The sequence below is a fragment of the Nelumbo nucifera genome, chromosome 3 (genome assembly GCF_055504915.1).
Source record: "Nelumbo nucifera cultivar China Antique chromosome 3, China Antique-T2T, whole genome shotgun sequence".
Taxonomy (NCBI): Eukaryota; Viridiplantae; Streptophyta; class Magnoliopsida; order Proteales; family Nelumbonaceae; genus Nelumbo; species Nelumbo nucifera.
This window is the reverse complement of record NC_142651.1, coordinates 94,146,099-94,290,277: the sequence shown is the minus strand read 5'-3', so window position 1 is coordinate 94,290,277 and position 144,179 is coordinate 94,146,099. Positions and strand designations below refer to the sequence as shown.

The window sequence follows — 144,179 nt, the reverse complement described above, 5'->3', positions numbered from 1 at the left end:
TAAGAATTAAACACGTATTACTGGATAAGAAAACCGATATTATGTCAAGAACCTAAGAATATGAATATCAATGTATCACTTTGCATGAAATTTCATATAAAATTATTCATGCATATAATCTATCAATTTGTAACTCCTAGATACAGCACATTTTGGACTTCAGGCAGGAAGTCACTAGGTTGGGTAACCTAGGAAAAAAGGCAGCCACCCAGATCACATTTTTTGAGACAAGGTAAGGTAAAAAATTATATTTTTTTGATATATGTAAGATAAAAATTATACTAAGAAAACAAAACATGTGCAACAAGATGATGTACACAGGGACTGATCAAAAAACTGCCCTAGCAGCATTATACCCCCCACCCTGCTTTACAAATAAATTTCCATAAATAAAAACTACTGGACAGTTAATAAACTTAAAAGAAAATGAAACTTTCCAGTTATGCTTCTGATTTTTTTTATTTTTTTACACTTACACTCAAAAGAAAACAAAACTTTCCAGTTATGCTTCTGATTTTTTATTTTTTTACACTTACACTGGGGTTTCCAAAAAAAGGGTTTTTTTTTATCAGCAACACAAATTTGATTCATTAGAATAAAAAAGCATATACAACAAGAAGTTGTGGGCAAAAATAAACAAAAATCCCAAAAGAGATTATCCCACTAATTACAAAACAGCCCAGAACATAGATTGTCTTTAAACTAATTGTTTAGCTAGACCATCAGCCAAGCTGTTAGCTTATCTCCTAATCCATCTTATTTGAATCAACATGTCTTTAGATGTCTGCTTGAAGCACCTGAACTCATTCTTTAGCTTCCATCTTATTCCTTCCGCCTTCTTCAGACAATTCACAACAATTTTTTAATTCCCTTCAATAATCAGCCTGTGAATCCCCATTTCTTTAGTTTTTCCCACTCCATACACTGCTGCCATCAGTTCCAATCTCACCACATCACCATGCAGAACAGGACCTGAGTACATGACTAGAATATTTCCATTCTCTTCCCTTATTATCCCACCATACCTGATGGGCCAGGATTTCCCAAACAGCTGCCATCAAAATTTAATTTCTTCCACCCAGCAGCTGGAGGAGACCAGATCTCATTGACTCAAGGTCTTCTAGATGCAGTATTAGCAATTGTTCCCCATTATCTGAAGAAATCTTCTATCTTAAAATCAGCAAAAGAAGGGGTTTGTGCATATAATTTTTGAAAACGGCTAACAACTATGATTTTTTTTGATAAGTCAACTATGAATTTTGGCCTATATGTTCTGTAGGTCTTTTTTATCTTGATATTTTAGAATCTACTTGCTATCCTTTTATTTCCAGAAGGACCAGAACAGGAACAGAGGTGCTATAAACTGACTAATAACCATCTTCCAGTTTGCTATCAAAATTGACATGATTATTCATGGTGACTCAATAAATTAGGCCTTTATCTTCATTGATGGAATGCCATGGATTACCTCCATAAGACATCTAGTGGACATATCCCAGGAAAATTTTCTACAGCCTCATATCTCCATATGAATCTTAAGCTAAAAAAGCCTTTCTTAGCAGGCTAGACTCCAAGGATTTCCCATATCCAGCTGTTATCAAAATCTTTTCCAAAAGTGTTTGGTTTACAACTGATCTCCACAAGATGTTCTCAGCTTGAACGTCAGCCCCTAAATGATGCCATTGCAAGGGTAAAAAACCAATCAAGTATGGGACAGCTGGACTGAATGGAGAGTTCACTTGTACTACTGGAGTCCTAGTTTCTTTCTTTTCTTTTTTCAATTGATTACTACTGGCAACTTTTCAACTGCAATGCAGTATGTTCATTGTATTCAACCAGAGTCCTGATTATTTTCTATAGGCTGTCCAAATGCTGCTCATATTATCAACCAAATTGACTGGAAAAACATACACAATCCAAAAGCTTGATAGTGTTGGGAGTCTGGCTGCTCTTAGGTTGGAATTAGGTTGCTTTATTGCACTGTGACTGAGATGTGAATTCTGTCAAATTGTGATCTGGATTAACTTTACAGACTCCAGAGATAGGCTCCATGAATTTCCCTATTTCTACAAGCTCTTCATGGTGCTGCAGAAGGTAATTGTGAAATCCTGACTGCCTATTCTTTTGACTATAGAGAAAATAAGAGAATTTAAGTTATTATCCTCAAATCATTAAAGCACAATAGAAACTCTTTAAATGTGGAGTTGGAGTACGACGAAATTAATTGTAAAGATTCATTTTTTTAGGACAATGTTGTTAACTAAGTAATGGTTATGGTTCATTCCAAACTGTTAATCATTTATAAATGGATGGATTGAAGGATCTTCCAAAATGAACCAACAGTGTTCGAAGATAATGTTGGTTGTATTGTGTCAGGCACCACAGGAAAATAAAAATCGAGGTTCTACTCGATCATTTAAGTTCTTAATTCTATGGGGAACGGGAGATAATATAAGGAGTCATTTTGACATAGTTGTTCTCTTCTTGTTCGTATCTAAGTTCTACACTAGAAGCAATCAAGCACAAATGCAGGAATCCGTTCTTAATACTGACGGCATACTGCAAAGGCATATTCGTAGTACAGGTGGTCATGGATGCTTGGCCTCTGCCACATAAGAACTCTTATAGCCGATTCATTGAATACTATGAAACAATAATTAGTTCAACAAACTAAAAACACTACAGTACGGCAAATTAAAGTTCAACGAGAAAGATAGAACGACTAAGTCCTCCAAGTTCTATATAGGAAATTATGGTATAAAAATCCTTCTCATGTCTTTCCATGCTTCAGAAGTAATTTGTTTTAAGCCATCAAGTTTTCTTTTTTTTTCTTTTTTCTTGTTTAGCGAAACTTCAAAATCAAATCATTTCACTCCAAAAATCAAGCAAACCTTAAGACAGAGGTGGATTCAATTGGAAATCTTACAACAGAACTGAGAAATCACACTAGATCAACATACCTCAAAACGAACTCTCAGATCCAAAGCCTTGAACCGAGGCTGTAAAATGAAAATAATGAACACATGCACACAGACAGCTGTATTTTAAACCCTAAAACGCAATGACAAAAAGGAAAAAAAGAAACCCTAGATTGTTGACAAAACCGTCCACAGAAGATGAAGAAATGCAATAATAGATGGATGGAAGATAACTTACAGGGAGGTTGGACTGATGAATGAATATTGAATGGACAACAGCTAAAATAAGAGGATAAAAGAAGAACAGCTGCACATCAGCGCAGCACATGCAAGAGGAAGGGGGAAAAACGAGAAAAATCTCTAAGTTGACGTTCAAACTCTAATTAAGCTTCACAATTAATAAAATAATTTTATAAAATACGAGAAATACCAATCCCAGCTAGCAAATGGGCCAATAGGTAATAGCAATGCAAAGCGGTCAAGCCCACCATGCGTAGGGGATTTCGCGCATTTTTCTTTAGTTTTACACGTCATCATCTAGGATTTTTTAGTGTTTTTTATCAGTCAGCCAGCGGATCGAATTGAATTCGGAATTTCGGATTTGGATACTATCCGACTCGATTCGATAAAAAATCCGTCATCCATCTCTTAAATTTTAGCCCCGTTTGGAGAATTGGGATCTATTCCTCACACACACCCATATCCCACTATGTATTGGAAACATCTCCCATGAAAAATAACAAATAAGATGTACAGCTGGAACATGCTGTGAGGTCGGTGTGAGGAGAGTCGGGCTCCACCCCTATTTCTTTTGTTATTTATGGGGAGATGTTGCCAATATACGATGAATTGGGATCTGTTTTTCACACCGACCTCACATGCACATCTCACCATGCATTGAGAACATCTCCTGTGAATAATAATGTAATAAGTACGGGAGATGTTCCCAATATATGGTAAGATGTGTTTGTGAGGTCAGTGTGAGGCTCCCTGTGTGAGGAGCAGATCCAGTCTCATATACGGTGGGATGAGAGTGTGAGGTGCATTCTCTAAGAAGCAAATCCCAATTCCTTTTTAAGTACTTATTTTGAGTCAAGCCCATACAATAAGCACAAATGTGCAATTGTGCATTGAGAAAAGAAAACCAAATAAGTGCTTATTTTAGAAAATAAGTCCGTTTTGAAGCTTATTTTTAAGTGCTTATTGCATTTCTGACCCATCTTGACCTGATACATAATTTTCAAAATACATATGCTACCCGCATTTGAAAGAATACTTTTTCACCAAACACTAATAGAGAACTTATTTAGATAAACGCTTGTTATTAAGTATTTGGGCTCTATTTGGTTTGTGGGAATAGGGGTATGTAATTGGAATTGAAATGGGCTATGCCAATTCCAACTATTTGGATGAGCGGAATCAGAATCCCATTCCCATTCTTGTTGGAATGGAATTCCCCCATTTGAGGGAATTGCCATTCCCTACCCCTCCCTTGGGAATAAAATCTCATTCATGTTGATTTCAATTCTCATTCCCATTCCTATATAAACCAAACAGACTGTGGGAATAGACCATTCTAATTCTGATTCCGATTGTGAACCAAATGGATCCTTATTTATCCAATAAGCACTCCAAAAAAGGACTTAATCTAATGTGACACATGAAAAACAAAAACAAAATGAAATGAAATCAAAACTGGATAATGATGATAGAGAGAGAGAGAAGGGCGGAGAAGAGATAATCACATCTCAAATGAACTGAACAACATGAACCTTGAAGGTTGGGCTTGAGAATTGTGGATTTCTAATCTTAGTTCGTTGTTCAATCTCTCGACTTCCAACCTCAAACCTTTCATCCCTATGCAAATTTTAGAATCTCCACTTACATCCAATCAATTGTTATCATAAAAGAGGTGACCAATCAAGTGGTGTTCATCACAATTCACATAAGTGATTTAATTGATCAAAACTCTTATGGTATTATGTCTTTTTGGTATTATAGAATCATGAAAGACAAAAAAGAGAAATGGTCTTTGGGTTTATTAGGTTTTTTAAATGCACTTAGACATTTATGGGTAAAAATGTATTTAGATATTTTTAAATCATAAAAAAAAGAGCAAAATTCATTAATCCATACTATCTATACTATACATAAAAGTGTGGTTGGAATGTGAAACTTTTTTGGACTAAAATTACCTTTTATTTCTTTGTTTGAGAAAGGGTATAAAAGTCATTTTATTATAGCTTTAATTCCAACTTTAATGGCTACAAAAATGGCCATACTTATGTATTTAGTCAATCTCTAACTGTAATGGTTGAAAATGTAACTTCAATTATTACTTTCCACATCATTTAATCATCTCTCACTAAGTCTTATTAAATCTCATTTTCTCTTATTAAATCATATATTTAAGTTATTTTCACTAACAAATTCTACTAATTAGATCTATGCCAATATTTTTAACAATAAAAACCCATATATTTTAAAATTTACTCAAAAACAAAACCATTATTTATCCAAGTGGTGGTTACATAATTCAACTATCTGAATCAAATTGATCAACCTATGAAGTTATAGTTAGGTAATAAAATTTTTAAAATAGAAATAAATATAAAAAATTCAAAAATATAGAAAACATTAGACACATTTATTTAATTTTATTAATCAAATTAAAAAAATAAGTATAATAAACAAGAACTGTTTTCATTGATAATGAAAATGAAATACATAATTTAGAAATGGCAAAAAAAATATAAAAATTAATAATAAATAGTTCAACTTTTGGGTTAAATGTGTTAACCTTTAATGTCATAAATAAATAATAAAATTTACTAAAATATAAAAATATAAAAATGAAAAATACATAAATTTTGAAAAAAAAACATTCAGGCACATGTATAATATCATATATTTATCATATTAAATAAAAAGTAAGTGTAATATATTAGAATTATTTTTACACACAATAATACAAAAATATTATTGAAAAAAATTGAACACATCTATAATTCTATATTTATATTACTATTAAAAATATGAATAAGATTGTGGAACATTCTTTTGACTAAAAATACTCATTTTTTGATTTAGTCCTAATTTATTTATAAGGTTTAAATTGTAAATTGAACTATAACTTTTCACCTCATTCAATTCCCTCCATTTAAATCTTACATTTGTTTTGATAAACGAACATAGAAAAGATACACAAAAAAGATAAAACATTAAAAAAAAAAAATATAAGTCTAGTCAAACAGGTAGGCCTGTCAATGATACTTGAAACTTCACTACTCGATCCAATTATCACATATTTGAATGAGGTGTTTATGTAATCAATTTTGAATTTTGCAATATGCATCTGATTAATAATAAAAAACTAAAAATTAAAAAAAATACATAAATTTTATAGAAAATTTTTGATATATTATTACTATCATTATCATCATCTAGAATTGCCATGTGCAAAGCACGTTGTCAAGGGGTGGCACAATGGGGTGCTTGGCTAGAGGTTTTCTAGATGTTTCCTAAGGCTTCTTGCCAATTCTGTAGGTTTCTGGGCTGTTCTAGAGCATTCCGGGTAGGGATGGCAATTTCACGGTAATTTTCGGGTATCCGATCCGACCCTAATAGGACCTATTTATCAAAACCCTATAGGGTTTGGGACGGGTTTAGGATTTTAGACTAAAACCCTATAGGTTTGGGCCAGGTTTGGATTTTGACAGTAGGATACCCAATACCCTATACCCGGTTTGTTTAACGCGGATACCAGTTCCCGATACCCGACTACATATATAATATAGTAAAATAATTTATAATATAATATATTAAGAAAAAATAATTAAGATTTAAGAACCTATTCAAACCGGACTATGACTTTTCGTCTTCTAACTCTTTGGGAAGTCAAAACCCAACTCCCAAGTGGCCAACCAACATGAGTAATTACAAATAGTAAATAATATAAACTATACCATTTCATTCCACCACCCTTGTGTTCTGTTAACATGCTTCCAAGTTCCAAACGAATTGTGATTGTTGCTCTTCCAAGACCAAAACTCCAAGTTTCGATTTTCAATTTTCAAGGTAAAAAAAAAAATGTAAAGACTAAAGAAAACCCAAAAGAAGAAAATCGTCTATGAGGCCGTGACTATGGACTATTGTTGGATAGATGCTGGTGTTGCACCATTGCCATCCATCATCCAAAAGAAGGAAATCGTCTGTGAGACTGTGACTGTTAACTATTGCTGGATAGACGTTGGTGTTGCACCATTGCCATCCATCGTTTTTGCCTTTTTGGCCATTTGACATAGGTAAATATTTTTTTTCTTTTTTTTTTGCTGCAAACGTATACTGAAATACAAGTATATTTTGGTCCTTGCTAGAAGTTAAAACTCCACTGTATTGTATATCTTTTGGTTTTGGACTGGACATATACTAAAATACAAGTATGTTTTAGTCATTATTAGAAGTTAAAACTCCACTGTATTGTATATCTTTTGGTTTTGGCATTTTGTTGCTTGCATATAAAATTCACGTTGTTGGATTGAGTAAGATATTCCATTGGAGGATTAAGCTTCAACAAGAGTTCTTGAAATAATGTTTCTCTTATGTCACTTAGGTTTATTTATTTTTTTGACTTAAGACTATTTTGTTTTGTTCTTTTATATGGAAGGATTCTATTAATGTTGATTCTTGTTGAATGTTGGTTGATAATGAACATTTAAGATTTTTTATGTACTTAATATTGCAATTGAAAAAAAGTCTAACTTGATCATATGATAATCGGGTGGAACGGGTTGGGACAGGTTTAATGGGTTTGGAACGGAACGGGTTTGGGAAATTGAGAGATAAAGTTAAACGGGTTTGGGATTAGAGGTGTAAAGTGTGCCTGTGGGCGGCCTGCGGGCCATCACGGACCTGCCTCCCTCCCTGATGAAAAATTTGGGGGTCGGCCCGGGTCCATGTGGGCCCGTGCCATGCCGTGTCGTGTCACGGGCCAGGTTGGCTCGTGGACCGAGCCTTGGGCCAGGTCGGGCCGTGTATTGGGCCAAAGCTACTTATTTAAAAAAATTGACAAAAAACTTAAAATTTTAATTTTATATGAATTTTGTGTATAAAATTTTGTATATATGCAATAATTAAATAAATTATTATAATAAAATTGAAAAAATATTTATTTTATTAATATATTATATACTATATACTATTATATAATTATAATATATATATATATATATATATATGGATCGTGCTGGGCTGGGCTGCAGGCTGGGCCGTGCCAGCCCGCGGGCGGAACGACCCGCTCAGTCGTGCCATGTTGTGCTGGCTTGTGGACCTAAAATCCCAGGCCAGCACGACCTGCATGGTCGTGCCGGGCCTGGCACGGCCTGCAGACCGTCGTGTCAGGCTGGTCCAAGTTCGTGTCGGGCCATAAGCGGCACGACCCAATTTACACCTCTATTTGGGATCAAGGGTACGTTGGTGGGTTCGGGAACGAGTATGGCAATTTGCATGGGTACCCTACCCGTTGCCATTCTTAGTTCCAAGGTCTTCTAGAGTGTTCTCCATGTGTCTAGAAGGGGCTAAATGTTGGTGGAACTCTCTAGAACCATGTTGAACAATCCGGGTTTGTGTGGAATGCCCTAGAGGGGTTGAGACCAATCTAGACTTCCTCTAAAGTGTTCTTGTAACTTATGGACTAGGCAACCCTTAGAGAGTGTAGAAGGTAGAATGTTCTAGAGGTGTTTCTAGATGATGCCAAGTGTAAATAGTTCTAGAAGATTCCTTGAGGGGGTTAGTGTATAAATAGGGGACCCCTCCTTCATTTGCAAGGGGGGCATCCAAGTTGTAAGAGCATTCTTTGAGTTGTAAGCTTTCTTTTAGTGCAATACAATCTCTTCCTCCTACAATACTTGGTATGCTCTTGCGTGCCTTGGTGTGTGTCCTTAGCACTCAAGCAACCTACAAAGAAGGGTCTTGGGCATGCAGTTTGGTTGACTTGCTTGGAGGGCCAAGTGAGTGCCACACAACTTAGCCAACGGGAGTAGTCAGGTCGTGACAAGTGGTATCAGAGCAACTTTGTTAGGAACGCGTGGGAACTTGTGCGTGGACATGATGTCGGACGGATTCGATAATAGAAAGACACACGAGCGAGAAAAGGGCCACTCCAAGAAGACAAGGGAAGTGTCAAGGGACGTCCTTGCTGCCTTGGAGGTTAGGATGGCAAGGTTGGAGCTTGCCATGGGAGACATGCAAGACAAGTTCACGGACATGGGCAACTGAGTTGATGGCCTAGAGGGTAGGTTGGTGGAGCTCAAGGCAACCATGGAAGAGGTCTTGGATCTTGCCTAGCATGGGGAAGACAAAGAACGAGAAGGGCTGGAAGTCGAGCTAAAGGGAAGCCTAGCCAAGGTCCAAGCTAATGTGGATGAGTTGAAGGCAAACATGGTGCTCCATAAGAAGCTGTTAGCATAGGATGAGGTGGGGACTCTATGGGATGTGCCAAAGGTAAAGGCACCTAAGCCACCTCACTTCATTGGTGCCAAGGATGCATGGGTGTTGGACAACTTCCTATGGCACATGGAGTAGTACTTTGAAGCCATGCACATAAGGGATGAGCAGGCCAAGGTATGTGTTGCCACTAGGTGCTTGACCGATACAACTATCTTGTGGTGGAGGCAACGCTGTGCAAACATGGAGAAGGGGCAATGTCACATTGATACATGGAATGAGTTCAAGCGAGACATCAAGTGTCAATTCTATCTGGAGAATGTAGAGTACTTGGCGTGATGCAACTTGAGGAAGTTGAAGCATATTGTGTCAATTAGGGACTATGTACGGGAGTTCTCCACACTCATGCTTAAGATGCCCGACATGACAAGGAGTTGTTTTTCAACTTCATGGGTTGAACTACAACATAGGGGCATGCAGGATTTAGCCATTGCCATGGTCGAGGCAAAGAAATTGGGGGAGAGCAACATGGGTAGCTCAATGGAGCCTAAATTTGCAAGGGGTGGCCACTGCATAGGTGGGGGAGATCACCACAGCCACAGGGACGATCGGGGCATGCAAAGTGATTACCAGGGCAAGGGGGCCCAGACCAAAGCTCGGGATGGCAAGACCAATCCGCTTAAGTCAAGGTATAGAGGGAAAGGAAAAGTTGAGCTGCTTCATTTGTGAAGGGGACCATTATGCTCATGACTGTCCGCAATGCAAGGCGCTTAGTGAACTGGTGGCATAGATGGGGCAACAGGAAGACGTCCATGAAGAGGCCAAGATTGGGTCATTGCAGTTACTTTGCAGTATTAAGAAGCTGGAGGGGACGGATAAGGGGGCAGCCAAGACCACACTCAGGTCAAAGCTAATGTATGTGGAGGTGTTGATCAATGGTGAGAAGACCCAGGCCATGATTGACATAGGGGCAAATCACAACTTTGTCTCAGCTGAAAAGGCAAAGCGCTCGAGCTTAGAGGTCACAAAGAGCACAAGCATGATCAAGGCAGTTAACTCCCAAGCACGTGAGATTGAGGGCGTTGCTCAAGGATCAAGGCAAGGTCACTAGCAGGGGCTAGGAAACTGATCAAGATTGGAGAAAATGGGTGGCTATAGCACCTATGAAGGCCACATATCCAAAGGGTAGAGAACCTATGGAGATTATCACTGAGACCATGACCATTTTTCCTAGGGTAACTCCATGGATGGAGTACGTAGTCAAGTGGAAGGGGTTGTTTGCATCATAAACATCGTATGTACAAGCGGTTGAGTTGATTTAGCCGGCCATGAGGACTTGATCAGGCAATGAGATGCACAAGACAATTGATTGCAACGAGGGTGTTGCACAATCGGGTGGGGGAGAATGTCATAGGGTGACACAATGGGGTGCTTGGCTAGAGGTTTTCTAGATGTTTCCTGAGGCTTCTAGCCAATTCTATAGGTTTCTAGATTGTTCTAGACCATTTTGGGGTGTTCTAAAGTGTTCTCCATGTGTCTAAAAGGGGCTAGAGCCTAGATGTTGGTGGAACTCTCTAGAACCTTGTGGAATAATCCAGGTTTGTGTGAAATGCCCTAGAGGGGTTGAGAGCAATCTAGACTTCCTCTAGAGTGTTCTTGTATCTTATGGAATACGCATCCCCTATAAGAGTGTAGAAGGTAGAATGTTCTAGAGATGCTTCTACATGATGCTAAGTGTAAATAGTTCTAGAGGATTCCTTGAAGGGGTTAGTGTATAAATAGGGGTCCCTTCATTTGCAAGGGACATCCAATTTGTAAGGGCATTTTTTGAGTTGTAAGCTTTTTTCTAGTGCATTACAATCTCTTCCTCCTACAATACTTGGTGTGCTCTTGTGTGCCTTGGTGTGTGTCCTTAGCACTCAAGCAACCTAGCAAGAAGGGTCTTGGGCGTGCAGTTTGGTTGACTTGCTTGGAGGGTTGAGTGAGTGCCACAAGACTTGGCCAACGAGAGCATTCATGTCGTGACAACGTGCTCACTAGTTATTAAAAGTATGAATAAGAGTGTGGAACTTTTGTTTGACTAAAATACCCCAATTTTTTAATTTTGTCCCTCTCTAATTGTAAGAACAAAAATGCAATTTGGACAACCACTTTTCTCCAAATTCAAATAACTCTCATTAAGTCTTACATTTAAGATATTAACTCCCATCAACATTTATTAAATCCTATTATTGACTAGAATACTCCTATTATTGAATTTGGTATCTAATTATGTGGTCACAAAATGTAATTTGAACTACTATATGTTTTCTCATTCAATCCCCTCTCATTAAGTATTACATTTAGGGTGTTACCCCTATTCCTTCATTGAATCTTATATTAATTAATCATATTAAAGAAAAATAAGTGTGACAAAGTATAGTTATTTTTATTGGTGATAGAAATAAAGTACAAATTTAGAACTAACCAAAACATGGAGTTGTTTTCATGTTTTGTTATGAGTCAACAACATGTGCCAGCACTTGATGTCATAGTTAAATAAAAATAAAAATTAAAAAATATGAAAATACACAAAAATATAATAAATACAAAAAAAATTGTAGAAAACATTTAGGCACTTTCTAATATCATATATTTATCATATTAAACAAAAATACCAATAGAAAATAAAGTTGTTTTCGTGTTTGGTTGTGAGTCAATAGAATGTGTCAACCCTTGATGTCATAGTTAAATAACAATAATAATTAAAAAATATAAAAATACACAAAAATATAAAAAATATAAAAAATACAAAAATTTATAGAAAACAATTGGGTACTTTCTAATATCATATATTTACCATATAAAACAAAAATAAGTGTCACAAATAAGAATAATTTTTATAGACATAGAAATATCAAAAATAGTAGAAAATTTTGGAGAACATGTTATTCACTATCATCATTAATTAGGGGTGCAACTTGGACAGGTCCAACCTAAACCTGACTTGACCCAAGCTAAGTTTTTTCATGGCGTGGGCTTGAGTTTTTGGGCTATGGGTTAGGCCCGGGCCATAAAACTTGGGCTCAACCCAACCCAACCTGACACTGTGTATATTATATTTATATAAAATATGTTTTCTAATTATCAATATATGTATAGTAGGTAAGCATGCATTTGTAAATGAAATATGTACATATTTTCAATTAATTATACTCTTAAATTGGGTCATAAAGCCCATTAAAAGATGAATATGTAAAAATATGTATATAAATTCTTTCAAACCCAACTAACTCGACTCGACCCAACTCGAGCCCAATCCCAACATGAATTATGTTGGGTTAAGCTTGTGTTGGGCTTGGCTTGATAAACTTAGGCTTAACATCGGGTTGGGCTAGGTCTAAGTCTTACGTTTGCACCTTTAGGGTTAGGCCCAGGTTAACCTTCAACCCTACCCTACCCACCTGAGTTGCACCCCTAATCATCATCATAAAAAGTTTCCACGTGCGTACACACTTATTAGTACTTGAAAATGGCTTGAGATATTACAATAAGAAAGAATAGTTGAAGTAAGTGCAATGGACAATGTTTACAAATAAGTCAGATCATATCTGATGAATCTGAGTTCGATCCAATAAGAAGTGGATTCGGATACCCCTCTTGATCCTAACAAATCGCATCGAATAAAAAAAGGTGGTCTATTAAGTTAACAAATCGAATTCGAATATAGCTATATATATAATTTATTTTAAAATTTTTATATATGTTTTAAAATAATCTTGTATAACATTTATACCCCTTCAATTTATATTTTAAGTTTCTTTTATATCTTTCTAATTACTATTTTTATTATGGATAAAATAGTAATTTGGCTTATAAGACAAATAAACATAAGTCCCTAATTGATTGGGAATATTGGATTGGATTTGTTGATTTGAGAATTGAGGGTTTCATTCTCATTTTCTCTTCGACTATTGCTTTCTCTTTCGCCATTGGTAGTGTCGTAGCATCACACCAGCAATCGAACACCCAACCACCTACTGACACCACACCGGCACACCTTTCTCACTCTCTCAGCCAATCAGACCCAGACGAGGAATGACTAACTAGTAACCACCAACACTAGCCTGCGGCTCTGCGCTGCCACTAGACCCAAACAACGCCCACCAAACTACACACCTCTATTATCCTGTTTACACTATCATTGTCGTAGTGCTTCTATGGATTTGTTTGGAGGGATGCTGCAACTAAGTACCAACCATCAAGCACTAATCCAACAGTCTGCCACCACAAATCCACCAGTTAGGGCTGTAAACTCATTTGTAAGTCTTCTCTCTCTCTCTCTCCTTGTAAGTCTTATACTCAATAGGAGTAAATATTGGATTCGAATAAGATATCTGTTAAGATAAAAAAATCGAATTCAAATCATGTTTTGCAAAATCCGTCTGGTTAATAATGGATTCAAATCTCTTTAAAATTTTCTCAAATTGAATCAGATATACCCCTTACCAAATTCAATTCAATCCATTTTGCATCCCTATGACAATGGACAAATAAACCCAATTATAAACTAGAGATAACATTCAACAATTATAAAAAAGAATCTAATGATGAAAAGGATATAAACCCTAAGCACCATCAATCAAAAAATTTGATCAATGAAAACACTAAAAAAAGGACCAACTACCTCCACCAAAGATAACACTCAACAAAAGACTCCTGTGACATGAAGCACTCCAACCACCAAAGCTGAAATAGGGGTTAAAGAGCAAAATTGTAGCTAAGATTAACCCCATCCTAATGCAATCAAAATTTTAAATTCCAAAGCTGGGGGAATGAAAGGAGAAGGCTAATGATTTTTTTTTTTGTCCCAGACTAAATTTAGAACCAATAAGTAATAAAAAATGCCTTGACCTGTTCATGGGCTAAGTAGCCCAACAGCCCGGCCCATTATTTTTTGGGCTTGAACAAAACTTCAGGCCCACGGGCTCAAGCTCGGGCTTTAAATACCTGACCAGATATTATTAATATAATAAAAAGCATTTATGTTATATATAATATATATTTGTTTCTCAAGTTACTAATGAATATTAATTTACTATTAGGAAATACAAATTAGTTTATTAATTTGTTAAATTATTACTAAATTAATATATAATTTATAAAAGTACAGTGAAAATAAGACATTTTGTGTATAGGTCAAGTTTCGAACTTGAGCTCAAGCTTCGATCTTTATATAAGGGTCGGGCTTAGGCTTACAAGATTTAAGCCCGATGGTTGGGCTGGGCTAGGGCTTGGGCCTATACATTTTCTATTGATAAAGAGGCAAAGCCCAGTCCGGCCCATGAATAGGTCTAATATTCGGTAGTGGGACCTAAAAAAGTGTGGTACATTTTAGGTCATTTGGCCCTACCACACCATGATCTGATTGAAATGGTGTGTTTTGGAGCATACGACATCACACCAAACATTCTATATTGTGGTTATGTGGTGTGTTCCACAGCTTTGAGATTTGGAACACATAAGTTATTATTAAAATATTACAAAGTCATTATTTGATGAGTGTTACAAGGTGTGGTGGTTTCTAGAACACGAGATTTTGGTGTAGTGAAAATATGATGATATATTCAATTTGAAAACACATCGTAACTCAATCCAGAATGTGCCATGGCAAAAAAGAATGCCATTATCAAAGGTGTATTCTGGAACCAAGTGAAATAAGTGACAACCACGGTATAAAACGGGTGTTTTATACCAAGGTCATTCCTCTAAGGTGTTCCTTCCATGTCAAGACTGTGTCGACATTTTGCTCTCTCTTCCTCACTTTTTATTGTTTAGTTGAGCATTTTTAAGGCATTTCAAACAACACAGGAGCTACTTTTTTTACATTTCTTGCAATGAAAACAATATTTTCTCCTTTTTGCATATGTGGTGCCTAGTTTGAACCAAATAATAATTAATATAATATATTATATGCATAGAACTGGGAGTTACTTTATTAAATTTCAAGGCATAGCCATTGTTTAAAAAACAACAATGATACCAAACATTGCCTAAATGTTCCATTAAAATATAGGTGGCAACACATCTCTCATTACAATACATATGGAGCACCAACCTTCTAATAGTCCTCAAGCTTCCATAATTGTACTAAAAGTTATGTCTCTATTGGTAATAATCGAGAACCCACACAATAGGCCCATGAAATCCATGCACTAACCTTTACATAATGGTCAGTCATGGATTGCATGGGCTTAGTGTGTGGGTTATTCATTATTGCCAAAAGTCCCAACCATTTGAGTGAAACTTGAAATTTCTACCACCATGGTCACCTCTTTGAACTACTAGAAGGCAAAGTTTGGAATAAAATAGAAAACTTCTCCATTTAGGATCTTTCAAAAGAAGTTATGACTTGAAAGACCAACATCCACAATAACTCCAACACTCCCTCTAGCATTTCCAAAACCTTCACAATAATGGCATAATGACCACTATTAATCTTACCCAACTACTTGGAGAAATACATCACCTTGAAAATAGTTGATTATCAGAGAAATGAATAGTTGTAAGAATATCAGATAGCATATTGCTAACCAAAATAACACTAGAAGACTCATCTTCTTCAACTACATTGGAACCTCTTCCAAAAGGATTAGAAATAATTGTCAAGGGAAGTTTTAGGGCAACATAGATCATGCCACATGCCCATCGCATCCTGATCAACTGGTCAAAATGAGTAAATGAATAGAACCATAAACTACCTTCAACAGGTGCTTAGCCAAAAGAACCTTGTGATGCAAGCATGTGTATCCAATTGAAAAAAGGTTGGTAAAGTCACGAAGGGCAGATATCCAAGACAGGCACATTGATTGACTGCCTTGACAACTCATCAAGTCATAATGAAGAACTGACGTGGCATTAGTAAGGTTTGGAGGATGGGAAGGCAACATTCCCATGACATGTGTTAATCAAGTATTAAATCAACAAAAAGAAATAAAATGCTTTGGTTAAGAGTAAGCTTTTGTTTAATGTGACATGGGAGTACCAAGCTGAAAGAAAGAGGAGTAGGGCATCTCATGACATGTGTCTTTATATAAAGATCTAGATTTTGCATTGGCCTCCTTGATTGCATCACATGAAGCATTAAGAAAAAAACCTAATAATAACCAACAAACAGAGCAAAGAGCAAGGTGCCATGAAACAATACATTAGGATTAGTATGATAGGCAAAAACATAAGTAGTGGAAGAGTCTCAAAGGAAAATGGAATCTCCTCCAAACCAATAATAATTACACACTTCCAAAAACTCCTCTAACACATTCCAAACATATGTTGAAAATAAGAGGAAGACAAGGAAACTCACTTGCCAAAAAGTGAGAGAAATTGGAGTGCAAGAGAGAAGCTAGTAAAAATAAATAAATAAATAAATAAAATTGCTTCTACACATTAAGCATCGATGGAGTTAAGGAAAGAGTTCTCAACTCGACCATATTTAGACATTTGCATAAATAATTTTACAACCGGATCAAGTATTGGTATTGATCTATATCTAAATTCAATCCATATTTATCAAAAAAAAAAAAAATCCATTAACAGATTAGATTGTATGAATTGATTTGATTCCTTTAGGTTGTGTTTGATTTGATTTTTACGTTTTTTTAAGAAAAAATAAAATTTTATTAATGCAAAAGAATAAAGAAGGGGCAAGTAAGCAAAACCTCAAAGGTACCTCTAAACTTGGACCATCTCCTATACGTTCTTAGAGTTATGGTTCTTTTTTTTTTTTTTCTACTATCATCCACTCTGTATTTGGGACATTGTTTACCTTTGGAATATCCTTCTCAATCGAATTAATTTGTATCATTATGGTTAGTGTTCTTCATATGAGTGGCTATAACTTCCATATGTAGGTTGCATTTGGATTCGATGTAAAACATCATTGGGGTAAAAGTGCATAGATGACGTTTTACATCGAACCATAAAAGTGATTGTATGAGTTCCAAAAAGTATGATGAGAAAAGCGTAAAGTTTTACATCGATTTTATCGATGTAGTATTTATATCAATAATCGATGTAAAATTCTACTTTAGATGAAGTTTTTCATCGATTTGTGACATAAAACTCCACTCCATCCCAACAAAGCCAAACAGGAGTAGAGTTTTACATCGATCTTGATTTACATTCCTTCCAAATGTCGACAAAACTGAACTGGCGTAGAAATTTACATCAATCTTGATTTACATCGCTTCCAAATGCAGCCTTAATGTTTGGCTTGCTTCAGGGGAATTATACTATCTAAGATTTCTTGAATAAATAAAGAGATATTGTTATCATTTATTAATTCCAACCTTTATGCCATCTCAGCTCCATTGATTTACTGTGGGAACAAAGAAATTATGCCTTTCATCAGTCTTTCCACGATATCATGTTATCTTAATGACTTCTGATGAAGGATGATTTGACCCGACCTATGAAACGGCGACACGTGGACGCTGACTTAGGGTAAGCGACAGCTCAACATTTTGTTCCGGTACGGCTAAGTGATAGGCCCATAAAGCAGCCTGCTACGCGGTGGCAAGGTAAAGGAGAGGCTCGCTACAATGTGAACTCCAGGTTCCCCGAGCTACCAATAAGGGAATACTCCAAGATTATTTTAGCTCGCGAGCTAGGGAAACCAGCTCGCTCTAGCACCTGGGCAGAAGACTGCCCCAAAGACCAACCTTGATGAGGGTCACCTCGAAGTACCCCAAAGAGCTTGCTACAAAGTAGCTCGCGGCAAGGATAGCTCGCTCTGAGATAACTTGCGATTGAGTGATGCGACGCCCTCAGGAAGCTTCCATCTGACAAGACCATACCGAATAGACTGCACTACGTCTCTCGACTGGCGGCACAGTCCTTGTCCTTTCGACAGTCTGTACCCACGTCTCTCGACAGATGGAGGCGTGCCTGCCCCTTTGGGACGTGTCCCTCAGCCAAGCGGATAGTACACTATAACGATCACCTGCGCAGACCTGACAGGTAATGGCTGCGGCAGGAGCCCAGTGGCGGTTATGCCCGATCTCGCAAGAGCGCTCCTATAAAAGCCCTCAGGGCAGAGGAGAAGCTCTCTCTCTGGAAAAACCCAGAAAACCTCTCGAATATAGTGATAAAGCGCGACCTCCACTCTTAGTTTTTGTTTTCTCTCTTTACTCCCCATACATAGTACTAACTTAAGCATCGAAGTATTCCCACTGGGCGAATCCCCGGGAATCCTTCTTCTCCGTCTTCTCAGGTGCTGTCCGTTGCCAGCAAGGAGCCAGTCAGCAGCCAGCTAGGAGTGCCCGGATCGTGCTGCATCATTTGGTGCCGTCTATGGGAACGCTTCAAAAGGCCTTCCCCTTTAAATTTTTCCAGTTACTTCTTCTTTGAGACAACTCAGTGCTCAGGGCGTCCTCTAGCAACGTCGGACGAAGCACGGAAATGGATAACTCCAAGGAACAACCCCAGCTTCCTACTATCTATATCGGACAGTTCACCGTCCCCCTCTCAGCGGACGGAACCTCCAGCTTCAACGTTCCTCTCACAATGGCACCTGTCATCGCCCCACTCCCCGCTATAGTCGAAACGACGTTCACCGAACCCTCAGTCGTGCCCCCAGTGGCCAGCCTGAACCAACTGGAGGACCTAATGCAGTGCATGAAAGCCATGCAAGCCCAAATGCAATAATTCCAATAACTTTAGCTCTATCAACAGCATGCGCTGCACCAAGTCTCCCAGTACCAGTATCAGCAGCAGTTCCCCCAACTGCCCCAACCCCAGCTTCAACAGCCTTAGCTCTAGCCTCAGCACCTAACCTCGCAGCAAGCCAGATCTCGCCACCAGAGCGAGCACTCCGGCCGAGGAGAGGCCCCCCAAAATCTCCCAAAAAACCAGGCCTCCCCCCATGGAAAACGGGAGAGAACGACTGCCCTGATCTCACCACGGGTGGACAGGTTGGGAGGACCCCGGCTCGGCAGGTCAACGTCGCATCGACAGTCGAAGTTCGAAACCCCGATCCTTGAAAACCGGTTCGAGATTCTGGCAGCAGACTCTAAGCAGGCCCCTTCTGTCCGCAGCCATCACCAGCAGACCAAGCTACTCCCGGCGCAAACCATTCTGGACAGCGCGGAGGTGAGCAGCACGAACGCCAAGTCCACCAAGAAGTAGAGACGTCGCCGCCGAGCTCGCCGATCTGTCACCCGCGATTTGCCCGAGCTCATGGGCAAAGAAGAGGTAGGCTCGGCCGAAGCCAAGGCTCCCCTCCTCTCGGTTACGTCCCCCCTGTCCTCCGAACTCTTGGCAGTCCTGATGCCCAAGGATTTTAAGCTTCCCCCTCTTGACAAGTATGATGGATCGTTCGACCCGAATGATCATGTAGACACCTTTCAGTCACAGATGCACCTGGCGCGAGCCAGTGAGTCATGCATGTGCGTAGCCTTCTCCACTAATTTCAGGGGAGCAGCCCGCACGTGGTACCAGAACTTGGCACCCGGGTCGATAAGAAGTTGGGCGCAGTTTGCACAAGCCTTCACATCCCACTTTGTCACCAGCAAACGGTGCCCGCGGACCGAAGAAAGCATCTTCAACGTAGCCCAAAGAGAGGGAGAGTCCATCCGAAGTTATATCAAGCGGTTCAACGACGCTTGTATGCAGATACCGCGCCTGGACCCCGTCGTACGCCTAGCAGCGGCCAAGAAGGGCGTAAAGCACAAAGAGTTCAAGTGGCACATGGTCGTCAACCAACCCGCGACCATAACCGAGTTTCTAAAGCTTGCGGATAAGTTCATAGCTACTGAAGAGGAGATCAACCAGAAGGGTGAGGGCACACCCAAAAAAAGAAAGAGAGAAGGGGAACCTCTTAGTCAAGAGGACACCCGAAGGAAAAAAGAAATAGTTCGGGGTGCAAAGCCGGGTCAGTTGTTCCGAGCTCCTGCACCAGACCGGGCTGACTACACTCCACTAAACGCAAAGCGAGCCGAAATTCTGATGGCAATCAAGGACGCCCCATACGTGAAGTGGCCGCCTTGCCTGAGGGGGAATCCCAATGAAAGAAATAAGAGTCTGTATTGCAGTTTTCACAAGAACCACGGTCACAGTACTGAGAGTTGTAAAAACCTCTGCGACGAGATAGAGGAGCTTATCCGTCGCGAATACTTGAGAAACTTTGTACAAAATAATAATAACAGTAATAATAGTAATAGAACAGGTCGGCAAGGGGAGCACGGTAAAGATGTTCCCGAGTCCAATAGCCGGCCGGCCGAACAACCGTAGAGATAGCCCCCAGAGGAGAGGCTAGTTCGAGGAACCATACACATGATAGTGGGAGGTTCGATCGTTGCAGGGTGCACCTCAGCGGCAGTTCAGACGTCGGTTCGCGAGGTCACTTGGGAGGAGCAAAACCCCCCAAAGCGGCCGAGAACGGAAGAGCCAATTTTATTCACAGAAGATGATGCGAGAGGGGTCCATTACCCCCATGACGACGCGCTCGTAATCAAGCTGAGAATCAACGACTTCGAGGTTAGGCGCGTACTTGTCGACTCGGGTAGCTCGGCCGACATACTCTTCAAAGCCGCGTTTGACCAGCTCCAGTTGCAGAGAAGTGACCTGAAGCCCGCAGACACTCCTTTGGTAGGCTTCAACGGAGAAGAAGTCTGACCCCTTGGGAAAATAACAGTACCTATGGAGATCGACACATGGCCCTGCGTGGTTAGGTTCGAACACAACTTCCTAGTGGTAGCGACCCCCTCTCCCTACAATGCCATAGTAGGCCGATCGATCATCCACATCCTACGGGCGGTGGTCTCCACTTACCACTTGACTATGAAGTTCCCAACAGACTTCGGTGTGGGAGTAGCACGGGGCGACCAACTCGAGTCTCGCAAGTGCTACATTGCCGCCCTGAAGGGGAAAACCAAGGTGCCCGATGACCTTGAACTGGAACGGCCCAAGGAGCAAGGCGAAGAACGAGCCGCGCCCACGAAAGAAACAGTCGCGGTCCCGACCTCGATAGCAGACCCAGCTCGGATGCTCCAGATCGGCGCCTCCGTCCAGGAGCCCCTACGATCCGAATTGGTAAGTTTTTTACTTCAAAATTTGGATATTTTCTTATGGTTCGCGGCAGAAATGCCCAGAATAGACCCCGAACTCATAACTCACAAGCTGAACACTGATTCTGTAGTTAGGCCCGTTAGACAGAAGAAACGCAACCTAGCCCCGGAACGGTGGAAAGCGGTCGACGAGGAAGTCGAGAAGCTCCTCGCGGCAGACTTCATAAGAGAAGTCCACTACCCAAGCTAGGTAGCCGACCCCGTCTTGGTAAAGAAGGCCAACGGCAAGTGGCGCATGTGCGTCGACTACACCGACCTGAACCGGGCTTGCCTGAAAGACTGCTTCCTGCTCCCAAGAATCGACCGTTTGGTGGACGCAACCTCAGGGCATGAGTTTCTAAGTTTCTTGGACGCCTACTCGGGCTACAACCAGATCAAGATGAACCCGACGGATGAAGAAAAGACTGCCTTCATCACTGAATTCGGCCTGTACTGTTACAAGGTTATGCCCTTCGGGTTGAAAAACGCAGGGGCAACCTTTCAAAGGCTTGTAAATAAATTGTTTGCGCTGTTAATCGGCAGAAAAGTAGAATGCTATGTAGATGACATGGTCGTCAAAACTCAATTCTCACATGAATTAATAAAAGACTTGCATTTTGTTTTCGGAATTTTGCGTGAGTTCAATATGAAATTGAATCCAAACAAGTGTGTATTCGGTGTAACCTCAGGTAAGTTCCTGGGGTACATCGTTAACCGGCGCGGCATTGAAGCCAACCCAGATAAGGTTAAGGCCATCTTAGACATGAAACCACCCCAGAAGCCGAAGGAGGTTCAGAGGTTGAATGGCCACATAGCCGCCCTGAGCTGTTTCATGTCTAAGTCGGCGGACCGCTGTCTGCCATTCTTTAAGGCAATAAAGAGCAAAGGGTTCGAATGGACCCAAGATTGCCAGCTCGCGTTCGACGAGCTCAAGGAATACCTTACTAGCGTACCGACCCTAACCCGGCCCGATGAAGGCGATGTTTTAGAACTCTACCTCTCGGCAAGTGACGAGGTGGTCAGTTCGGTACTAATAAAGGAAGTAGATCGGGTCCAACGACCCATCTATTATGTTAGTAAAGTATTGTAGGGAGCAGAAACAAGATTCCCGGAGATGGAAAAGCTATTATACGCATTGATAATTGCAGCTTGGAACCTCCGCCCGTACTTCCAAGCTCATATTGTTATCGTCCTTACCTACAAACCTCTGAGGCTAGTATTGCTTAAGCTCGAGGTCTCCGGTCGGCTGACGAAGTGGGCCATTGAGCTCAGTGAGTACGACCTCCAGTACAAGCCACGAATTGCCATTAAGGCCCAAGCCTTAGCAAATTTCATAGCCGAATGCACATTCAGCTCCGAAGTTCCCAGGCCGGTTGAGCGCAAGGCTCCCACCTCAGGTGAGCCCGAAGCTCCCGGGTCGGTCGAGTCCGAACCCTGTGAAATAGTAGCCAGTGTGGCACCTCTCCTGGCTCGGCCAACCGCGAGCTGGGATGAGGAGCCCTGGATCCGTCACATAGATGGCTCCTCGAACCAACGGGGCAGTAGTGCCAGAATAGTTCTGCACGACCCAAGCGGCATGAAACTGGAGTACGCGCTACGCTTCGCGTTCGAGGCGTCTAACAATGAAGCAGAGTACGAGGCGTTGATAGCCGGACTAGCCTTAGCCAGAGAAGTAAAAGCCAAGCACATCGTTATCTGCAACGACTCTCTGCTCATGGTCAACCAGGTCGCGGGCGAGTATGAAGCTCGCGAGCCGACCATGGTCACCTATTTAGCCAAAGTCAAAGAGGCCCTGCCCAACTTCCAGTCACACTTTATCAGACAGATCCCTAGGTCGGAGAACGTCAAGGCCGATGCCCCGTTCAAGTTAGCCAACACTAGCGACATCACCATGAGAACCGTGTACATAGAGGTCCTGTCTCGGCCTAGCATTCTCGGGGGGGGGCAGAGGAGGTCGCTCCCGTCGTTCAAGCAGAGCCGAGCTGGATTGACCCACTCATGAGCTTCTTGTTACACGGGACCCTCCCTGCAGAGCGCAATGCAGCCAGAAGGGCGCAACGTCAAGCAGCTAAATACGTCCTGATAGACAAGCAGCTATACAGGAAATCCTACACACTCCCCTACCTGCGTTGCTTGCGACCTACCGAAGCCGAACTCGTACTCCGCGACACTCATGAAGGTCTGTGGCGGACGCTTGGGGGGCAGGGCTCTCACCCAGAAAGCGCTTCGACAAGGGTATTACTGGCCGACGATGAAGACAGATGTCATTAAACTCGTTAGAAAATGTGATAAATGCCAGAAACATGCCAATGTTCATCACCAACCCGCTGCTGACCTCAAATACCTCACCAGTTCGTGGCCTTTTGCACAGTGGGGCATTGATCTACTCGGGCCATTCCTGCCAGCAATGGGTGGAAGGAAGTTCTTAGTGGTAGCAGTGGACTAATTTACCAAGTGGGTAGAAGCCGAACCCCTCGTAGCAATAACAACCCGAAATGTCCAAAACTTCTTTTGGAAGAGCATCGTATGCCGCTTCGGATTACCTCGGGTATTGATCTCCGACAACGGAAAATAGTTCGATGACATCAAATTTCAAGACTGGTGCCAAGACATGGGGATCCAACAGAACTTCACTTCTGTCGCGCACCCTCAGGCAAATGGTCAGGCGGAAGTCACGAACAGAGCCCTCCTCCGCGGACTGAAGGCACGACTAGATCGAGCTAAAGGATTGTGGGCAGACGAACTACCCAGTGTTCTATGGGCCTACCAGACCATGGAGAAAACCGCCACGAGAGAAACACCCTTTAACCTCACTTACGACACCGAAGCAGTGATCCCCACAGAGATCGAAGTATCTACGTTGCGCCTAGAAGCATACAGTGATCAAACAAACGAAGATGAGCTATGCACCAACCTCGACTTACTCGACGAAGTAAGGGATCTCGCGTACATTAGGACCGCAGCTTACCAACAGAGAGTAGCTCGGTACTACAACGCCAGAGTCAAGAAGCGGAACCTCCGCGTTGGCGACCTGGCCCTTCGTAAAGTTATGGTACCTGAACTCGGCACTGGCAAACTCGGGTCTAACTGGGAAGGCCCTTACCGAGTGAAACGAGTGCTCGGGGAAAGAACATACGAGCTCGAGACCCTCGAAGGGAAACAAGTACCTCGAGCATGGAATATTGTCAATCTGAGGCAATATTATCTGTAAGAAGCGAGTAGGCCACGAGCTATTCCCAAAGCCTAAGGACCAGAATACTGAGCTAACATGACCTCGACACAAGAAGACCCCAATCGCCACTTTGGCTTGGGAGAATCCGAGAGCGGACTACGGGTCCCTCCCTAACCCTAAGGACCAAAACACCGAGCTAACAGAGACCTCGGCGTGAAGAAAGACAGTTACCTCAATGGCGAAGGTAAAATATGAAATATCAAAGGCGTAAGTAGCTCGGGTTAAAACCCTTCGAAGCATAGCTCGTCTCGATACGTCGGTCAAACTAAGGGATAAGCAACCAATGCTTAGTTCGGACGTACGTAGTAATCACTTCGTGGTATACCACGGAGGCCCTAAACGTGACAAATAGGGAGAACGCCTACCGAAGAGCCCTACTTTGGGTAGGTAGCTTCAATAACCCAAATGATAAGATCGCTTTAGCAAAAATAAAAGGAGTTCATTATGCTCAGAAGAGGGAAAAAATTTTCATTGTCAAAAAAAAAAACAACAAACAAATGCAGCGAAGGAAAATAACAAGTGCAGAAACCAAGCTAAGCAGCTCGAGAAAGGTTTTGATCATTACAGGGCACAACCGCCCAACCGAAAAACTGGAGAAAGACCAGGTTCACGGCACCCGAAAGCCACAGAAGCCCAGAGAAACGCCACCTCAAGGATCCGCCTCTTCATCCTCCGAAGAGTCAGGCTCCTCTTCGTCCGCTTGGTCTGCTGTCTCAGGGGACAGACCCTTCATAGTAATGCCGTCGAGGTTGAGCTCGGAGAACTTCTTCCGAACCAGCCATCGGCAGAGCTTGAACCCTGAGCGGTACGAGCCCGAGCCATACTCCGCCTGGATGTCATGAAATTCCTGGGAGTCTTTAAAATCCCAAACTGCTTTCTCTCGCTCGGCCTCCACCATCTGGTCAAAGTTTCGGGTCCGATTCAGAAGAGTGGACTCCAGGTCCCACACCTATTGCCTGAGGAGCTCCCTCTCCCCCGCCATCCTCGACGATTCCTCCCTATAGCGTGTGCTCTCTTCAGTAAGCCGAGCGATTTGAGCCTCCTGGTCGTGAACGAGCAGCTCCTGAGATTCGCTCCCCTTGCGAGTGTGGTGGAGCTCGCCCCGAATCCGGTCGAGCTCAACCTAGAGCTTCTGATTGGTAGCACGTTGGTCGAGGGCGTCGATGTGATGGATGTGTGTCTGGAGAGCCATGGCATGGATGGCGGAATTTACCTATAGACAAAAAAGAAGATAAGAAGACAGTGAAAAAGGGCAAAAAAAAAAAGAGAGCCACTTACCACCATGCAGTGGGCAGAGACAAACACAGAGAGATCCCCGGGCTCCATGTTTCCCCACTGAGCAATCTCGTCATTATTGATTGCCTTCCGACTCCTCCGGCGAGCTACCGGGTAATCGTTTACCCCTTCCCAGTTCCCCATTGGGAACCGGGGGTAAGGACGGGGCTAAAGAGGGTTAAAGGGGGCCTCCCCCAGCAGAGAGGGCCCGCTTCCCCCAGGGTTGACCCCACTAGTCCCCTCAGGAGGGGGCATTGGAACCTCGGGCGGAGGATAGGGCAGGACCGGCTCGGCAGACCCAAACTCAGTGCTTCCCGAAGGAGGGGTTCGGTCGGGGCGCGTCCTCTTCACCTGGCGTCTCTGGCTGCCCGAGAGAAGGCGGCGCGAATCGGCACTAGACATGATAGCTGCCAAAAGACCACAAGATATTAGTCCAACAGGAAAGCAAAATGCATGTGTACACAATAGTCACAAGACACTACGCAACCTAAAAGGCCGACATACCCGGGCTCAAGCCTGCCTGCACGAGCTTCTCCTCGGCCAAGTAGTCCGAGCAAAGGAAGCCTACCGACGCCCAAGACAACATCGTTTTCCGAGTCTCAGGGTTCAGCTCGGCCCCGGGGTCCTAGATGGCACCCCTCCAAGCAGTGGGAAAGGGCCACCCCTCGGGGTTACGGACCACAAAGTAGTCCCGCTTCCAGGCGGGGATCCTATTCGGCAGCTCGTACAAGAGCTTGTAGTCGCGACGGGGAGAGAGGTAGTAAAAGTGCCTCTCCGGAGGAACCCCAGGAGCAGCATTCTTTATACAAAGGATAGAGGCGAAAATGTCAAGGTCTAAAGGGAGGCAGTACTCATGACATAGGGATATAGTCCCAACCAAATTTTGAACAACGTTGGGGTGAAGCTGGTCTATAGTGACGTTGAAGTGGTTCAATACCTCCACTATCAAGGGGTGCAAGGGAAGACGCAGGCCAGCCTCGAGCTGTTCCTGAAAGATCACTATGTCATTGGGACCATGCTCTCAAGGGAAGTTGCCAGTAGGGAAGTTGTAAACCAGGTCCCCAGGAAGGCGAAAGTAGCGGATCAGAGACCTGAGCCTCTCCGCTGTTATCAAGGAAGGGCCAAAGGTATCAGGCTCCCTCCCCCTAGAAGTGGACACCATGTCGCCAGAGGCCTCCCGAGCCTCCAGGATATGCTTCCAGGCTCCCCCCGAGCTCGAGGGAGCATCATCATCTTGACCATCGCCCCTGTGGTAGGTATGGCGTGGGTACCCAGACATGGCTGACGGTGATCGGGACTCACCAGAGTAGACGGAACGGGGTGGACTGAGAAACTCAAGTAGACCAGGTGAAGTATGCAACCTCAAAATCCAAAGCAAGATGGCGTGGACGGAGGTAGGGCCGAGGGGGGCTCCCCATTTATAGCCCTTGCCCTCTCAAACCGACGACCCGGATCGAAATAGATCCAACGGCCCGCGGGCGCCCTGACCGCACGCCTTCTGAAAACCAAAGGTGATTGGCGGCACATCTTCCACGATTAAGGTAGTCGCAACCGCACGACATTCGGAATTAAAGGCCACCTCAGCATGTTTTCGGAATTCGAGAAGTCGGAGAAGTCAGAAGATCTCTCGATTCCCGCCAATGCATTTATTACGGTCAATCAAGTTTGAATTCCAGTCAAATCAGTCCATCGCGCTTCATAAACTCCCCGCGCTAAGGCAGCACTCTTAGCCCGAGGAGTGGGGGGCAATTGATGAAGGATGATTTGACCCGACCTATGAAACGGCGACACATGGACGCTGACTCAGGGTAAGCGACAACTCAACATTGTGTTCTGGTACAGCTAAGTGATAGGCCCATAAAGCAGCCTGCTACGCGGTGGCAAGGTAAAGGAGAGGCTTGCTACAACGCGAGCTCCAGGTTCCCCGAGCTACCAATAAGGGAATACTCCAAGATTATTTCTGTTCGCGAGCTAGGGAAACCAGCTCGCTCTAGCACCTGGGCAGAAGACTGCCCCAAAGACCAACCTTGATGAGGGTCACCTCGAAGTACCCCAAAGAGCTTGCTACAAAGTAGCTCGCGGCAAGGATAGCTCGCTACGAGATAACTTGCGACTGAGTGATGCGACGCCCTCAGGAAGCTTCCATCTGACAAGACTGTACCGAACAGACTGCGCTACGTCTCTCGACTGGCGGTGCAGTCCTTGTCCTTTCGACAGTCTGTACCCACGCCTCTCAACAGATGGAGGCGTGCCTGCCCCTTTGGGATGTGTCACTCAGCCAAGCGGATAGTACATTATAACAATCACCTGCGCAGACCTGGCAGGTAACGGCTGCGGCAGGAGCCCAGTGGCGGTTATGCCCGATCTCGCAAGAGCGCTCCTATAAAAGCCCTCAGGACAGAGGGGAAGCTCTCTCTCTGGAAAAACCCAAAAAACCTCTCGAATATAGTGATAAAGCGCGACCTCCACTCTTAGCTTTCGTTTTCTCTTTTTACTCCCCATACACAGTACTAACTTAAGCATCGGAGTATTCCCACCGGGCGAATCCCTGGGAATCCTTCTTCTTCGTCTTCTCAGGTGCTGTCCGTTGCCAGCAAAGAGCCAGTCAGCAGCCAGCTAGGAATGCCCGGATCGTATCGCATCAACTTCCATTATCATGAAATTCACACTCCTTTTCAAATTCCATTTTGGAATTTCGTAAAACACCATTATCGCTATCCTTGTGAGTTATATATGGATCATGCATGGACAGGTTCACGGCAATAAAAAGAACTAACACATGCCCCTCATCATCTGAATGTGCAACCGCTTGCATAAACTCTATAGATCCTCAGGATTTCTCCTTAGCCCTAGGGTTAACTAGCTCTTGATGCAATGCTAGAACAAGTATAGAATTATCCGATATTGCTATGGGATATTTTTTCATTTAAATTTCAAATGGAATCTTCCTAATCACCGTTGAGGTTATTGCTATTGGCCCCATTAGAGGTATTTGGGATTATCCCACTAATTAGAACCCCACCCTCATCACAACTCTGTGTCTAGATCAACATTAACAACCTTAGCTAGAGTTTTATCACCATCATTAATCATAGGCTTACAAACAAGAACATATTGTTCAACCACCGGATAGGTAGAAGGCTTGCCCTTCTTCAAATCATCATCAACAGGTTTTTTCTCATCAGTTCAACATATGGGTTTTTCATGTTTGAATTTCTCAGTCAAATGCCCTATTCTGTAACAATTCACACAATAGGAAGGGAGTAAATAACCTCTTGCCAGAAACCCTCACAACTAGTACCAATCCAAACCTTATTCAAGTGGTGTTTCAAAAGATTAAGCTCGACACAAACTTGAGCTGTAGATGTTCAAGAGAGCGTAACTATAGCTTGATCGAACTTAAGAACAAGACCAATAGCTAGATCAATAGATCTAAGCATGCTTTCAACAAAAACAAAAAAATAAAAAAAAAGACAGAGAGAAAAGGAAAATATATCTAGACCGGCACTACTGAAGGCTTCCAGCTAGGTCTGGCACCCATTTAAAAAGATGAAAAGAAAAGGATTTGATTTAAAAAAGCTTACACATCCACATTTTTAGATAATCATTTTCTTCAGCAAATCTAATGATTTCATGCTTCAAATTGAGAGCAATAACTAGTACATCATTTTGCAAGCTAGAGGATTTACATAAAAACTCCTCTCTATAAGGGGAGGACGGCCATGCATGCATTTACCACTTACTTCATACAAATTTTCCAAGATATCATCCGGAAAGAAGATTCCTACATTTCCTTACTTTTTCCTTCAAACAAAACACATATCTGAATCCAACAATTTATTGAACCAAATCTCACTCATTTGCAGCCTACAATAAGAAAGATTGTTTGTGGAACTTGCATAGAAACCAAATAAGTGTAACTATAATATATAACGTGGACGTGTTTATTAAGTATGATTTTGTTTTTAGGCACAGCTTAGGATGAATGCATATACAAATATGGGATTTACAAATACCGTATACATGGTTTTGCACTAAACATATTTGTACTTGTTTCCAAACAACAACCATGTCTTTGCTAATGCAGGTGTTGTTTTTGTTCTAAAATAAAAAAAAAATACATATTTGTAAATACCCTTAAGACTTGATTTCTCTGCATTGTATTTCCATTTGCATTAGCACAAATGTGCATTGTAGCTTCTCTGAAGTGGCTAGACCAGCATGGCTCAACCAACACAAAAGACCTCCCAATTGATGAAAACCAACAACCCTTTTTGTTCTTTTCCTAGACATATTGATTAAAATGCCTCATATGGGGTTTAGATCAATGTTGATACCCTTGATGTTTTTTCTTTTTACAATTTTCTAATCAATTCTTATCTCCAATTATAAATGTATATTTCAAATTTATTCACATATATAGAATATCCCTATTATTTATACAAAATTTCAATCTTTATCCATTGTTTTATCTCTTAAAGTTGTGTTTGGAATCGATGTAAATCAAGATGAATGTAAAAGTTTACATTGGTTTGGTTTTGTCCGCATTTGGAAAGAGTATGTAGTAATGATCGACGTAAAACCCCACTCCAATTCAGTTTTTCACGTGTTTGGATGGAGTGGGGCTTTACATCGTGAATTAGTGTAAAACTATCATATTTAAGTTTTACATCGATTTTATCGATGTAGATACTATATCAATAAAATTGATGTAAAACTTTACACTGATTGCATCACATTTTTAAAAAATACAACAATCACTTAATGACAATTTAGTGTAAAATATCATCGGTGTACACTGATTCCAAACACAACCTAAGCAATTACAGGAGCCAATGGAGAACTCTCCCCACCGACTCCAGAAAAGCAATAAAATTAAGATCCTAAGGAAATTTAAGAGAAATGGTAGCTTCTTGCTCTAATCCTTTATTAGTCAATTTGCAGCAAAATTTCCTTCTCTGAATTTTTGTACTTGTTGACATGTGTAAATCTCAAATAAGTCTTATTGCAGTTCGGAACAATCTAAATTTTTCTTCATGGGGGAAGAAGATCACCTTTGAGCACTTTAATTCACTCTATTATGATGTGTGAGGCTAGGAAGTGCTTGGCAATTTTGTGTGCTTTGAAGGCCTCTTTCATCTCTACTACAATGATTGTAGCACTACCAATTAAGCTCATCTTAGCATAAAAGATTTCTCCTTTTAAAATTCTAACTGAATACTAATAATTGATTTATATTGGATTGGGTCGGATTGAATCAATATCTAACTTGTTGATGGAAGATAAGAAGACAGGTGTCAATAGACTATGTTTGGATTGGAATTAATGTAAACTAAAATCAATTTGAACAAATTGAATGGTCTAGACATTGAATTGGACCAATCCAAAATATTCATTGGATTGAATTGTACTTGGTCCATTTATAATGGACTTAAAGTGGATCGAATCGGATTGGACCAAATCCGGTCCAATTGATACCTCTCTCTAGTAACCAGAGAATTTTCTATCTCCTCTTAGTGACCTCTTACACCTGCCACTCAACTAGTTAACTAAATCATTCTCCAGCCGGGATAGAATAATGTCCAATAGTGTTGGCTAGATATTCCAATTTTTGATCTTGACTAGCATGAAGTCCAATAATATTTTCAGTCTTAGAATACAGAATAACAGGCAATCCTAACAAGATATATATTTATCATATTGTTCCTTGTAGTTCAATTGGAGCATTATCACCAATACATAAGATTTTCCAAACCAATTAATAGTGGATCATAGGGAGTATCTTCCGTGTTTATAATGTCATTATTCATGGGGAGATGTTCTCAATGTACAATTGTAGTGTTCTTCTATGAGTAGGAGATTCAGATTTTGCAAAAAAAAAAAAAAATAGACAACAACATGAGCCACCACAAACGATCCATGGTGATCTTTGATTATTATTTTAGCTCCCACCCTAGTGAAGCCTACCACACCATCAATGTTAATTTTGAGCACCAGGGCCACAAGCAGATCTAGTCCATCTTTTAGATGGTTGCACGACAACCTGAGAATCATTCAATGCATTATCTAACCTTCATGTAATGGGATTGAAGTCCTTCCCATCATGAACCTCACATCTAACCTTCCGCGCTTGCCATTATCTTTGTCCCACCAGAAAACTAGCCAACTATGTAACGACATGTTTGGTTGAGAATCTATTGCTAATCCTAGCCTAAAATTGAACCGAACCAAACAACTCTCATGGTTGGACAATAAAAGAACCGGTCCATGATCTTACAAACGTGGCATAAGCTACTTATGAAATCGAGAGCACATTTGACAAAGGCCTCCATAAAATGTTTTAACTCTTTGGGGACACCTTATAGTTTCTAGAAAGCCTGCCATGTAACACCCATCTTGATTATCAAGGTTTAAAGTATTGATACAATACCTCATATCATAACGTATCTTTAACTCTTTGGGGCATAAGAGGAGGAGACGTGACTGCATGACAAAAGAGTAAAAAGCATCTACACGTGTGGAATTTGGGGCATGTGAAATCAATATCATATTTACCATTAAAAATTTAAGTAATGATGTCATTGAATAAAACAAAAAAGCAATGGTAACATGTCCATTCTCATTTTTCTTTGATGCTAAACATCTATTTACAATGGTGCCACTACTAACTATTTACAATGATGCACTAAACTTCTACCTCTTTCATATTTGCTAAAAATTATCTCTCTTTCATTTTACTTTTTGGGGTTTGATTGAACTCGACCAATTGAACCGCTTGAACTATCACCCATTCAAAATTCTCGATCTAGTTTGACTAAAACCCAGAGGAAGATAAAAAATCGTTGACTTGGTCAAAACTGTCCAGCTTGGATGATTGGACCGTTGACTCGTTCGACCCAGTGACTAGGTCATGGGTTGCACACTAAATGTGTATGCAAACTTTGAGAAGCCATAAGTTTGCACTCCAATGTCCAATTGAGTTTTTTTTTTTGTAACTTTTTGAGATCTATGTGTCCCAAGGAGTCATAGGTGCCTTGCCCTATTATTTTTGCCCAAAAAACTTTTTTGCCTCAAATTGCAATTTTTAATATTGAACTCGACCGGTTGATCCGCTTGAACCATCACCTAGTCAAGATTCCAAGTCTAGTTTGAGTAACCCGAATGGAGGTAAAAAAAATCGTTGACTTGGTCAAAAACCCTCCGACACGGATGGTTGAATCGTTGACCTGTTTGACCAGTGGCTGGGTCAAGGGTTGCACACTAAATGTGTATGCAAACTTTAAATTTTTAATTTTTTTACAAATAAAAATTTTAAATTTGAATTAAAATATATTGAGGGTTGCCAACGGGTTGGGTTTGGTTCAATCGGTTAAACCATTCGAACCATCACTAAATTAGGATTTTGGGTTGGAGCATTGCCCCATTCGACCTAGTGACCAGGTCACAAGTTGCACACTAAATGTGTATGCAAACTTTAGGATGCCATAACTTTGCACTCTGATGTTCGATTGAGGTGATTTTTTTTTTTAATTCTGAGTAACTATTTTTGCCAAAACCCCTTTTTGCCCTCAAATTATAATTTTTAATATTTTTACAAATAAAAAACTTTAAACTAAATTAAAAATATTGAGGGTTTCCAATGGGTTAGGTTTGGTTGAACTTGACTGGTTGAACTGCTTGAACCATCACCCGATCAAGATTCCGGGTTTGGTTTGAGTAAAACCTGGAGGGAGGTAAAAAAATCATTGACTTGGTCAAAAAATGTCTAGCCTAAACAGTTGGACCGTTGACCCGTTCGACCCAGTGACTGGGTTATGGGTAGCACACCCAATGTGTATGCAAACTTCAGGAGGCCATAACTTTGCAATCCAATGTTTGATTGAGGTGTTTTTTTATTTTTTATTTTTGATAACTTTTCAAGATGTATGAGTCCCAAGGAGCCATAGACACCTTGTCCTTCTATTTTCTCAAAATATTTTTTTGGCCTCAAATTGCAATTTTAATATTGTTTTTATAAATAAAAAATTTTAATATAGAATAATATATGTATTACATATAGAATCGGTGACCCACGACCTAGAGGCAAAAACGGTTTAGCCTTTAGTTTAGTTTTTAAAACATTGGCTTGGACCAGTTCCAATAAAGTCGAGCTTGGTGTTTTGGGCCCGAGCCAAGCTTTGGAGGCCTAAATTCTTATCCAAGCCCAACCAATGGTGGGCTGAGTACCTAACGACTCATTGACAGCTCAAGCTTGAAAAAAAAATCATGATTGGTGTTTTGGGCCTGAGCTTAAGCTTGGAGGCCTAAATTCTTGTCCAAGTCCAACCAAGAGCGGGTTGGGTAGCCTGATGGCATGTTGACAACTCAAACTTGAAAAAAAAAAGTCGTGCCTAGTGTTTTGTGCCTGAGCCTATGAGCCTAAATTCTTGTCCAAGCCCGACCAAGAGCGGGCCTAATAGCCCAAAGACTTGATCTAGCCCATTGGCAACACTTATAATTAATTAATTTAGTAAAATAAGTAAATAAATAAATAAAAGTTTATTTATTATTGGGACGGGATTGGTGTAGGATATCTTAAATGAGACTTAACCGGTTGACAACCCTACATATTGGGCTTAGGGGAGAGAGAGAGAGAGAGAAATAAATTGTTAGTAAATAAATTATTATTTAATTTAATAATTTAGTAAACTTAATAAATAAAATTGATGGATAATAATTTACTTATTTTACTAAATAAATAAATGAATAATTTAATTTCATAAAATAAATAAATAAAGACTCATTTATTATTAAGATAGTAGAGGTATAGGTTAGACCAACTAGACTTGTTCATGGGCTAGGTGACCTGATAGTTTAGCCTGACCCATTAACAACGCTAAATTAATTAATTAAATAATTTGAGATAGACTTTACCAATTTTGTGTTGATAATACATAAACTTTTATTTATTTATTTACTTATTTTACTAAATTATTTTATTAGTTAATAATTTAATAATCTAACAAATTATTATTGCTAACAAAGTAAGACCTAGAATCGTGTATATATTTACTATCTCCATCTCTCTCACTTGTTTGTCTATCTATTTCATTTATTTTACTAAATTTATTTGTTAAATTAAATTAATTATTATTTAGCTATTTACAATTATGCCACTATATAAAACAAAATACAATGACAAAAGTAATCTCTCTTTCACTCTATTGCGCGACCGCCCTAATTATTTATTTAATGTTCTATTTTATTAAACTAAATATATTATTATTCATAAATTTTATTTATTTTAAATAGATCTTTTTTCTAATAAACTTTTAGTTAAAAAATTTACCATTCACAAAATTTTTTCCTATACAATAATTTACCTTTGGTAAGCCACTTACCATCATGTTCTACCCCTACGAAGTAGGGGCCATCGCTAGTTAAAATTTGAAAAAAGGGGTAAATTACATGAACCCCGTACTATGGGGTTAGTGACAAATACTCCATGAACTTTAATTTGCGACAAAGATCCTCCTGAATTTTGGCCATTAGACAAAAACCCCCTCCACTAGTTAGTTGACTTCAAAAATATTCTCATTTGACCGTTTAAATTTTTTTAAATGCCCAAACTACCCTTTAATAATTAATATTAGGATAGATTTCTTAAGCCACCCTTATGGTTTAGCTAATTGACTAAGTGCATCCTTACTGTTTGAAAATTGATTATCCCTATCCTTGTTGTTTCTGACAATTGTCTAAATCTTCTTGAGTCATTAAGCATGGACCAAAAAAGTCAAATGTCTCTTTTACCCTTCTATGAAGTTACATTTGTGTTTGTATAACTTAACTCAAAACCCTACTCAAACACTTGCCCCATTAGTCGAAAGAGGGTGGGAGCGCCACCCATCAACGTGGCTGCAACTATTGAACGGCGGAGCATGCACAGGCGGGCAGAGATCTCTATTGCCCTCCCCCTCCTTCTCTCTACTTTAGAAATTTGATCCTTTCAGATTGCCTGTTCGAACACCGATTTTGTTTAATGGGCCCATGTAGAGAATCGATTGTACTGGATTTCAATATGCACTTAATCCACGAAACAAGGAGTCTCAACTTGTTTCGATAGCTGACCACTTGTCTTACTGTGAGAGAAATAACACAGAAGCGGTCCGAATGGATCTATTGAAGAAAAACGAATTCCCGAGCTTGAATTTCATAGAGCTAATGAGTGAATGATGTGTGGGGAGCAGAAAGAAACATGGAGGAAAGAGATTTTTTGCTGCTGGGAGGAGAGAGATTTCTTGCTGCTGGGAGGAGAGAGATCTCTTGCTGCCACTACTCTATTCTTCATCTCAAGGTGGGATACGATGAACAATAACTCTTCATCCCTCTTAGTTGATTTCATTGGAGAGGGAGGGCGGCAGAGATAGGGAAGGTGGGTTCTTGCTTCTTCTTGACACTAGACACAACCGTGCGCGACGCATCACCCATCTTCTATGTCTCTATAGCAGCAGCGGGGAGGTAGTGTTCTTCTCCATCCAGTATCCTCTCTCCTCCCATTCTCCTTTATTCTCTCTCTTTCTCTTCCCTCTCCCTTTCTCTTGGCAACGGCGATTTATTATATGGTGGGTTTTGAGGTTGGACCTTCTTTACTACCTTTTCTATTGCAACCCTTTTCTGTCCCTCTCAGGTCTCCTGCAACCATAGAAGACGTAAACAAAGAGATGTTAATGATGGGAAAAGAGAAGAAGATTAGAACATCTATGAAGATTAGAACTATGTGTCTTAAAGACAAACTTACCAGCAGCCTTGTATACCTTGTGACTATACAAGAACTTCTCTGGACTGCCCAGGAAAGCCTCCAACGACAATTTGGAAAGAGGGTACTTTGGATATTATGTAACATGCAAAAAAACTTGATATTAAAAGGGGTGTAAATGGATCGAATTCGAATTGGATCAAGCAATATCCGAATTTGAATCCGATTAGAAAATCTGATATCCGAATTTGATTCAATATCTGACGGATACTGAAAATTAATATCTAAATTTGAATCCGATTAAATATTCAAATATCCGATTCAATTCGAATTCGATTAATTAATTATTTTAGATAATTAATAAATATATAAAATAAATATTTTATTGATAAAAAGTATATAAATATATAAATTATTTATATAACGTAATTATTATATATAAATTATATAAAATATTTTATATTACATATAAAAATTAAATAATCGGTCGAATTCAGATATTTATTGAATCGAATTAGATCACATCCGAATTCGAATCCGACTAACTATTCGGTAACAATAAGATATCCGAATTCGAACGACTAGATATTCGAATTATCCAAATTTTATTAGATTATATCGAATATCGAATTCGAAATTGAATTTTCTAATACCGTTAACACCCCTGCAAAGAATTTTGACCAATCAAAACGCCGGGAACTGATGGATCCGTTAACAGAAATCGACATCTCGTCTTTCCGACAGCCGGATTGCAGCGGCATCCGATTTCTGTTGGGAAACAGCAGAGGAACTTCACTCATCCGATTTTTGACGGCTGGACTGCAACGACATCCGATTCTGTTGAGCAGCAACAGAGGGACTTTGCTCATCCGATTTCAATCTCGGACGGACTGCAGCGGCATCTGATTTAGAAAAAGTTAATTATCTATTTTCTTTGTAAAAGCGATAATTGATGATTCCGTTTGTGTTTTGCATCGAAAGATTGGTTATAGCTCAGGAATTTCCCGAAACGTGATTCGCTGATACCGTTATATGCTTTATTTCATTGCGTTGAGGAAAACGAAAACCAGCGAGCGAGAAGGGTCGAGGAGTGAAACCGGAGAAATGGGTTCCGAGGAAAGATGCCAGGCTACGGAAAGTCATTGGCTATGCGCCAAGGAAGCACAACCGCCTCTGCTAAAGCTGCTGTCGAGAAATCTCTTAACCCCACAACGATCGGGTCCTTCATTTTCGGTTAATTGCTCTGTTTTGGGATACTCCACTTCGTCGTCGCCGTCGGTGGATTTGAATTCGACAGCAACCAGAGCGAAGGGGTCTATGAAGGTGAAGAACAGGTGCGGGTGATATAACAAACGAGTAGGGGGTGAAATCATCTCCCCCCTCTCTCTCTCTGATTCCGGGAGAGAAGAAGAAAGAAGTTGTTGAGGTGTAAGATGGAAGGGGCGTTTGCGAAGGGGTACTGGAAGAGAAGAGAGTACGAGAGGCTGGACGGGAGTGGCTGGCGTCGAAAGGCCTGGGTGGAGCTTACGGCGGTAAGTTTGAACTTTGAACAGAAGGAAGCGGTTGGGGCGGCCGGAGCTGGGTTGGCTTTGAAGGAGTACGATGAGGCGGTGCTGGTTCAGATCTAGAAGTCGTTGATGGCTTAAGCACAGTTACTGACTCGAGACGCCAGAGACTAGCTACGGAGAGTGTTGCTGCGATGGGGCCGAGGGCAACAAGTTAATTTTTGTTTCTCGCGGAGGCCGACGAGTCCTCCAACGTGAGAGTTGGAAGATAATACGTCAAAGGCCCGTGCAGACTTCGACGGTCAATAGTTGTAAGGTTCAAAGTATGAAAATGCCAAGTGTATAAAGACAAAAGATGTATAGTGATATATATGCATATGGAAGAAAAATTTGTATTTGTGGTACTTCCAAATTGGAAGAAAAATTTGTATTTGTGGTACTTCCAAACTGAGACTAAGACACGTATAGATATGTTTGGAAACATTATAAATATTTTTATAAATCATAAAAATGCATCAATAACATTAAATATAAAATCTCAATGAGATGTATATATATTAAATTAATATATTTTAATGATTTTATGAAGAAATATACTGTAATTAATTATAATTTCATTAAAAATCCCATGCTTAACTATAATTTATAAATTATAAATCTTAAGTTTTAATGTTTTATGGAATGGGAAAACCCAATTCTCCTATCCAACCACAAAACATACATTGGCACAACTTTTAAGTGAAAATATAATTAGTAATTGTTTAATATTTAAATATTTTTTTATTATTTATTTTCAAAAATTATAAAAATAAATAAGCATTACATAATATATTCAAAAAGTAGTTATTAAAGAAGAAATTTTAATTGCTTTGTGGATATGATAGATGATCCAGAGAATTATAATATATTCTATCATTGTGATCAAATGATAAAATATAATTATTTATTTATTTATATTTTTTTAATTATAAAAAATATATATTATTAAAGAAGAAATTTCAGTTGGCCTATGGATATGATAGATCATCCATAGAATTATAGTATATTCAATTGTTGTGATCAAATGATAAAATATAATTAATTATTATTTATTTTTTTAATTCTAAAAATATAAAAAATAAAAAAATTATTAAAGAAGAAATTTCAATTGCTCTATGGATATGATAGATCATCCATAGAATTATAGTATATTCAATTGTTGTGATCAAATGATAAAATATAATTAATTATTATTTATTTTTTTAATTCTAAAAATATAAAAAATAAAAAAAAATTATTAAAGAAGAAATTTCAATTGCTCTATGGATATGATAGATAAATCCATAGATCTAAAACATATTTAGTCTTTATAGGTAGAGAAAAATTTACATTTTCAATATTTTTGTTAATTTATATTTTTCCTAAATATCTTAATGAAACTTCCATAAATCTACTAATAGCACAAAAAGATTGGGATTTTGAATGTAAGAAATGTAGTTCAACATAAATTTAAACATTCAAGAAAAAAAAAAGAAATCACAAGATATTATAAAAGATAAAAAAATTTACCTATTTTTGTCATATTTTTTTTCAAATTTTGAAAAATCTTCAAAAAATATAATGATTCACACTTGTTTCTTGCAAAATTTTGCAAATCTAGCACTCTAGGAATGAAGTTTGGAGTTTTAGAGTCATTTGAGGGGCGAAAGAAGGCTTATTTTAGGGAAAAGAAGCTTGCTTTCCCCCTTTATTTTTTTTCCAATTTTTGAAATATCTTTTTTGTTGATACTCTACCAATATGCCCCGATATGCTCCGATACGGGTTCGATACGCATGAAAAAAGACAAGATGCCTAATTTCCATGCATGTCTCGTCTCTATTTTTCAAAGATATGATACAATACGCCCAGTATCGGGTGTATCATATCGAAATTTTAAACCTTGGTCAAGTGCTTAAGAGGGGGTCGGACTAGGCTTGAGACAAGGGCTCAAACGAGGTCACTCGAGAGTAGGAAAGCTAAAGAGTAAGAATAAGCAAGTTGGATTTACCTTAAGTTGGGCACCCCCTTTTATCCTGAACCTTGCCATGGAGTGGTTAGAGGCAGTTAGAGTTGAACGACCAGGATCTCATCCGGCTGATGCCACGTGGCGTAATCTCGGGCCTTGCCATATGTGCCTATATCACTTGCTAGGCCTCGGCTCCTTTAGGGCAGGCACCACTTGTTAGGCCTTGGTTGTGCATGAGTCCATTCGCTAAGTCCCTAAGGAAGGCTAAGCCAGGCATGCTAAGGCAATCGCCTCCCTTTCCTTCTTACTAAGGAAAGGGGCCTTGAGTCCTCGACAGTGGAGCTTGGCCTCGGGTTAACTACCTTAACGGGAAAGAAGAATAGGTTAGGTAAGCTAAGGCAATCGCCTCCCTTTCCCTCTCACCAAGGAAAGGAGTCCCAAGTCCTTGGCGACAAGGCTTGGCCTCGGCCTAACTACCTTATCAAGAAATCCTAAAGCAAGTGGCTAAGTAAGAAGTAGACAAGTTTTTGCAACTCGTGCCTCACCGAAGAGGGGCATCAACCCCTTGCACAAAAAAGAAAAAGAAAAAGAAAGAAACAACACAAATTTTGCAAAAAACTGAATGTATTTCTATTAATATTCATTTGAACTTGGCACTTTACAAAAAACCAGCCTCAGATGGGGGAGGCCGAGCCCCTTACAAAAAGTTAGCAAAACAAAAAGAAAAAAAAAAACAAGAGAGCTTAGAGCTGTATGAGGAGGATAGACAAAAAAATTATCCATAAGAGGTCCTTGCCCTATGCGAAGCAACTTTAAGACTCGGCGTCCACACACTCGTCAACTGCCTCAAGTTGTGCAGGCTGCTCATCGTAGACTTGGCCCTCAGACAGCTGCTCTTGGCCCAGTCCTGTTACCTCGGCTGCCGGATCACTCCCGGATTGGACCCCCAACATGCTGATGTCGAAATCCGGTTGGAGCACCAACACTTGGGCCTTCATCTCTTCGATGCCCTCCAAGTACGAAGTGACACCAAATCGGGCCATCTCCTCTTTATAGGCCTCGATGGTCTTCCACTCCTCAATGACCCAAGCCGAGGCTTCCTGTGCTTTCCTCTCAGACTCCTGGAGCTTCTCTCCGGCCTCCTTGAGCTTCTTTTTGGCCTCGTTCAAGGAAGCTCGGGCAGCCCTCAACTACTCCCTCCTCACTGTGACCTCGGCCTCTAGCTCCTTCCGACGGTCACACTCCCCACGAGCTACCAAAACAAATGCCTCTCAGCTGGTCTACACCTCGTCTAACTGACACTTCAGTTGGTCGTTCTCCTTCTACGAGGTTCTAAGCTGCTGAAGGACCTTGACCTTGTCGCATAGGTCAACGACGGTGGAAGACGTCTGTAAGGAACAAAACATCATCAAATCAGAAAGCAAAGTGAAGGAAAAAATGACTAAGTATAAAGAGAAGAAACTTCACCTCGACCAGCCAATCCAACAAGGTTTCCCAAACCCCCTAGATGGTCACTTGGGTCCAGGACAGCCTATCCCCTACCGAGAGCATCCCGGTCACCAGGGCTCGGCCAACCCCCAGGGTTCTAAGGGTGTCACCCTCTTGGACACTCCAGCTAGGGCAAAAGATTCTACAAACTGCTAACAGCATGTCGTCACGACGGTTAGAAGAGTGGGACTCGGACTACCAAGAGCCTCCAGCAACACCCTCGGCTCGGTGGTCCTTCACCGCCAATCTCTTCCACCTTGGTGGTCGGGGGGCCTCAGTAGATCTCCTGGGCGTAGCCTCCCTCCTCCTCTCAACCTCAGTGGGGGCCTTCGCCCGAAGCGGTTCCTTTGGGGTGGGCCTCTTCGACGGCCCCTGGCTTCAGCCTCTCTTGGTGGACTTCTCCATTTGCATGATGCATTATTTGATGCCATCGCCCATCTTTGCAACACAACATGAAACAAGTTAGAATAGTGAAAAAATGAAGAAGGAATACAACGTAGATAGCCAATGCCAAGAGTGCCCATACTAAGGCGGGCATGGATGACACCAGCTCACACCAAGGCTTCCTCTGCTACCAAAGGCTTGATGTGAATCATCCCCCGTTAGCCAAATCCAGGTCATCTCATTCGACTCCTTGTCGTTATTATACGACCTTACCTTACCGACCAAGATGTCTGGCCTCCCCTAGTCGGATCTGAAGTGGCATCCCTCCGGATAGGACACGAAGAAATACTTCTTCTTCCAGTTGTGGACGGACGACAGGTTGTCCACTACTCTACCTCGTCAGCCCTAGAAGTAGAACAAGCCAGCCCTAGCTAGATGCTTCCTCAAGGCGAACAAACCTCGAAAGATGTTCATAGTAACGTACACACCTCGAAGACGGGCCATCACCAACACGACTATAATGGTGCTAACGGAGTTCGAAGCTAACTAACTGGGGGAGATGTTATAGTAGTTAAGGATCTCGGAGGCCGAAGTGGAGGTTGTGCTCGTGCACACACACATCCCCCTCAGTTGGCTGCCACGGCTTGTCGCGGACGCTGGGGATTCTACTCCTATTACCCCCATGAATATGGTACATCTCGGCAAGAGCCTTCACTTGCCCCTTACTGAGTTCACTGTCCAGGTCAGAGCGCGGATAACGCATTAGCGTCACACCTTGGCCTTCGGCCTCGACTATCTCCTCAAGAGTCGGGTCCTCAGCTTCCTCCGGCTCCACCACTTCGGGATGCACTAAGGCATTCCTAGTGGCATCACCCCTTGGCCTCATAGAGCCAATACTTTCATCAAAAGACTTCCTGTCCCGCTAGTCGCACTTGGCGCCTCTAGGGTCGGTCCTGTCCCTTAGTACTTGGACTCCAGGCACCCAAGGGGAGCTCTCGGATTCACTACCAGTATCCTCACTACTGGATGAGGTGGAACAAGGAGTGCTGGTGTTAGTTAAGTTAGGAAGGTCATAACATTCGGGACCAGAGTCTGAGTACGACATGGTTCTGGGAGAAGTCCTTTACCTAGAAAATTGAGTCTGAAGAAGGAGACTAAGGGATCGACTAGTTAGTGGTCGAGGTCTTTGGAAACACAAGCGAAAGTGAGCAAATGGTAGGGAGCTACCTCAACCAACGACGCTATTTAAAGGAAAATGTACAGCTCATATCGCTTCAATCCAACGGTCGTAGAGTCGTTGATCTAGAATCCCAAACCGATGTGTGCCATGTGGCATCGACCTCGGGAATTCAAAATGATGTCGAAAAGACTAGCTGATATGCCCGCCTACTTTGGGTCAAGAGCAACCTAAACTGGGCGACCCACCACCCATCTTGCACACGACCACAATCGATCAACGCCGACAGTTGTCCTATGCATGGATCCACGACAACACCTATATAGGGCATGACCGATGAGCACGGATGCCTCACACCCATGTCGGGCATGGTCCCACACTCTCAGCCCACCATGATTCTCCAAAGAGGCGAAGTCAACAAGGAAGTTGTTGCCACAGAACGACTAAGTGGAGCTCTCAGCAAACCGAGGCCGATGCCTCCACGCCTCTTTATGACGCTCTCTTCAACCAAGCTTAGGCCTTTGCTTGATGCGCCATACAACACCTCCAGGAAGCATTATAATACTCTCTTCGGCCGAAGCTGAGGTCTCCGTTCAACATACCCTCGACCTCGACCACTATGGCTTTGAAAGTGGAGGGGGGGGGCAAGTGATATAGGTGCATATGGCAAGGCTCCAGATTGCGCCACGTGGCATTGGCCGAATGAGATCATGGCCATTCAACTCTAACTACCTCTAACCATTCCATGGCAAGGTCAAGTATAAAAGTGGGTGCCCAGCTTAAGGTAAATCCATCTTGCTTATTCTTACTCTCTAGCTTTCCTGCTTTCAAGTGACCTTGTTTGTACCCTCGTCTCAAGCCTGGTCCAACCCCTCTTAAGCACTTGACTAACTTGACCATCAGAGTCATTGCCCTTGGGATAACACCCGGGGCTTTTGACATGTGCTCTCCTCTTACTCTCAGGTTGGACTCATCAGCCTTGGCCAAAAGTGAAGCTACCTTGTTGCCCTCGGCCCCATCCTTGGCAGCAATAGAGAGCATGAGGTTTTAAGAGATAATTGCAAGAAAAAGAAAATAAAAAAGTTTGGTAGGGTATTTTGGTAATTTAATGCCTCTCATTATCTGATTTAACAACCAAGGGGGTATTTGTCACAATGTAAAAATTCAGGGGGTCTTTGTTGCAAATTAAAGTTCAAGGGTATTTGTCATTTACCCCATAGTACAGGGGGTCTGGGTAATTTACCTAAAACAAACTAAAAACCATTAAATGCAAGGTACCAATACACCTCTGCCGATACACAAAGGTGTATCGATACTATGAACTAGACTTGGCCAAAAAGTTGACCCAACCCACGAACACAACCCGAAAAATTAGAGTTAGGGTCTAAATTTGAGAATGACCCGACCCAACCCAACTCGAGAAAACTGGGTTGGGTTGGGTTGGGTTGGGTCATGGGTTAATCCACTAACTCGATTGTCAAGTCTAATTAGGACTATTTATGCATTGTTAAAAGTTTACACTCTTTAATTTTTACTATTTAGTCTTTACTTTTTATTGTTACTCTTTGAATTGTTAAATGTTCAAGTTATTTTTTATTTTATATTTGGAATTTTAAGGTTATTTCCTTTGGGCCGCATTTGGAATCGATGTAAATCAAGAATGATATAAACATTTACATCGGTTCGGTTTTGTCCCTGTTTGGAAAGAGTGTATAATAATGATTAATGTAAAACTCCACTTTGGTTCAGTTTTGCATGCATTTAGGAGTAGAGTTTTACATCGTGAACCAATGTATAACCCATCATATGTAAAGTTTTACATCGATAATACTACAATAAAATCAATGTAAAACTTTAAACCAATTGCATCACATTTTTCAAAAATACAACGATCACTTAATGACAATTCAGTGTAAAACGTCATTGGTGTACTTTTACACCGATGATGTTTTACACTGATTCCAAACGCAACTTTAATTTTGACATTTTTCATGTATTTTTCCTTTATATTTTTTTAAATTCCAGTTATTTTTTTTAGGATGACCCGAATTGATCCATGGATCAACCCTAACCCGACCATTTAGGTTATGGTCTTACATTCAACAATCCAACTAGAAATTCAACCTGATCTGAAATCAACCCAAAGTGTCTTGACCTAACCCAAACACGACCCACCCAACCCAATTGCCAGGTCTATTGTGAACCTTGCCTACTACTATCTTAGCATATAATGCACCTGGTTATGTAATATACTTCTTCAACCTTTTACTATATGTGGTTTATAATAAAAAAAATTATTTTACAAATTAAATCATGATAGATGATGGATCCTTTAAATTAGCATCCCATCAATATATCATGCCTCCCTTCGTGACAACACCAATGGCAAATGCATCTGATTCAACTCTCATAGTCTCATTCAGTAGAGATGCAATCATATGGAAACCTATACATTTGTATTTGTACTCCACATAGGCTCAGTTTGGAAGGAGTACAAATGCAAATGTGTAGAGTGCAAAACCTTATATTTTGTATTATTTTGAATGTATTTGCATAGTACATATTTGCATTTATACTCTTTCTAAACTCAGCCATATTTGTATTTGTACCCTTTCCAAACTTGAGTCATAGGAACTTCCTTGGCCCTCTGGACCACGGTGCAACCAAGGTTTAAAATTTCGATACAATATACCCAATACAAGGCGTATCATATTGTATATTTAAAAAATAGATGCGGGATACACATTGAAATCGGACATTTCGTCTTTTTTTCATGCATACCAGACCCGTATCGGGGGTGTATAGGTAGCATATTGACGAAAAAAATATGGCCAAAAACTAAAAAAAAAAAAATTAAAGGGGGAAAGCATCTTCTTTTCCCCGAAATTAGCCTTCTTTTACCCCTAAATGACTCTAAAACTCCAAAATTTATTCATAGAGTGCTAGATTTGCAAAAGTTTGTAAGAAACAAGTGTGAATTGTTAATTTTTTTTAAAGATTTTTCGAATTTTGAAAAAATATGGCAAAAATAAGTAAAATATTTCAATTTTTTATAATATCTTGTAATTTCTTTTTTTCTTGAATGTTTAAATTTATGTTGGTCTACATTTCTTACATTCAAAATCACAATTTTTTGTGTTATTAATAAATTTATGAAAATTTCATGAAGATATTTGAGGAAAATATAAACTAACAAAAAATTTGAAAATGTAATTTTTCTCTGCCTATAAAGACTAAATATGTTTTAGATCTATAGATTTATCTATCATATGAACATATCTATAGAGCAATTGAAAATTTTTCTTTAATATTTTTTTATTTTTTATATTTTTAGAATTAAAAAAATAAATAATAATTAAATATATTTTATCATTCGATAACAACAATTGAATATATTATAATTCTATGGATGATCTATCATATCCATAAACTAATTGAAATTTCTTCTTTAATAATTCACTTTTTTATTTTTATATTTTTAAAATTAAAAAATAAATAATTAGATTGTATTATTTGATCACAATGATTGAATATATATTATAATTCTATGAATGATCTATCATATCCACAAAGCAATTGAAATTTCTTCTTTAATAACTATTTGTTGAATATATTATATAATGCTTATTTATTTTTTATAATTTTTGGAAGTGAATAATAAATAATAATTATTTAAATAATAAATAATTATTAATTATATTTTCATATAATTGTGCCAATGCATGTTTTATGGTTGAATAAGAGAGTTAGGTTTTTCTCATCCCATCAAACACTAAAACTTAAAAATTATAATTTATAATTTATAATTAAGTATAAGATTTTTAATGAAATTATAATTAGCTACAATATACTTCTTTAAAAACCATTAAAATATATTAGTTTAATATATATACATCTCATTGAGGTCTTATATTTAGTGTTAATATATTTTTAGGATTTATTAAATTATTTATAATGTTTTTAAATGTATCTACACGTGTCTTAGTTTTTCTCCGATATGCATGCGTATCCAAGACATATCCTGATACGTCTCTTAAAATTACCTTTTCGATACACTTGGCGTTTCCAATACTTTGAACCATGGGTGTAACACATAGAAACTTCGTTAGGCACACTCAATGAGGAGACTAAGCACATCCCATAAATACTCCCAGCCTAATCTTTAAATGATTCAAAGCAAATTTCTGAGACAGCTCATTCCCAGCCTCACAAGGGTGTGTGCCTACTAAATCCAGTGTCAACCAGGCAAGATTGGAAATAAGGCCCCTCAGATTTTTATTGTTGGAAGTTGATCCAAATTTAAGCAATTTCTTGGGGCTGACGAGGGTTTCAGAATCACAAGGTGACCGGTGCAATTTTGTTAACATTTCATAATGGATTTTACATTCAAATAGCAAATGCCATTCCTGGATACTAGTTACATGCATTTAACAAGATATATAATTGGACAACAGAATTTAGGCTTGAAGATCAAGAGAAAATGTAAACCTCGTCGTATCCCCGCCTGCAGCCAGGAAAAAAAATGTTCAGACTATGCATAAAACACCCAAAGGCACATATTATCTCAATGACATTCCAAACTTACCCAGCCTTCCCACAATAAGTGGGACTGTAATTATAAATCAGATTGTCCAGCACTTTGCGAGCAGGAGGCCTGTTTGAGGACTTTCTAGCCTCACTGTATCATGATAACAAAGAAAAGATCAGTACACTAAAGGTTTGAAGGAAAGCTAGACTTGTAAAAAGCAACTTATTCCCAGGTCCAGCTACTTTCCTTGGCAGGCAACCATGAATTTGGATTTTTGAAAGAATACAAAATATATTGGTTATCAATGCTTTGTTTTAGATAAGAACCTCCATTATCAAAACTCAAAAAGCAACCATATCTATGCAGGTTTTTCATGATCCAATACTGTGACCAGTCTTGAGAAAATCCAATTTTCCTACTTTCTGAAATTATTCATAGCCAGTTCAGTAGCCACACGAAATGAAGAGACATTCTTCTCTTGTGATTAACCTATACATTTCTATGCACAAGTTAACCATAAAAGAAATAGACATTCCTGATTTGTAATAAAATATTGGAATGACTCATTTCTCAAATCTGGAATTCAAGGAAAAGAACCCATTTCCAATTTCTTTGGCAACCAGAAATGAATCAAATGCCATGCAAAACTTGGATAAAATGATTCCACTCATAAGCAACTCTTGAAGGAGCTATAAGTTTAGCAATATTTATAATATGGGGTATCACAATTTTTACAAGGTGAGAGCCAAGTTTTCTTATTGTGCCTTGAGCATTAAGGTTTACAATGTTGTAAAAGGCATGCCTCACAGGGAGGCTCATTTTGTAGGGTGTAACTAACCTAAACCCATTTTACCAAAAAAAAAAAAAAAAAAACTAACCTAAACCCAGTTGAACCTCACCTAGCATGTTGTCATGTTTTGATAAATTAACTAGAACTTGATGTTAAATAGGTAATTTACTATAATACAGGTTATATCTATGAGCTTTAGAGTTTTAACAGTTTAGCTTATGTAAGACTTGAATGTACAAGGTGCAACCTTCACATAAATGTTATTAACATGATACTCTAACCAATTGAGCTAATAGTCTTTTTCAAAAATTTTATTTCTTTTAGAATATAGATTTGCATAGATTTATATATTTTCTTTTGATTTTGTTAACAAGTTGCTTCCCACTTCAGACAGGCACCTACCTTGTGCTGTGATAGATTCGCTTCTAAAATCTGAAACTCTGAGCTGGTTCGAGGGAGTTCACCCTCCTGAAACAGGGCAGGAGTAGGGAGAAAAAGAGAAGGGGACGGGAAGGAGAAGAAGTGAGGAGAGTAGTAGGGTTTTACTTCTCATGCCAATTAGATCAGATTACAATTATTTATACTCTCTCTCTCTGTTGGGACCCAAACACTCCCTCCGAACCCAACTATAGGAGTGGAGCAGGCCACCACCGAGCAGCATTTCACTAGAAGACAGAGGCTAGCGTGACACGCAGCAGAGCCTCCCAGAGTTAGTTACACTGCCACCAGAAGATATTCTCTCCATGATTGCATACATGTAGGCCAGCTATATAAGGCCGTGACCATGTAATAAGTGGCGTGAATGAATATCCCTTTCATCTCTCTCTCTGAGTCATTTTCTTCCTACCTTTCCCCTTTCCCTCCCATCTTCTGTTTCAAGAGGTTAAGCCACCCTTGAAGGGGCTTCCGAGGTGAGCGGTGAATGAATATCCCTTTCATCTCTCTCTCTGAGTCATTTTCTTCCTACCTTTCCCCTTTCCCTCCCATCTTCTGTTTCAGGAGGTTAAGCCACCCATGAAGGGGCTTCCGAGGTGAGCGGTAACTCATCAAATTGGTATCAGAGCCAAGCTATCCAAATCCCAGGCTTCACGATGCCACAGACACGTTCCACTACCGTGGATGAAAGGGTCGACCAGCTTGAGGTTGGATTTCACCAGGTGTTGAACGAACTCAGGGAACTCAAAGTGGTCGTCTCCAGCTTCGTCTCTCAACAACAGTTCAACGAGACCGGTCACCTAGTAGGAGCGGAAGCCTCTGCTTCCGGTAGTCAAAGAACAGGGGATTACCCCACCAGAAAAGTCACTAAGATCAACTTTCCCAACTATTCCGGTGGAGATACCATTCCTTGGATCTTCCGAGCAGAAAGATATTTCAAATACCACGAAACTCCCGCACACCAACGTGTCTCCATCGCCTCCATTCATCTAGAAGGAGACGCGATTCTATGGCTCCAGTGGCATCGCCGGAATCATCCCCAGGTAACTTGGGCGGAGTTCACCGAAGCTTTGTGCATTCGCTTTGGGCCGACGACGTTCGTGGACTACGACGAGCTGATCACTCGGTTGAAGCAGACTGGAACGGTAGCAAAGTACCAGCTCAGGTTCGAGCGGATGGTGACCAGGGTACACGACTGGTCGGAGAAAGCCTTAGGAGGATGTTTTGTGGGAGGTCTCTGAGAGGATATCTGCCTGGAGGTGAGGGCTCTCTATCCGGCGACTGTCATGGTTGCGGTGGGATTGGCTCGCCTGCAAGAAGAAAGAATCAACAACCTTCGTAGAGCTAGCAAACCGACCTACCCGAAATTGAGGACTCCTCCACGGGTCGATCAGCAGCCCATGAAACCGGTTAGGGATCATCAGAAGCCCATATTGCCCCAGCCCACTATACCCTTCAAACGTCTCTCATGGGCTGAGATGCAAGCACGACGCGAGAAAGGCCTTTGTTATAACTGTGATGATAAGTTTGGACCAGGCCATAAATGCCGGGTCCAGCGGGTGTTTCTCCTACAAACAAGAGGAAGAGCCGGAAGAGACAGACCCAGAGCACTTAAATGACTGTGAACTGATTCCAGATGGACCAGAACCTGACGGGGCCGAGATCTCCTTACATGCCCTCATGGGCCTCAACTCTCTTCAGTCCATGTGCGTAGAGGGAAGATTGGTGGGCCGGATCGTGATGATTTTGATTGACAGTGGCTCTACCCTGAATTTCATCACTTGTCGTTTGGCTAAGCAGCTAGGTATGACCACACAACCCACTCCTCTTTTTTCAATCCATGTGGCTAATGGGAGTCAGATGTCGTGTAATGGTGTATGTAAGAAGGAAAAAATCCTCATACAGAGCCATAATTTTGTGGTGGATCTCCACCCATTGGATTTCTTGGGGGCTGATATTATTTTGGAGGTTCATTGGTTGCATGGCCTGGGCCCTGCTCTATGTGATTGGGCCAAAATGACAATGGATTTTCACCAAGATGGCCAGTCTTGTCATTTACAAGGGGTGCGGCCCCCTAGTCCACAAAGTGACACTTTAGCCTCCATGATACGGGCCTCCAAGGATGCTGGCCAACCCATATTTATGCACTTAGGCATTCGGCCCACAATCCCAATTTTGGACAACCAGGGCTGTGTTCACCCCACAAAAGCCCAATACAAGGCCTTACGATCGATACTCGATTAGTTTGGCGATGTATTCAAGGAGCCGAACCAATTACGTCCACCCCGGGCTTGTGATCATCAGATACCTCTCTTACCCGATTCTAATCCGGCCAATGTGAGGCCATATAGATACCCTTACTTTCAGAAGCTGGAAATTGAGAAGGCAGTGAGAGAACTATTGGAAAAAGGGCATATATAGACCAGCACCAGCCCTTTTTCATCTCCTGTACTCTTAGTAAAGAAGAAGGATGGTAGTTGGCGCTTTTGCGTAGATTACCGGGCCTTGAATCAGATTAGTGTGAAGGATAAGTTTCCTATACCCCTCATTGATGAACTACTGGATGAGTTAGGAGAGGCACGAGTGTTCTCCAAATTAGACCTGCGGTCTGGGTATCATCAGATTCGGGTCCACCAGGCTAACATCCACAAGACGGACTTTAGGACCCATGATGGCCATTGTGAGTTTTTGGTTATGCCTTTTGGACTCAAAAACGCCCCCTCCACCTTTCAGACCCTCATGAATGACATCTTCAGGCCATTTCTAAGGCGATTTATTCTAGTGTTTTTCGATGATATTCTGGTGTACAGCAGGAATTGGGAAACACATCTTCAGGCCGTTTCAGGCCCTCACAAACGCCCCCTCCACCCCTCTAACGCGCCTATTAAAGAAGTATTCCTTCAATTGGACTAATAAAGCCCATCGGGCTTTTGAAGACTTGAAAACAACAGTTTCCTGCCCTCCAGTCCTCACTCTTCCAGACTTCTCTTAGCCCTTTGAAATAGAATGTGATGTGTCGGGTGTAGGAGTAGGGGCCGTCTTGATGCAAAAAGGCCAGCCCATTGCTTATTTCAACAAGGCTCTCTCAACAGCTCACCAAAGTCAGTCCACTTATGTCAAAGAAATGATGGTTGTGGTAATGGCAGTGCAGAAGTGGTGTGCATACCTATTGGCACGCCAATTTGTTATTAGGACAAACCAACGAAGTTTGAAGTACATAGCAGAGCAAAGGGTGCACACCCCGAAGTAGCAAAAATGGCTTAGTAAACTTATGGGCTTTGACTACCTCATAGAATATAAGCTGGGGCCCGCAAACAGAGTAGCCGATGCCTTGTCACGAGTAGAAGAGTTAGCCCATCTGACCTGCTCTCAGCCCAGCTTCCCTTTGTTTAAAGCTATACGGCAAGAAGCCAGGTCTGATCCGCAATTGTAGGTTATTAGAGATAAGTAGAGGCGAGACCCTTCACAAGTTGTTGGTTACCAAGTTGTGGGGCCTGATCTTTTCTTTAGGGGTCGGTTTGTTGTTGCCCAGAATTCGGCCCACAAAGTTGAACTGCTAAGGTTGTTTCATGACTCCCCTTGGGAGGGCACTCAGGGGTGCTATGGACCCTAAAGAGGCTCAACAACCACTATCATTGGGTAGGAATGCGTAATGATGTATTACAATATGTATCCGAATGCCAAACCAGCCAACAACAGAAATACTCGTCACAGTTTCCCACTGGCCTTCTACAACCTCTCAAGATTCCAGATCAAGTGTGGGAAGACCTTTCCATGGACTTCATCACGGGTCTTCCTCATTCTGCAGGAAAGGAGGTTATCATGGTAGTGGTTGACCGTCTCACCAAGTACAACCATTTCTCTACATTACCTCATCCTTACACTGCAGCAATGGTGGCTGACATCTTCATCCTGGACGTCGCCAAGCTGCATGGAACCCCAAGATCCATTGTCTCAGATCGGGACCCTGCTTTCCTGAGTTCATTCTGGAAGGAATATTTTTGGTTGCAAGGAACCCAACTGCACCCCTCCACGAGTTATCACCCGCAGAATGATGGGCATACTGAAGTTCTTAATCGTTGCTTGGAAGCCTACCTTAGATGTTTCATAGGGAAAAAGCCTCAACAGTGGGCTCACTGGCTTCCATGGGCCAATACTTGCGAGAGACGAGATTCTTAGATTGCTTAAGTCCAACTTGACAAAAGCCCAATAGCGAATGAAGGCCCGCTATGACACTCACCATCGCCCGTTAGAATTTCAGGTGGGTGACTTCGTTTACCTTAAGCTCAAACCTTACCGCCAGATCTCAGTAGTAAGATGGGCTTGGCACAAGCTAGCGCCCAGGTATTATGGGCCTTATAAGGTTCTGGAGAGAGTGGGCCTTGTTGCTTATCGGTTGGACCTCCCTGCAACCTCAAAGCTTCATCCAGTGTTTCACATCTCACTTCTTAAGAAGGCGGTGGGAAATCATACACCTGTCTCACCCAACTTACCCCAATTCACTGAAGAAGGGGACATTGACACAGAGCCTATCAGAATTGTGGATTTCCGTTGGGTTCGACGAGGTGGTCAGGTTGTGCCAGAAGCCAAGGTAGAATGGGTTGGGCTTCCTTCAGATGATGCCACTTGGGAACCTTATCTTAGGCTGAATGAGAGGTTTCCAAACCTAGACCTTGAAGGCAAGGTCAATGCTAAGGGGGGAGGAATTGTTGGGACCCAAACACTCCCTCCGAACCCAACTATAGGCGTGGAGCAGGCCACCACCGAGCAGCATTTCACTAGAAGACAAAGAGGCTAGCGTGACACACGGCAGAGCCTCCCAGAGTTAGTTACACTGCCACCAGAAGATATTCTCTCCATGATTGCATACATGTAGGCCAGCTATATAAGGCCCTGACCATGTAATAAGTGGCGTGAATGAATATCCCTTTCATCTCTCTCTGAGTCATTTTCTTCCTACCTTTCCCCTTTCCCTCCCATCTTCTGTTTTAGGAGGTTAAGCCACCCTCGAAGGGGCTTCCGAGGTGAGCGGTAACTCATCTCTCTCTCTCTCTCTCTCTCTCTCCTGCACATGGTTATTACTGCGATGGGTAACTGGAGGGACGTGGCCTTCTCACATAGACGAACCTCATTGGAGGAGTCACATGGGTGATTCAAGGGCTTCTCTCGTGCATGGCCTAATCGCTGAGTGTCTTGGGCCTGGATCTCCTGGGATGGGCCTGAGTGGACAGCTGAGGGCTTATCAGTCCCACCCTCTTCAAGAAACACCTTGTCCTCAAGGTTGATGTGGGGATACTGATCTTGTAATTTTCCAGTCTTCCCAAGTGGCATCCTCCGGTGGCAAATTTTTCCACATGACTAAGGCTTGCTTGCATAACTTCTTGCCCATCTTGACCCACCTTATATTTATGATTTGTTGTGGTTCGATCAGTATGTCCCCATCATCTGTGAATTGAGGGAGGATCGGGCTGACTTTAGTTGTAGGAGCCAGGCATGGCTTCAACATACGAACATGGAAGACCGGGTGTAATTTCGAGGAAGAGGGAAACTCCAATTTGTAAGCCACCTGTCCCACTCGTTCAATCACCATGAATGGTCCAAAATACCTAGGGGCTAACTTCTGCCAAGCTCACCAAGCCAGTGAAGCTTGCCGATATGGCTGGAGCTTCAAATAAGCCAGTCCCCAACTGTAAATTCAAGCTCCCGGTGTTTGTGGTCATAAGCCAACTTCATGCACTGGTGTGCTCTCTGTAGGTGCAACATAAGAGATCTCAATATTTCATCTCTGGTCAACAGTTGGCTTTCAATTTCAGCCACGGTAGAAGTCCCTTTTTCATAAGGCAGTACTGCTGGAGGATCTCTCCCATATACTATCTTAAACGGAGTGGTTCCTGCCGAAGCCTGATAATGTGGTGTTATACCAATATTCAGCCCAAGGCAGCCAGTAGGCCCACTGTTTGGGCTTCTCTCCAATGAAGCAACGCAAATATGTTTCGAGGCACCGGTTGACCACCTCAGACTGACCATCAGTCTGGGGGTGGTAGCTGGTTGTGTGTAGCATGTGCACCCCTTGGGCTGAGAAATAAGATTCCCAGAATCTGCTCATTAAGAGGGGATCCTTGTCGGTCAAGATTGGGTGCTATACTTGTGTTGCTGACATACATCACAACGGGCCACATAATCCTGAATCATACGCTTCATCCCCTTACAATTATAATGGCTTGCTACACTCTTATAGGTTCTGAGAAACCCAGAATGCCCTCCCACAGATGAGTTGTGGAAAAGTTTAAGCAACTCTCTCTGATAATCTGATTTATTTGCCACCACCACACAACCCCTATAAAAGAGTGTAGTCCCTGTTATGGAGTAACCGGGAACTGCAGTTGGGTCCTGGAGCCATTGAGCTCGGATCTGGCTGAGTTCTGGATCAGATTGCCGCTCCTGTTGGATGAACTCAAATAATGGATAACTGGGCTTGGACAGGCCCATAAGCTGGAACACTTCTACCCTGGATAGCGCGTCTGCGACGGCGTTGGAAGGCCCAGGTTTGTATTCAATCTGGAAATCATAGCCCAACAACTTGTAGGTCCACTTCTGTTGTTCTGGGCTTAGAATCCTTTGCTCCAATAAATGTTTAATACTTCGGTGATCTGTGAATATCCAACCCAGAAGATATGCCCTCCACTTGTATACTGGTAGTGTAATCGCCATCAACTTTTTCTCATATGTGGACTTCGCTTGGGCCTGGGCTGACAGAGCTCAACTGTAGAAAGCCAAGGGTTGTCCATTCTGCATTAGAACTGTCCAATTCCCCTCCCGAAAGCATCAGTTTCAACTACAAATTCTTTATTGAAATCTGGGAGAGCCAAGGTGGGTGGTGTTGTGACTGCCCTCTTAAGAGATTGGAATGCCTGTTCAGCTGCTTCATCCTACTCAAAAGCCTGTTTCTTTAATAACTTAGTGAGAGGTGCAACCAACATGCCATAACTTGCTATGAAACACCGGTAATAACCGGTCAACGTCAACCCAAGGAACCCTCTGAGGGACCTCTGGTTCATGGGCCTAGGCCAGTTCACCATGCTGGAAACTTTGTCGGGATCAATGCAGACCTTGCCACCAGATATTATGTGTCCGAGATAATTAACCTAGGTCTGCCCAAACGAGCATTTAGTGGGCTAGGCAAACAACAAGTGCTGCCTAAGTAGGTCCAGAGTGCAACATAGATGCTCCATGTGTGAGGCCCAAGTCGGACTGTAAATAAGAATGTCATCAAAGAAGACAAGTATAAAACGTTTAGGAAGGGTTTGAATACTTCATTCATGAGCCGTTGGAAAGTGGAGGGAGCGTTAAACCAAATGGCATAACTACAAACTTGTAGTGTCCATCCGATGTCCAAAAGGCAGTCTTAGTTACATCGTCTGGGTGGACTCGGAACTTGCAATAGGCCCGTCTGGATGGGTCTAACTTCCGGTTCCCCTTCCCTGACGGCATCCTCCTCTTTAACTTGCAATAGGTAGAGGTGAGGGATCTTGCACCAATGCCCTGGGGCAAATTTTTTGTCACAGTTGTAACATAGCCCCTTCTCACGACGGGCCTGCATCTCGGTCCAAGTTAACTTCTTGTAGGGTACGATCATGGTTCCAGGATTCTTAGGTGTTGGGACTTCGGGTTTAGTGTTAGGAGTGGGAAGTAATGGTCCTAGGGTGGAATCCATCCAGTTGGGTGGATTGCGTAAAAGAGGTCCAATCGTGGGCGCAACGGGTCTAGTGGTCTTCCTTAATCGGTTCAGCCAGTCTTCTTGGAGTTTAGCTAATCCGATAGCAGCGATAAGGGTTGAAGGTTGTAGTGATTTCACTTCAATCCTTATGCCTTCCCGTAATCCCCCGATAAAACAACCAACCAGAGCAGTTTTAGGTCAACCATGCACACGGGTAGCTAACCTCTTAAACTCTGTCTGCTATTCATGTACGCTACCAGTTTGCTTGACTCCAGATAGTGATTCATCAAAATTTTTATACCCAAATGGTCTGAACCTTACACATAAGGCATCTGTGAAATCCATCCATGTAGTCTAGGGGTGGGTTTTCCGGTACCATTGGCTACCAGTTTGCTTGACTCCAGATAGTGATTCATCAAAATTTTCATACCCAAATGGTCTGAACCTTACACGTAAGGCTTCTGTGAAATCCATCCATGTAGTCTAGGGGTGGGTTTTCCAGTACCATTGGCACCACATAATGGCCTCCCCGTCTAGATGGATGGAGGCAATGGGCACCCGCTGATGTGTCGAGGTCTCATGATATTCAAAATAACGTTCAGCTCGATAAATCCAGGGTATCGGATCATCACTTGAGTAAATTGGGAAGATGATTTTCATCACTTTGTCTGAGGAGATCCCTCCACATCTTCCAGCACTGCTACTGGATCCTTCAGCTTCTGGATCCCTCGCCATTGGAGTCGACTTCACTCGAACTATCCCACCAAGGCAGATAGAGTCTCCTTGATGTCTCTTAGTTCTGATGTGGTTCTATGAATTTCCACTTCAATACGATCGACCCATTCATCCACCGTAGTTGATCTTATGTTGGTCATCGTGGAGCTAGGCTCTGATACCAATTGATAGATTCACTTCAAAAATTTGAAACTCTGAGCTGGTTCGAGGAAGCTCACCCTCCTAAAACAGAGTAGGAGTAGGGAGAAAAAGAGAAGGGGAGAAGAAGAAGAAGGGAGGAGAATAGTAGGGTTTTACTTCTCATGCCGATTAGATCGAATTACAATTATTTATACTCTCCTCTCTCTCTCTCTCTCTCCTGCACATGGTTGCAACTACGATGGGTAACTAACTGGAGGGACGTGGCCTTATCGTGTAGACGAACCTCAATGGAGGAGTCACATATCAGGGGCTTCTCTCATGCATGGCCTGATCGCTGAGTGTCTTGGGTTTGGATCTCCTGGGATGGGCCTGAGTGGACAGCTGAGGGCCTATCATGCTGCCTCAAGCTTTAAGACTCATTGAACTTTTTTTTAGATCAATAACAGAGTTTCATTAGAACTATTTTAAAAATTACAAGATAGGGAGATGTAAACTTTCTTAACTCTCCATGTACAAAAAAAAAAAAAAACTGTTACAATTGAGCCCAAAACAACTGGTTCCTCCCCACCCCTTGTTTTGCTAAGACATCAGCAAGACCATTTGCTGCCCTTTTAACCCAACTGGACTGCACTTCCATATCTTGAGTCATCCACTTGAATCTCTTTTTTTTTGTTATTGAAAGTCCAGAAACCTTTTCTTCCTTTTGCAACCACTCCAATACCAACTTTGAATCACCTTCTACAATCAGTTTTCTCACATTCAGATCTTTTGCCTTTTGCAATCCTTCCATGACAGCCATAACCTCAGCCCTTCGGGAACCACCCATTCCAATTGGGCCTGAATATAGACCAATGATCTTGCTTTCACTGTCCCTAAACACCCCTCCAATACCAGATGGGCCTGGGTTCCTTGCACTACTCCCATCAAAGTTCAACTTGATGTTGGGTTAGTGGCAATCAGAACTAGCCACTTCCTTCCATTTGTTCATGATGTCACCTGTTGAGAAATCAGCAAACATCTTCAGAACTAGCCACTTGCATTTCTTTCTTCCCATATAGTCCAGCACACAACTGCCCTTACCCATCTCCATAACATCCGTCCCCTTTTTTTGGCCATCTCAAGAAAGTAGAAGCAAATAAGCTTTGCACATTAGCCAGGGGAGACCACCTACACCCAAACAACAAGAAAAACCATTCCCAAATACAAGCTACAAAAGGGCAGGAGATCAATAATTGAAAGTAAGTTTCTCCACTAGCCTTACACATAACACACCAGTGTGGGGATAAGCACCAATTAGTCCTTTTCCTTTGAAGTAAATCACAAGTATTAATTCTTTCTAGGAAGACTTCCCAACAAACACCTCCAACTCTTAGAGGGATGGGATTACCCCAAACCTCCTTCACCAAGAAAGGTATCCCCAAAGAGTTAAAAGGTCGAACCAGGACCTTAAAGAAAAAAGCACTGGAAAAAACACCAGAGGAGGATGGGGTCCAACTACAACTATCAGGAGGATGGGATTACCCCAAACCTCCTTCACCAAGAAAGGTATCCCCAAAGAGTTAAAAGGTCGAATCAGGACCTTAAAGAAAAAAGCACTGGAAAAAACACCAGAGGAGGATGGGGTCCAACTACAACTATCAGGTTTAGAGGAATCCCAAGTAAACGCCATTAAGGATATGAATCAAGTCCAAAACATCATCAATTTCCAAATCCTTCACACCCCTCCTCAAACCCCAATCCCAATCAACACCATTCCTTGAGCTTGAAGGAACCAAGAACGAGGACACAGGTTTACCTTTATATCCTGACAAGGGAGAATTTTTCTTTCAAAGAGATATTACCCACCCACATCTGTTCCCAAAATTTTATAAGATTACTAGAACGAAGATCATACCTGATAAAAGGGAGGAAAGATAGGAGGATAGCATGGATAGCCTTCCAAGGAGAGGCTCTGGTAGCTCCTTTCAGTACTTCAGCATCCCAACTGTCAGTTGCAAGCCCATTAATACCAATCACTATCTTAGCCCAAAGCTTGTCCTTATCCATAGGAAACCTCCAAACCCACTTTCCCAACAAAGCTGTATTCCTCTTTTGTAAATTGCCTCGATCCAACCCAACAAACTTCTTGCTACTGCTCACATTTTCCAACTAATTCTATGGTCCTTTTTCTCCTTCTGTGGTTCCCACAAAAAGTCCCTCATCAACCTTTCCAATTTTTTACTCACATTCACTAGCATCTTAAAAACAGACATAAAATCAACATGGTTTCAAACAGTCCCTCACATAACATGGTAATGGTGCAGCTTCCAAAAAAAATCAACATGATTCCAAACAGTCCATATAAAGGGATAAGCTGATTTTCAAATCATTATCAGGTCAGACAATCCATTAAAGAAATAGGAACTGCCAATTATTACTCATTAAGAATTATATAAAAAAAGAAAGAAAAGAAAGATCCCTAACTCAATATCATGTTTTGAGTCAATTACAACCTGATAAAAGAGTTGGCAACAAGCTGGGTGACTTGAACTGCATCTTCAGTGTGTGGAATCATTGATAAACCCCATTCAAATGCATTTTTCTGCAGAAAAGAAGGTCAGTTTTTTCAATGTTTACGTTGAGAGAAAAAAAGTGGCAGTACAGTGAACAAGAATTGCACTACTAGAATCAGCAGGCAAGAAAATTACAGAGAAAGACAGAACCAAAGTTGACCGTTCCATATTACTTGTGGTTCACTAAAGAAACAAATTACAAAGTATCAGTAAATCAATGAAATATAGTTATAAACTCAATGAGAGCTCTTAAGAAGACAGGAATCAGAAATTCATTTACATCATATGGATCAGGGAAAGACACTTCTCGAATGATCCTATATTTTGACTCTTGAAAAGATTAATGTCAAGAACAATAGACAATATACAATCAATAAATGAACTGCATGCCTGCATGTAACATAAATTATCTGATACATTGATCCAAATTTTCAACACTTCAACAAATTTTTTAGGTGTACTATGTTTGAAAGAGAAGAAAAGGTCCTTTACTCCTAAAAGAGTGATAAATTGCTGCTGGGACTGATAAGAATACCATGTATCATATATGACCAATAATTAGTACAAGTAGATACTGAAAAGATTAACATAAGCTTTCACCAATCTTGATGTGTGTGCGCCTAAACCATTGGATTTACTAATTTAGTTTTACATCCTTGGGCTGTATCCAACAGCTCTCACTTTGTTATAGTTCTATTTCCAAAAGGCATTTCATCTATCTTCTTCACTTTTGATTTTGTCAATTTCTCAAGTCTAAATTTGTCTAAGTCTAAGAGAAAATTCAAAGCATTTGGAACATCAAAACCAAACTACACTAGCTAACAAACCAAATTGAAAGAATAATGTCAGTATTTCAACAGCTTTCTTATGCTATACCTCTTGTCAATTTGTCCAAAAATTTCCAATTTCAATGTTTTACTTTGAACCTTGAGTTTGATTTTCTAAGAATACAACCAGATCTATACAAACGCTATTTCACTTTCTTGCTAGCACAACAATTCCTAATCAAACCAAGTTTCTATGGATGCATACTAGCAAACTTGTGTTCTTGAACTTTCAGCAACATAAATAGTATAACTTTGTTTATGAACCAACATTAACCAATACCTAGAAAGTAGCAATCAAAAGATTGATACCCTGATAAGAAATTGAATAAAGGACCCAAGCACCTGCATATGTTACCAAATTCCACCCACTGGGGAAAAGTATTTCAAGCTTAGAAGAGATCAAAAAACAAGTTAGGGCAGTAATACATCTTAAAATGAATTAGTTGAAGCTGGTAAAGAAAATAAATAAGCCAAGAAGTAGCCAAACAGGGTCAAAACAAAATAAGAGAGATGAATTTTGGGTTCCGGTTATGGAAAGGTTTGCAAGAGACTTGCGAAATGGAAGAAAAATTATCTGTCTCTTGGAGGGAGAATCACCTTAATTAGATCCACATTAGCTGACCTTCCTGTCTATTTTTTGTTAGTCTTTAAGATTCTAGTAAGGGTGGCTAGCAGATTAGAAAAACTTATGAGAGATTTTCTTTGGGAGCCAGGGGAAGAGAAGGACCATAGGGTTAGGTGGGAGATGGTGTGTAGGAGTAAGAAGGAGGGCGGTTTGGGAGTTGGGAACATAAGGAATAGGAAATTAGCATTATTAGGGAAGTGGCTATGGAGATTTTCTTTGGAGAAAAAAAAACTTTGGGTAAAGATAGTGGGAAGTATTCATGGGGTGGTAGACAATGGATGGGACTCTGGGATTCTAGCAAGGACTACAAGAGCATCCCCATGGAAAGCTATTCAAGCTACTTTGCCCGTATTCTCTCCCTGGATCAGGTATGATTTGCACTCAGGTAACCTAATTAAATTCTGGGAACATGCTTGGGTTGGGGATTCCCCTTTGAAAGATCAGTTTCCAAATATTTTTGCTATCTCTACCCTTAAAAATGAACCAGTTTCCTTCTTCCTTGTACCTTCTAACTCACCTTCTGGATTCGGTTGGAACCTGGGGTTGAGAAGAGATATAAGGGACACAGAATTAGGTTGTATTTCAGCTTTATTATCCATCCTTAAAGGGATCTTCCTAAAGACAACAAAAGAAGACAATAGAATTTGGACACTCACTCCCCCGGGCTCCTACACCTGTGCCTCTTTCTTCAAAGCCCTGATACAACCTTCTTTTGTTGGACAGTCATTCCCTGTTAAAGAAGTGTGGAATCAACCTATACCTCCGAAGGTTGGGAGTTTTTGTTGAGAAGCCTTTCTGGAAAGATTTAATACAGGAGATTTACTTCAAAGAAAAAGACCCAATAGTTGTTTGTCTCCTCATTGGTGTGTCCTCTGAAAATCCAATGGTGAGTCTGGATACCATTTACTAATTTCTTGTCAGTTTGTTAAAGCTATTTGGGAATGGTTTACTTCTTTGTTTGGGTGCAAGTGGACTCCCCCTTTGAATGTGCAAAGCTTATTCACTTCCATGCCCAACTACTCAACAAAAAGGGCGAAGGTTATGTGGAGATGTGTAAGGGCTGCAATTTGTTGGACTGTTTGGAAGGAGAGAAATTCGTGGATTTTTCTAGACAAAGAAAGAAGCTTGGGAGTAATATTGGAGATTATTCACATAAGGGTAATACATTGGTTAAAAACTTTGGAGTTGTTTGGTGAGTTCTCAGTTGATGTGATGCTAAGGAATTGGAAGGAAATTGCAGAATCAATTTCAAGTAAGAAAGCTTCAAGTTCTTGTTGGACCCCTCCACCAAGCGGGTTTATCAAACTAAACTTTGATGGTAGTAGTTTGGGCAATCCAGGGCCCTCTAGAATAGGGAGAGTGATAAGAGATGAAAAAAGGAATATGTTTGTGTTGAGTTGGGCTTAGTTGTTTTTTATTCTTATTTTAAGCTATTTAGTTAGGAAGTTGTTGGGCTTTAGGCCCATTAGTTTATGTTTTTAAGTTGTGACTGTTCAGCTACATTAGTAGCCGCCCTACTAAGGGCATCCTTGTAATATATCATCCTTTAAGTTAAGTATAAATATAATGAGGGATTGGCGGCTAGGGTTATTTTTTTCAAGAATCCTGGTTGACTTCCTACTCTTTTCTTCTCTACTACTAAAATCTTTACCTTCCTCCCCTTTTCCTTTCACAAGAAATTCAACTAAATCTACAATCAGTGATTTCTACTTGGTATCAGAGCAGGCCGAAGGTTCTTTGAGTTGTTTCCTCATGCAGCCCTAGATCGGCGACTGCATGGTGATTTAAGAGGCTGATCGAAGTTCTCAGGTAAACCCAGTTTGGATTTTTTGGTGGATCTGTGTGCCCTGTAGCTGGTCTAGGGTTTCGCATCAAAATCAGAAAAAACTGGAGAAATGGAAAGAGTCTTGTTTCTGTTGGACTCTTCAATTTTGACCTAGGAAGTGGCGCCCTAATTTTTTAGGGTTCCTTGGAGTTTTCTGTAAGGGGCGGTTCAAGTCCTACCTGATTTGGAGGCTTCTAGAGAGAGCGGCTGCCTCTTCTCTCTCTCCCCCCATCCCACAGAAAAGGAATCTTTTGTGGGAAGACAGTCTAGGACACCAGAAAGGTGTTGTTGGTTCCAGAAGTGTTTTGTTTGATCTCGTTACATATTTCAATTATTTTCTTTACATTTTTTGAGAAGCATGGAGGGTCACGGAGTTGAAAATAAACCTGGGAGTGAAATGGGACCAGTGGGAGGAGGTGTTGGAGACCTTTTCGGGACTGGAACCATTACTACAGTTAGGTTGGATGGTGCAAATTACTTAGAATGGTCACAATCTGCAAAGATGGCCATTGGTGCTCGTGGGAAATTAGGGTATATCACTGGTGAGGAAGTGAAACCCGAAACTAGCAACTCCCGATGGGTACAGGAGAATTATATGGTGATGACTTGGTTGTGTAATTCCATGTTGCCCCATATACGTAAAAATTTTTTATGGGCAAATACAGCCAAGGAAATATGGGATGGGGTTGTAGAAACCTAATCACAGAGGGAGAATGTTGCTAGGGCTTCTCAGTTGAGAAATCATATTATTTCTACAAAGCAGGGAGATAGACCTGTTGCAGCTTATTTTTCAGCCCTTAAAACCCTGTGGCAGGAGATTGACCATTTAGAGACATTTGCTTGAGAAACCACTAAGGATGCAGCTACCTATCAGAAACATCTAGAGAAGTATAGGGTGTTTGAATTTCTTGTTGGCCTTAATCCTAAGTATGATATTGCAAGACAACATCTTTTTTCTAGTTCAGCAACAAGCGGACAACAAGGTATAGGTGGCACTGGTGGAGTCCACTATACTTCCTTTGCTCACACAAGTAGTTCACACGTCACAGCAAATTATGTTTCTACTTCAGGTAAGGAGGGACCTCCTTGGATTATAGATTCTAGAGCCTCAGAGCACATGACCCATAGCTCTACTATTTTTTCTTCTTACCAACTCTGTTCTGGCAAAGATAGGGTCTCCACAGCTGATGGATCCCATGTTCCTATTGGTGAGAAGGGATCTATCAAGATTAGTGATTCTATTTCTCTACCCTCAGTCCTTCATGTTCCTAGATTGAGCACTAATTTGTTATCTGTTAGTAGTTTAATTAAGAACCTGAATTGCTCAGTAATTTTTTCTCCTGGACATTGTATTTTGCAGGATCTGGATTCAAAGAGGACGATTGGGAATGGTCATGAAGTGAATGGGATCTACCTCCTGGATGTTCTTCCTCCTCATCAGAGTCATCATGTCAACAGGGATAGTGAGTCAGGGTCTGTGGGTCAAATTATGCTTTGGCATAATTGTTTGAGCCATTTACCTTTTTCTTCTTTGAGTCTTTTGTTTCCAAAACTTTTTGAGTTTGTTAGTTTGTCAAGTCTGGAGTGTGAAGGTTGTCAACTTGGAAAGCATTGTAGACATTCATTTAAACCTAGTAATAAAAAGTGTTCTTCTTCTTTTGATGTTATTCATTCGGATGTGTGGGGACCTTATCATGTTCCTTCTATGGGAGGCTATCGATATTTTCTCTTATTTGTGGATGATTTCTCACGATATTCTTGGATTTACCCGATGAGATCCCGTGATGAAATACCATCCTTAGTGAGGCAATTTCATCAAATGGTGCTAACACAGTTTGGAACAAGAATAAAAGTGTTCAGATCAAACAATGCCAGGGAATATTTTGAAAAACACCTTGCTTCATATCTGTTAGAATATAGTGTTGTCCATCAGAGCAGTTGTCCCTACAATCCACAACAGAATGGTGTTGCAGAAAGGAAGAACAGACACATTGTTGAGATTGCAAGAAGCATGATGAGCACATCTACAATTCCAGTTCGGTTTTGGGGTGATGCAGTCACAGCAGTATATCTGATTAACAGGGTGCACTCTCGTATACTTCGATTCAACACCCCATTCAGTCTCCTTTTTCCTGAGGGGGAGATGTTTCATATTCCTCTCAGGGTTTTTGGGTGTGTTTGCTTTGCACATGTCCTTGGTCCTCACCGCTCAAAGCTTGATCCCAAGTCAAAGAAGTGTGTCTTCCTTGGATATGCAGAAAATCAGAAAGGGTATTACTGCTATGATCCAGTCTTTGGGAGCCGGTATGTTACCATGGTTGTCACTTTTTTTGAATCCACATACTTCTTTTCAAAGAATCCTTCTCAGGGGGAGTGTTTTGGGGAAGTGAGTCAACAATCTATTCCTCTCCCAGTTCCAGTCCCTGTGTCTACTCCTGTGCTTGGCCATCCTGTGTCTACTCCTGTGCTTGACCATCCTGTGTCACCTACCTTACCACCTCCTTTGCGTCCTGCTTCTCAGCATTACTTACGACAGAGACTTCACAAGGAGGTTGATTCCACTGCAGCAAAACTCACATCACTTCCTGTCGATTCCTTGGAGACTCCAAATTCGACTGACATGGCTTCAAGTATTCATCTTGGTCCCGCTACTGTTTCAGTTCCCATTGATTCTACTAACCCTGTTACAGATAACCTTGATCTTCCTATTGCTCTCAGAAAAGGGAAGAGAAAGTGTACTGCTCATTGTATTTCACAGTACTTATCCTACAGTGGACTTCCTCCTTCCTACCGTGTTTTTCTTTCCTCCCTTGACTCGGTGTCTATACCCAAGGGTGTTAGTGAGGCTCTCTCCAAACCTGAGTGGAAGACAGCTATGCAGGAAGAAATGGCAGCTTTGATTAAGAATCAGACATGGGACATTGTGATCACCAGAAGGCAAGGAGACAGTTGGATGCAGATGGGTTTACACAGTAAAATATAAGGCAGATGAAAGTATAGAAAGGTACAAGGCAAGACTTATTGCAAAAGGGTACACACAGACCTATGGCATTGATTACTTAGAGACCTTTGCATCAATTGCAAAGATGACCTCTGTTCGAATACTTCTCTCTTGCTGCCTAATACTCTTGGCCCTTGTTTCAACTTGATGTGAAGAATGCTTTCCTAAATGGGGATCTGCAAGAGGAAGGCCTTGATTGCTTTTGGATACACTCAGACTCAATCCGATCATACCTTGTTTGTGAAACGAAGGGGATCTTTGGTGTCAGTCCTAATTGTTTATGCGGATGATATTGTTGTCACGGGGAATGACCTAAGTGAGATTGATTGTCTGAAAAGGAATCTACATAAAGAAATTGAAATTAAGGATCTTGGAGAACTGAGATACTTCCTAGGCATTGAAGTTGCATGATCAAAACATGGAATTTTTATCTCTCAAAGGAAGTATGTCTTGGATCTTCTTCAAGAGACAGGGAAGCTTGGAACGAAGGCAATCAGTACCCCTATTGATCAGAACCATAGAATCAATGCATCAGAAGGTGAACCAGTAAAGGACATTAGGAGATATCAAAGACTTGTGGGTCGGTTGTTATACTTGTGTATGACAAGACCAGACATTTCCTATGCAGTAAATGTGGTAAGTCAATATGTGCATGCTCCACGAGTCCAGCATTGGGAGGCAGTTGACAGGATTCTTGCTTATCTGAAGGGACACCCGGGCAGAGGCATATTGTTTACTGATCATGGACAGTTGAAACTAGAGGCTTATACAGATGCAGATTGGGCAGGATGCCTTGATGACAGGAGATCAACTTCAGGAGTGTGCACCCTTGTTGGGGGTAACCTTGTCTCGTGGAAGAGTAAGAAACAAACAGTGGTGGCAAGATCAAGTGTTGAAGCTGAATACAGGGCCATGGCACATGGAGTTTCAGAACTTCTCTAGATCCGTTCTCTATTAGAAGAAATTGGTGTACAGGCAGAAGAACCTATGATGTTATACTATGATAACCAGGCAGCAATTAACATTGCCCATAACCCAGTCTAGCATGACCGAACTAAACACATTCAAGTGGATAAACATTTTATCAGAGAAAGAGTAACTTCTAGAGAAGTTTGTCTTCCATACATTGCTTCTTATCTGCAGCTCACGGTGTTAGACAGTTTTTGTATGCCCTTAGCATCAATCAGAATGATGTACATTATCAGTTTATTGCAAATGAATAAAGTACATATTTGATTCATGTTCCTTTGGTGTGTTTCTGTGTAATACCCTTAAACTGGACACTTAACGAGACTCATGTTAGTTTAAAATGTTCACAGCCAGTGGGTCGGTCTAGGGAGACCTATCCTGATAAGGTTGACACTGATGTGCCACCAAGTCGGTTAGGGTGGCCTGTCTCAGCCGCCAGGGTGAGACCCAAGGCACATGCAGTGTAGGATTAATTGAATCTTTGAACCGGACCAGATTTCCAGTATTGCCCTGGACCTTGGAGATTAATGGGCAAAACTGGAAAGTTACACCCGATCCCTAGACTCAATTATGATACTGCACTAGGTGTCGGATTGGGCTGTCTTTGATGTACCAATCAGTGAGATCCTTAGCAGGGGTCAAAACCTGGATATGTTGGGACAGTCTGAGAATTCATCTGAGTGGGTGATCATAGTGACAGGATCAGCCCCTTTGTCGGACAAAGGTAATGATCGGGAATGCACTCTCACTAATGGAAACCAAGACTGTCGGCAGCCGATATCAATCGTTGAGATTTGTTTTTGCAAAATATATTTTATATAAGATATAAAAGTATATATATGTTATGGTTTCGAAATGTTTGCAAAAGGTTTTAATTCCCGGGATCCATATAAGCAAAGAGTGCAACACTGTTCCTTGCAGCTGAGGGAGAGGTCCTCTCTTGTCGGGCAGTGTTTGATCATTATGGGCTAAGAGGTTAAGTGTAAGACCATAGAGGGTAATACCTGATGGGCTAATCTTGCATCTACCCACAATCCCTGGGTGTTACAAGGTGGCTTGGCCCAGGGACCACTTAGAGTAAGTGTTGGGCCCATAGAGCCCATGTGATGGGTTTTAGGGGGTGCACTGTCCATAACAGTGTATTCGGCCAGGCCTTGTAACAAAGGCTGGATTGAACCCATCTGGTTGATGTGTAGATCAATGTTTGGGTCCCACGCCATACAAGGAAACCCAACTGGGCAGCAGTTAGGAAGGCTAAGTGAGCACATAACCTTAATGGGCCTAAAGCCCATTTCGAATTGGGCTAATTTAATTAGTTAAATATGGGGCGAATTCTGGGAATGGATTAGCAGATAGGATAGGGTCTTAACCCTATCCACTCAGAGAGTCCTGATCTGAATCACATCTGAATGTGATTCAGATCTGGAAACCTCCTAATGAGATTAGGAGAAGGTTGATCTAATCTGCAGATAAGATAAGGGTTTACCCTTATCATCTAAAGGGATGTTTGATCCAAATATGATTTGGATCAGCAACTCCTAATGGGATTAGGAGCTGATCCCTTTTAGGTTACAAAATAAGGAGGGGGCGGCAACCTTTGAAAAAAAAAAATATTCATATCCTCTTCAGAGCTGAAATCACAGAAGGAAGAATTAAGCACCCCTACGAAATTCTTTCTTGTCGCCTCCTTCCTGTTGCCGCCTACCCTGCTAGTTCGATTTCCAGTTTAGTGGGAGAAACTCACCTGCCATCCTGCTATTTCTTGTGAAGGATTAGGTTCTTGGAGAGAACACTGTTGATTCTGCTCCATCCTACACTGCGCCATTTTCAATGGAAGTAGTCTTTGGATCCTTCCTTGGGCGTGAACACCTCCATTGGGAGATATTATTTCTCCGTATCAGGTATAATCCTCTCCTACTGCTTTTGTTCAGATCTAGTTCAGTTTATGGTTCAAGATTGATCCTTGAAAATATGATTTTCAAAATAGGGAATGCGATTCCTAGTTGAAGGGAGAAATTTTTTTGAAATTTGCCCACCTTATTCCGCAAGATTTGGGCGTCCATACGATGGATCTCTCATCCCTTCACGCAGATGTTCTCACAAAAGGTGTTGCAAAGAACAAGCTGGAGCATGATCTACGCAAGTTGGGAATGTGTGACATTTACTCCCAACTTGAGGGGGAGTGTTGAGTTGGGCCTAGTTGTTTTTTATTCTTATTTTAAGCTATTTAGTTAGGAAGTTGTTGGGCTTTAGGCCCATTAGTTTATGTTTTTAAGTTGTGACTGTTCAGCTACATTAGTAGCCGCCCTACTAAGGGCATCCTTGTAATATCTCATCCTTAATGTTAAGTATAAATATAATGAGGGGTTGGCAGCTAGGGTTACTTTTTTCAAGAATCCTGGTTGACTTCCTACTCTTTTCTCCCTCTCTTTTCTTCTCTACTACTGAAATCTTTATCTTCCTCCCCTTTTCCTTTCACAAGAAATTCAACTAAATCTACAATCAGTGGTTTCTACTGTTAGCTATGTATTCTGGCCCCCAATTGGGGAGGGAAACTCCTAGAGGGATGAGATATTAGGAGCTCTTGAAGGAGTACAAAGGGTCAAAGACATGCATTTCAAGAAATTGATCATAGAAGGTGATTCTGAAATTGTAGTGAACTGATTAAAAGAGGACAACTCCAAGCTCTAGAACTACAACAATGAAAAGAGGAAATTTAAGTGGCTGAGTAAGGACATGGAAGTTAGATGTACATGGATAAAGAGAAGTGCAAACTCATTGGCAGATGGCTTAGCTAGGCAAGGGGTGAACAGAAACTCTATTTTTTGGGCTGTTTTGTAGTTGGTTTCAGTTGGGTGTACTTTAATGTACTTTGATGTATTGGGGAGTTAAGTTTTTTTAGCTCCTTATTTCTGTACTTTCTCAATTTTTAATAAAATGCACTGTTATTGATCAAAAAATAATAATAATAATGAGTTCAAAGGAAATTGGTGCTGGCTATTACTGTCAGGTATTTGGGATGATAATTGTGAAGTCATGTTAGACATGATTAAATTTCCACAATCCTATAATGAAAACCATAAATATAAACTAGTAAAGTTGCAATTGTAAGGGATGCAAAAAAATATCCAAAGTATCATAAGAACCACCTCTGGATGCCACTGAAATGCAGACACTGGGTAGTTGTATGCTTGAACAGTTGAGACATAGACCTGACACCCAAAAGAAAATCTCCAACAATGAGGATTCAAAGAACAATAATAAATAGACATGTAAACCTGCTTTCAGCAATAAGCAGAAGTAAATAGCAAACCAATGACCAGTTTTATTACCTTCCCATCTTCATCTTTGCTTGTTGTCAAAATCCTGAAAAAACTGGATAGTAAAGGATTCTCTTGGAACCTTTCTGGTGACACACCATACTGTTACAGTTAAAAGTCAGATTGATTCAGTGCCATTGTTCTTTGATAACCAGAAATATAAACTATTGAACTTATCTGAGTTGGGCATAATACTCGCCTCATTTCATGTCATATAGAAACCCATAAGGAGCAATGAACTGAAGAATAATTTTCAGTTTTGTTTCTCTTTTTTTTTCAGGGTAACTATGACTAAATAAAGCTTCACTGGAGAGAAATAATAACATACACTTGGTCCAAGTCCAATTGTTTGAAAGACCAAAAAATCACTACAAAATGTTGACCATCTTGTCATGAATTCTGGACAGATACAATACCAATTTAGCATTATATAGATGGATATTAATCCTTGTGGTTGTCCTCACCCCCCCAAAAAAAAAAAAGATAAAGGCCACTGCCCACTGTTCATCCCAGCTATCTGGGGTCTTGGAAAGGGTAGACTGGATACTGTCCTAACCTTCAGCTTTTTTTTTTTTTTTTTGCACAAAATGGCTGCTCATGGGATCCAAGGACTTTTTTTTCTTTTTAGTTTTCTGGTTTAATGATCAATGGAGGTCCTTTTTGGCTTATGTAGTTTAGATTCCCCCAGTTTCTATAACGTTGAGGTTCTCTGTTTAGAAAGGATCCCAAGACAATTTTTAAAGGCTTTCTCTTTTTCTTTTGATTTTTGGTTTGGCAGGGATAGGACCTTTCTCACTGGGTGAGCACATGGGTGAGCACATATGATTATAGAGTCCTTTATTCCATTCAGTTGCTTAAAGATAGATGCTGATCATGTTTCTAAATGTAATTGAGCTCCATGGATATGCAGGATAAAAGATGCTATTTGCTGCTATTCATCTATTTGTGCATAAAAATTGAAGAACATCTCAATCTATAATGAAAAAACGATAGTATCTCACTGTTTTATAGGCTTATCTTATTTAGTCAGAAGAGTTCAGGTAGGACTTTCAAAGCGACTCTTGATGAGAGAATGAAAAAGATGCCAATAACATGTGTCTTATGCATGAAGAATGTAAAGGGGTATTCAAAGTATAACATCATCTTATTATTCCTTGTAATTTCACTACAAGATGTAGATTTGTTCAACAATCTGCCAAAAAGTATAAAATGCTATTAGGAGGTGAAAGATGTAGATTTTGGAATTCGGGCCAAGAAGATAAGGAAAGATAATTAGGACAACCATTGAAAGAGAAGCTGTAGATATCAAAAGTAAGAACCAAGTATATAAAGGGGCTTGGGACAGTAATACTTCAAAAAGATGAGAATGGAGGCCTAGACTGATTACAGTAAACAAGAAAATAATGATAGAGATGTATAGAAAGGGATTAAGATTGAGGAAAAAAATGGAATAGGTTCAAGGAACCAAAGAAAACAAAAGAAAAACAAGCAACAAACAAAAATGAAAACAACAGCCATGGAGTCCCACTATTTTTCTGCAATGGTTACAATCTCACAACTCTTGGGCAAGAAATCAACGGAACCTAACAAATGATGCATGGAATGGAATGATGGAATAACAGAAAACAGCAACGAAGTTGCAAAGCGAAATCAAATTCTTCACTAGTTGTCCAAAAGGAAAGTTATGGTGATATAGGGCTGTCAATGGGTCAGGTCTACCCCAATGGACCCGAACTGATCGAACCAATTATAACAGTTCTGGTTCCATGGTTTTGTCCTGATTAATAATTGGGTCAGTTCCAGTTCTTGCCTGTCCCGACCCAATTCAGACCCATAACCAATTATTTTATTATGTATAACATTTTCTTAATTTTCTTATAGTATAATTTAAGTTTGAAATGGTAAATTTGATAGATAATAAATAAGATAATATTAGTTAAAAATGTTTAACTTATTAACAATTACTAATTTTATTAAGATTGAATTATCAAAATTTAAATTTTAATAAATAAATAAATATAGTTTTCAGTATAATCGGCTCTATTGAGTCTAGACCCGATAGACCCGACTATTAATCGAGTGGTTCTGTCTGTGATTTTGTCCTAATTAAATAATCGGTTCAGAACTGGTTCTACCTAGACCCAACCCATTGATAGCCCTAACAATTACAAGTGTTTCATCCACTCAGGTCCTGTTCGTTTGCAGGTAAATATGCATGGGAAAGTTACCCATGTTCTTTTTGCATTAAGCAATGGGCCCCACAGTAAAATTACCCTTACTTTCCTGGGTAAAACTTACCCATCTCCTAGGTGGGTAAGTAACTTTCCCAACTGGGAGAAATTTTTACAAAACATGATGGGACCATTTTACCCATTTTAAGTTACTTTTTGTGGGTAGAAATGTCATTTTATTATTTACCTGGGAATCCTGAAAATTAAAAAACATGGGTAAGTGCATTTACCCAGGTAAATGTAACCCAGGAAACATTTACCTAGGTAAGTGGACTTACCCAGGTAAGCTGCACTGTTACAAACGAACAAGGCCTCAGTAGCCCAGTTTACATCAGAATACAGCTTGCCCAAAATACGTAGGTCTATCAGCTCCTGTTTTGCTGCAACTGATTACAACTTTGCCCAAAATAACATAGATCTATCAGCACCCTGTTTTGCTAGAATATCTGCTAACCCATTTGTTATCCTTTTTACCCAGCCAAACTTAGAATTAAAACTCTTTGTAAGAAGATCAATTTCTCTGAAAGCAAATCTATATTTCCAGGGCACTGAGTTGATATGCTTAGCCCAAGAAATGACCAACAATGAATCTCCTACTTCCAGCTCTTCGACTCCTAGTTGTACTGCTAGTTTCAAGCCTTGTAGAAGAGCCATTATCTCAGCCTTAATCAAATCTCCAAAGCCAATTGGTCCTGAGAACAAAACTACTACTATTCCTAGATGGTTTCTAAAGACTCCCCCTATGCCTGCCCTCCCCAGATTGCCAAAGGAGCTACCATCAAAGTTCAACGTCAGCTTGTTGGGCTCTGGAGGTTTCCATTCCATCCTCACAATTTCTGTGTATTTGTTTGTACAGTCCATTTCCATAATGTCATTTGTAGATACATCTCCTAAGGAGGAAGTGATTGAAACCATAAAAGTTAGTGGCATATTTAAAGCTTACAAGAAAATACCCTTGATATCTTCCCAAATTCAAGCTCCCTAAAACATTTTTTTATCAGCAAAAATTTCTGATTAATAGCAGAGAAAAGGTTACAATCAGTTACAATAGTTATAGGTTGCAGTAATGCATTAACCCAATCTGCAAACACATACAAGCAGCTACAGTTCTGCCCAGTACAAGGTAGATCTATTTGCCCCCTGTTTTGCTAGGGTATCCGCCATCCCATTTGCATTCTGTTTGACCCAACCAAACTGAGAGTTGAGCCTCCTCGCAAGTATGTCAATTTCTCTGAAGATAAATTTGAGCTTCCAAGGTGCTGATGTGATGTTTTTAGCCCAAGAAATGACCAGTAGTGAGTCTCATTCTACTTCTAAATCTGTTTGTCCAATATGCTCAGCCATCTTTAGACCTTGAAGTAGAGCTAGAGATTCAGCCTGTATTGAGTCACCAATACCTATTGGTTCTTAGAAGAGTGCCACCACCACACCCAGATGATTTCTAATCACACCCCCTATGCCTGCCCTTCCAGGGCTAGTTTGTTCAATGCAGGTGGCTTCCATTCCACTCTCACAACTGCTTTGGGTGCATCTGTTTGTGCTACTTCAGTCCAACTTCATAGAATCTCATTCGTGGAGAAATTTTTGAATAGCTCCATGGTCATCACCCAATGTGCGGTTCTGATTTTTATGGCTGCAATAACTTCCTCCTTTGATTTACTTTTTCTAGAGAAAAGTCTTTGATTTCTTTCCTCCCATATAGTCCATACTGTAGCAGCTCTTGCTGCCTTCCATAAGCACTTTCCTCTTTTCTTCTGTTGCCTCAGGAAGGAGGGGCTGAATAGACTGACCACATCCTGTTGGGGAGCCCATGTGCATCCAAAGAGAGAACAAACAAAATCCCAAATACCAGAAACAAAAGAACAGGATAAAAGTAAGTGGGGTAGGGTTTCACCACAATCCATACAAAGGACACACACGTGAGGAGAGAGGCATTTGTTTGGCCTTCTTTTCTTTAGAACACAACGAATGTTTACCTTCCCTAGGAACACTTCCCAACAGAAAACTTGTACTTTTGGAGGGATTGGCTTACACCAGATTTCTCTCACTGGGAAGTTCACCCTCAAAGGATCAGAGTGAGTGAGCAAACCAAAGAAAGAGGCACAAGAAAATAAACAATCAGGAGTTGGGGACCAGACTCTACTATCAGCTATAGATTGGTCTAAATAGACCTTCTCAAGGGTTGAGAATAAAAGCACTAGGGACTCACATTCATTTGCCCTCAACCCTCTTCTGAAGCCAAAGTCCCAAGAGATACCCAAGTCTGAAAGCATGTCAATCCTAGCAGCAGGTTTGTTTTTAAGGTTTGATAAGGAGTAGAGGTCCGGGAATTTCACCATAAAAGGCAAAACCCCAACCCAAAGGTCTTCCCAGAATAATACTTTATTGCCACACCCAACATCAAACCAGATAAATTGAAGAAAGGTTGGTAGTACCTCAAAGATTGCCTTCCAAGGGGAATTTGGAGCTGCATTGGAAGCTAGTTTTGCATCCCAGCCGTTATCTGCTTCACCATGAATGCTTTTAATGACCCTATGCCACAACCTATCTACTTCACAAGGGAATCTCCACAGCCATTTCTCTAGAAGGGACTTATTTTTCTTTAATATGTTCCCTATACCTAGGCCACCCTGCTCCATAGGGTAACAAACTTGCTCCCACTTCACTAAATGATCCTTCTTTTCATCGCTAGGTTCCCACAAGAAATCCCTCATAATCTTCTTCAACTTCCTAGCTATTTTCACTAGGATCTTAAAAGTGGAGAGGAAATAAGTGGGCAGGTTTGTTAGGGTAGATTTTATCAAGGTGATTCTTCCCCCCAAGGAAATATAATTTCTCTTCCACATTGCCAACTTCTTTGTGAACCTCTCTAACACTTGCTTCCAAAAACTTTCAGCTTTCGGGTTTCCCCCCAAGAGCATACCTAAGTATTCTAGAGGCCAGCTTTTCACTTCACAACCTAGCAAATTTGCCATGGCTTGGATGTCCCCCTCCCCAATGTATATTCCAGCTACACAACTTTTTCCCCAATTCACCTTTAGTTTGGAGACCTGTTGAAACTTGTCCACCAAACCTTCCAAATTCCTTAAACTGGATTCATCACAACTTTCATAGAAAATGATTGTATCATCAGCAAATTGCAAGTGAGAAACCACCACTTCTAAACTACCAATCCTCCAACCTTTAAACTGATTATCTTGGTCAGCCTTGATGATTTGTCTACTCAAGACCTCATCCACAAAGGTGAATAAGAATGGGGATAAGGGATCACCCTGTCTGAATCCTCTTTTAGCCTAGAAGAAATTCTTTGCTACCCCATTCATCAAGATAGAAAAATGTGTCGAGCTAATACATCATTTAATCCACAGTCTCCATTCATATGGAAGAAATCCTTTGCTACCCCATTCATCAAGCTCCCTAAAACATTACAAATCACAATAAGAATCTTTTAAATGAAGAAGTCTGAAGATGACGCTAAATATCACCTACACAAATCTATATAGATCTAACAAAACCACAAAGATAGTTGTCAAGGCAACGCCTAGGAAACAAGGCACCCTTGGAGGCTTGCCTCACCCAATTGCCAAGCAGTTTTGTACATTGTGTTATAAAATACTTTATATTCTTAATTTTTTGAGATTATAATTATAAAATAGACATTAAGTTGGAAACTAGTGTTGTAAATCTAGGGTTTGTATGAGATAGAAAGAAAGAAAGAGAGAAAGGAGAAGAAGAGGAATGTGTCGAGTGGTGTGTTTTTTTGTTATTATTCACACTCTCAAAAGGCACTTTATATTTTGAAACAAGAAATTACAAAGAGGACCCTACTTGGGAGCCCAAATACAAAAAGCGTAGAAAGGGAAGAGGTAAAGACTAAAAACACCCTTGCCTAAACTTTCTCAACGCTCCCCCTCAAGTTGAGCATATATGTCAATCATGCCCAACTTGGCAAGGTTCTTAGCAAACTTTGGGTGGTGAACACCTTTAGTGAGGCAATCGGCTAGTTGGTCTTCTGGTCTTACAAAAGGAAGGCAAATCTCTCCACTAGCAAGCAATTTTTTCTCTAATAAAGTGTTTGTCCACCTCAATATGCTTTGTACGATCATGTTGAACAGGATTGTGGGGAATGTTTATGGCTGTTTGATTGTCACAATATAGTCTCATTGGGATACCCGCTTGGATGCCCATCTCAGCCAATAAGGTTTTCAACCAGAGTAGTTCAGACACTCTATGAGCCATTGCCTTGTATTCTGCCTCAGCACTAGAACGAGCAACCACAGATTGTTTCTTTCTCCATGAAACCACATTGCCACCGACTAATGCACAATAACCAAATGTTGATCTTCTATCATCAATGAACCCTACCCAATCCGCATCTGTGTAAGCCTCAATCTTTAGATGGTTGTGGTTAGAATACAACATCCCTTTACTAAAATTCTATTAACTGCCTGCATATGAGAGGTCCTAGGTTCATGCATATATTGGCTAAATACTCCAATAGCATAAGATATGTCAGGTTTAGTCAAATAGAGATACAAAAGGCGGCCCACCAATCTTTGATAAACCCCTCTGTCTGGAAAAGCTTCTCCGTCAATAGCACTCAACTTGTGATTGGGATCAATTGGAGTTTCTACAGGTTTACACCCTAATTTCCCAACTTCATGAAGCAAGTCAAGTCCATATTTCCTTTGTGACAGAAAAATTCCCTTCTTAAATCTTGCAACTTTAATGCCAAGAACGTATCGAAGATCACCAAGGTCCTTAATCTCAAATTTAGAAGCAAGGAAGGACTTTAACTGGGAGATACCTGTGATATCGTCACCTGTCACAACAATGTCATCAACATATACTATCAACATTGTTACTCTTCCATCAACTCTTTTAATGAATAAAGTTGGTCTACCTGAGATTGAGAAAACCCAATCTTTAAGATAGCATTTTTGAACTTGTCAAACCAAGCTCTGGAAGATTGCTTGAGCCCATACAAGGACTTCTTCAAGCGACAAACTTTTCCTTCACTGTTAGGAAAGCTCACCCCAGGAGGTAAGTTTTTTTTTTTTTTGATAAGAAACGATAACTTTCATTAGAGATAAATTAACCTAAAATACAGAATTCAACCCTTATTAGAAAAGGTTGATCCAATAAACATCAAACATTACAGCACTGACCAAAAAAGACTCTCCCTTGCAGTCCCTTGTTTTGCTAGAGCGTCAGCAAAACCATTTGCTGATCTCCTTACCCACTTGAACCAAACACCCACCTCCCTTGTTATGCTAAGAATTTCCCTTATCAGCTGCCTATATTGCCAAATTCCCAGCTGCCCTGATTGCATCCACCCAATTACCAACTTGGAGTCTCCCTCTATCTCAATCTGTTGTAGCCCCAACTGTTTGGCCAGTTTTAAACCTTGATGTAGTGCCAAGGTTTCCGCTCTTAAGGAATCTCCAACTCCTATTGGACCTAAAAACAAAGCCATTATCTTGCCTTCATTATCTCTGAAAACACCTCCTATACCAGATGGGCCTGGATTACCTATAGAGCTTCCATCAAAGTTCAGTTTCACCCTTTGTTGTGCCGGTGGGGACCAAACTTCCTGTATCATAGCTTTGGAGGTAGTAGTAGATGCCACAATATCCCAACTTCTATAAATGTCTTCAATTGAGAAATCCTTAAAAAGATCACAGGATTTCAACTAATGGATAACCTTAGTAGTTATTCCTTCCACAACCTCTTCCTTGGATCTACATCTGCCTTTAAAGATCCTATTGTTTCTTTCCTCCCACACTGACCACAATACAGCAGCTCTAGTGGCTCTCCACATAATCCTTCCACGAACCGTTGGTTGCCTGTAAAAAGTTGGATCAAAGAGGTTCACCACGCTTAAGGAGGGAGTCCACCTGTAGCCAAAGAAAGAAGAAAACCAAGAGCAAATAAAGAACACAAAGGGACATGAGATTAGTAAATGTGAAATTGTCTCACCAGAACCCAAACAGAGGCAACAAACATAGGGGGAGGCACATATTTGGCCTTTTTTTCTGCAATAAATCCAAGGTGTTGATTTTTTGGAGTACCACTTCCCAACAAAAGGCCTGAATTTTAGAGGGTACAGGGCTACCCCACACCTCCTTTGAAGGAAAGTTCCCTACAAGGTTAGAGGTCTGAAGCAAAATGTTATAAAAAGAAGAGCAATTGAAAAAACCAGAAGGGGAAGGTTTCCAAATTCTGCTATCTCTACAGGACTGATCAAGAAAAACTTCCCCTAACTGAGTGATCAAATCATCAACCATCCCCATTTCAGAATCCCTTAGACCTATTCTCAAGCCCAAATCCTAGGAGTTATCAACAAACACTGAAGAAATCACTTTTCTTTTGTTTTCAGACAAGGAGTAAATAGAAGGAAATCTATCTCTAAGGGAGTTTTCACCAACCCAAACATCTTCCCAAAACAAGACTTTATTTCCAGCGCAAACATCATATTTGAAATAAGGAAGCATAAGAGGCAAAATACCTTGAATAGCTTTCCAAGGAGAACACTGAGAAGCCCCAGGGTCGAGAGTCCTGCATCCCAGCCGTTATCTGCCAATCCATGAATACTAACAATCACTCTAGGCCAAAGTCTGTCATGTTCCATCAGTAGTTTCCAAATCCATTTCCCCAGCAAAGCCATGTTTCTTAATCTTATATTTCCTAACCCAAGGCCTCCATCATCCCTACTCCTAGAAACCACCTCCCACTTCACTAAGTGATCCTTCTTAGTATCCCCTAGTTCCCACAAGAAATTCCTCATTATCTTCTCTAACTGGTTGGCTACTTTCATTGGTACTCTAAAGGTAGACAGGAAATAAACTGGCAGGTTGGCTAAGGTTGACTTGATTAAAGTTATCCTACCCCCTAAAGAGATGTAATTCCTCTTCCAATTCGCTAACCTCTTGGAGAATCTTTCAATTACAGGGTACCAAAAACTCTCAACCATTGGGTTCCCTCCCAATGGTAGCCCCAAATATTGTAAAGGCCAACCCCCCACTTCACACCCCAAAATCTTAGCCAAGGAATCCACCTCCTCTCCACCTAGATTGAGCCCTGCCACACAACTTTTTCCCCAATTCACTTTAAGATTGGACTTCCTTTCAAATTGAAGCACTAGACTCTTTAAGTTCCATGATTCCCCTTCCTCCCTGTCACAAAACAAGATGATGTCATCTACAAATTGTAAGTGTGTGACCACCACCTCCTCCCTACCAATCCTCCAACCTCTTATCAAATTGTTAGCATCGGCCCTCAAAATCATGGCACTCAACACATCAGCTACTAGGGTAAAGAGGAAAGGGGACAATGGATCTCCTTGCCTAATACCCCTCTTTGCAGGAAAGAAACCCCTAGCTACACCATTCACCAATATTGAGAAATGACATGAAGAAATGCATCCCTTTACCCAATTGCACCATCTCTAGTAAAAAATCCCAGTCCACCATGTCATATGCCTTTTCAAGATCCAATTTGCAAACCAACCCCTTTTCCTTTCTCCTCCTCTTCACCTCAATACATTCATTGACAATAAGTATTTGATCTACAATTCGTCTTCCTTCTACAAAGGCCCCTTGATACGGTGAGATTAGAGATGGGAGGATCTTTTTTAATCTTAGTGCTAGGACCTTAGAGATGATCTTATACATGCTTCCCACCAGGCTTATAGGTCTGAAATCCTTTGGTTGGAGAGCGTCCTTCTTCTTAGGAACCAAGGCAATAAAAGTTGCATTTGCTCCCAAGTTAAATTTGCCTCTCTGATAGAACTCTTCAAAAACCTCCAACAAGTCCTCTCTAATTATCTCCCAATAATCTTGATAGAAGGCCATCGAAAAACCATAAGGCCCAGGAGCTTTAGCTCGATCCATGGAGAAGATTGCATTTCTCACTTCTTGGGCCTCAAATCTTCTTTCCAAAGATTCCAGTAAGACACTATCTTCCACCCTCCACTCCAAGTCCTCTAAGCTCTCACTAGGTCTCCCCGGGTTGTCATACACTAATTTGAAGTAATTAACCAAAGCTTGAGCTATATCATCTTCCCTTGTCAGCAATTGCCCATCCCACTCCAATTTTGAAACAAAATTCTTCCTTATCCTCCCATTTGCCAACGAATGAAAAAACCTTGTATTGATGTCCCCTTCCTTTAGCCATTTGCACATGGATTTTTGCCGCCAACTTCCTCTTTGAGGTAAGTTCATATACACTTCCTCTTGTAAGTCCCCATTGAAGAAGGCATTCTTCACATCCATTTGATATAAAGACCAAGAGTAATGGGCAACAAGAGACATGATCACACGAATAGAGTTCATTTTAACAACTAGAGCAAACGTTTCCAGATAATCAATGCCATAAGTTTGTATGTATCCTTTGGCTACAAGCCAAGCTATGTAGCTCTCAATTGAGCCATCTACCTTGTGCTCAACAGTGTAGACCCACTTACACCCAATAGGAGTCTTATCCTTAGGACAAGGAACAACCTCCCAACTCTAGTTCTTTATTAGGGCCTCCATCTCTTGGTTCATAGCTTCCTTCCAGTGAAGGGACTGCATTGTCTCTATAACACTACAAGGGATGGAAACAAAAGATATGGCAGAAATATAGGCACAATAGGAAGGTGAGATAGCATCATAAGACACATAATTAGTAATAGGATACTTGCCACGTGTCCTCTTCCCTTTTCGAATGGCAATAGGAAGATCAAGGTCAGGATCAATAATAGAGTTATCAGGAGGTTCAAGATTACCTGAGTCTAGGAGAATAGAATGTGATGGGCATTCTACTTCAGGAGCCACCCTCTTACTGCGCCTGATGAAAAACTACTGTCAGGACCGAAGTTGATACACAGGAAGAGGAGGAGGAGGAGAAGAGAAGGAATAACATTGTTACAGGGAAGAGAGAGAGGAGAAGGAGAAACATAAGAGACAGGGATAGGAAGGCAGAAGGGAGTCCGATCTTCACTTGCATTTTCCCCCTAAAGAGGATGGGATGACTGGAAAAAAGAGGAGGACTCCAAAAATGTAACATCCTTAGAGACATATCTCTTGCCAGAGAGAACATCAAAGCATCTATAGCCTTTCTGGACAGGAGAGTAACCGAGGAAGACACATTTAACTGACTTAGGATCAAACTTACGTCGAAAAGGACTTATATCATGAACAAAACAAACACAACAAAGGATTTTAAGGGGGAGATTGAAAAAAGGTTCATTAGGAAATAGAAGTTGATGAGGAGACTGAAAATTAAGGGTCCTTGAAGGATGTCTGTTGATGAGATAAACAGATGTCTCAACAGCATCACCCTAGAAACGGGTGGGAACATGAGTCTGGAACAGTAAACCTCAAGCAACTTCAACCACATGCCAATTCTTCCTTTCAACTACCCCATTTTGTTGTGGAGTATGACTACACGAACTCTAGTGAATAATGCCCCGATCTTCAAGAAATCTATGCAAATGATGTTCAAAGTATTCCTTGGCATTGTCAAATCTTATTATCTTAACTCTTTTCTCAAACTGTGTCTCTACCATATTCATGAAGTTTTGAACCACCATAGGAACTTCATCTCGACTTTTCATCAAGTAGAGACATGTATGCCGGTTGTAGTCATCAATGAAGAGGATGAAGTATTTATACCCACCCATGCAAGAGATGGCGTATGGGCCCCAAACATCAGTATGAATCAAATGAAAAGCAACATTACCTCTTTTACTACTCGCAAAATATGTGGTTCTACATTGTTTTGATAGATGGCAAACTTCACGTTCAAAGCTCAACTTTGACACAGAGTCAAACAAGTTTGGAAACAAAAGTTTTACAAAATTGAAAGACATATGACCAAGACGGCAATGCCATAATTTCAAAAGACTCATTTTCTCATTTAAACAAGACTTAGTCTGGCTCAACAATCCATGCTCTTAAGGTCCATCAAAGAGGTACACTCCATCAGCTTCATGCCCACTTCCAATCATCTTCCCCGTGCTCAGGTCCTGAAAAACACAATGGGTAAGAAAAAAGGTCACTAAGCAATTATGGGATTTCGTACGAGAACTAACAGACAACAAACTTTTATGTAATTGGGGCACATGAAGAACCGATTCAAGAGAAAGGTTATGAGTGAGTTTAACTTCACCCTGACCTGAAATAGGGGTCTGAGATCCATCAACAACAGTAATCTTGCCTGTCTCTAGGGTTAACTTATATGAGGTAAAATGTGAAGGCATACCAGTCATATGGGCACTGGCCCCAGAGTCTACAATCCAAGGACTAAAAGATGTGGAACAAGCAAGTGCAATACCTGTCTTGGCATATTAACTAGATGGATTACTAAGTCCAGAACCAAGTGAGAATGATGTACCACCCTTTTCCAGCTACAGCATATATTCAAGAGTTTGTCCATTACATCAAAGGAGTCAAGAACATCAAAAGGTTGAGCATCATTACCAACTGTAGCCAAGTGAGCATTTCCCTTCCTCCCGGCTTTGTATTTTTTTTGTTTTAAGTGAAGATTGAGCTTCCAATACTTTTCCTTAGTATGTCTTGGCTTTTTGCAATAATCACATCCTCAACCTTCTCAATAACAGGGTGCTTACTAGTATTTTGCTTGGATCGAGATGACATAAAGGCAGAGTGATCAATCATAGGAGGTTGCATCATGGCTATCCTTCTACTATCTTCCCCTTGTACAAGGGATTATGCAGAAGCAAGAGTGACAATATCGGCACTAAGAATATGTTGCCTAGTAAAATCAAACTCTAGATTCAAGCAAGCCAAGAAATCAAAGACTCTATTCTCCTCTATATACTTTCGATATTGCTCACCATTTTCAGGGTCCTTCCATACAAGAGTCTTCAGGTGATCCATTTCTTCCCAGATAGATTGTAGAGAAGAGAAATACATAGCCATAGATCTCTCCCCCTGACGCATACTACAAGCTTCCCTCCGAAGCTGGTACATTCTAGTAGTATTATTAACTTGGGAATAAGTGGCAACAACTCAATCCCAAATATCTTTGGCCGTTGGAAGAAACATGTAGTTTCGGGCAATATGAAGTTGCATTGAACAAATCAACCATGACATTACAAGGGAGTTATGAGTTATCCTGTTCCCACTTTGCGTATTTCAGATCTTCCAGATTTGGCTTCACCTCCTTTCCTGTGATGAATCCCAATTTACCTCTCCTAGTAATGGTAAGTTCAGCAAATTGGGACCACTCTAAAAAGTTGGTTCTATCAAGTTTAACAGTAGTTATCATACCACTGGAAATGTTTGCACTTCCCGGGAACACACTGGAAACCATTTGTACATCCTTAGATGATTCCATAATCTATCAAAACACTTTCGTGTCAACGAAAAGGGGCCCCAAATACTTAAGCACAGCTAATGATCCAAGAAACTAGGCCACCACACGGTTAAGAGGCAAAAAAAAGGCCAAAAATCTAAGTTGGCGCCAAAATAGAGGGAGAAGAAAATCTCCCATAAATTGTCTAGGGCTTAGAAAAATATGGGACCACTTCCCGTTGCTCCAAAGTAAAAAACGACCTGAATGGTCTAGGTTTTGCAGCAGAAAAAATGATTAAACAAAGTGTTTAAGGCTCAACATCATATCTGGATTCTTTGTGATTTTCTGCTCGAAAAATCTACTAAAATTCATAGAAGCTTCAAACAAAGACGAGTCATACCAAAAATCTTCTAAAATCAGGGTGAATCAAACCATATATGACTCATGTATTGTTGCCAACACCTGTATGGACTGTTGATGTCATCCGGCGGCAATTTGACATCAGCAGTTCATCTCGTAAAAAGAGAGTAATCAAGAAAGGTATTCCCAAGTGCCATTACCCGCTCTGGTACCAAGTTGGAAACTAGTGTTGTAAATCTAGGATTTGTATGAGAAAGAAAGAAAGAAAGAAAGAAAGAAAGATAGAAAGAAAGAAAGAAAGAAAGAGAGAAAAGAGAAGAAGATGAATGTGTTGATTGGTGTGTTTTTTGGTTACTGTTCACACCCACAAAAGGCACTTTATATTTTTAAACAAGAAATTACAAAGAGGCCCCTACTTAGGCGCCCAAATACAAAAAGAGTACAAAGGGAAGAGGTAAAGACTAAAAACACCCTTGCCTAAACTTTCTCAACACATTATTAAACTAAAATATTCATTTTGTGTTATATACTAATTTCTTTTTATTATTTTCTTATTTGTTATGTTTAATCAACGCAAACATTGCTAAATGGTGTATTGAACCCTCAAAGACTTCAAAACCTGAACCAATAAGGAAGAACTTAAAATTTTGTCTAATCAGTAGATCTTCTTCTTTTCCTATAACAAAAATAGGGCTTCAGCCCTATATTTTTTGGATTTTCCTTTCTTTCTTCATTTTTCTCCTCATGAATATGCTGATTTTCTATACTTAAACATGAAGTTTATACTTTTCTTATGAAAATTATGGATAATTATTAAGGAAAATATGGCTATGGAACCTAGATAACTACCCTAGAATACGTCTTTTACTTAAAAAAATCCATTGCCTAGGTGACTAGGCGATAAGGTGCCCCCCTATCGCCTGGCCTCGCCTTGGTGCCTTGAAAACTATGACCACAAAGATTTATAATCTTTTAAAGATCCTATAAGGCTGGATGTGGACCTAATGTAGCCCAAATATTGATCCATTAGTCCATTTTGAGGCCCAAAATCAATATTCTTTTATTACTTTGCTTCCATGCTTGCAAGTATTAATTGACTAATCCCCCATGAGAAGAGGATATAGATCTTCCAAGACAAACATAAGCCAACTGATGCAGCCAAAGGCATTTAATTCAAATTATAAAAGGGACACCCTTGGGATAACTTCAAAGGAATCAGATTGACAGTTTGTCTACATCCCAATGGGTTGTGTCCCAGTCCAGAAAGGAGCAATTTCTAGACATTTAATTCTGGCTAACACTTTCCAGTATCTAAAAAGGATGTTAGGATCTTCAGATGTGAGCAGTCAAAACTTGAAGTGTATTGCTCTAGTGTGTCAATCAGAAACCCTTCTCATCATTTTTTTTTTGAAGTGAAAAAAGGTTGCTTTCATTCAGAAAAGAAGAGGGGGGATGTACATGAAGGATGAAATTTTATGATTGACACTCCAGTGTGTCAATCAGCAACCTTTCTCATCAATTTTATCATCTGTTAATGTTCATATATGCTCTATTTCACCGAAATGATTGTTGGATGGTTATGCCAGCACGGCACCATGAGCAGAGGGGCTTCTACCTACAGATAACAGCTATAAGCTATGTATCTCTTGTAAAGTGCATTTGGCTCACTTCTAGTGAAGGGTTTTGTAGTTTTTCGCATTAACTTTGATCATGGTCAATAATAATATTAAAAAAAAAAGGAGAGAGAAGCCAGTAAAGCAACCATAACTTCCTAGTCAGACAAACTTCAGTTTCTGTTAAGAGGACTAATACATCATGTGATAATCCAACGTTTTATAAGGAATCTCCAAAATCTAATTGCATAGTTTCAGTAGTTAACTATCATAAATCAAACAAAGGTTGACAAAAATTTTATGAATGTCAACCACCACAGCACTAAGACACCCTGAAATGTCCAGTAATATCATACAGTGAGAATCACCTGATGGTGTTGCATGACAAGGCAATCTGTTGTCAACTTTTTTAACAATTCTGGTGGAAATCTGCATAACCAGCAATGAATATTATGATAGCATCTAGAAGAATGACATTTCCTATTTGAGCAGACAAATTGATAAGACTGAAGAGAATATTAACATATTGAAATAAATAACAGAATATCCCACTTTCTCTCTCTGTATGCACATTTGAGGGTAATAGAGGGAATTAACAAGAATGTTTTTAATGATGGGTAAGATGTGGTTATACCATGTTTTCTATTATCTTTGCTTTGCACATTAGATAACACAAGAATAGCTTAAGAATACAAAAGAAAATAAATTTCTACATTTGCAACACATTTTCTATAATAAATGCCAACATGACCATAAGAATATATCTCTTGAACGAATGCAATATAAAACATGGCTACAGATTATTGAAACAAAGAGATTTGAGAAGAGCACAGCTCTCATGAATGTAATATGTGAAAATGATACACATATAGGAAAATATACCTTTGAAAAACAGTGCCTCCAATATTTGATTTTTCTGTGAATTGAAGAGTAGATGCCTGATCTAATGCATTAAATCGTTCAAGAATGCCATCATCCTAAAAGAACAGAATGAAATAGAAGTTCATATGAGAAGACAAATATTTATTTCTCTGGATTCCTTAACAAAATGGTGGAAATGTCCTAAAATCACAAATTAGACTAGCCCAGTAACCACATAAAAGAGACTGCCAAATGTCAACACAAACATGTTTTTTTTATATGTAGTGAATGATTTTATTAAAGATTAGAAAACACAAATGATACACGGAGAAAGCTTCCCACAATGAGGGTCGAGATGCAGCCTCAGATCAATACAAAAAGTTACAATTTAGCCCCAAAAATCTGATTCCTATGCACCCCTTGCTTAGCTAGAGAATCTACTAATCCATTTTGCCTATCTTCTTTCCCATTGAAAGTGGACTGGCATATTTGTAGTTAGCCATCTGAATTTGCAAGGCCCCCTTATAGGATCAGCAGCAATTTCTGGTTCCTTTAACCACCCAATTGCCAGCTTGGAGTCACCTTCGATTAAAAGTTGTTCACAATTCAGTTATATGGAAAATTCTGCTCCTTGTAACACTGCTTGGATTTCTGCATTAACTGAATTCTCCACTCCTATAGGACCAGAATATAAAGCAACAATTAGTCCCTTCGCGTTTATAAACATTCCCCCAATGCCAGAAGGCCCCAGATTGCCTAAGGCCCTAAGCTGCTACCATCAAAATTGAGCTTGATGACCCCCTCTACAGGAGGTTTCCACTCCACTGACAGTTTAATCTCACAATACAACTTTTGGCAACCACTTCCTAGTTTCCCCATAAATCATCAAAAGAGAAGGAAGAAAGGAGTTCCATAGTCTTCACCCAGTTAATTCACAACATAAACAAAAGACATACAGAAAAAGAAACATAGTTCAATTTATTTATTTAAAGATGTAGGCCCCTATCTGTTGTAGGCTATACATTCTTATTGTTAAACCATGTATTAGCCCTTAAGGATATGAACATCAGCTCATCTAGTGGAATATAAATGCCGATAACTTTTGCAGGTATAATAAAAACAACCACCTGAAATATAATAAATTATTGAATAGTATATCAAATAAAGATGTCAGGAAGAGCAAAATACAGATTTACACAAATCAATAAACACCATAAAAGATGTTTGCTGGAACACAGCAGCCAAAGAAGAAGAAGAAGAAGAAGAAGAAGAAGAGAAGAAGAGAAGAAGATTTGAGAATGGCGGCTCTACTACTTCAGCCGGCCCTACAATTTTATATAGACGTTTACAAAATAATGTTACATGAATGGACTAGAATGCCCCTGATTAGTGATGGGACACCTAGACAAATAAAACATTAAACAAGTTTAGGCCCAATAACTAAGGACTTAAGACACAAATATGACTAACATAAACACTAAATCAGCCGAACCAACACTCCCCCTCAAGCTAAGCATGGATGTCAGTCATGTTTAGCTTGCCAAGTTAGTCTAAGAATTTCGTTGAAGCTAGTCCTTTTGTTAGCACATCTGCAATCTGCATCTCGGAAGGAGTATAAGGAATGCAGAGTTCCCCTGAGACTATTCTTTCTCTAACGAAGTGTCGGTCTATCTCAATATGCTTCGTCCTATCATGTTGCACTAGGTTATTTGCAATGTTGATGGCAGCCTTGTTGTCACAGTACAGCCTGAGAGGACACTCGACTTTTATCCCGAGCTCACCAAGAAGGGTCCTAAGCCACAGTAGTTCAGCAACACCATGAGCCATAGCTCGATATTCAGCCTCTGCACTTGATCTAGCAACCACATTCTGCTTTTTACTTCACTATGTAACCAGATTCCCTCCAACAAACGTGCAATACCCAGAAGTAGACTTCCTGTCTCCAACAGAACCGGCCCAATCTGCATCAATATACGCTTCAATTTCAATTTTATTGTGTTTTTTGAACAGAATTCCTTTTCCTGGGCAAGTCTTCAAGTACCTAAGAATCCTTTCCGCTGCTCTCATATGAGAAATCTTTGGAGAGTGCATGAACTGGTTGACAACATGTACAGCATAAGCAATATCTGGTCGAATGAGAGACAGATATATCAACTTCCCTACCAGTTTTTGGTATCTCTCTTTATCAAGGTAGTCCTCTCCTACTGATTCCTGTAGACCATGGTTCTGTTCTATTGGAGTATCTGCTGGTCTACACCCCATCATACATGTCTCCTCTAGAAGATCAAGGGCATACTTCCGTTGACATATATAGATGCCCTCTTGTGACCTAACAACTTCAATTCCAAGGAAGTATCTCAGATGGCCCAAGTCTTTGATCTCAAACTCAGAAGCCAAGGACTCCTTTAATCTTTTTATCTCTTCCATATCATCCACATAGACGATGAGTGTCGTAAGTTTGTTATTCTGTTTCCTTATGAACAAGGTATGATCTGCACCACTTTGAGTGTATCCCACTCTCTTCATGGCCCCACAAAGCTTCTCAAACCAAGCCCGAGGAGACTACTTAAGACCATATAATGCTTTCCTCAGTTTACACACTTTCCCATCAAAACCATAACCTGGTGGAGGATCCATGAATACCTCTTCACGTAGATCGCCATTTAGGAAAGCGTTCTTCACATCCAACTAATGTAGCTCCCATGAGAAGTTTGCAGCTAATGACAATAAAACCCGGATTGTGTTGAGCTTCGCGACTGGAGCAAAGGTCTCTTTGTAGTCAATCCCTTCCTTTTGAGTAAACCCCTTTGCCACAAGTCTGGCCTTGTATCTTTCAATGGACCCGTCCTCCCTATGCTTTACAGTGAACACCCACTTGCATCCCACAGTGCACTTCCCTTCTGCTAGATCCACTAATTCCCAAGTCCTTGCTTTCATTAAGGCTTTCATTTCTTCATTCATAGCCTCTCTCCATCTTGGATCAGACACTGCCTCTGAGTACCTAGTAGGGACATGCATGGAGGAGAGAGTAGATACAAAGGAATAATAACGATGAGATAAACGTGAATAAGAAACAAATTCAATAATGGGGTGTCAGGTAGTACAAGAATGGGTAGACTTACAAAGAGCAATAGGGAGATCCAAATCAGAAGTATGAGTGATAAGATTACCTGGAGTTGCTGAGACAGATTGATCTGAGTCTGATTGGTTGCTGCCATGAGTTAGAGGATCTTTTTTCCTTCTGTTGTAGGTGATTCTTATATCTTTTTGTTGCCTACTGGTGTCCTCGGTTACATCTGCAGCATCAAGAGTGGTAACAGGTGCAATGGGAGCCCCACTAGGTTCACCCGGGATGCTACAACTAGGAGGATCAGGAGGAGAAGATGGAAGGCCCAAGGCAGAAAGAGGCACAAAAAAAGAGGGGGAAGAATAATCCTCTTCCATCCCACTAGTCTCCCCCTAAAGAGGATTCTAGGAAGAATGAAAATAAGATTGAGACTCAAAAAATACCACATCTTTTGTAATGTATTTCTTCTTGGTGACGGGATCATAACACTTGTAACCCTTCTGTGTAGAAGAGTACCCTAGAAAGATTCATTGCGTAGCCCTAGGATCCAACTTGGTCTTCTTTGGATCCTTTACATGTATAAAACATATACAACCAAAGACTCTAGGTGGAAGAGAAAAGTCTGGAAGATTAGGACAAAGGACAAAGAAAGGAGTTTTCATACCCAACACCTTGGATGGCATCTGATTTATCAAATATGATGCGGTAAGGACTACTTGAGACCAATAGTGCTTGGGAACCTTGTGCTGAAATAGTAAAGCACGAGCGGTCTCCAATAAGTGTCTATTTTTGCACTCAGCAACCCCATTCTGTTGAGGGGTACTAGCACAAGATGACTAATGTAGCATGCCAGCATCCTCCATGAACAGGTTCAAGGATCTTTCAAAATATTCAGCAGCATTATCTGAACGGAATTTCTTAATCTTCTTGTCAAATTGAGTTTCAATCATTTTACAAAATGCCATGGTTATCCGTGGCACTTCATCACGTCCTTTTAACAAGTAGATCCATGTGCATCGTGAGTAGTGATCAATAAAACTGATAAAGTAACGAAAGCCATCTACAGAAACAAGAGGTGAAGGGCCCCAAACATCAGAGTGGACCAAATCAAAAGGAGCTTGAATTTCATTACTAGAAATTGGATAAAGAGTTTTACATTGTTTTGACAACTGACAAACTTCACAAACTAAACTTTGACTTGAAATACCCTTGAATAATTCAGGAAACAGCCCTTGCAATGATGAAAAAGGTAAATGACCTAGCCTAGCATGCCACAAGTGTAACCTAGCTATTGACTCCTCATTATTCTGACTACTGGTAGCAGATGTTTGTAAGGCCGAACTGATGTCTGCATCAAAATAGTAAAGACCTCCACACTCATGACCGCTCCCAATAGTTCTCTTCGTCAATCTGTCCTGAAAGACACAATGAGTAGGAAAGAAAGTTATGCTACAGTTTAAATTCTTGGTAAGCTTTGAAACAGATAAGAGATTGGAAGTAAGATTGGGAACATATAGAACAGATTTAAGAGAGAGGTCCTTGCTTAGGTCAACCCCACCCCCTTCCCAGAAATGGTGGAGAGAGAACCGTCAGCAACTCTCATTTATCTTGGCTAGACATCAATTGATAAGAGGAAAATAAAGAGGACATGTGTGTCATGTGGTCAATTGCACCAGAATCAATAATCCAAGAAGTAGAGTCAATAGAACTAGTTGCACTATAAGCAGAGACAATACCTGATCTGGCAAGGGAGGTGGAAGCAAGGGAATTAGTCCTTAGGTTAAGGCCCGGCTAAGGACCTCTACCTCATCAGCAGTGAAACCCAAGGACCCGGATGCGGAGGAATTAGCAGTCTGTCCCATGGGAAAAGATGCAACTGTAGATGTGTTCTTCGAGCTATCACCACTGTGACTAGTAACAAGGTTCCCACTTGTTGTTATATTCTTCTGGTGCTTCTTGTCTTTCCTTAACGCAGCTGGTTTCAGATGAGGATAAAGAACCCAACAAGTCTCTTTTACATGCCTTTAACCTCCACAATGAGTGCACTTAAGATGCCTTTTGTCTGAAGAAATCAGGGCTGAATGTTCAACAGGCTGTTCAACTGGCTGTATTTGAGTGTCTGCTTGCATCTCTTTCCTCCTAACCTCTTCACTCCTCACTAGATAATAGACATGATGTAAATCTGGCATTTCATCCCTTCCCAAAATTTGAGACCTTATGCTCTCATACATTGGGTCTAAACCAGCCAAGAACTTAAAGGCTCTACCCTCTTCAATTTGTTTATCATGCCTCACCTTGTCTTTTGCATTCTCCCAATCAAGAATAAGATGATGATCAAGTTCTTCCCATAGTCCTTCTAGAGTTGCAAAATACGTTGCAACTGTCATATCTCCTTGTCTCAATGCAGCAATGTCTTGGTGTAGCCTATAAATTCTGGCACTGTTCTTTCTCTGTCCATAAGTTTTAGAAACTTTCTCCCAAATCTTAGCAGCAATGAGAAAGTGTTGAACAGTCCTGGCCACTCTTGGAGTCATCAAAGCAAGCAGGCAGAACATAACAGTAGCATTTTCCTTACGCCACACTGCGTACTCCGCACTACCCACTTCAGGTTCCTTCTTCTGTCAATCTAAATAACCCGTGAGTTCCTGGGAAGTAATGAAGAGCATGGCTGAAACAGGCCATTCTCTGAAATTGTATTCATCCAACAACACACTGGTGTTTTGCAAGCTGTGCAGGTTTGGATTTTCCAGATTATGAGACCTCCCACCAGTTTTATTATCCCTAGAAGACACCTCTCCCGATATTGAAGACATCTCCTTCCTCTTACAATGATCACAATTGAAAACTCAGTACAAAGAACACTATTTCAGACTTACCGAAGTTGTTACAAGCCTGAGAACCCCTCATAACAGGTCTAAAACCAAGAATAATCCACCTCTGTACTATGTTGAACACTTCTGGACTAGGCTGGGCTTTGACTTCTGCTGTCGTAGACTGTGATTACCCTTACAATCTGTACTAGGACTGTCGAAGTCAGTCATTCCACCTAGATCTGTTCCACAAAGATCTTAGTAGGACATCGACTTCTGGAACAAACTCCCCTTGGGCCCTACAACCAAGGGAAACCTTAGATACAGACCTTGCTGTGTTCTACGGTCAACCCTAGGGTTTCTTCACAGCAGTCAAGATAGAAGAGAGAGAGGAAAAAAGGAATAGAGAAGAGCAGAAAAGTGGCGGCTGTAACCAGACAGACAGATTAGTGCTCTGATACCATGTTTGCTGGAACACAGCAACCGAAGAAGAAGAAGAAGAAGAAGAAGAAGAAGAAGAAGAAGAAGAAGAAGAAGAGAAGAAGATTTGAGAATGGTGGCTCTACTTCTTCAGCCGGCCCTACAATCTTATATAGATGTTTACAAAATAATGTTACATGAATGGACTAGAATGCCCCTTATTAGTGATGGGACACCTAGACAAATAAAACATTAAACAAGTTTAGGCCCAATAACTAAGGACTTAAGACACAAATATGACTAACATAAACACTAAATCAGCCGAACCAACAAAAGATATTCAAATATTTATATATATATATATATAGAATTTATAGAAAATATTAAATAAGGAAATAAGTCATGACAATCATATGCTTATCTGTATCTTCTATCTATTTATATATTTGAGGAAATTATTTTTCAGAAACAAAACAGAAGTTGAATTTCGGAGGTGTAAATTTAATCAGCAGTCTAGAAGAATAATGATGGATTTCACCATCTTTTTTTTTTTTGATAAGTGATGGATTTCAACATCTTTCCTGCATTTGAAACAGAAAAATCATAAAGCATAGTTGTCAAGGCACTTATCCTCTTATCTATTTATTTTTTAAGTATTTTTTTCAGAAACACAACAGAACTCAAATTTAGAGGTACAAAAACATCCAGCACAATCTAGAAAAAATGATGCCAGATTTGAACACCACTCCTGCATTTGAAACAGGAAAAAAAAAATGAGCATAGTTGTCAAGGCATCACCTACCTTGTCTTTAAGAAACCTGATTGGGTAACTACACACCAATGATCTGAAATTTGTAACCATATCATAAAACATGGAGAAGATTGAATCAAATCAAATAGTGAATTATAATGTAAGTCCAAGTTATTTCTGTTGTTTTTGAAATTTACCAAAAAAAACTAAAAATATATGCACATTATATATCATATCTATATCTATATCTATACTGCTATAAAGTACAAATGAGAGTGTGGAACTTTTGTTTGACAAAAATACCCCTATTTTTTGAATTTGGTCGTTCTCTAATTGTGAGGGTAGAAAATGTAATTTGAACTATTACTTTTCATTTCATTCAATTCCCTCTCATCAAGTTTTATATTTAAGGTATAAACTCCCATTTTCTACCATTGAATCATATTCTTGATTGCATACCCGTATTTTTGAATTTGGCCCCTCTCTAATTGTGAGGGCAGAAAATGTAATTTGACCAACTTTTCACCTCATTCAATTCCTTTTCATTAAGTCTTATATTTAATGTATTAACTCTCATTCTCTCATCGAATCCTATATTTAAGATTTTTTTTTCTCAACAATAAATTCCATCAACTAGATGTATATCCAATATTTATATGTTTTAACAATATAAAACCCATGTTTAAAAAAAAAAAAACCCAAAATGAAACCATTCTTTCATCCTGATGATGGGTAAGCAAATTCCAGGTTAAGTGGGTTAACCCATGATGTCATAGTCAAATAATAAAACTTTTAAAATAGAAATAAGTACAAAAAATTAAAAAAAAAAAGTAGAAAAAACAGGCACATCTCTAATATAATTATTTATGTTAATCATATTAAAGAAAAAATAAGTGTAATAAATAATAATTTTCTTTATTGATGTTGGAAATGAAATACAAAATTTAAAACTGACCTAAAAATGAAATTGTTTTCCTATTTGGTGGTGGGTCAACAATTCAACATTTTGGGTCAAATGTGTCAAGTTTTTTATGTCAGAATTAAATAAAATTTTCAAAAAGATAAAAACACAAAAAATGAAAATTACAGAAGTTCACTATTATTTTATATCATATTAAAGAAAAATAAGTGTGATAAACAAGAACTGTCTCTATTGATGATGGAAATGAAATACACAATTTAAAATTGACCCTTAAATGAAATTGTTTTTCTATTTGGTGATAAAGGTCAACAGTTCAACCTTTTGGGAAAATGTGCCAAGCCTTGATATCATATAATTAAATAATAAAAAACACAAGAAATCATGAAACAAATGCAGAAATTTTGTAGAAAACATTTGGGCACATCTCTAATATTATACATTTATCATATCAAACAAAAAATAAAAAAGTTGTAGAAAAATTTGAAAACATATAATTACTATCATCATCATCTAAAATTGCCACATGCAAAGCATGTGCACGTTTGCTAGTCTACCACGTATGCATCACAATCAAGTTTTACTTCAAAGTCAAGTAACCAACATATTATTTCTATTTAACCTACATATGCTGGAAAAAAAAAAAAACTCAGTAAAGTTCCTAAAAAGGTGTTAAATAGTGTAAACAAAATTTATTCCAGTAACTGTCACCAGGGTTGGGGGTTATGGATACAGGGACAGGCTATCCCCCATTGTATAGCCCCATGAAGAAAAAAAGGCTCCTTTAAATTGCAAGATTCAAATAGTAATTTTAAGATTTTCAGAAAAGAATTCAAATGTAAATTTAGAATTGGGAACCTTGGAATTCATGATTTGAACCATGAATGATAAATTCCGCCAACCATGTTGAACTTATGCCTAGGCAGAAAAAAAGAGCAAGGTGAGCACCTATCTTGGTGGATATGGTAAGTGTATGTCATTACCATCACCATATGGATGTCACAGGTATGCTAGGCATGTTTAGGTATCTGGATATGATAGACACATTTTTCAGAATGAGAAAATCAGAGGATGACATGCTTTAAGGTTTCCAGCACTCTTTATTTTTTTGGTCTTATGGATTTCCTAGATTTCTAATACCAAAATTTCATTTTGATTAGAAACAGATTATGGTCTTATGGATTTCCTATGGTCAACAGATTATGGTTACCCATGTTCACAGAAAGAATGCCTCTTATGAATTTCAAATCATGTGCCAAAACACCATTGACATATAATCAGTAAGAAGTAACTAAAAAAGGAATATTAATAAATCTCATCTGCATAATTCTCCAAGCAAAAACCAACACCTGAGTGGTTTCATAAGGATTATTCACAAATTAGTGCCCAGAAAACTTGCAGGAGGTATACTTAATTATAGATTATCTCATTATCCATCAGTCCATCCATCCCAAGGTCAATGCGGTAACAAATACCATAATGTCATATTGTGGCCTCCCACTAGATCCAAACAGCCAAGCACGGGAAAAGAAAAGATTGGCATAAACTATCTGAAAACTATATCAATAAAATGGAAGTTGAGATATGCCATGTGAAATTCTTCGTTTTCAACTAACAGAACAACACAAGAGCATGACTCTTGACTCAACATGTAATCCAGTACTAAAAACCCGAGAATCATTCCCACAATGAACCAGAAATAATGAGAAACAAAAATAAGGCAGGACTCATTACCTTGCTGATGATCATGCTAAGAAGTTCAAATCCCAAGCAAATAGCAAACAAAGGAAAATGGTCTCCAGAATCATTTTTCTCCAAAACATGCTGCAAAAAAGGTAAATGGCTTATGTTCATGAGTAATAGTAAGCTGGAAAAGATGCTATTCATAGTCATTTCTGAGGGGATTCTCTCCCCATTCTTCCCCAACAATATATATTTGTCCACTCACAGAGAAAAAGATAATAAGGGAAACTAAGATAAAATTCAATAAATAAGTTCTCAATAAGGTATATGTTTGAAAACTCCCTAGGTATAACTAAGTTGATAAGAATTCACACCAATGTTTTTTTTTTATCAATAACAGAAACTTTATTAAGAATTATGAAGCTTTAGGTACAAAAAAGGGGGAGATAAAGAGTCTTATCTCCCCATCAGAAAATTACAATGAAAGAAGATTAAAAATTAGCCCAAAAAATATCCTCCCTATTCACCCCTTGCTTGGCCAACCCATCTGCAAAAGAATTAACAGTCCTTTTCACCCAGCTGTATTGTATCTCAATGCCTCTACATAGCCATAAGAATTTTTTGCTTTTCTTTATTGTAACTCCACAAGCCACTGTCCTCTTTCTTCAACCAGCTAATCACCACCTTTGAATCACCTTCCAAAATCAGCTGACTGATATTTAGTTCCCTTGCTCTTTGAACCCCTTCCAAAGCTGCAAGGATCTCAACCCTAATAGAGTCTCCTTCTCCAATAGGGCCAGAGAACAAAGCAATAACAATCCCTTCCTCATTCCTGAAAACTCCCCCAATCCCAGAGGGCCCTAGATTCCTTATGCTACTGCCATCAAAATTCACTTTTATAAATCCAGAGGGAGGAGGGGACCACAAGGGACTAAGAGTCCTCTTACACAGAGTAGAGGTTGCTATCTCTTTCCAGTTTCTTAACAGGTCAGCAATAGGAAAGTCTGAGAACAGTTTCATAGTTTTAGCCAGTAGGCAGCCCTTAAAAGTATTAGGTCTAATACTTCTTCCAAGGATCTTTCCTTTTCTGAAAATATTCGGGAGTTTCTTTCCTCCCATAGTGACCAACACACTGCTGCCCTAATACTCCTCCACATCATCTTCCCTCGCTTCTTAGCCCATCTGAATAACGAAGGGGAGAACAAACCTTGGACACTCTCAGGAGGGTTCCAAGTACACCCAAAGTGAGAAAGTACCCACTCCCAAACAGTTTTAGTAACCTTACAAGAGACCAAAAGGTGGTAACCGGATTCCCCATCATCTTTACAGAGAGAGCATCTATTAGGAAGTAAATAAGAATTGGGTCTCTTTTTCTGAAGTAGATCATTTGTATTTATTCTTTCCAGGAAAATTTCCCAACAAAAAAACCCAACCCGAGGAGGAATGGGCTTGCTCCAAAATTCCTTAATTGGAAATGACACACCAGAAGGGACAGATGACTGAGTTAAGGTTTCAAAAAACGAAGCACAAGAGAAGGTACCTGAAGTAGAAGGAATCCAAATTCTAGTGTCTTCCCTATTAGGATCAAGGAAGAAATTCTCAAAGATGGCTAATAAAGGTAAGAGGCTGTCCAAGTCTATATCCCTAATTGCCCTTCGCAGGCCGAGGTTCCACCCAAAACCAGAAGTGGAGTCTGAAGGAACTAAAAAAGAAGAGATAGGTTCATTTTTCAAATCTGACAGAGCATACAAGGAAGGAAACTGGTCCTTCAGAGGTGAAACCCCAACCCAAAGATGTTCCCAAAATTTTATTCGATTGCCAGAGTTAACGTCGTACCTAATCCAAGGGGAGAAAAGAATCCACACCAATGTTGTGTTTGGGTAACCATGAAGCAATGATTTGAATTTTATTTCCCCATCAATTCCATGGCATTTAGCTAGCACCCTCACCCTAGCCCTAGGAATTTCAAAACCTGCTTGCTTCTATCCAAATATCAAAGTCCATAAACTTGTGGCATTGGAGGAACACTGATTTCATTTCTCCTCCCAATTTCTTTCTTTTTTTTTTTTTGGTAAGTATCCTCCCAATTTCAATGCAGCCCCAAATTCCATGCTTTGGCATCTTTCTTTTCCCAATTTCTAATTTGCATTGGAATACCAACTATAGATCTAAGGTCCATTGATAAAGACTTGGAAAAAATTACCATTGAAAGGGAACTATGAGATCAATTAGGTGTGGTATCCTCCAAAAATATAAACATTAAGACTGTTGGCTGCTATGAGCATTTTCAAAATATTTGTACCCAAAGGAAAATACAACATAACTTCCTTGCTAATAATAATGAATACATGGATTTTTTTTTCAATCAATAATAAATACATTGACATTGTGATCTCAGAAAGAGCAGAACTGTAAAATTTTTTAGGTGAAGCTTGAGTCTTTGGAGGTGATTATTAGCAAGTTGGAATGGAACTTGAGGCAATGGACCGGTAACTCAAGGCTGTTTGTGGGAACTTCGGCCAGCCATTTTTCTGATCATTGGCCATCTATTATATTTTGATTTCTATGTATAGGAGCTGAATGTATATGTTATGTGCATATATACAGGCACACTTTTTGTATACGATTGAGGGTTCCTAACCCTCCTTTACAGTCTATACTTAACACAACTACTTCCACCATTTATAATAATGATAACAATAATTATAATAATAATAATTAAAAGCATAGGCATCATTAGCTATTTCAATCATGGTTTACAACATGAATGTATATATCAAAATAATGAGAGTTTGCCTCTTTTGCAGTAAAGTACCTTAAAAATTCTCTCCACGATCTCATAGTATAAACCCCTTTTAGTCTTCCCTCCAGTAAAGAGCACTCCATTGACCAGACTGAGCTTCTGCAGTAAATAGGGAATATTGTCATATCTATTTCCATATAACTAGCAGAAGAAAATGGAGAACTGGAGATGGGAAAAACACCATGAACCTTAATAAAATACCTAGACTACCTAGTATGGAACATTGTAGCAATTAAAAGCAAAAGAGAGCCAAACCGTTTTTAACAAAGGCTAAAGATAAATATTTATAGCCTGTTTAAAATGATCTATAACAACTGGAAAACCAATGCAACAAGTGTACTACATGAACTATGAAAGAGCTTCAACTTCTGAATGCTCCAATTTGCTTATGAGAGAACGGTATTGTAATATCAATATCTAAGAATTAATAAATTATCTTTAATAATACTACGATAATACTGGATGCTCCAATTTGCATATGAGAGAACGGTACACAATCATGTTATTCCATGATAAAGGAAGAAGAAAAGAACGACAAGGAAAACTAGTGTTCCTATACATTGTTGAGGTGCGGAGAACTAGCACTAACCCAATTTTAATTATAAATTAGGTGCCTCAATGCCGCGTGAAATGAAATTACTCTTTTTTTTCTGGGTAGTATAGTATTAAAATTTAAAACCCAAAATATCCTCATCTAAATTGGAGCGGTTTCCCATTGCAATGAAAAATTCGAAATGCGTGCACTTCTTGTAAGACGGAAATGGGTGAACTTTTTGTCAACAATCTGAAACTGCTCCGTTTGGTAGGTTAACTTGTGCCCTTAAAAGTAAATCCAGTGAAAATCAGATTAAAATATTAAATCCAGTGAAGATCATTTCATTCCAAGTGATTCCAAACAACCAATCAAAATATTAATGGACTCCAGCTTCTACGAAAATGTAATTTCCTAGCTTCAACAAGGAAGGGCGTGAAGCATTAAACCTTCCCAATTTCAAGGAAAACGAAGCACTCACTTCAGCGAGAATCTCCGCTGGCTCATTATAGATGAGAGGAATAACGCGAGCACCAGCAGATTCCACGAATTTCACATAAGAGGCAGCAATATACGAGGCATTGGTAGCGTTGTTAAGCCTCCCGGAAGCACCATCACCGGGATGACTCAAAATCCCAATCACCGGCCGAAAATAAAGCGCGGCATCAGAAGTCGGGGAGCTCGACAACCGCGGACACCCAAGACCAACCTCGCCGGGCAGTAGAATCGACTGAGCTTTCGCGGAATTCATCTCCTTGGACAAAGAAATCAAAAGAGGAGTCCATAAGCAATTCCAAATTTCCGAGTACCGAGCAGACGACAAGGACGAAGAAGAAGCGGAAGAAGCGACGCGATGCTGAGAGTCGTTGGTGTCTTGTTCGCGTTGATTGTCGGAGAAATCAGAAATGGAGTTACAGTGGAATCGAGAGTGCATTTTCGAAAACTGACGACGAAAGAAAGAAGTTAGGGTTAGCGACGATGAGGAAGCCAGAAAAGACGATGGTCATGCAAGAACGAGGGCCACTCTTCTGGTTCTGGACATCGATAGCCGGCTGTCTCGTTCTTCTTAGACCGCAGGGTTTGATTTGATAGAACGTAAGGCGATGAAGAAGCATCAACCATGGACACTGGTGCGTTAAACAAACAGTGCGTTACAAGTCAGAGTCGCATTTGTTAAAAAAAGCTGTTCCAATTTATCCTAGTGAATGTGAGAAGTGAGAACACTGTATTTTTACGTGGGTGTGTGTGAGAGAGAGACAGACAGAGAGAGAGACAGTCTGTGTTCAAATTAAAAACAACAGGAAGAACCGAAGAATCGAGAAGAAGTAAGGTCATATGTTTGTTCTCCTTTCTCATGGACGTTGAGATTGGTAAAAGCCGGTTGGCTACACGTGGTAAGCATTCGACATGTTTCGTCGTGGGTCGTCGCCGTGTTGTGTAGGCTAAAGGCTTAACTCTAGGTAAGACACCGCAATTTATACTTCGACGTAAAGACAATTTTAATATATGTAATCGGATATATCTTAGATATGCATATTAGAGAAAACCTAAGATGCGTATAAATATGTTTGGAAATACTATAAATACTTTAATAAATCATAAAAATACATCAACATTGTTAAATATAAGATCTCAATAAAGAAATACATTATAGCTAATTATAATTTTATTAAAAATTCTATGCTTAACTATAATTTATAAAATATAATTCTTAAGTTTTAAAGTTTTATGAGATGAGAAAAACCAAACTCTTCTATCCAACCATAAAACATACATTGGCACAACTTCTATGTGAAAATATAATTAATAATTATTTATTATTTAAATAATTATTATTTATTATTCATTTTCAAAAATTATAAAAAATAAATAAGCATTATATAATATATTCAAAAAATAGTTATTAAAGAAGAAATTTCAATTGTGGATATGATAGATCATCCATAAAATTATAATATATTCAATCATTGTGATCAAATGATAAAATATAATTAATTATTTATTTATTTTTTAATTCTAAAAAAATAATAATTATTAAATAAGAATTTTCAATTGGTCTATGGATATGATAGATCATCCATAGAATTATAGTGTATTCAATTGTTATAATCAAATGATAAAATATAATTAATTATTAATTATTTTTTAATTCTAAAAATAAAAAAAATAATAAGAAATATATATATTAAAGAAGAAATTTCAATTGCTCTATGGATATGATAGATAAATCCATAAATCTAATACATATTTAGTCTTTATAGGCAGAGAAAAAACTTACATTTTCAATTTTTTTTGTTAATTTATATTTTCCCCAAATACTTTCATGAAATTTCTATAAATCTATTGATAGCACAAAAGATTGTGATTTTGAATGTACAAAATGTAGATCAACATAAATTTAAACATTCAAGAAAAAAATGAATCACAATATATTATAAAAGATTGAAAAAAATTACATAATTTTGCCATATTTTTTCAAAATTTGAAAAATCTTTAAAAAAATTAACAATTCACACTTGTTTCTTGCAAAATTTTGCAAATCTAAAACTCTAGGAATGGAGTTTGGAGTTTGAGTTATTTGGGGGTGAAAGAAGGCTTATTTCGGGGAAAAAAGCTTGCTTTCCCCCTTTAATTCTTTTTTAGTTTTTGGACGTATCTTTTTCATCGATATGCTACCAATACGCTTCTGATACACCCCGATACACCCCCGATACGGATTCGATACGCATGAGAAAAGACGAAACATCCGGTTTTCATGCGTATCTTGTATTGGTTTTTAAAAGATACAATACGATACGCCCTGTATCGGGTGTATCGTATCGAAATTTTAAACCTTGCCCCGATGGCCATGGGATAGGTATTTTGGCTTAAAAAGGAAATGTTGAAGGAGTGGCAGGGTTTTGGAGGGAATTTGGGGTTTTATATAGGGTATTACACTTTAGAACGTTGAGCCTAGGCTGCAAGTGGGTCCAGGTTAGGTCGGGTTGAGGCCAATGCCCAACCCTAAGTTTTAAATCCCAACCTGACTTATTCAAACCTAACCCTAACTAAATTCCTTTAATCCTAATCCAATCCAACCATAGGCTAAGTTCGAGTTGGGCCCAATTCAATCTCTTTTTCATCTCTTAAAATCTTGCATAATTTCTCAATCTTAGATCTGAACTCAACTTTCATTATATATATATATATATATATATATATATACATATATTAATCCTATTTTTTATTAGTATTTATTTGTTGATGTTTTTATTGGTTTTTTTAGTACAAAATTCAGAAAATTAAGTGTTTGAAATGACAATAGTTAATCATAAGTTATGACTTATGATATATCTTTTATGGGCAGCACACTATTGGTGGAAAACAATAGAGGAGATAAAACAAAATATGTTATTAAGTTTTTAATATTTCCGATTAGAATTAAGTGACATGACTATCTTAAAAGAAAGACATGATAGCATGTGCTGGGGATTGCCTGAGGGGTCAACCCTAACCCAACCTGAGGTAAAGTTGGGTTCATAAATTTCAACCTTAATCCTAATCAGAGCATCAACCCGACTCAACCCAACTCAACATTTTTGTGTTAGGTTTGGGCCAACCCAACCCAAGTTGCAGCCTTACTTGGGCCTAGTTTGACTTTAGTATCCAAATTTTAAAATGTGCCAATTTAGTACCGGAACTCCCAAAATATCCCAGTTTAGTTCAAAATCGTTAAATACCATTAAATGGTATGTAAAAATATGCAAATACCCTTTGTGTCATCTAATTTTCTTCATTAATCATTTAAATGCCCAAATCCAAATGTCCTTTGAGTTGTTCATCATTGATTTGGTTCAATCTTGATTATTGAGGAAGAAGATGATGAATAGTATCTTATTTCGAAGAATAATTTTGACATTTTCAAAAGTTTTAAGTCGCATATGTCATCATGTGTAGATAACTGATGGATTACTAACAACAAGGGCTAAATTGTAATGCTCTGGGAGTTTAGGTACTGGGTTGACACGTTTTGAAATTCAGGTACCAAAGTGAGACTAGACCTACAAGGTACTAATATGCAATTTAACCCTTTTATATATTCTTATGCCTTTGAAATTTTACAAACTATATATTTATAGGTAGGTATGGTATTAGGCTAAAGCTAAATCCACCCTTCTTGAATTGCATATACTTAGAAGTCGTATGAATTTATATAGTAGGGGTTAAATTTGATAATATATTAAGGTCACATTTGATTCACTAGAATAGGGATCTAGAATCAAAATTGGAATGGGCTATTCCAATTCTAACTATTTGGTTGGGTAGAATCAGAATCCCATTCTCCTTCATGGTAGAATGACATTTCCCCATTTGATGGAATGGCCTTTCCCTCCTCTCCCTTCAAAATGAAATCTCATTCTTGTTAATTCTAATTTCATTCCCATTCTTGTCTAAACCAAATAGACTATGGGAATAGGGGTGAGAAAAAAAATGGAAAAACCAAACCGATCGAAAAAACCAACTAAAACTAAACCAAAAACTCAGTTAACCGAACCAGTCGGTTCGGTTTCGATTTGATATTCTTAAGAAACCGACAATTCCAGTTCGATTTCGGTTAACCTTTAAAAAAATCAGTGGTTAACTGAACCAACCGGTATATGTATACTAATATGTATTATATAATATTTTATATTTTCTAAAATCGAATAGGCTTCTCGCTTTCTCTTTATTTTTTTCTCTTTTAAGTATAGTCCTTTATGTCGTTTTCGGTGACAACTTTTCATGATTTCCTGTTGCAGAATGCATATCTAAAGCAACACGTATCCGCCTGTGATGCGCATCCCCGTGCAATCCGACAGTCTAAGACCAAAGATTCCTTATGCATGGCTGGGTCATCGAACAGTGGGTTGGCTTTCTCGTACTATCAGCGCAAAGTGTTCTGAGAGCTCAACCCTTGTTCTGGGAATGTCCATAAAAACTTCTTCGGTCTCTGAGTCCTCATGAATCAGGTCTCTAAATCTCTACACTACTTGGAAATTTGAATCGATTGGTAGGGGATGAAGAAAATTTTGATGTAAAGATGGTTGGAAAATTATAAAGAAAAGTTTGAAGGGAAAAGAAATGTATGAGTTGAACTGGGAATACAAAAAGAGACGTTAGATTCTTCCTCTCTTTGAATCAAATTAACCTAAATGCCTTTCCCTTTTCTCTCACTTTCAGTTCTCAATCTCTCAAGTCTTCTTCTTCCCCAAACTGACCGATGGCCTCCAAGTCTCCGATCAACGACCTTCGAGTTCTCAGTCTCTCATCTCTCAGTTCTCTCTCTTAGAGTAAATGCCTTTCCCTTTCTCTTTCATCTCTCTAGTCTTCTTTTTCCCTAGACCGACTGACGGCCTCCAAGTCTCCGACTGACGACCTCCGAGCTCCAACTAACAGCCTCCGAATTCTCAGTTCTTTCTCTTATCTCTCTTCTTCTTCCCTAATGGGAAAAAATCCCTGATTGACTAACAACCTCTCTCTCTCTCTCTCTCTCTCTCTCTCTCTCTCTTTTATTTTGAGTGCATAAAAAATTGAACCGCGGTTAATCGGTCACCAGTTAACCAATTGCATCGGTTCGGTTTCGGTTCAAATTCTCAAAAAGCCAATCAGGTCAGTTCGATTCAAAAAATAACCCCAACCGAACCGTGAGCACCCTTATATGGGAATAAAATAGACCATTCCGATTTTGACTACGAACAAATGGACCCTAAATTTTATATGAAGGATAATTAATAGTTTATATGTTTTTACATGTTTTAATTAAACTAATAAGTATGCACAACACGTGGCAATTTTTTGTGATGATGATGATAATAAATAATATGTTTTCAATATTTTTTACACTTTTTTATTATTCTTATTTTGGTTTAGGGCAAATTTCTTGAAGTACCCCTAATATTTAGGAAATTGACTAACTCTATCCTTATTGTTTACATATTATTTTAAAGTACCCCCAAGTTTTCTAACAATTATCATTGTCGTTAAATATTGATAGAAAAAAAGCAAAATATTAAATTTATCCTCCATTATTTCTCAAAATTTCAAAATAAAACCAAGTTGATGAAAAAGTGGTAGAAGATGAATGATATTGGCTTTAGCAGCCACCAAACCCCCAAGCTCCTGTATCCAACATATATGCCCTTCCTCGCTTGAGCATGTTAACCCAGGCTTTCCCTCCACTAAACAATATTGTTGTTCCTATCGCCACCATTACACGTTTACACCATTGTTCGTATCTCCTTCAATCAACAACAAGAATAATTTCAAGCATTAGCTCAGAAGTAGACTTGTTTATGGGCTGGGCTCAGGCTTGGCTTTTGACAAAATTTGAATGGGGCCCAGCTCAAAGCCTGAGCCTAGCACCGTATAAGTTAGATGCGAAGCCTGGCCCGTGAATAGGTATACTCAGATGTAAACTCCTTTGTCTCCTGACGTATAGCAAAAAACAATGGAAAATGCTCAAGAAGTGCATTATAATTGTTTTTTTTTAAAACAAATCCAGAAAAAAAAAAAAACAAATTAGGCCATGTTTGGTTCGTTGCCACTGTCCTCATTTTTTCAATTCTTTCTGATTCTAAAAGTGAATGGGCAAGAATGAATGACACGAGGGTGTTTGGGTACCAATTTTTTGCCGTAGGATTCATTCTTTTGAGAATGAAACTTGCATGTATGGCAAAAAATAGTATGTATTTTGTGGCACGAAAAATATTCGTGCCAAAAATTTTCATTCGAAAGTTGAACCTCGACTCTATATTTCTCTCGAACCTCAATTCTTTCTCCACTGAATTCGAACCTCAGACACTTTCTCCTCTAAGTCCATCTCTCTCTCTCTCACTCTCTCTCAATAGCACAAAGGTAAGATCTATGTCTCTCGCTATAGAGCACAAAGGTAAAATTGATCTCTCTTCTTTTTCTTCTTCTTTTGTGCTGATTCATTTTGGTTTTATCCCATTTTAGGGCATTAATCAGTGAAGGACGACAGATTAAGGTACACCACTAACGAGCTTCAATTATTTAACAAGTTTTGTGATAATTATCTAAGAGGAATGTGTTGCATTTCTACTCCTTTTGGACATCTAGCCAACAATTTTCCTGATTAAGGTAGCAATTGATTGGTGGCCTACGTGATTAATTGTGGTGGAATTTTGTTCCAAATAGAATATCTTCCTTTAGTTCTAGTCAGAAAGACAAAATGGATCTCTGAACTTTATCTCTTAGATATCTAACTCAAAAGCTAGAATGGAAGAAAGCTAGGTTCTAAAAATAGCTGATTTCTGAATTTTGTTTTTTTATACATTGCATGTTATCCATAAAAGGAAACATACAAGAAAACTGATTTATAGACCATAGATACCCATTTGATCTTATCCAAAAGGTGATAATTAACTTGTTCTACTGCCGGTCAAGCATCACTGTTTATTTAAGGTCTCTCCCATAATCACTTTAAAAACCAGTAGGAAGTCATTATTTTTTACTAAAATTGTTTGACAGATCTCTTTAATTAAGCATGTATAGAACTATGATTCTAGAGTTTATTCCCCTCTTTTGGAATAAACCATAAATTATTCAAAAAGAATGTAAAGGTTTTATAGAGTATATTTACCAATAAAATGCAGATCAACTTATTAATTCAGGCAATGAAAAGGGCAAGATTGCTCATACAACATTAAGTTTGCCATTAAAAAACCCAGAGGATGGTTTCTTTTTCATCCTTTTATTAGCAAATAACTTCCTTCTAAAAAGCTTCAAAACAAACAAAATTCTTAACTTGTGAGGGTGGAGGAGAGAGAAAATCCAAAGCATCTTAAGTTTTGTTGAATTGTGTCACACAACTTTCCACGTTTATTGTTAGCTTACTTGAAGAAAGGGGATGTAAATCTTAATTTTTAGAAGAGCTCCAAAATGTAGAATTATGGGAAAAAAAAAAGATGAATACTCGCCTACTTCGAAGTTAAAATTAACCTGTTTCCCTAAAATATTACCTACTTCACGAATTTTGATTATTTTCTCAAGAACCATAACAAAAAATTTTCAATTTGTAACAATCCCGGAGATTGCTGACAATGCCATTTATGGTTTAATTGCCTAAAAAATGTGGACTTGTAAAGATGTAACATTATGCTTCTCATGCTTTCTATTTGTTCTATATCCTTAGGTATTACACCAGAATCTACATGACTTAAGTACTCCAGTGGTTTCTGCTTTCAAATTATTAGATCAGACTGTATAACAAAATAGCCAGTTATATGCAAAAATAATGTCAAAAGATCAAGGAAATCTGTTGTAGAAGTGCTATTCAGTTAAGAGTTGAGATACATACCCCCTGGTAAAAAAACAACTACAACTCCAAAGCAATCAAAATAAATCAATTAAGCTAATTTTCCAGAAGATAAAGCAAAATTGCTCAATCCAATCAGTTGAGGTTTCTCAGAATGTGCAAAATCCATTGCATCTTCAAAAGGATTTTAAATCAGTATGAATGGAAGTAGGGACTTTTACTTCTCCTAGGAGAAAAGGAGATGAGTAATAACATAGTATGTAAGCTGTTGGTTGATAGGTATATATATAGTGCTAGAAAAGCATGGACTATGTTAGCCTAAACTGTTACAAAGGGAGATTGAGAGATTTAGGTTTCAGAATTGTATAGGAGTTCTCTTAGTAGACTCCTATATAACATTTCAATATGTCACCCCCTCCCAAATATAATCCACCAAAACAGAGATCCAAGCAAGACCCTATGGAAACAAATTAAAAGTTCTAATTTATAACAAGATCAAACTAATTTAATGCAGGAAAAGTTTAAGTAAAAAAAAGCAATAGAATATTTGAACAGAAAAAAAAGAGAAAGACATGGAAGATTGATGGAACATGGAAGTGAACAATCTCCTTGCATTTTTCTGTATAATTTTAGTTTGGCATATATTCATTTTTAGTTATTTGTTTTACAATTAACAAAAAAAAGTGCAATATGTAATACCTGAACAATCCCTTCATAAGTTTCACCATCAATTTCTATTGTAGTGATGATTTCTTCAACATCCCCTAGTATCATATTCAAGTGTTGGTCGTATGCCTGAAAGACAAGACCACCAAGCCAAAAAAGGTATACTTATTTCAAGTTAAGATAGAACTACCCATATTCAACATGCAAGGAGAATTAAAGTAAAAAAAGGCTAAAACCTATCAAAATATGGGCTTTGCAGCCTTCCTGTATTGAAAGTTGAAACACTAACCTTGTCATTCTCAAAAAAGGAAGAAAAAAAGACAGCACACATCATTTAGGGAAGAAACTCCAAAAATGCAAAATGACATGTAGGTAGAAAGCTATTCCTAACAAAGCTAATACATGGTTCAACACATTTCTTGTTTTCAAGTTTTATGCATATGGCTTGTGTAAGACATGAACATATAAGTTAAATGATACACCAGCTATGTTGACTGCACTCTTTCTGCATTTTAATATGATTTTTACTAGTAAATGTGATAATTTTATTAAGTTTAATAAAAGAATGTTGTATAAAGTATGCCGTGCATCCCATGGTATAAGTTGGGATTACACATTATTTTTTATTGTATGCATTAAATTACAGATTTGCTCACCCACTTGAAAATTATTTTTATCTTTATTTCCTCCACCTAGTTGAAAATTGTTTCCATCTCCCTTGCTCAGCAGAGTATTTCCCTCAATGTTTGCCTATAAGCCCTTGTTGCTTGGCTGTTGCTTTTCATCCAACTCACTACAAACAATTATGGAGTCACCTTCCATCTCCCTTTCTGTAGTTTTATATGATTGATTGACCAATCAACAAGACTTTAAAAGCAGAAGCATTTTTTCCAATAGATAGTGGCAAATTTTTAGGTGCATATTCTCAAAATCCAACTTTATGTGCATCCACGTCAGATTTACTGGGGACAGAGTGTGTGACACTCCATATCTATATCTGATGCAAACACATGTGGAAAATTACCTCTACATGACCCTTAGCCCTTTAAAATCATTCCACATCTACATCTTATGTACATATGTATCTGTTTCCAGCTAGCATAATTTGCAATTTGCAAATTAAACTATAGCCAGTAGGTGGTTACTTTTCTTCCAAATTCTTCACGTGGTGTTAATATCACAAAGACTTGGAAAATTACTCCTACATAGCCAAGCCCCCTAAAATCGCTCCCATCTACATCTGATGAAAAAACATGTATCTATTTCCAATTAGCATAAACTGCAAATTAACTTATGTCCATTATGAGGTTTGCTTCTCCGCCAAATTGCTCTTATGTGGTGCTGATATCACAGAGACCTATAAAATTACCTCTAAATTACCCAAAATCCTCTAATATTCTATGAGTTTTCATTGTTTTCCATCATAAAAACAATGAGTCACTCCTTAGAAGTTTCGGGAGAGGAAGAGAGAAACACAAATGTTGAGTTTATTTATTAATTGTGAATCTAATTATCTAGTCAAATAAATAGGACAGTAAACATCATTTTAGGCTTTTAGCAAACTTGAACTCTTGATTAGTGTTTATACAATAAAGACCATACAAGTCAACGAGAAGGAAAATCAAGTATCTAGTGAAAAGAAAAAAAAAAAAGACTGATTAATAAAAAAGTAATGGAGCCTGTAAAAAACGTTTGTAATTTATTAATACAGAAACTAAACTAACCCAGGATGGTGGACTTTGAATAAAATGAACTCTTTAGTCTATAATTAAAATAACTTAACTCAACCTTGTCCCAACCATATGGAGTTAGCTACATAAATCCTTATTCTGTCATTCCACACTGTTCAGTGCCATATCCACCATAGTTATTGGCCCTTAGCTCATTTTTCACATGACTATAATATAAGAAATTTCACATAACAAGTCCAATGTGCCTAGAATCCAAAATACTAAATTCAAACTTTTAATTTATTAAATATTTAGGTAAACCTAGTCCATGATGGGACCAATATTTATTCTAGAGATAGGTTTGTGTATAATTTTTTTTTTCTGTTACAAAACAGAATTAATTAACAAAGAAGAAATACAAGGAGGGTCCCTATACTAGTCCCATAAACATTTTGACTAAAACACCAAGATGCTAAATTATGGGATGAAACATTGAAACTTCATACTGATAAAAGAGACATTCACATGAGATGAAACCAAAGCCTTGGCATCATAATACTGGTGACACCATGCCCAAGGCACCATCTTGTTTGCCTTCAAGATTAACTTGATGCTAATTGTATCTTGATTTTAAAATGTTATTTAACTTGTTTATTAGAAACCCAAAAAATTTGCTAATTATACTCTACTATAGAATTTATGCATTGCCTAGGTGCACTTTGTCTTGATTTTGAAATTGGTGCTTGATTCCATTTTCTATCTAAAATTGTTTCTTTTTAACGGCATATATTGTTATCAAATGCATCTTAATTCAATAAGGCTATGCTCATTGTTATCTTTGCTTCATGGAACTTGCCTTCTAATGCATGGTTTTAGATATAAATGCATTTTTTTTTATTTGTTTTGTTATAGATATGTCACATAGTACATCTAGCGATACAAAAGATAATGCCAAATGGTCAAGAAAAGAGGAGAAGATACTTGTTGAATTGTAGAGCAGGGCAAAAAGGGTAATAGGAAGAGTATTACCACCTTTACCTCTATTGATGTGGGGCCCACATGATTCTATGATATATATTTGCCATTTAGTGTTGTATGTATACCTATATATGTTATTATTTTGATTAATGAAAAAAATGAATAAGAATGAAATTTTTAACCAAACAGGTTAAAACTTTTTCTCATTCTTGCTACAAAAAAAATCATTTTTTAGGAAAAAAGTGTTTGGTTCGTAGCAATATTTTCTCATTCTTCCCATTTTTACTCATTCCTTTCCATCTTAGAATTTCATCTTGCGTAAGAATGAGAAAGAATGGGAATTGAACTAAACATGGCCTTAACTCTCAACCAAGTACATAACTATATAGCCTAGTAATCCAAGCAAAAAAACCCTCACACATGGGGCGGAACAACAGCGATAGCTTGGCCTGGAGCTTGTCCTAGATTACCCATATCCTCCCTGCACCCGAAGTGCTATGAAGGCTCACAATTGTGGCAACTTCCCACCACCATGAGAATTCAGCATCCCAAAGCTCTTGAAAACCACCTTCGGAGCATGAACAAGTTGGAAAACAAAAACATAGAAAAAAGGTGTAACATATAAAAGCTTCATTTAAGTAAAATAACAATGACAAAAAAAAAAAACTCAGACACATAAAAAAAGCTTTGTTTGGACTCTGAGCTGTAGATTATAGTTACAAAATGAAACCTTTCTACTATGTATGTATGTATGTATGCAAGGTTCAAAATATCGATATGCCCAATATGTCGGTAGGGGCGTATTGGGCCATATCAGTATTTTGTTTTATACTTTTTTTTTTTATTTTTTTCAAAACTGGTTCATGGGGCGGTTTAAGGCTCCACCACCCCCTGAACCAGTCAGAACCCCGATACACCCCCTGTAGAGCGTATCGGGGAGCTCCTGAAACGATACTATCGGACGATACGTATCAATACTTTGAACCTTATATATATATATATATATATATATATATATATATATATATATAAACAGAGAAAGAGAGAGAGGATCGTCTGTTGTGTATGACTTTGGTCGCTGACTTCGGCTAGTCTAAGAAGAGGAGAGAGTGGAATTGGATGCAAACCCCTAGCTATCCATTATGGAGTCCGAGAAGGGGCCCTGTTTTCTAGATTGGAGGCTCTAGTAGTAGAGGCCGTTGTGGCCATGTCCGAGTTGGCAATTGAAACACCAAGGCGAGTTACCTATCATATTGTGGGTCTGGGACAATTGATACAGTGGCAAAGTTTAAGTTGTGCATTTATCTAATATCAATAGCTCCCTCGTTGGAATAACCCTAACCCATTGTAGCCACAAGAACCGTGGCTCCCCTACCTTCGCCACTGCCACATCAACAACATATTCTCCTTTAGTCACCAACCTTGGCAATGGAATGGACTTAGAAGTGGGTTTTCATTGTCATCTAGAGTTTTTCATTGAAACCAAAAAAGGGTATTTTAGAAATTTTTAAAAATATACCAATCACGTGATATCACATGTGAACGGAGTTTAACAACAAGGGAGGTTTTAGACAATTGTCAAAAAACTTAAGGGTACTTTAAGACAATATATAAACAGTAAGGGTAGAGTTAGTTAATTTCCTAAACCATAAGTTTATTTTAAGAATCTGCCTTTTTGTTTATTATTATGCGATATTAGAGATGTGTCCAAATGTTTTTTATAAAACTATGGGTAAAATACAAAAGCCTCCCCTAAAGTTTTTGACAATCATAAACACCTCCCCTATAGTTTCACTTTAACAAAAACCTCCCTTTTATTTTTGAAAAATTCAACAAATACCTCCCTTCCGTCAATGACTAAGACAGATAACGTTAAAAAGATGATCATTTTTCAAAATACCTATTTTACCATTTTACGAATTAATGTGTATATGATCCTTGAACATTGTTCATCTTCTACAATTGCTTCGCCATTAAAGAGTTGGGCTTTGCCCTTCTTCAGCTGAGGTAAATCTATTGCGCCCGCAGTCTCAACCTCAGCTTGTGCGCTGTAGTTTTGCTTGTTCGAAAGAGACAATAGATCATAGACAACCTTGTGAATTGGAGCAGAAGCAACAAAGGAAGCGAGACTCTTGCGATCTCGCTTTGCAGTAGCTCGGAAGAAGCTGGCATAGATCAAGAGTTGAAGTAGTTCTACCTGACGTAGTAGTGGAATCAGCCTGATCATCTATCTTCGGAGGAGGTAGGGCATTATACATAGTGGAGGACGAGCTGTTCTTGGGTGCTGTGGTTGTTGAAGGGGGAGGATGAATACCACACCATTGTCTTTCGGGGTGGCATCTCATGTGATTGAATAAGAACTTCATGGAGGGAAAGTGCTTTCCACAGATGGAAGAGGTTGTTTTGGTCATTAGATTGGCTATTGCACCATTAGAACAATAGCTTAGTTTATCCTTGTTAATGGATTCATGAGGTTTGAGCTTAGAGAAGTGGGGTTGATTCTTGGTTCTAGCAGGATCGTTGCCCTGAACTTGTGCCTAACTGTGGGCTCTCATGTGACCTCCTAGAGCTCGTTTGGAGCTAAATCCCTTGTTGCAAACTCTGCATATACAATTTTCTTTTGATGCTAGATCTGGCTTCTTCTTTTTGTACATATGCCACTGAGTTCGATGCAGCTTCCACGACTATGCCCGCCTCCAAAAACAATAGAAACAAACAAAGGAAAATAATTGTAGAGAAACCCTTTCTTCTTCTTCTTCTTCTTCTTCTTCTTCAGTAGGGGCAGGAACACAAACATAAATCTTACCAATAAGCTTGAGTGGAAAGAGAAATTACGAAAAATCTTTAATATGTTGAGTCGAGTTTTTAGATCTTAATATCTTATCAATTGGAAGTGGAACAGAGGTGCTTCGGAGCTATCGTTTGCTAGTGTGGAGTTCTATTCTACAAAAAATGAGAAGACACTTTCCATGAATTTCTAGGATGCTCAAATCTCAAGGCAGAGAGTTTGCTTTAATGTAGGGAAACTCAAAACAAAGACCATCTCAACCCCAACCCACAACACCATAGAGTGTTCGAAAGTATACAAATTTTGAGCATAGAAACCGTAGAAACCAGTACGATTGCCGCATCCCTCTTGTCTTATAGAAACAAAATCTTTACTGAACAATATATCCTTATAATACAGATCCAATTTCTTAAGTTCCTTATGCTTTTGGGCTTAAGTGGTTAGGAATCAAGGTTCTATTTCAAATCCACTGTTCATGGTCGTTCCCAGTGTCTGAATTATTCACCTGTAAAAGCCAACAGTGTTTAAATTGAAGACCCACAAGACCTTAGAAATTACCTGCAACACTAGAGAGTGGTTATTAAGGTCAAGAGGTAAATAGGTCAAGCCTCTGCAACATAGGAATTTTTCTGGCTGACGAAGAATAAGAGCTAGGGTTTTTCCTAAATAGGTTTTTCCCTTTGCTTTGCTTTTCCCATGTCCACGTTGGAGTGGCAGCCAAACTTTTTAACTTTTTTTTTTTTTTTTAATTTTTCATTTGAAAACAAAAATGAGAAAATAAGATAAAAGGACAAGGGCAACCACACCTTATAATTACTTCACACATGTGAGATCTCAAGTTCATTCATGCCTGATGTGTAAAAACTTTAATGCCCAGGAAAATCATTAACGTATGAAAGGGTAAAATAGGTATTTGAAATGATTTGATCATGGGTTTAACATTTTCCGTCATGATTATTGACAGAAGGGGGGTTTTGTCAAATTTTTTAAAAATAGCAAGGAGGTTTTTGCTAAAGTGAAACTATAGGGAATGTTTTTATGATTGCCAGAAAGTTCAAGGGAGGTTTTTGTATTTTACCCTAAAACTTTTTATATTCTTCATATCTTTGTGTATTTTCATCTTCTTTTTAATTTTTATTATTATTTAATTATGATATCTAGGGTTGACATGTTTTACTTAAAAGGTTGAATTTTTGACTCACCACCAAATATCCACCAAATATGAAGACAACTTTCTTTTTGTTTGGTTGGTTTTACATTTATATTTTATTTATTTCTTCAATAAAACAATTATTCTTTGTCATCCTAATTTAAGGATTTTCAAGAAAAAGCCACTTTTGACCCTAAAATTTTAAAAAAGGTCATTTCTACCCTCAAGGCCTCAAACTATTAAGAAAATGTCATTTTAAGACCAAAATGAACGACGATAAAGATGTCGTTTACAATTCCATTAAAAAATAATAAACTTGCTAATGTGGTACTGATAAAGTCAAAATAAATCTACGAAATTACAAGTGGGCCCCTAATAACATTCCCACATGTCATAAGAATAAAACAAAAATATATTTTATTTAATAATTAATTAATAAAAATATTAATTATAGGTAGTTCCCACTTAAAATTCGCACTTGTTCACTGGTGGGTCCACTTATTCATGTCTCTCTCTCTCTCTCTATACTTCTTTGTTTGAGAAAGGGTATAAAAGTTACTTTATTACACCTTTAATGCCAGATTTAATGGCTACTAAAATACTCATAATTGTGTATTTAGTCCATCTCAAATGGTAAGGTTAAAAATGTAACTTCAATTATTACTTCCCAACTCATTTAATCCACTCTCATTAAGTCTTATGCTTGAATTATTAATTCATTTTCTTTTATTAAATTAGATCTGTGTCAATATTTTTAACAATGTAAACCCACATACTTTAAAACTGACTAGAAAACACAACTATTTTAATCCAAGTGGTGGATAAGTAATTCAACCATCCGAATCAAATTGATCAACCTACAAAGTCATAGTTAGGTAATAAAATTTCTAAAATAAAAATATATATAGAAACTTACAAAAATGTAAAAAAATAGACACATTTATGATATTTTTATTATTCAAATTAAAAAAGCGTAACAAACAATAATTATTTTTATTAGTAATGAAAATGAAATACATAATTTAGAACTAATAAAAAATGAAATTATTTTACTGTTTGGCAAAGATCAATAGTTCAAGTTTTAGGTCAAACATGTTAACCTTTAATGTCACAAATAAGTAATAAAGTTAATAAAATATAAAAATACAAAAATAAAAAAAAACAATTATAGATACGTATAATATTATATATTTATCATATTAAACAAAAAGTAAGTGTGGCATATGAATTATTTTTACACAAAAATATAAAAAGTTATAGAAAAAATTGAAACCATCTATAATTCTATATTTACACTGCTATTAAAAATATGAATAATATTGTGAAACTTTCTTTTGACTAAAATACTCATTTTTTAATATAATTCATATTTAATTATGAGGTTTAAATTATAATTTAACTACTATTCTTCACCCTATTCAATTCCCTCTATTTAAATCTTACATTATTTTTTGATAAATGAAAAAAATAAATGATACGCAAAAAAGATTAAATATTACAAAAAGAAGAATCTAGCCAAGCAAGTAGGTCTATCAATGATGCTTAAACTTTACAACTCTATCTGATTATAACATATTTGGATGATGTATTTATTTAATTAGATTTGGATTTTCAATAAGCATCTATTAATAATAAGAAACAAAATATAAAAACAAAAAATACATAAAGTTCATAGAAAAAATTGAATACATTATTAATATATATATATATATATTTCCAAATTGAGCCTTAGGAAATTGTGATAGCACTCTCACGGGACTTATCTTACTCATATCTCCGTCCAACAAATTATCTCCAATATGATTAAATCCGCACCCTCCTTGTTGATGACAAGAATGGGATACTATTTGATCCTAACATCCATTGACGTAGGGGTTTCAATTAGACTGGATTTGGTCCAATCTGAGCCTAATGTGAGTCCATTACAAACAGTCCAGGTCCAATCCAATCTAATGAATTTTTTGGAACATTTTGGACTGGTTCAATCTGTTCTAATTTAGATTAATTTCAATCAAATTTGGTCCATTGATACCTATATTCTTATATTAATGGACCAGATATTGGCTTAATCCAACCCAATCCAATATAAATTTATTATGGACGGATCAGGTCAAATTCAATCTAATAAATATTTTGGACCAAATTGTTCAATCCAATATATCTTGTTAGTTCGTCCAATCCGTCCAAATTGATACAGCCCATCCATTGACACCTTTACATTGACGTCAACATCCTAAATGAAAAATGCAGTTTTCTCAAACTCACTTGATCCTAACATCGAATTGGGATTTACTCCTCACATCGACCTTACACCCACATCCCACCTTTTATTGGAAACATCTCTCGCCAATGAATAATAACAGATAAGTATAAGAGATGTTTCCGATAGACCTGGCAAAAAGTTGACCCAACCCGCAAACCCAACCTGAAAAAACAGGGTTAGGGTCTCATACTTAGCTACCCGAATGTGAAAATGACTTGACCTGACCCAATCCAAAAAATCTGGGTTGGGTCATTGATCAACCCGCTGACCCGATTGTCAAGTCTAATTGGGATTATTTATGCATTGTTAGAAATTTCCACTCTTTAATTTTTTCTATTTAGTCTTTACTTTTTATTGTTTACTCTTTAAATTGTTAAATGTTCAAGTTTTTTATTTTATATTTGGAATTTTAAGGTTCATTCTTTTAATTTTGACATTTTTCATGTAATTTTTCTTTATTTTTTAAATTTTAATTATTTTTTGGATGACCCAAATTGACCCATGGATCAACCCTAACCCAAACATTTAGGGTTAGAGTCTAATATTTGACAACCCAACCCGAAATTCAACCTGACCCAAAATCAACCTGAACCCGACCCACCCAACCCAATTGCCAGTCTAATTTCCGATGTATTGCAGCATGTTGATTGTTGTGAAATTGGTGTAAGAGCGTTCTGTGAGGAGCAGATCCGGGCTCCCCAAGTCTCCCTAACGAACATCCAGCGATCACCACCCCACCTGACGAAAGTTCTGTTACTTCTGTATCAGGGAATTGATATAAGATACTGTTGGCTTTCCTCAACCAACGATGATGCAGAAGATGATTAGCAATTAGCTCGATTAAGTTGTTCTGCTCCGACGAAAGAGAAATTGGATTTCTGCAGCAGGGAAGGGATTAGATTAGAAAAAGTAACAAATGGGTTGTTGGATTTTGAAAGGTGAACTACAGTGATTTGGACGAGATTGCTCAAATACCATTCACAAACAGAACTATTCCTATGACAACGACTGTGATTATTTTGTGCAGGTTGACCAACTGACCAAAATTGATGCAGTGGGGATCTAAGAAAAAGCAGAACTCGACGAAATTGGGGAGAAGCACAACTTGTAGTTGTTGCAGTGACGAAACCTCCTGGTGTCTGGTGTGGATTAAAAAACTCGTTGTTGATGTTGTTCTAATGAATAGTGAACAGGGGAACGGTATAACAAAACAAAAAAAAAACAAGTCTGTTCGCCATTGATTTCTGCGATTTCCTTTGATGAGGACGAGATGGAAGACCAGCTTGGGAGCTAGATGACCGTACTCTTGCTAGTTTATACAAAATGACCGATAATGTAGGAATCTATTCGCCATGAATTGGAGCCACACATCTAATTGAGAGATATACGACTCCAATTCACTGCGGGTAGAAGGCGTGTAGGAAAAGTGAGTACAAAATCTGGGCTCATATAAGATGGCGAAGATCAGTCCATGTCCGTAAGTATAGGTGGGCCTCACTTGTAAACAAGCTGTGAATTTTAAATGGGATCCACCTATAATTAATATTTTTATCAATTAATTATTAAATAAAACTAATTATTTTTATTTTATTTTTGATCACATGTGAATAGATGGGAATGTTAAGTGAGACACCTATAATTTTTCATATTTATTTTCACTTGATTAGTGATACATAAGTGATCTTTAATATTTTATATTTTCTAATGTAAATAAAAGGTTATTCATTTCGGCCTTAAAATGACCTTTTCTTTTTCAATTGTTTCAAGGTAAAAGTGCCTTTTTTGAAAATTTGGGTAAAAAATAAACTTTTTTCGAAGTTCAAGGTCATTAGAGCCAAAAATACTTTTTTAATATGACTAATTAATATAAAATTCAATAAAAGAGGAAAAAGTTAATACCCTAAATAAAGGACTTAATGAGTGTAAACTGAATATGATTCAATGAACGTTAATAGGAATTAATACCCTAAGAGTGAAGAGTTTGTTTGGCTTCCTAGAATGATTGAATGTGATTCAACTATTAAAACCGAAAAACCGAACAAGAAAATGTGGTTAATCGAACCGACCGATATATATTTATATGTATATTATATATATTTTTTAATATATGTCACATATTTTCTATATATTATATATAAATATATATTCATTATATATATAAATATATACATATATTATATATCATTTATTATTTATAATATAATATTATACATATATTTATATAATATATATTGTAAATATAAAAAACCAAAAAACCGAAGAACCGAACGGGTAAAAAACTAAAACTGAAGGATCGGTTAACTGGTGGTACCAGTTCGGTTTCGATTTGGGGAAATGGAAAAGTTGGCGATACCGATTCAATTTATAAAAATTGCCCATGGTTCAATTAACTGAACTGTTGACACCCCTAATGGGCATTCCAGGTAGGGCTGTCAATGGGTCGAGTTTGGGTTGGGTCTAGAGAGAATCAAAACCAACGCCTCTGCCTATCTCCGCCCACCTCCGCCTCCACTTCCGACAACGTTGCCGGAGGTGGGCAGAGGTAGAGGCGGCGGCGGCGGCGCTGGTGGTTATTTCTCTGCCCAATGCTGCCACCTCCGCCTCCGCCTCCGACAATGTTGCTGGAGGTGGGTGGAGATAGAGGTGGCGGCGGCGGCGCTGGTGGGCGGAGGTGGCTGCGTTGGGCAAAGAAATAACCACCAGCACCGCCGCCGCCGCCTCTACCTCTGCCCACCTCTGGCAACGTGGCCGGAAGCGGAGGCGGAGGTGGGCGGAGACAGGTGGAGGCGTTGGTGAATAGACTACAAGAGGAAGAAGATGAACAATGATTCTGCTCTTTATTGATATTATTTTTCAAAAGTTACTTTATTTTTTATTTTTTTTTAAATATTACTTTTACTGATATTAGGGCCCAAAAGTTGCCTTTATCCCTTTTTAAAATTGACCCGGAGACTGATATTCTGACAAAAAAATAAAAAAAATGAAAACCGGTCAAAACCGTTTGAACGTTCGAATGATTAACCGCCCGGGTTAGCGGTTTCCTAACCAAAATCAATGGTTTTTATGGAAAATCCGGTTTTGGGGAAAATCAAAACCAGTCACTTGACCGGTTCCCGAATTTTCCGGTCCGACCGTTCAGTTTTGAAAACCATGGTTTATATAAAGTCCATGAAACATCATTGACATCAATGAGCTCGAATATCTACTTAGTCTGGATCTCCTACCAACATACTTTCTCCCAACAACTTCAGGTCAAGACATGTGTCCCAACTCCTAACATTAGGGGTGGACTCGAGCCGAGCCGAATATTTGAGTATACGAGCTTGGTTCAGTAGAAAAATGTAAGGCTTGAGCTCGATTTGAATTAGAAATGGAAGCTCGAGTTCGGCTCGACTATAGGATTTGTGTTCGAGCTCGATTCAGCTCGAGCTTGATAATGGACCGAGCTTATTCGAGCTCGAGCTTTCTATTGACTGGTGAGCTTATTTGGACACAACTTCGTCAGATGTAGGTAGTCAGGCATCGGGTGTAAGTGTGAGAGAGCTTGAGAGTTGAGACAAACCGAATCTTTGAGATGGACCAAATCTCTATGAGACTGAGATTGGGAGAGTTGATCAAAGAAATGAAGAACAAAGAGGAAGATGAAGGGTTTGATACTCATCGGACGTCGGTAGTCGGGCGTCGACTATGAATGTGAGAGAGCTTGAGAGTTGAGACAGACCAAATCTTTGAAACTGAGATGGACCGAATCTCTAAGAGACTGAAACTGGGAGTGGGAGAGTTGATCGAAGAAGTGAAGAACGAAGAGGAAGGCGAAGGGTTTGATACTTTGATTTTTCCCCTCTTTACTTTCTTTAGTCTTGAGAGAATCAGAGTAAAGATAGAATGTGGGGGGACCATAATTAAACTGCATCCCCTTCAATAACATTTGTTCAAAAGGCATAATATATATATATTAGGCCAAACCAAAGATTATTCGATTTCGGCTTGATTAACAAGCGAGCTATATGTGGAGTTCAAATTCGACTCAAAGCTTGAATTGGGCCAAGTCAAACCAAGCTCGAATAGCTCGGTTCGTGTCCACCCAACACAACTTCCAGGTTTTTTATGTGTGATCCATTGTTGGATCCCCAGTAAGAAACTGGGTTTGACCGGAAAGACATGATATATAAAAGAAACAATGGTCACCAATTAACCGGTATCATAAACCTAATAACCAATCATGTGGTGGTATTAATTGATCAAAACTCTTTCGTATCACGTCTTTCTGGCATCATAGATTTTCCTTAAAAATTATTCTCTTCATGTTTTTTACTGAAATGTTTCTCTTTTATCTGTGATCCAAGGGCCTCTACCACCCCTGGGAGCACATTGCTGGATCCATTGATTCTTGAAAGCGTCCTAATTTCTAAATGAGATAGAGGTGTCTACGCTTGGCCTTGGCTCCGATATGATCGGGTGTATTGTATGATATCTTTTGGGTACCATTTACAAGTGTTTTCTGTGTGTGTATATATAACCCAATTTAAAGAAAAAAAAAGCTAAAACAATATATAAACACACAAGGTTTTTAGTATTGCTACAGAGATGTATCGATACTTTGAACCTTGGGCCTATCTCCTAAGCTCAGCCCGACCTAATTAGTCCATGAACAACTTTATCTCAAAACGAGATCCACCCCATGTAAAATCCAAAGCCATACACGTGAAAAGATTTATTGTATATAACTAGTGGTTCCTAGTTGAATCTCAAACACTTTCATTGCAACCACTATCTCCTCTAGATCTTGCCAGTGACATCTTCAAGCAAGTAAAATTAGCTTTTTCTACTCAAAATTATCGATAGTCTTCTTTCCAATACCTAATCAAATACCAAAAAAAGGGATTATTTGGCTTCATGGAGCTACACAAACAGGGATAGCATAATCCCATCCCCATCCTCTTAATCCCCCTTGGCAATGGGATTTAATCTCAGGTGTTGCATTCATTGTTAAACAATTTCTTACAATGATAATTATTAAAAATTAGGTCACAAATTTTTAACTATCAGAACTGCAAAAAATATTGGAAAGATGGTTAAAAGAGATGCATAGGGATAAACTTTGGATCCACATGGATAAGATGGAAAGTTAAAAATACATCAATGACACTAAGTTTAAGTCTTGGATACAAGGTATATAGATTAAAGAAAAACATACTTTGATAGTTATATGTGAAGTGTAAATCACTCGACCACACTTGAAAACAATTAAAAAATGATAAAAGAACTAAAAATACGAATATGTATCTTAATCGTTAGAGAATCAATATAATTATTGTCAATATTGATAAACATATAAATTTTAATCATCAAATTTTTTATTATTTTTTATATATTTCATAGACTACGAAGAGAAAATGTCTAAAGGTTAAAATTAATAGCTCATGCAATTAATACAAGTAGGAAAAGCATGATATAACAATGGACTAATTGTCTTTTAACCCAAAGACCTGGGTGTAACTCTTGTCACTTGAAAATTTTGTATCATAAAAATATGGGGTTGAGAGTAGGGGACCAAATATTAGGGCTATCAATGGATTGGGCAGACCCAACAGACTCGAACCAAACCAATCCAATTACATAGGGCCTGTTTCCACATAATGTGTCCCATCAAGATTGGTTTTGGTATTACAAAATGATAAAACCCAAACCAACTATATATATACATATATTGGAACAGATTGGCAAAACGGGATTCATGAAACCAACCCCATATAGTTGGTGATAAGGCATGGATGGTGATGATGATTATGATGTACGCATATTGGCATACTAGAGAGAGACCCCACTCTAATATTTATTTTTCTCTTCCCTCATAAAAGAATTCTTATTTTTCTCATGATATATTTAGAACATTATCATATTATGATGTCCAAATGTGTCAATTATAGAAACAAGCAAGTTTATTGTCAAATTAAAAATTCAAAGTATAGATGTCAATTATAATTGGGCCTTATTAAGTCAGTTTGGATTACAGACCCTATAGAATCTGATTCGGAACTGGGTCTGCACATTAATTTATCTGGTCAGGTTCAAGCCTATGGTGTCTGGACCAGACCTGACCTAATGATAAATTGACAACACCATGAGACATTTATGGAGACTTGATTTCTTTTAAATTTCTTTTGAAGAATTACACAATTAGAGTAACCCATCCCCCAACCCATAACCCTCTCCCAGGTACAGGCAGGATTCGATCCCAAGTCTCCGCGACCTTACCAACCAGCTAATTGGCACGCATGGCACCCCATTCTGCAAAAAAATACCAAACAAATTTTTGGTATTTGATATTTTGGTGATATACACCACTAGTAACCTCCTCTGCAAATTCGGTAGTTGCGAGAATAGAATACATGGCTAACATACCAACTGAAGCCACCCCTCAGTTGGTTATACCATATTTCAACCCAAAAGATAATTACTTTAGGCTACGTTTGAAAACAATGCAAATGGAGTGTAAATCCCGATTCGGGTAAATTTGCACTCTGGTTCACTTTTGCCTGTGTTTGGCAACATTACATTTATGCATTGACAAATGACAGACCAATGCATATTTACATTGATAATAAAACGTAAAAGTACATCAATAGAAAAGAAGTAAATTTGCATTCAAGTGGGCTTTTGATAAAAAAGAGCATATGCTTTATTAGAATTCATGTTTGCATCCATTACAGTTAAAAGTCTGTTTGGTAAGAAGGTAAATTTGTTAGTGCAAAACTAACCCAATTTTACAATTTATACGAACCATTTTACACTCTACATATTTGCATTGTTTCCAAATGCAGCCTTAGGAAAACAAATTTGAGCATTAGTATGATGTTTCAATGAATATAATGAATCTGTTATTGATAAAAAAAAAAATGAGCATACTGATAATAACCAGTAATTGCAAAAGAGTCGTAGTATCATCTTATACAATTCAAAATTATATAACTTACACAAAGGACCTTGACCAAGATACCCATGTTCTTTTTTTCAGATTTATGTGGGGTTCATGGAAAATTTATTTTCCCTGAGTATCACTTACCAGGGTAAGCTGCCAACACTACGGTGGATAAGTAACACTTTCCCACCTGGGGAGAAAGTTGCCAATACTTGTATGAGGCAAAATTGTCTCTTTTAATAATGGCTTTTTATGGTTAAAATAATCATTGCCTTATTTATACGAGAAATAAAAGAACATGGGTAAATGCGCTTACCTGGTTTACCCGGGTAAGTGACTTCCTAGAAAGCAAACGGGGGCAAAAAGTTAAATACCAGTACCAACTAGAATTAGTGCTTAAAATCTGAAGATAGGAAATGAGGAAAATGGCAATAAAACATATTCAACAATTTACATAACATGAAGATTGAAGAGACAAGTACAAGTCTAGTAATAAGTGCCACCATTCAAAATTCCAAACCAATGAAGACAAATAAACAAGACGAAATGTTATCAAAATTGTGTCAAATTGGGTACCTATTATACCAAAAGCTGACAGCCACAAGGTTAAGACTTAAGACAGAATTTTATGGAGTTGAACTTGCAGCTTCCTTGTTTAGTACAACAGTTCAACAATTATGCAAGTCTGCCCTCATATTTCTATTTTTTCATATCTTTTTCAAGTACAATGAACGCAATATGTATGGATTCATATTACATTGTATTACCCAAGGCTTCAGTTTTAACCAATCTTATTTTAAATCAGCTTGATGTGAAACCCAACCTAATGGTGTAGAACAAACAACCAAAAAGCATTCTATTATCTGGTTGGGTCAGTTTGTTTTGATGTCATTGTCACCTAATCCAGGTTGCAGCTCCAGTCAACCCAATTAGCATAAAAGTAGACATAGATGTCAACTACTACTGTATAAAGAAAAATAAAAAGAAGAAAAAGAAAGTAATTGCAATAGTTACCATGAACAATGGAGAGTTGCTTAAGTGTATACACTTATAGAAAGGCCACTTGATATGGACATGCCTAATCCTTTTTAACGAGTAAACTTGGAATGATGGATTTATGATGTAAAATTTAAAATTCAGTTATGAATCCAAGTGTATGTAGTACCATTCTTGTCTTATTCCCCAATAAACAGCTAGAAGCCAAGCGTCTAGAGTCTCTAAAACATGAAACAGCCTCCATGGATCCCCTCTGTCAAATCCAGATACTTGTGCATGATTAGTATACCGGTATCAGACATGATATGTAGCTGATACAACACAGGATACAGCATGGACACTTGTGAATTGTATTTTATAGCAGTAGCATTTAAGATAAATGGAAAGTTTTAACTTATCATACTACTAAAATCTGCATTTGTTAGAAGCTCAACATATAAAATGAGTTTCTACCAATATATATATATATAAAATGAGATACCAGCACCAAATATTCATGCTTGGGATCTAATGAAATGGAGAGTCATATCTGTGTCCATGTCAATAACTCAAATCCTTATCCAGATATCTAAACTCCTCTAGAAGATTGCATCCAATGAATTTTATTTCCAGATTCCCCTCTCACCACCACTCTAACCAGATTAAGGAATGTGAAAGATTGAAAGGCAATGAAAAAGGAAATAGACCAACTTTGCAAGATTTCCATCCCCTAGCAGGGCAAAGGAACCTATATAACTGGAGAAGACATAAACATCAGGAACACTTGCAACAAATCTTCATCAAACTGAAAAAGTTGAAAAGAGTTTATTTAGATACTATGATAAATTTTTTAAGTAATTTTACTCATGAAAGTATGTCGTATTGAAACATTGTATTCAAATAATATCCTTGACCTTCCCCAATACTTCAAGTCTTCAACTAATATCCTTCTAGGCTATTCTATTATTGTTTCAGAGCAGTCAGCTTGGACCAAAACACTCTGACTTTTAGGATTACTGGATTTGATGCAAATTGTGAGAACCATCTCAAATGGCTGTTTTTAATCTTGTCAGTTTCACCCAATGGGGACTTGGGACACCCATAGGTTATCATGAATGCCTTTGTTTCTAGTTATATCCTCCCCCGTCATGTCACTGGTGTCCATCCCAAGTTCCCAACAACCTTGCTCCATGTTTGCAAGCTTTATCATTCCCAATCTTGTGATGTAGGACAGGAAGGAGAAAGTCCTACTTGGGCATATGGTGGGAAAAAAAGGGAGGATTAAGGATCTGAATTATGAGGAGAGAAATTTAGATCTGAATAGAAAAGAGGAAGAGAAGAAATAGCACACTTTTAGAAGAAAAACGAGAAAAAGAAGATCACATTTGTCTTCACATAAATGCTTTCTTTGTTATGCAAGTGGGGAATCTACATTTCATTTACTATCTCTAGCAGTTATGCATTTTGTGTTTGGGAATGCTGGAATTGTTTTTTGCTCTTCTTGGTTGCAGGTGGACCCATCTGATTACATGGAAAGCCTCTTTAAGACCTCATTTTTTAACCTAGAAGAAGGGGAAATTATCCAGAGATGTTCAAGAGCTGCTACTTTATGGACACTAGAAGAGGAATGCAAGAATTCTCATGAAAAAGAAGTCTAAGGATGCAATCATTGAGAAGCTTTTTAAGAATGGTGAATTGGATTGAAACACTGGAGACTTATGCATCTTTCTTTGAAGATTGGTATAATTAGAGGGTAGCAGTATGTAGCAAGTTCCTCCACTTCAGGACAATTATCTAAAGATCGAGGGAGTAAATTCTTCCTGCATTGAATCAAATTAAACTCAATTTTGATAGGTGCAGCCTTGAAAATTAAGGTCCATCAAGAATAATTAGAAGTTTTAGAGACTTGTACACCTTTCTTTGAAGATTGATATAATTAGAGGGTAGGAGTATATAGCAAATTTCTCCAGTTCAAGATAAGTATCCCAAGGTCAAGGGAGTGGATTCTTCCTTCATTGAATCAAATTAAGCTCAATGTTGATGGGTGCAGCCTTGAAAATCAAGGTTCATAAAGAAAATCAAATGTTTTAGAGACAGTTCAGGCTCAATGATTGCTATTTATTCAGGCCCTATAGGTGTGAGTGACTCTACAAGTGCAGAACTGCTTGCTATCCCTCCAAGGGTTGGAGATTAGCAAGAAATTGAACATACAAGACTTAGTGATTTTAGGAGATTTGAAAACAGTAGTGAGGTGGCTAAAGAATGATATTAGTGGAACATGGCAACATCAACACACCTTGAGGGTGTTGGAGAATAAAAAGCTATTTAGGGGCCTTACCTAACAGCTTAAGCTTTTAGGTTGAGTGGTTCCTTGAAATGGCATCAGAACCCGTTTGACAAGTGATCTAGTGTTTGATCCTTGTTGCTCCAGTAATAATTAATTTTCAGCACAAGGTATGGGTGGGCTGTGCTTGTCCATGTTTAAAGCCTGATGGGCTTTCGCATTAGGGGGCGTGTTAGAGAATAAAAAGCTATTCAGGGGCCTCATCTAACAGCTTAAGCTTTTAGGTTGAACGGTTCCTTGAGAGAGGGAAAACAACCGTCTTGTTGCAAAGGGATTTAAACAACAAGATGGCGTAGACTACACTGAGACCTTCAGTCCAGTAATTAAGCCCATCACAATTCGCCTCATTTTGTCCCATGTTGTCTGCCATGGATGGTCTTTACACCAACTAGACATCCAGATTACCTTCTTGCATGGGAAGATCTTTGAGACCATTTTCATGGCCCAGCCGTCGGGGTTCCGTGACCCCACCAAGTCCGATCACGTTTGCTTACTGTGCAAATCGCTTTATGGGCTCAAGCAAGCCCAACTTGCTAGGCACTTTGAAGTTACTTGGAACTTGACTCATGGTCATAGAATCCGGGGTTAACAAAGATCTGTTGTACTGGGGTGTAACAAATTAGTATCACATGTAAATTATAGCTGGTGTTAGGTAGCAAGACCAGCCACACACACGCACACACACACACACACACACACACACACATATATATATATATATATATATATATATATATATGCCATCTATTATATTCAGCATTATTTCACTACAAGCAATAAATTTTCATTTTAACCTATCAAAAAAGAATGATTATACTATTGCTTGAACATAACTTCAAGTGAACTTTTCACTCAATTACTTCTACTTCAAAAATTCAATTACAATGGCTCTAGTAAAAGAATAGACATAAGAGATCGGTTCTCCTTTTACATACTCTAAATTCAACTAGGAAACTGACTCGAAATAAACTCCAACTACCTTACAACCAAGGCAACTCACTAAGTAAACCAAATGGACACTTAAATAGAGACTCTAGCTCTTAAAATAACTCTAGTAACACTTTCTAATCCCACCAAAATGACCTTGATCTAGAGAAACCAGGAGTCAGTAAAAAAATCGCAGTTTTACTATAAATAGTAAATTTAGTAATTGCAGATTTTTTTTTTGATCAGTAAACATGTATTTTATTAAATTTCAGATTGTAAGTAGTTTATACAACTTGGTGATGGGATTATTGATCCCTTTAATCACTCTATTCTATCCCTCATTACAGTGCAGACCAAAATAGTTGCTGTCTCAATGCCCCTTGTTTTGCTAAAACATCAACTAGCCCATTTGCACTTTTTCGGACCCATTTAAATTCAGCCTCAACCTCCTTTGCAATCTTTTCCACTTCCTTAATCACATGTTTAAATGTCCACGGGTATGGCTGCTGTTTGCTGCCTAGGAAATTACTACTTTTGAGTCCCCTTCCACCTCAACATGTCTGTATCCTAACTGTTTGGCTAACGTTAACCCTTGTAGTAATGCCAAAAGTTCAGCCTTCAGTGAGTTTCCGGTGCCAATCGGTCCTGAGAACATACCCAATATCCTCTTTTCAGAAATTTTGAATACTTCTACTCCTAAAATGCCTGGATTTCCAAAAGAGCTCCCATCAAAATTCAGTTTCACTTTATTACCTTTTGGTGGTTTCCACTTCAACCTTACTTTATCTCTTACTCTGCTACTTCAGACCAAGTTCTTAGAATGTCTGTGACTGCGAAGACTTGAAAGCTATCCAAGGGTTTTACCCAATGAGCTACTTTCACCTTGATGCTATCAATCACTTCCCCTACTATTCTGCTTTTTTCCAAGAAAATCCTGTTATTCCTCTCTTCCCATATTACCCAACAAATTGCTGCATTTGTTGCTTTCCACATTATCATCCCTCTTTTCTTTCGTTGTCTCAAGAAGTCAAGGTTGAAGAGTCTTGCCACATCTTGAGGGGGAACCCACCTACAGCCAAAGAGAGTATAAAAGTGTTAGTGTAGGGGTATTTCTGTCTTTATACTTATGTTGAGGTTGCAGATCTGTAATAATATATTAGAACTAGTGTCCCTCACTTAAGTAAGGGCACATGTGTCTTTTCCATTATGTTAGTAATATAAAACATGTCTGGCCGAATGGGAGAAGTGACATTTTTTCCTAATTCGAACCAGACTTTTCTTCTCTCCTTTTCTCCTCCTTTCTCTCTCTCTTTCTTTCTTCTTTCTTCTCTCTTCTTGGCTATTATTAGACTAACAAAACTCAAAGGCAGGCCAAATTATAATATGGTATTAGAGCTCAACTAAGCAACTCGGATCTGCCCAGATTTCTGTTTTCTGCACACTCAATCTAGGGTTTTCTCTTGATTTCTCTACCATCGATTGGAGATAAGGGAAAGGGCTGAAAAGGAGTGGTCGCCCTCTTCCCTTGGAGGTTTCTATGCCTCCAGTTGTGCTGTTCATGGTCGGTTGCTGTGGTTTCTAAGAAGCCCTCCCCTAATCGATGAAGAGAAGAGGGCTGATTCGTGTGGTGTAGTGGGTGTCTCTTGTGTGGTTTGTTTTTCGGGTGATGAGGTAAGAGATTTCTATGCATATTTTTGTTATAAATCAAATAGGAAGTATGTTTCAGATCGTATGGTGGGATTTCAGACTGTAGTGTGCTAGGGTTTATGCTGCTTTTTGTGTGATTCGAAAGGGGAGTGGTTCTCATATAGTGGTGAGATTTCAGGTAGTCGTAGGGTAGGGTTTGTGGTGTAAAGAGTGCAACCTTCAGCAATAACAAGTGCTGAAACCAGTGTGATCAGTGTGATCAAGTAGTGTGCAGTGTGCCGCATTCAGTAATAACAAAATTTAGCAATAGGAGATAACAGTGATAGCAAATCTAATGTGATGATACCTACTGACTACCTAAATGTTCAAATGACCTCTATTAAACTGAATGGAGAGAATTATGTACCTTGGGTTAAATCAGTAGAAGTTTTTCTGAAGGCAAAGAAGAAGGTGAAACACATAAGGGAGGAGAAACCCTCCACTGATTCTCATGAGTATGAAGACTGGGAACAAGAGGATGCACAGATTATCACGTGGTTATGGAACAGTATGGAACCCAAGATTAGTGTAAATTTCATGTTTCTTGACATTGCCTAAGATGTGTGGGACCATGCTAAGAAGTTGTATTATGGTCAAGACAATACAACCAGAGTATATCAGCTGTATCAGGAATACTTTAATCTGTAACAGGGCAATCAGAGTCTTGAGGAGTACTATGCTAGTATGAGAAACATTCGTAATGAGTTGAATGTTTATCACCCCCTCACTTCTGATGTCAAAATTCAGCAACAACAGAGAGAACAACTTGATGTGACTCGATTTTTGGTGGGGCTGAAATCTGAGTATGAACCAGTGTGGGCTCAGATACTAGGAGGGTCAGCTCTCCCTTCCTTAGAAGAGGTGTTTGCTCGACTTCGGAGGACTTCCATTGGATCTGTTGAGAACTCTAATGTCTCTGATAGATCAGCCTTTGTAGTGTCAAGGGGTCGTGGTGTTAGAGGTGGAGCTCAGTCTGGCCGTGGTAGTAGCAGTGGTCTGGTATATGGCCGGAGTGGGGGTGGTGGACGGACCTACATATAACCGTGGTGGTGGTCGTACTGGAGGTAGAGATTCAGGGGGAGCTCGTGGCAAAGGACATGGCTCGGGTCCGAGGAGATGTACTCATTGTGGTATGGATGGGCATACCATTAATTATCGCTATGACTTGCATGGTCCACCCTCAACTTGGGCCAATCATGCCCTGACTAGTTACACCAGTTTCAGACGGGAGAATCGTTCAGCTGATTAGATGCCTCCTACATCCACAGATGTTCCCGGGAAGGAGATGGTGAGTGTTCCCCGAGTATGAGAGGTTTGTCCAATCCACATCTCAGCAGAACACGGCTACTTTCTCACACTCAAGTATGGCTTGTTTGGCATCCACACCCAATCCCTGGATTATTGACTCTGGAGCCTCCGATCACATGACTGGAACTCAAGGTGTGTTTTCTTCCCTCTCTCATTGCTCAACATCACAATTTGTTACCCTTGCTAATGGTTCCGCATCCTCGATTTGTGGTTTTGGCAATGTCAAATTGACCCCCTTATCTTTATCCTCAATTTTGTATGTCCCTAAATTTTCGTTTAACCTTATGTCAGTTAGTAAGTTGACCAAGTCACTCAATTGCTCTATTACTTTTTACCCTTCTATGTGTGTTTTTCAGGATCTCAAGACGGGGATGAAAATTGGTGGAGGGCATGAAGCCGGTGGATTGTATTATCTGAGGGTGGTGGAAGAACATCAACAGCTCTCCAGTCATCTCTCTCTCCTCTCCAGTGGCACTGTTGATTTGGTCATCCTTCGCTGAAAGTTTTGAAATCTTTGGTTCCTTCGTTGAGTCAACTTTCTGTTTTAGATTGTGAGTCATGTCAGTTGGGGAAACATCATCGTGTTCCCTTTAGTCCTAGGGTTGATAACCGTGTGTCGAGTCCTTTTTCTTTGGTTCATTTAGATGTTTGGGGTCCTTATAAAGTGATGTCATACAATGAATATAGATATTTTGTCATTTTTGTTGATGATTTTTCAAGGATGACGTGGCTCTATTTAATGAAAGAAAGAAGTGAATTGTTTACCATCTTCCAAAAATTTTATGTTGAGATTCGCAATCAATTTGGTGTTCACATTAAAATTTTTCATTCTGATAATGGCTATGAATGTTTATCTTCATCATTTCAAGAATACTTGGACCAACATGGCATTATACATCAGACCTCATGTACCTACACCCCACAACAAAATGGGGTGGCTGAGAGAAAGAATCATCATCTTTTGGAAATAGCACGATCCCTCATGCATCACATGAATGTTCCCAAACCCTTTTGGAGTGATGCAATGCTTACTTCTTGCTTCTTGATTAATCGGATGCCCACGTCTATCCTCGATGGTCATTCCCCATTCACTACCTTGTTTCCCACCTTGTCTCTGTTTCCTCTTTCTCCTCGGGTTTTTGGGTGTGTCTGCTTCGTCCATAATCTGGGCACCGGGAAAGACAAGTTAGATGCATGATCCATTAAGTGCATCTTCCTTGGCTATTCCCTGACCCAGAAAGGGTACAAGTGTTACCATCCTAGTTCTTGACGTTCCTTTGTGTGTGCTGATTTTACATTCTTTGAGTCTACTCTGTTTTTCTTGGGGTCCGATGATGCTTCTTCCTCCTCATTACCTCCCCCTCTTCCACTTCCAGTTGTCGATTATGTTACCTTTGTTCCAGCCGCGACCAAGTCCTTGCCTCCAGTGCCACCACCTATTGAACGCCCACCTATCCGTCAAGTGTATACACATCGCCCACATGTACCGGCTGCTACTCCTCCAGCTCCATCACCGTCGACAAATCCGGCAGTTGTCTTTACACCAGCCCCAAACCCAGTATCTGATCTTGATCTTCCCATTGCCTTGCGGAAAGGTAAACGCACTTGTACCCTTCATCCTATTTCTAATTATGTTTCACTCACTCACCTTTCCACTTCCCATTGCTAGTTTATCTCTTTATTATCCTCAGTTGTTGTCCCTAAGGATGTCCAGGAAGCCCTTGCCTCTCTAGGGTGGTGTCGTGCAATGGAAGAAGAACTCTCCGCTCTAATTCATAATCATACTTGGGACCTCACCACTCTTCCTCCTGGGAAGCAGGCTATCGGTTGTAAGTGGGTTTATACTGTTAAGTATTTACCTGATGGTAGTGTTGAGCGCCTGAAAGCTCGCTTGGTTGCAAAAGGGTACTCCCAAACCTATGGTATTGACTACACAGAGACCTTCTCCCTAGTTGCTAAGATAGGTTCGGTTCGTGTTGTGATCCCTCTTGCTGCTATGTATGATGGGCCCCTCTATCAGCTTGATATCAAGAATGCTTTTTTGCATGGTGATTCGCTCTAGGAGGTCTACATGGAGCAACCACCGGGGTTTGTTGCTCAGGGGGAGGATGGTAAGATATGCAAATTAAAGAAGGCTATATGTTTTGGAATGGTAGAATACTGATATGTTTCATTCTATTGCCAATTGGCATATTTATACAGTAAGTTGCTACAATAAATAGAAAGAAAGAAAAATAGAAAGAAAAGAAAATAGAAAGAAGAAAAAATAGAAAGAAGAGAAAATAGAAAGTACAAAAATAGAAAGAAAAACTTTCTAAATCAATCCTTCCACAATCCTAGGAATATATACAATTCTATTTTCATATCTGAACCAGTAACCCCACGTTTTCCAACACTCCCCCTCAAGCTGGTGAATAGAGATCCTCCATTCCCAGCTTGGCTATAATTCTCCGAAAGTCTGTACTATTAAGCCCTTTAGTAAGTACATTGGCCAGTTGTCCTTTTGTAGACACATAGGGAGTGCAAATCAACTTGCTATCCAGTTTCTCTTTTATAAAGTGTCGGTCAATTTCGATGTGCTTCGTCCTGTCATGTTGAATAGGATTGTGAGCAATATTGATGGTTGACTTGTTGTCACAATATAGTTTCATAGGCTCTTCTCGTGGAATCTTCAGGTCTTCTAAAATTATCTTCAACCAGAGTAATTCACACACTCCTTGTGCCATAGCCCTGAATTCTGCCTCTACACTTGACCGAGCCACTACATTTTGCTTCTTACTCCTCCAAGTGACTAAGTTTCCTCCTAAGAAGGTACAGTAACCAGAAGTGGACCGTCTATCTACTGGAGATCCTGCATAATCGGCATTTGTATATGCTTCAAGAGCTAGTCCTCCATTTCTTCTAAATAAAATTCCTTTTCCTGGATTGGCTTTCAAATAGTGCAGAATTCGATGAGCAGCTTGCAGATGAACTTCTTTAGGATTATGCATAAACTGACTTATTACACTTGTAGCATATGCAATATCTGGTCGTGTATGTGCAAGAAAAATGAGTTTTCCAACTAGTCTTTGGAACATCTCCTTGTCTACACTTGCATTCTCGTTGGCTTCTCCAAGTTTATGATTGGGATCTATAGGCGTGGAAGCTGGTTTACATGCCATATTTCCTGTTTCTCTCAAAAGATCAACAACATACTTTTGTTGAGAGATAAAGATGCTTTGTTTAGAATGCGCAACTTCAATTCCAAGAAAATTATCTTCAACATACTTTTCTCTGGCAAGGCAGTTTTTCAATGCTTCATTCTCATTTTTATCATTCCCAGTAACGATTATATCATCCACATAGACTAATAGTGCAGTAACTCCCCCTGAGGCTGTGTGTTTGACAAACAATGTGTGGTCACCTTGACTTTGCTTGTAACCTGTACTCAGCATTACCTTCGTAAACCTTCCAAACCATGCTCTTGGAGATTGTTTGAGACCGTATAGTGCTTTCTTTAACCGACAAACTTTGTTCCCTTTTATGCCTTCTCCAAAACCCGGTGGAATGTCCATGTATATCTCCTCTTCTAGATCACCATGGAGAAACGCATTTTTTACATCAAACAATCTTGGAGATTGTTTGAGACCGTATAGTGCTTTCTTTAACCGACAAACTTTGTTCCCTTTTATGCCTTCTCCAAAACCCGGTGGAATGTCCATGTATATCTCCTCTTCTAGATCACCATGGAGAAACGCATTTTTTACATCAAACTGTTGCAAATCCCAATTATAGTTAGCAACCAATGACAGTAACACCCTTACTGTATTCATTTTAGCTACTGGGGCAAAAGTCTCCTGATAATCTACCCCATAAGTCTGTGTATATCCCTTGGCTACCAGGCGTGCTTTGTACCTTTCTAATGACCCATCAGATTTGTACTTAATTGTGAACACCCATTTACAACCTACCGTCTTCTTGTTTCTTGGTAGATCCACAACTTCCCATGTGTTATTTTTTTCTAATGCCTCCATTTCCACTCTCATGGCTTTTCTTCACTCCTTATTAGAAAGTGCCTCGGCTAGAGTATTAGGAATGGGAATGGTGTTAAGGCTGGCTAGAAAACTTTTATGGAATTTAGAGAATCTTTGGAATGATACATATTTGGCTAAAGGGTACAATGGGAGTTTGGTACATTCTCTGGTTCCTTTTCTCAGTGCAATAGGTAGGTCATACTCATACTCAGGCTGTGAAGGTGTAGGTTCAGGTTCTGAGCATCCCTCAGTTCTAGGATTAGGGTTGAGGATCTGGATTTTTCCTCCTAGAGTAAACCTGCACATATCTCACATTATCATGCACATCATTCGTGGGGTTAACAGTGTCCGAATTTGGTTCAATGGTCGGGTTGTTTGACTCTTGTTGAGACTCAAGAATGTGGGGCTCAAAGGAATGTGACTCAGAGGGATGTGATTCTTGACGATTGAATGTCTGTAAGGAGGGTAATACATCTAGGGAGAGTAGATCTGAGGCCTTATCTTCCATTAATGAGGGCTCCCCCTGAAGATAAAGTTGAGTGAAAAAAGATTTTCCTTCCTCAAATGTGACATCGATGGAGGTGTAGAATTTTCTGGTGGCTGGATGATAACATTTATAACCTTTCTGAGTTGGGGAATATCCCAAGAAGACACACCTAATTGCTCGTGGGTCTAATTTTCCCTTATTATGGACATGAACAAAGGCAGTGCAGCCAAAAATTCTTGGTGTGAGATTATTTGAGGCTCGAATATCAGGGTAAAATTGAGAAAGGACTTGTATTGGGCTTCGGTTGTCAAGAACTTTAGATGGTAGTCTATTTATGGTGTAGGCAGCAGTAAGGATAGCTTCCCCCCAATATTGTTTTGGCACCTGATTTTGAAAGAGAAAGGCTTGGGTGGTTTGCAAAAGAGGGCCATTTTTTCTCCCAACTACCCCATTCTGTTGGGGAGTGTTGACACAGGAGGATTCATGCACAATGCCTTCTTTCTGAAAAAATGGGGACAAATTCTGATTAAAATAATCTGTAACATTATCAGATCGAAACATTTTAATTCTCACACCAAACTGAGTTTGGACCATGTTATGAAAGTTGGGGAGAATCGTACCCACATCAGATTTAGACTTAAGAGGAAAAATCCATGTGACCTTAGTGCAATCATCAATAAAGGTGACGAACCATCTGGAACCAGTAATGTTGGGAATTTGAGAAGGGCCCCATATATCCGAATGAATCAAATAAAAAGGAGTTGAAGATCTTTTATTGCTGATTGGGAAAGAAACCCCTTTGTGCTTAGCAAGTTCACAAACATCATAATGAAAGGTTTCAACATCAATTCCTTTAAACAAGGAAGGAAGCATTGTTTTAAAAATAGGAAATGAAGGATGACCAATACGGAAATGATGACGCCAAATTAATTCTTTATTGGAGGTAGATAAGAATGACTCGTGTGTGACATGCATAACAGTGTGAGATGATTTGCTAGTTGCTTCAAGGTAGTAGAGTCCATCTCTTTCTTTAGCAAGTCCAATCTTCTTCCCCGAAACCTGGTCCTGAAATACACAGTAAGAAGGGAAGAACACAACATTGCAGTTCACATCCTGGGTGAGTTTATGTATAGAGATAAGGCTAGTGGATAACTTAGGAACATTAAGCACATTTTTAAGTAATAGGGATGGAATAATTTGAATATTCCCAATCCCTGCCACTGTGGTGAAAGAACCATCAGCAACAGAAATTTTTCTATTACTAGGACAGGGTGTATAGGTGAGAAAATGTAGTGAAGAGGGTGTCATGTGGTCAGTAGCTCCAGAATAAAGAATCCATGGAAAAACACTAGCCAAGGCATGTAATCCTAGAGATAAAGACTCACCTGAGAGAGCAAGAGAGGTAGAACCACTTCTTGGTTTCAAGGATTTCAGGAAGCACCTTAGCCTTTCAATTTCTTCATCATTAAATGGTCCCTGACTTGAGTGTTCTTGTTGCGGGGTTGTGGAGACATTATGGGCCTGTTGAACTCCTTTTGAAACTCCTCGATTTCCCCATTCTTTGCTGGATGTGGGAGGTTTCCCATGAAGAGCACCGATCTTTCGTGTGTCTGGGCTTCTTGCAATAGGTGCACCAGAGGTTATCGTTAGAGTCACGGGTGGTTGTGTCACGAGCCAAGTTGTGATTGTTCTCACCCTTTGAACCATTGTAACTCCCTCCCCTTGCCACCATGGCTGAGCCTTCGGGATCTTTAGGCTCAAGCATGATTCCACAACGGCTTTCCTCAGCTCTGACAAGGGCTATGACTTCATTCAATGGAGGCACTTCTTCTTTGCCAAGAATTTGTATTCGGACCTAATCAAATTCAGCATTCAGTCCGACCAAAAAATCATACACCCTATCTCTTTCAATAAAATTCTTCAAGATCACAACATCATCTGCACACTTTGTCTCAAGAACCCGATAATGATCAAGCTCATGCCATAAATTTTGCAACAGATTTGCATACTCTGTAACACTCCTGCTCCCTTGTTTGGCCGCTACAGTCTTCACTTTGACCTCATAGACACGAGCAGCGTCATGGGCTTTGGAATAGGTTTGTCGGACAACATCCCAAATAGCCTTTGCAGAGGGAAGAAACATACAAATATCACTGATCTCGGGTGTCATTGAACTCCACAACCATGACATAATCATGGAGTCCTCTTCGTCCCAAGCATCAAAATTTGGCTTGCCCAACCTTGGTCCTGTTCCAAGGAGGTGATTAATTTTTCCTTTTCCCTTCAAATAGGTACGCACTAGTTGTGACCACTTCAAGTAATTATGGCCATTCAGTCTATATGTTGCCTGAATATTCTGCAAATCACCAGTGTGAGGATGAGAATTTGTTGCTCCTTCATCGGTTTGGACGGGAGCACTTGTTGCAGTCATGTCGGACATTGTTAATGGAGGAAAAATAAGGCCAGCAGGAAAGGAGAATAAAGGAACACTTCTGGTTACAGATCAACACTGAAGGCTAGAAGAGAAAAACACAAAAAACTGGCAATGAAGGCCGAAAAAAAATCTCAAGGTTGACAAACCTAGAGCTCTGATACCATGTTTTGGAATGGTAGAATACTGATATGTTTCATTCTATTGCCAATTGGCATATTTATACAGTAAGCTGCTGCAATAAATAGAAAGAAAGAAAAATAGAAAGAAAAGAAAATAGAAAGAAAAAAAATAGAAAGAAGAGAAAATAGAAAGTACAAAAATAAAAAGAAACAAATAGAAAGAAAAACTTTCTAAATCAATCCTTCCACAATCCTAGGAATATATACAATTCTATTTTCATATCTGAACCAGTAACCCCACGTTTTCCAACACTATATATGGGCTTAAACAGTCTCCTCGAGCATGGTTTGGTAGGTTCAGTGAGGTGGTAAAGAAGTTTGGTATGAAACAGTGCCAAGTTGATCATTCCGTCTTCAGTCATGACTCTCAGGCAGGAAAAATATTATTGGTGGTGTATGTAGATGATATTGTTATTACCGGGAATGATAAAATGGGCATTAACAAGTTGAAGACTTTTCTACAAGAAAATTTTCAAACAAAGGACCTTGGTAAATTGAAATATTTCTTGGGGATAGAAGTAGCAAGATCTAAGCATGGTATTAATTTGTGTCAAAGGAAATATGTGCTTGATTTGCTGGAGGAAACAGGTTTGTTAGGTGCTAAACCAACTGAAACACTTATGGAAACAAATACTATGTTGAGCAATGATATGGGTGAAGTGTTTGAAGACCCTGGCAGATACCGGCGACTTGTAGGTAAACTGAACTACCTAACCATTACTCGGCCAGATATTTCATTTGCGGTTAGTGTGGTAAGCCAGTTCATATAGAAACCTCTTGTTCCTCATTGGGATGCGGTTCTAAGAATTGTGAGGTATTTAAAAAGGGCCCCTAGTCGTGGTTTGATATACAAAAGTGGTGGAAAACTTGAAATAAAAGGGTATACTGATGCTGACTGGGCCGGTTCTATGTCTGATAGGAGGTCTACCACGGGCTATTGCACTTTTCTTGGGGGTAATCTGGTGACATGGAAAAGTAAGAAGCAGACAGTCGTGGCAAGAAGCAGTGCAGAGGCAGAATATAGAGCTATGGCACATACTGCTTGTGAATTAGTGTGGCTAAGGAACCTTCTACAGGAGATAGGATACAATATTAACACTCCAACGAATCTCTATTGTGACAATCAGGTTGCAGTTCATATTTCTTCAAATCCAGTGTTTCATGAAAGAACCAAGCACATAGAGGTTGACTGTCACTTTGTGAGAGAGAAGGTGCTGAATGGAGTGATAGACATTGCATATGTTAACACAGGGAACCAGTGGGCAGACTTATTTACGAAAGGGTTGAGTCGGGGAAGAGTGGACTACATATGTAACAAGCTAGGATTATATGATATATACTCACCATCTTGAGGGGGAGTGTTAATGTAGGGGTATTTCTGTCTTTATACTTATGTTGAGGTTGTTGATCTGTAATATTATATTAGAACTAGTGTCCCTCACTTAAATAAGGGCACATGTGTCTTTTCCATTATGTTAATAATATAAAACATGTCTGGCCAAATGGGAGAAGTGACCTTTTTTCCTAATTCGAACCAGACTTTTCTTCTCTCCTTTTATCCTCCTTTCTCTCTCTCTTTCTTTCTTCTTTCTTCTTCTCTCTTCTTGGTTGTTATCAGACTAACAGAACTCAAAGGCAGGCCGAATTATAATAAAAAGAATTCCCAAATCCGAAGCACAAAAGAACAGGATATTATTAAATGTGATAGGGTCTCAGCACTTTCCTTACATAAAGCACACACGAGGAGAAAGGCAAATGTATGGCCTTCTTCTCTATAGCATATTGCAAGTGTTTACCTTACCAAAGAATATTTTCTAGCAAAAGGCTTGAATCTTCAGGGGAATAGGCTTGCACCAAATTTCTTTCACAGGGAAATTCCCAAGTAATTGCAGGAATTACTATTGTTGAAATGCTTGCCCACAGGGGCATTTTAGTCTTTTGCTGTAATCTAGTATTTCCCCAATTGAGAATTGTTGAAAGCTTGTATTTTCCTAAGTATAGTACCGCAGGGGTACTATTGTACTTTTACACCTTTTATTTTTTAGTTGTTGCCCTAGTATAACAAAATAGCTAGTGCCGCCAACATGCTTTTGACTCTTAATCTTTTCTCCTGTCTTCTACTCTCTCTTTTCTCTCCTCTTCTTCTCTTCCACTACTGCACTGATAACATAGTATCGGAGCAGGACTGTTAGATCTGAAAGAAGAGATCGAGCACAGCTTCCCTGTCTTCTCCATTCGCCAGATCCAGATCCAGATCCAGATTCATTAAAGATCCAAATCCAGATCCAGATCGAACTGAAGTACCCTCTCTCCCTTCTCCTTTTTTATTTTTTCTAGTTGTGTGCCAGAACATAACCTGTAATAGGTTCAGACTGTTATTGTGAGGCGAGCAGTCCCTTTTCTTTCCTTTTTTGTGGGGTCGGCTGATCCCTGTAAAACTGTAGGTCGTGAGGACCTTTTGTGGGCTGCAACAGCAGCTTGTATGGTGAACTAGAGGTCAGAAAGTGACTTGTACTTGCTGTAATTGCCTTCCTGTTGATACATAGGTCAAAGGATGACCTGTTAGTGCTTTTACAGCACCTGTGTTTTACAGAAAAGAGGTGTGTTTTCTGAAGAAAAAAAGGGGTTCTCCTTGGTACCCTGTGTTAGGATTTTTTTTAAGGCTGTGTACCCCTCTAAGAGTGTTTTATTGAATCTGAAATCATGAGTGGTGAAGATTCTGCTACATCCAGTGTTTCCTCAATGCCGAATGGAATGAGTGGGGGTGTGGACCTATCCTTTCCCATGGTTGTTATTCCTCTCGATGGTTTAAATTATTTGGAATGGTCAAGAGGGATCAAGTTATACATTACTGCAAGGGGGAAGATAGGTTATATAAACGGGAGAACCAAAGAACCCAATTCTGGGAGTGCTGAATATGACAGATGGAACCAGGAGAACAACATGGTTATGTCCTGGCTTTTAGTGTCTATGCAACCCCAAATAAGAAGGAACTTTATGTGGGCTGAAATGGCAAAGGAAATCTGGGAACAGGCAAAATCAACCTATTCTGAGCCGCATCACTATGCAAAGATTTATCAGTTACTGGCAGAATCCTCCACTTGTAAACAGGGGGAGAGGTGTCTTTTTGTGTACTACTCCGACTTGACCTCTGTCTGGAAGGAGCAAGATCATTACCAGAGTGTGGACTGGAAGTGTGATGAAGATGCAAAATTATACAAGAAACTTGTATCTCAACAGAGAGTGTTTGCTTTTCTACATGGCTTGAATCCGGCATATGAATCCATTAGAGTTCAGATCCTAGGAAGCAAGGATCTTCCCTCCGTCCAGGAAGTTTATGCTCTTGTACAATCAAAAGAAAGTAAAAGGAACTTGATGAACAGTTCTGGAGGGGATGCAGTTGGGTTGGCAACAAAAGGAAGTGTGGTTACAGGTGGTGGGAACACTTTTAAGAGAGGGGACTCTCAAAAAAGGGCGGATGACAAAGACAAATTGTGGTATACTCATTGCCAGAAACCCTGACACACCCGAGATACATGCTGGGATTTCCATGGGAAGCCAAAATGGGCTCAAGATTTGAATAAGAAGCAAGGTTCAGATCTGAATAAAAAGTCAGGACAGCAAAGTACAAGAAAGAACACTATGGCAAACATGGCCTCTCAGGAGACTCAGCCCCCCATTATTATTGTGACACCGACTCACGTCTCTGGATCTGACCCAAGGGAGGATATTATTAATTCCTTCCGTGACCATTTAGAGCTCTATGGTAGAGCAATTCGTCAGATGGATGCTCCTCCCTCAACGTCATTTGCGTCTACATTAGGTAACTCTACCACAACCTTCCATGTTGCATCTCATACCCTTGATACTCCCTGGATCATTGGTTCTGGAGCGCGTCTAAACACATGACTGGTACATCCTCTTACTTTCAAACCTATCACCTCCTTTCTGGAAGAGACAAGGTGAGACTAGCTGGTGGATCATATACTACCATAACTGGTCAAGGAACCATTTCTCTTCCTTTTGGCCTTACAGTCTCTGATGTTTTACATGTCCCAAAATTTCCCATTAATTTGTTCTCTGTTAGTGGTATTACAAATTCCTTAAACTGCTCAATTACCTTTTTCCCTTCTTACTATGTGATCCAAGATCTAGCCTCGAGGAAGACGATTGGTAGAGGATGTATGGTGGATGGACTTTACATGCTAGAGAATAAGGTTGGTCTTCAAGTCACAGAGTCTAAGAGTCAGTCCTGCAAGAGTCAAGTTTATTTATGGCATCATCGTCTTGGTCATTTATCTTTTGAGTCTTTAAAAGTGGTATTTCCAGAATTGTCAATTTTAGATTTTTCTTGTCAAACTTGTCAATTGAGTAAGCAATGTAGAACTCACTTTCCTTCAAAGAATAATAAATCTGAATTTCCTTTTCACATTGTTCATTTTGATGTGTGGGGCCCAGTTACTTTACCATCCATCTGAGAGTGGCTACAAGTATTTTATTACCATTATTGATGATGATTCTAGATATACATGGGTATATCCCATGCGGACAAGGGATGAAGTACCAAAAATATCCAAGACTTTGATCTTTACCCAATTTCAAACTGAAATCCAAAATTTTCAATTAGATAATGCCAAAGAGTATTTTCATAGTGAAGTGGCCGAAAGAAAAAATCAACACGTCCTTGAAGTGGCCCGGGGTTTACTAATCCATATGAATGTCCCAAAACAATTTTGGCTTGAGGCTGTCCTTTGTGCTATCTATCTCATCAACCGTATGCCCTCTCGTTGTTTAGAGTGCAAAGCCCCACATCAACTTCTTTTTCCTAAGGTTCCCCTTCTTTCCATTCCTTCTCGTGTGTGTGGTTGTCATTGTTTTGTCCAAAATCTGTCACCCACTTGTGGAAAATTAGACCCTCGTGCTGTTGCTTGCATCTTCCTGGGGTATTCTTTCACTCAGAAGGGATACCGTTGTTTTGATCCTGTTTCTTGGAAGTTTTATGTTTTCACAAACGTATCTTTCTTTGAGAGTGAGCCTTTCTTCCCTATTTC

General features: G+C 39.2%; 2 protein-coding genes and 1 long non-coding RNA gene across 5 annotated transcripts in view; 1 reads left to right on the top strand and 2 right to left on the bottom strand.

The window, feature by feature from the left end:
- LCB1 (long-chain base1) overlaps nt 1-3,303 on the bottom strand; it is a 13,954-nt gene extending 10,651 nt beyond the window's left edge. The window contains exons 1-2 of one of the 2 annotated variants that reach the window (XM_010243853.3): nt 3,157-3,303; nt 2,961-2,999 (exon numbers count right to left, since the gene is read on the bottom strand). The gene's annotated coding sequence lies outside the window, so the exon portion shown is untranslated. The remainder of the gene's footprint in view (nt 1-2,960; nt 3,000-3,156) is intronic. The other variant, XM_010243854.3, reaches the window with a different exon arrangement.
- Nucleotides 3,304-47,477: 44,174 nt separating this feature from the next.
- LOC104586570 (gamma-glutamyl hydrolase 2-like) lies at nt 47,478-101,492 on the bottom strand. 2 transcript variants are annotated; one of them, XM_010243855.3, is made up of 10 exons: nt 100,524-101,492; nt 99,523-99,609; nt 96,759-96,848; nt 87,079-87,173; nt 86,565-86,625; nt 70,704-70,793; nt 70,521-70,583; nt 60,065-60,153; nt 47,812-47,904; nt 47,478-47,730 (listed from the first exon to the last, which is right to left on the bottom strand). In XM_010243855.3, exons 1-10 carry the CDS (start codon nt 100,974-100,976, stop codon nt 47,697-47,699), a joined length of 1,155 nt encoding a protein of 384 aa, XP_010242157.1. In that variant the 5' UTR covers nt 100,977-101,492; the 3' UTR covers nt 47,478-47,696. The 2 variants fall into 2 exon arrangements, with proteins under 2 accessions (XP_010242157.1, XP_019051418.1); XM_019195873.2 differs by lacking the exons at nt 47,478-47,730; nt 47,812-47,904; nt 60,065-60,153 and adding an exon at nt 60,260-60,307 and having other exon boundaries at nt 100,524-101,351.
- A 5,153-nt stretch (nt 101,493-106,645) lies between these two features.
- Nucleotides 106,646-112,260, top strand: LOC148801735 (uncharacterized). The gene is made up of 3 exons (XR_016083746.1): nt 106,646-106,915; nt 107,018-107,048; nt 111,587-112,260. It is a non-coding gene; the product is annotated as an uncharacterized LOC148801735 (long non-coding RNA).
- The last annotated feature ends 31,919 nt before the right edge of the window (nt 112,261-144,179 follow it).

What these genes read in the sequence shown, in the direction of transcription:
- LOC104586570 (XM_010243855.3), bottom strand. Translation starts at nt 100,976, where the DNA reads ATGCACTCTCGATTCCACTGTAACTCCATTTCTGATTTCTCCGACAAT. An exon ending in CAGCGGAGATTCTCGCTGAA is followed by an intron (nt 99,610 to 100,523) that starts GTGAGTGCTTCG and finishes TATTTACTGCAG; the next exon opens with AAGCTCAGTCTGGTCAATGG. An exon ending in GGAGGCACTGTTTTTCAAAG is followed by an intron (nt 86,626 to 87,078) that starts GTATATTTTCCT and finishes CTGGTTATGCAG; the next exon opens with ATTTCCACCAGAATTGTTAA.